The sequence below is a fragment of the Cavia porcellus genome, unplaced genomic scaffold, assembly GCF_034190915.1.
Source record: "Cavia porcellus strain 051 isolate PalLab524CR breed Dunkin Hartley unplaced genomic scaffold, mCavPor4.1 scaffold_41, whole genome shotgun sequence".
Taxonomy (NCBI): Eukaryota; Metazoa; Chordata; class Mammalia; order Rodentia; family Caviidae; genus Cavia; species Cavia porcellus.
The window spans coordinates 5,263,910-5,408,088 of record NW_026947524.1 but is presented as its reverse complement, the minus strand read 5'-3'; positions in this window follow the sequence as shown (position 1 = coordinate 5,408,088).

Below are 144,179 nucleotides of genomic sequence, written 5' to 3'. Positions count from 1 at the left end.
CGCTAACACTAACACTAACACTAACACTAACACTAACACTAACACTAACAAACACTAACACTAACACTAAACTTTAAACCTAACCCTAACCGTAACCCTACCCCTAAAGCTAACCACTAACGCAAAACCTAAACCTTACCCTATCCCTAAAACTAATCCTAACCCTTACACTAACACTTCCCCTAAGCTTTAACCCTAACTCTAACCCTAACCATTACCTCTAAGCCTAAACCTAACCCTAACCCTAGCCCTAACTCTATCCCTAAACCAAATGCTAACCTCTAACCATAACCCGATCCCAAACCATAACCCTTAACCTAACACTAAACCTAACCCTAACACAAAGCCTAATATTAAACCTCAGCTTTAACCCTAACCCTAACCCAAATGAAACGCTAACCTCTAACCATAACCCTAACCCTAACCCTAAAACTAAACATCACCCTGAACTCTAACCGTAACACTAAACCTAACCCTAAAACTATCCCTAACATCTAATCCTAACGCAAAACCTAGCCCTAACCTAATCGTAACCCTAACGATAACCGTAAGCCAAAGCCTAAACATAACCCTAACCCTAACACTAACACTAAAGCATAACCCTAAAACTAACATTATCCCTAACCCTAACCCTAGCTGTAAAACTAACCCTAACCCTAACCCTACCAAGAACACGTAACCCCTAACTGTAACGCTAAACCTAACCCTAAAATTAAAACAAAATCGAACCCTAAGCCTAATCCTAAACTTAATTGTAACCCTAACCCTAACCGTAACGCGAAGCCTAAACTTATCCCTCTCCCTAACTCCTAAACACTAACCCTAACTTGAACACTAACCCTAACCCTAAACATAACCATAAAACTAACCATACTGCTAATCCTGACTTCTAATCCTATCTCTAACCCTAGCCCTAAATATAACCATAACCCTAACCCTAAAGCTAACATTAATCCCTTACCTGAACCATAACCCTACCCCTAAAACTAACCCTCAACCTGAACTTAATATGTATCCCTAACCCTAACACTAGCATACCCTAACCATATCCCTAACCCTAACTCTAACCCTACCTTAACCCATACCTCTAACACTAAGCCTTAACCCTAGACCTAACCCTAACACTAACCCAAACCTCTAACACTAACCCTAACTTTAAATTATCCCTAACCCTAAACCTAAACCTAACAATAAACCTACCTTCTAACCCTAACACTAAACCTCAACCTAACCCTAACCCTAACCATGAAACTAACCCTAACCCTAACTCAAAACCCTATCCTTAACACCCAAACCCCTAAACCTAACCCTAACCTTCACCCTAAACTTAACACTACATGTTACGCAAACCCTAACCCTAACTATAACCCTAAACCTAAATGTAACGCTAACTTAATTGAAGTCAAACTGTAACCCTAACCCAAAACCTAACCCTAAAACTAACCTCTAAATCTAACCCTAACCTTAACCGTAACCCTAACGCTAAAACTAACCACTAACCCTAATCCTAACCTTCACACCTATCCCTAACCCTAACTCTAACACTAACCCTATCGGTGAACCTAAGCTTTCACCCTGTCCCTAACCCTATCACTAACCATAACCTCTAAGCCTAACACTAACCCTAACCCTAAACCTAACCCTAACCCTAACCCTAACCCACTATCCCTAACCCTAACAGTAAACCTATCCAGAAACCTAACCTTAACCCTGTGCTAACTCTAACCCTATCCCTAGCACCTAACACCTTACCCCAAAGCTAACTCTAACCCAAAAACTAGCACTAAACAGAACCCTAACCCTAAACCTAACCCTAAGGCTAGACCTAAACCTATTCGTAACCCTAACCCTAACCATAACCCTAAGCCTAACCGTAATTTTAAACCTAACCCTAACACTAACACTAACCCTAAACCCGAATATTAAACCTAACACACTCTAAGCCTAAGCCTAAGCCTAAGCCTAAGCCTAACCCTAACCCTAACCCTAACATCTAACCCTAACCCTAACCCTAAACCTAAACCTAACCCTAACACTATCCCTGACACTAACATCAAAACCTAAAAGGAACACGAACCCTAACCATACCCTAACCATAACCATAATCTATAACCCTAATCGAAACCCTAAACTTAATCCTACCCATAAACCTAACCATAATGCTAACCCCTAAACCTAACACCTAACCCTAAGCCATAACCCTAAGCCTAACCCCTGACCTTAAGCCCTGAAACTAATCCTAACTCTAACCACAACCCTAAACCTAAACCTAATTCTAACAGTAAACATAACACTAACCATAACCGTCACCCTAACCATAAATGCTAACACTAACCATAACCTTAACCCTAAACCTAAACCTAGCACTAAAGCTAACCCTAAACCTAACCCTAACTATAACCCTATAGCTAACACCTAACCCCTAAACCTAACCCTAACCATAAAACTAACCCTTATTCTAACTCAAATGCTACCCCAACCCTAACACTGACCCTAACACTAACCCTAACCTCATCGTATCCCTAAAGCTAAACAAAATGTGAAACGTAACCCTAAAACTATCCTTAATGCCTAAACCCTAAACCTAACCCTAACACTATCCCTAATCCTAATCGAAATCCTAACACTAACCGTAACCCTAACACTAACCCTAACTCTAACCCTAACTTAATCATAACCCTAAACCTTTCCGTAACCCAAAGACTAGCTGTCACCCTATCCCTAACCCTGAACCTAACCCTAACGCTAAACCTTACCCTAAACCTAAACCTAACTCCAAAACTAACCCTAACCCTAACACTAACCTCTAAACCTAACCCTATACCAAACCGTAAACCAAACCCTAAAACTAACAACTAATGCTAATCCTAACCCTTACCCTATATCTAACCCTAATGCTAAACCTAACCCTAAACCTAAGCTTTAACCCTCACCCTAACCATAAAAATGAACATAACTTCTAAGCCTCACCCTAACCCTAACCCTAACCCTAACCACATACTCTATTACTAAACATAATGCTCACCTGTAACCATAAACTAAACCTATCCCTAACAAAAAAAACTAACCCTAACACTAACCATGACTATTACCCTAACACTAAAACTAAACCTATGCTTTATCCATAACCCTAACTCAAACCTAATGCTAACCGCTAAACCTAACCCTAAACCTAACCCTAACCCTAATGATAACCTAATTGTAACACTAACCCTAATCATAACCCTAAGGCTAACCCTAACCCTAACTTTAACCCTAACCCTAATCCTCACACTAACCCTAACTCTAAACCTAATCTTATAACTAACCTCTAAATATAACCCTAACTTTAAATGTAGTGCTAACCCTAAAACTAACCACTAACCATAATCCTAACTCTTACCCTATCACTCATCCGAACCCTAAACGTAACCCTGAACCTAAGCTTTAAAACTAACCCTAATCCTAACAATAACCATAACCTCTAACCCTAACACTAACGCTAACCCAAACTCTAACCCTAAAACAAACGCTAACTTCTAAACGTAACACTAACCCTAACCCAAACACTAACCTTAAACCTAATACTAAACTCTAACCATAACCCTAAGCTTAACACTAACCATAACCTGGAACGTAAGCTTTAACCCTAACCCTAACCCTAACCATAACATTTAAGCCTAACCCTAACACTAACCATAACCCTAACTCTAACACTAAACCAAACAATAACCTCTAACCCTAACAGTTACATTAACACTAACCCTAACGCTAACCCTAACACCAAACCTAACTTGTAACCCAAACACTAACCGTAACCCTATAATTAAAGCTAACCCTAACCCTAAATTTAACCCTAAACCTAAACCCTAACCCTAACCCTAACAATATCCCTAACCCTAACCGTAATCCTAACTGAACACCAAACCCAACACTAAACCTATCCCTATCACTAACACTTAACCCCTAACCCTAACCCTAAACCCTAACTCTAAAACTAAACTTAAACCTAACCCTACCCCTAACTGTAACCCTAACCCTAAGCCTAATCATAATCGTTAACCTAACCGTAACTGTAACCCAAATCCCTACCCTAACCCTATCCCTAACACCTAACCCCTAACCCTAAACATAATCATAACCCTTACACTAAGCATAACCCTAATCCTAAACCTAACCCTAAAATCTAATCCTAACCTTAAACCTAAACCTAACTGTAACCCTAAACCTAACGCTAAGCCTAACCCTAACCAAACACTAACCCTCACGATAACCATAACTGTATCCATAACCCTAACAATAACCCTAACCCTGAACATAAGCTTTAACCCTAAGCCTAACCCTAACACTAACCATCACCTCTAAGCCTAAACCTAACACTAACTCTAACCCTAAATCTAACACAAAACAATGCTAAATTCTAACCATAACACTAACCCTAACAATAACTCTAACGATAACCTGAACCCTAAGCATAACACTAACCCTAACACTAACACTAACCTAAAAACCTAACCCTAACACTAACCCTAAACATGACCCTAAACCTAAACCTAACATTAATCCCTTACCCTACCCCTAACCGACCCCTTATAGTAACACTAAACCTGACTGTAATACCTAACCCGAACAATAAACTTAGCATAATCCTAACCCTAACACTAACCCGAACACTAAACCTAACATCTGACCATAACACTAACCTTAACCCTAAACCTCAATCTAACCCTAAAAAAAAAAAAAAAAAAAAACGATAACACTAACCCTAACACTAAACATAACCCTAAACGCTAACCCTAACCATAACACTAACCCTAACCCTAATTCTAACCATAACCTAACCCATATCCCTATTCCTAACACCTAAACCCTAAACCTAACCCTAACACTAACACTAAATCTAACGCAAAACCTAAATCAAACCCTAACCCTAACCCTAACCGAATTGTAATCCAAAACCTAACCATAACACTAAGCCTAACGCTAAGCCTAAAACTAACTCTTACCCTAACCCTAACGCTAACTCTAACACTAAACCAAACCCTAACAATAAAACTAACACTAACTTCTAAACCTAACCCTAACCCTAACCGTAACCCTACCCCTAAAGCTAAACACTAACCCTAACCGTAAACCTTGCACTATCCTTAAACCTAATCCTAACCCTAACCCTAAACATTAACCTAAGCTTTAACCCTAACCCTAACCATTACCTCTAAGCCTAAACCCCTAACCCTAACCCTAACCCTAACCCTAGCCCTAACTCTAACCCTAAAACAAATGCTAAATTCTAACCATAACTCTATCTCTAACCATAACCCTTAACATAACACTAACACTAAGCCTAACATTAAACCTCAGCTTTAAGCTTAACCCTAAACCAAACCTAACACTAAACTCTAACCATAACCCTAACCCTAATCCTAAACCTAACCATAACCCTGAACTCTAACCGTATCACTAACCCTAACCCTAAAACTATCCTAACATCTAATCCTAACCCAAAACCTTGCACTAACCTAATCGTAACCCTATCCATAACCGTAACCCAAAGCCTAAACGTAACCCTAACACTAACACTAAACCATAACCCTAAAACTAACACTATCCCTAACCCTAACCCTACCCGTAAAACTAACCCTAACCCTAAAACTATCCTGAACACATAACCCATAACCCTAACACTAAACCAAACCATAAAATTAAAAAAAAAAAAAATCTAACCCTAACCCTAACACTAACACTAAACCTAACCGTAAACCTAATGGTAACCCTTACACTAACCATAACCCGAATCCTAATCTTATCCCTGTCCCTAACTCCTAAACCCTAACCCTAACTCTAACACTAACCCTAACCGTAAACCTGAGATTTCACCCTATCCCTAACCCTATCCGTAACCATAACCTGTAACCTAACACTAACCCTAACCTTTACCTTAACCCACTATCCCTAACCCTAACGATAACCCTAAGCCTAAACCTAACCCTAACCCTAAACCTAAACATACCCCTAACTCTATCCCTAACCCTAAACCTAACCCTAATCGTTAGCTAAACCTAACCATAACCCAAAGCCCAACCCTAACGCTATCCCTAACCTAAACCCTAACCCTAACTTTAATCATAACCCTAACACTAAGCATAACTCTAACCCTAAATCTAACCCTAAATTCTAATCCTAACCCGAAGCCTAATCCTAACGTTAACCCTAAACCTAACCCTAACCCTAACCTAACATTAAACATCACCATAACCATAACCCTATCCATAACCCTAAACCTAACCCTATCCCTGAACCTAAGCTTTAACACTAAGCCTAACCCTAACAGTAACTATCACATCTAAGCCTAAGCCTAACAATAAACCTAACCCTAAATCTAACCCAAAACTGAATGCTAAACTCTAACCATAACACTAACCCTAACAATAACACTAACCGTAACACTAATGCTAACCATGACACCAACCCTAACACTAACCTAAAAACCTAACCCTAACCCTTACCCTAACCAGGACACTAAACCTAAACCTAACATTAATCCCTTACACTAACCCTAAACCAACCCCTGATACTAAAACTAACCCTAACTGTAATACCTAACCCGAACCCTAACCTTAACATAACCCTAACCCTAACCTTAACCGAACATTGAACCTAACATCTAACTATAACTCTAACCCTAACCCTAAACTTCAATCTAACCCTTAACCCAAAGATAACACTAACCCTAACCCTTACCCTAACCCTAAACGCTAACCCTAACCATAACCCTAACACTAACCCTAATTCTAACCCTAAACCTAAACCACATCCCTATTCCTAACACCTAACACTTAAACCATAACACTAACCCTAACAATAACCCTAACAATAACCCTAACCCTAATCATAACACTAACCCTAACCCTAACACTAACACTAAACCTAATGCTAAACCTAAATCTAACCCTAACCCTAACCTAATTGTAATCCAAAACCTAACCATAACACTAAGCCTAACCCTAAGCCTAACCCTAACTCTAACCCTAACACTAACACCAACCCTAACCCTTACACTAACACTAACCTCTAAACCTAACCCTAACCACAACCATAACACTACCCCAAAAGCTAAACACTAACGCTAAGCCTAACCCTTACCCTATCCCTAAACCTAATCCTAACCCTAACCCTAAACTTTAACCTAAGCTTTAACCCTAACCCTAACCATTACCTCTAAGCCTAAACCTAAGGCTAATGCTAGCCCTAACTCTAACGCTAAACCAAATGCTAACCTCTAACCATAACCCTAACCCTAACCATAACACTTAACCTAACACTAACCCTAACCCTAACACTAAGCCTAACATCAAACCTCAGCTTTAACCCTAAACCTAACTCAAACCTAACGCTAAACTCTAACTATAACCCTAATCCTAAACCTAAACGTAACTGTAACACTGAACTCTAACTGTAACACTAACCCTAACCTTAAAACTAACCCTAACATCTCATCCTAACCCAAAACTTAGCCCTAACCTAATCGTAACCCTAACCATAACTGTAATCCGAAGCCTAAATGTAACCCTAACCCTAACACTAACACTAAACCATAACGCTAAACCTAACACTATCCCTAAACCTAACCCTAAACTTAAACCTAACCCTAACCGTAATCCTAACCCTATCCCGAACAAGTAACCCCTAACCCTAAAGCTAAACCTAACTTAAATTCAAACAAAATCTAATACTAACCCTAACCCTAAACTTAACCTTAAACCTCAACCTAACTCTAACAATAACCCTAAACCTAAACGCTAACACTAACCATAAACTTAACCCTAACCCTAAACCTAACCTAAACCTAATCCTAACTATAACCCTATCACTAACACCTAACCTCTAAAACTAAACCGAAGCCTAACCCTAAAAGTAACCCTAAGTCTAACGCAAACACTACCTATTACACTAATCCTAACACTAACCCTAAACTCAATGTAACCCTAAACCTAACTGTAATCCGAAGCCTAACCTTAACACTATCCTTAACACCTAACCCCTAAACCTGACCGTAACCCTAACCCTAATCCTAATCCAAATCCTAACACTACCCGTAAGCCTAAACCTAACCCTAACCCTAACTCTATTCCTAAACTAATCGTAATCATAACCCTTACCTTAACCCGAAGCCTAGACGTAACCCTATCTCTAAACCTAAACCTAACCCTAACGCTCACCCTAACACTAAACCTCATCCTAACTCTAAACCTAACCCTAAACCTAACACTAACCCTAACCCTAATGCTAACACTAACCTCTAAACCTAACCCTAACCCTAATCGTAAACCTAATGCTAAACCTAACGACTAACCCTAATCCTAACCCTTACCTATCTCTAACTCTAATGTTCACCCTAACCCTAAATTAACTTTAACCCTAACCTTAACCCTAACCCTAACCATAACTTCTAAGCCTCACCCTAACCCTAAACTTACCATAACCATAACCTGATGCGTAACACCTAAGCCCAAATCCTATCACTAAACCTAACCCTAAAAGTAACCCTAACACTAACTGTAACACTAACCATAATCCTAAACCTAAACCTAACCCTAAACCTAAGCTTTAACCATAACCCTAACCCAAACCTAACGCTAACCGCTAACTCTAACCTTAATCCTAAACCTAACCCTAAACCTAACCCTAATCCTAACCCTAATGCTAACCTAATTATAACACTAAACCTAAACATAACCTTAGCCTAAACCTAACCCTAACTCTAACGCTAACCCTAGGCCTCACACTAACCCTAAACATAAACCTAACCCTAACACTAACCTCTAAATCAAACCCTAACCCTAAATGTAACCCTAACCCTAAAATTAACCAATAACACTAATCGTAACCCTTACTGTATCCCTAACACTAACACTAACCATAACCCTGAAGCTAAGCTTTAACCCTAACCCTAAACTTAACCATAACCATAAACTCTAAGCCTAACCATAACCCTAATACTCACCCTTATTCTAACCCTAAACCAAAGGCTAACTTCTAACCATAACCCTAACCCTAACCCTAATGCTAACCCTAACTCTAAAACTAACTTCTAAACCTAACCCTAAAACTAAACCTAAACCTAACCCTAAAACTAAACCTAACCCTAAACCTAACACTATCCCTAACCCTAACCCTAAACCGAACACTAAACCAAACCCTAACCCTACCCTATCACTAACACCTAAACGCTAATCCTAATCCTAACCCTAACTCTAAAACTAATGCTAAACCTAACACTACCCATAAGTCTAACCCTAACACTAACCCTAAAATTATTCGTAACCCTAACCCTAACCATAACCCAAAGCCCAACCCTAATCCTCTCCCTAACAGCTAACCCTTAACCCTAACCTAAATCATAACCCTAACACTAAGTGTAACCCTAACCCTAACCCTAAAAGTTACTCTAACACTAACGCTAAACTCTAACAGTAACCCCAACCCTAACAGTAACGTTTAACTGTAACTCTAACACAAACCCTAAAACTAAACCTAACGCTAACATCTAACCATAACCCTAACGCTAACCATGACCCTAACGCTAACAGGTAACCCCTAACCCTAACCCTAAACCTAGTCCTAACCCAAACCCTAACCGTAAACCTAACCCTAACCCTAACACAAAGTTATAATCCTAACACTAAACCTAACCCCAAACCTAACCCTATCCATAAGCCTAACCTAACCCTAAACCTTACCATAACCATAAACCTATTCCTCACAGCTAACACCTAAACCTGACCCTAACCTTAAGCAAAACCCTAAATTCTAATCCTAACCCTAACCATAACCATAACACTATCTCTACCACCTAACCACTAAACATGACCCTAACCCTAACACTAAACTAATTGTAAAACTAAACCAAACCATAACCCTATGCTAAAACCAAGACCTAACCCTAATTCTAACCCTAACACTAACCCTAAAACTAACCCTAACCCTAATCCTAACACTAACACTAACCTCTAAACCTAACCCTAGCACTAACCATAATCCTAACCCTAAACCTAATCCCTAACACTAATCCTAAACCTTAACCATTCCCTACCCCTAACCCTAAACCTAAACCGAACCCTTAACCTATGCTTTAGCCCTAAGCCTAACACTAACCCTAACCATCAGCTCTAAGCCTAACCGTAACCGAAAACCTAACCCTAAATCAAATGCTAACCTCTAACCATAACCCTAAAACTAACCCTAATCCTAACCCTAACCCTAATCCTAAACCTAGCCGTAAACTTTACCCTAAACTCTAACCGTAACACTAACTGAAACCCTAACACTAACACTAAACTCTAAAACTAACCCTAACCCTAACCTTAATCCTAACCATAACCATAACAATAACCCTAACACTAAACCTAGCATTAATCCCTTACCCTAACCATAAGCCTACCCCTAAACTAACCCTAAACCTGACTGTAATACTTAACCCTAACCAAAACCCTAATCCTAGCATATGCTTAACACTAACCCTTACCCTAAACCTAACCCTAATCCTAAACGTAAACCTAACCTTAACACTAAACATAACATCTAACCCTAACACAAATCTTAACACAAAACCTCTACCTAACCATAACCCCAACCATAACACTAACCCTAACTATAACCCTAACCATAACCCTAACTCTAACCATAACACTAAACCTAACCCTAACACTAACCTAAAAACCTAACCCTAACCGTAAAACCTAATCATGACCTTAAACCTAAACCTAACATTAATCCGTTAACTTAACACTAAACCAACACCTTATACTAACACTAACCCTGACTGTAATACCTAACCCGAACCCTAACCTTAGCATAACCCTAACCCTAACCCTAACCTGAACACTAAACCTAACATCTAACCATAACACTAACCTTAACCCTAAAACACAATCTAACCCTAAACCCAACGATAATATTAACCCTAACCCTAAAGGATAACCCTAACCGTAACCCTAACTCTAACCCTAATTCTAACCCTAAACCTAAACGATATCCCTATTCCTAACACCTAACCCCTAAACCATAACACTAACCCTGACAATAACCCTAACCATAACCATCAGCCTAACCCTAAGCCTACCCCTAACTCTAACCCTAACCCTAACCCTAACACTAACACTAACACTAACACTAACACTAACCTTTACACTAACACTAACCTCTAAACCTAACACTAAGCCCAAGCGTAAACCTACCCCTAATGCTAAATACTAAGGCTAACCCTAACCCTTAAACTATCCCTAAACCTAATCCTAACCCTAACCTTAAAACTTAACCTAAGCTTTAATCCTAACCCTAACCATTACCTCTAAGCCTAAACCTAACCCTAACACTAGCCCTAACTCTAACCCTAAACCAAATGCTAACTTCTAACCATAACCCTATCCCTAATCATAACACTTAACCTAACAATAACCCTAACCCTAACATTAGGCCTAAGATTAAACCTCAGCTTTAACCCTAACCCTAACCCAAACCTAAGGCTAATCTCTAACCATAACCTTAACCCTAACCCAAAACCTAACTGTAACACTGAACTCTAACAACAACACTAACCCTAACCCTTAAACTATCACTAACATCTCATCTTAACCCAAAACCTAGCCCTAACCTAATCATAACCCTAACCATAACCGTAACCTGAAGCCTAAACTTAACCCTAACCCTAACACTAACACTAAACAATAACCTTAAAGCTAACACTATCACTAAACCTAACCCTAACCGTAAAACTAACCCTAACCCTAAACCTAAGCCTATCTCGAACACATAACCCCTAACTCTAACCCTAAACCTAACCCTAAAATTAAAACAAAATCTAATACTAACCCTAAACCTAACCCTAACCCTAAACCTCAACCTAACCCTAACACTAACACTAACAATAACACTAACCCTAACCATAACCCTAACCCTAAACGCTAACACTAACCATAACCTTAACCCTAAACCTAAACCTAACCTAAACCTAACCCTAACTATAACCCTATCACTAACACCTAAACCCTAAACTTAACCCAAAGCCTAACCCTAAAAGTGACCTTAAGTCTAACGCAAATGCTACCCCTTACACTAATCCTAACACTAACCTTAACCTCATAGTAACCCTAAACCTAACTGTAACCCGAAGCCCAGCCATAAACCTATCCCTAACACCTAACCACTAAACCTGACCCTAACCCTAACCCTAATCCTAATCCAAATCCTAACACTACACGTAAGCCTAAACCTAACCCTAACCCTAACTCTAATCCTAAACTAATCGTAATCATCACACTTACCATAACCCGAAGCCTAGATGTAACCCTATCTCTAAACCTAAACCTAACCCTAAGGCTCACCCTAACACTAAAACTCATCCTAACTCTAAACCTAACCCTAAACCTAACCCTAACCCTAACCCTAGTCCTAACGCTAACACTAACCTCTAAACCTAACCCTAACCCTAACCATAAATCTAATGGTAAACCTAATGACTAAACCTAATCCTAACCCTTACCTATCTCTAACCATAATGCTCACCCTAACCCAAAATTAACTTTAACCCTAACCCTAACCCTAACGCTAACCATAACTTCTAAGCCTCACCCTAACCATAACCTTACCATAACCATAACCTGATCCATAAAACCTAAGCCCTAACCCTAACGCTAAACTTAATCCTTACAATAACCCTAACACTAACCCTAACACTAATCCTAACCCTAAACCTAAACCTAACACTAATCATAAACCTAACCTAAAACCTAGCCCTAAACCTTAGCCTAAACTCTAACTGAAACCCTAACACTAACACTAAAACTAAACTCTAACCATAACTTTAACCAAAACGCTAACACTAACACTAACTCTAAAACTAACCCTAACCCTAACCCTAAACCTAATCATGACCCTAAACCTAAAACTAACTTTAACCCCTTACCTTAAAACTAAACCAACCCCTTATACTAACACTAACCCTGACTGTAATACCTAACCCGAACCCTAACCTCAGCATATCCCTATCCCTAACCCGAACACTAACCTAACAACTAAACATAACACTAACCCTAACCGTAAACCTCAATCTAACCCTAAACCCAACGATAATACTAACCCTAACCCTAATCCTAAACGCTAACCCAAACCATAACCCTAACCCTAACCCTAATTCTAACCCTAAACCTAAACAATATCAATATTCCTAACACTTAAAACCTAAACCATAACACTAACCCTAACCCTAAACCTAAACGTAACCCTAACCCTAACAATAACCCTAACCCTAACCCTAACCATAACACTAACCCTAACCCTAACACTAACACTAACACTACATCTAATGCTAAACCTAAATCTACACCTAACCCTAACCCTAACCTAATTGTAATCCAAAACCTAACCATAAGCCTAAGCCTAACCCTAAGCCTAACCCTAACTCTAACCCTAACACTAACACTAACACTAATCCTTACACTAACACTAACCTCTAAACCTAACCCTAAACCCAAGCATAAACCTACCCCTAATGCTAAACACTAAGTCTAACCCTAACACTTACTCTATCCCTAAACTTAATCCTAACCTTAACCCTAAACCTTAACCTAAGCTTTAACCCTAACCCTAACCATTACCTCTAAGCCTAAACCTAACCCTAACACTAGCCCTAACTCTAACCCTAAACCAAATGCTAACATCTAACCATAACCCTATTCCAAATCATAACCCTTAACCTAACACTAACCCTAATCCTAAAACTAGGCCTAAGATTAAACCTCAGCTTTAACCCTAACCCCAACCCAAACCTAACGGTAAACTCTAACCATAACCCTAACCCTAAACCTAAACCTAACCGTAACACTGAACTCTAACCGTAACACTAACCCTTACCCTAAAACTATCCCTAACATCTCATCCTAACCCAAAACCTAGCCCTAACCTAATCGTAACCCTAACCATAACCGTAAAACAGAGCCTAAACATAACCCTAAACCTAACCTTAACACTAACACTAAACCATAACCCTAAACCTAACACTATCACTAACCCTAACCCTAACAGTAAAACTAACCATAACCCTAAACCTAAACCCTATCCCGAACATGTAACCCCTAACTCTAATGCTAAACCTAACCCTAAAATTAAAACAAAATCTAATACTAACCCTAACCCTAACCCTAACGCTAACCCAAAACCTAACATTAACCCTAAATGCTAAACCTAACCATAATCCAACCCTAAACCTAAAACTAACCCTAACCCTATCCCATAACCCTATCCCTAACACCTAACCCCTAAACATAACCCTAACCCTAACCCTAACCGAACTGTAACCCTAAACCTAACCATAACCCTAATCCTAAACCTAACCCTAACGATAACCCTAACACTAACCCTAACACTAACATTAACCCTAACACTAATAACTAAACCTAACCCAAAGAATAACCCTAACTTTAAAACTAACCACTAACGCTAATCCTAACCGTGATCCTACCACTAAACATAACCCTAAACCTAACCCTAACCCTTAACCTAAGCGTTAACCCTAACCCTAACCCTGACACTAACCCTAACCCTAACCCTAACCCTAATCCTAAAAATAAACTTAAAACTAAGTATTAAACCTAACCCTAATGCAAACCTAACGCTAACCTCTAACCATAACCCTAACCCTAACCATGACCATAACGCTAACAGCTAACACCTAAACCTAACCCTAAACCTAATCCTAACCCAAAACCTAACCATAACCTAAACCTAACCCTAACCCAAAATTCAATTCCTAAAACTAAACCTAACCTTAAACCTAACACTAACCCTAACCCTAACACTAACCCAACCCTAAACCTAAACTCTAACCATAACACTAACCCTAACCCTAAAACTATCCCTAACATTTAACCCTAACCCCAACAATAGCCCTAACCTAATCATAACCCTAACCATAACCATAACCAAAGCCTAACCGTAACCCAGGCCCTAACCCTAACAATATCCCTAAACCTAACCTTCTAACCCTAATCCTAACCCTAACGCTAACCCTATCCCTAACCATAAACATTAAACCTAACTCTAACCCTAACCCTCTAAACCTAAACTAACCCTAACCCTAACCATAACCATAACACCAAATGCCAAACCCTAATCAATACCCTAAACTAAACATTAACCCTAAACTTAACCCCAATCCTAATGCTAATCATAACCCTAAATCTAACCCTGTGTAACCCTAACCCTAAGGCTAACCATAACCCTTTCCCTAACCCTAACCCTAACATCTAACCCTAACACTAACCCTAACCCTAACCCTAAACCTAACACTAACACTAATCCTAAACCAAACCGTAACAGTAGCCCTACACCTACCCCTAAACTCTAACCCTAACCTTAATCTTAGCCCTAACTTTAATCCTAACACAAACCTAACATCTAACCCTAAACCTAACCCTAACCCTAAACCTCCATTTAACACTAACCTAACCATAACCAGAAAGCTAGCTACTAACACTAAACTGAACACTAAACCTAAGCTTCTAACACTAAACCTAAGCTTCTAACACTAAACCTATCCTTCTAACCCTAAACTTAACCCAAACAATAACCATAACACCCTATCCCTAACCATAAACCCTAAACCTAACTCTAAACCTAACCCTAACCATAACCATAACCCTCTAACCCTAAAATTAACCCTAAACCTAACCATAACACCAAAAGAAAAGCCCTAATCATATGCCTAACCCTAACCTTAACACTAACCCTAAACCTTACCACAAACCTAACCCTAAACATAACCTTATCCCTAACCCTGTCTAACCCTTACCCTATCCCTAACCCTAACCCTAACCCTAACAGCTATCCATAACGTTAATCCTAAACCTAAAAATAACCTTAAGTTTAAACCTAACACTAACCCTAACGCTAACCCTAACCCTAACCCTAAACCTAACCCTAACCCTAAACCTAACCCTAACCATAAACCTAAACCTAATCCTATCCTCTAAACCTAACCCTAACCCGAACATTAATCCTAACACAAACTTAAAATCTAACCCTTACCCTAAACCTAACCCTAAACCTCAAACAAAGCCTAGCACTAACCATAACCCAAAAGCTAACTTATAACCCTAAACTTAACCCTAAACCTAAGCTTCAATGCTAACCCTAACCCTAACCCTAAACTCTAAGACTAACCCTAACCCTAAACCTAACGCTGACCCTAACCCTAATCTCGAACCATAAACCTAACCCTAACCCTCTAACCCTAAACCCAATCCTAACCCTAACACTAACAGTAACCGTAAGCCTTACCCTAACACTCTCCCTAACACCTAACCCCTAATCCTAACCCTAATCCTAACACTAACCGTAATCCTAACCGTAAGCCTACACCTAACCCTAACTCATAATCTTAACCCTAACCCCAACCCTAACCCTAAACTCTAAACATAAACCTACTCATAACCCTAACACTAACTCTAACCTTAACCCAAACCCTAACCCTAAACTATAACAATAATCCTATCCCTAACCCAAACACTAACCTTTAACTCTAACCTTAACCCTAACCCTAACCCTAAGCCTAAAACTAACCTCTACCAGTAACCCTAACACTAATGCTACCCCTAAGCATAACCCTATCCCTAACCCTAACCCTCTAACTCTAACACTAACCCTAATGCTAACCCTAACCCCAACCCTCTAACCCTAAACTTAACCCTAACAATAACCATAAAACCAAATGCCAAACCCTAATCATATTCCTAACCCTAACCATAACAATATCCTTACCCTAACCCTCACCCTAACCCTAACCGTAAACCTAAATCTAAAACTAACACTAACACTAAACTCTAAACCTAACCCTAACGTAAACCTAACCCCAATACCAACCCTAACCCTAACCCTAAAATCAATCCAAAATGTTAATCCTAAAACTAAAGCTAAATTAATCTTAACCTTAAACCTAACCCTAAACATAACCCTAACCCTAACACTAACCTCTAACCCTAACCCTAACCCTAAATCTAACCCTAACCCTAAGCCTAACCCTATACCTAACCCTACCACTCTAACCTTAACCCTAGACCTAATGCTAACCCTATCCCTAACCATAAACACTAAACCTAACTCTAACCCTAACCCTAATCCTAACTCTAACCCTAACCCATACCTCTAACCCTAAGCCTAACCCCAATACTAACACTAACCCTAACCCTAACCCAACCCTAACCCTAAAACTAAAACTAACCCTAATTCCTAACACTAATCCTAGCCCTAAACCTATCCATAACCCGAATCCTCTAACCCTAAATCTAACCCTTACCCTAAAAACAACATCACAAGCCACAGCCTAATCATATCCATAGTCCTAACCCTAAACACAATCCTAACACTAAACCTAACCCTAAACCTAAACCTGTCTAACCCTAACCCTAACACTAACACTAACACTAACCCCAACACTAACATCTAAACATAACCTTAATCCTAAAACTAACCGTAACGCTAATCTTAAAACTTACCCTAACCATAACCCTAACCCTAACACAAACCATAACTCAAACCTAACCCTAAACCTAACATTAACCCTAATCCCTAACCCTAATCCTAGCCCTAACACTAACCCTAAACCTAACACATAACTCTAACTTTAACCTTAACCCTAAACCTAACTCTAAGCCTAAAACTAACCTCTACCTGTAACCCTAACATTAATGCTAACACTAAGCCTAAACCTATCCCTAACCCTAGCCCTAAACTTAACACTAACACTAACCCTAACCTTTACCCTAACACTAACCCTTAACTCTAACCCTAAACCTAACCCTAACCCTAAACAAAAGCCTAACATCTAACCATAAACCTGACCTGAACCCAAATCCGAAACATAGCCCTAAACGTAACCCTAACCCTAACCTCTAAACCTAACCCTAACCATAACACTTCCCCCAATCCTATCCTTAAACCTTACCCTGACCCTAACTCTGTCTAACCCTAACACTAAACTTAACCCTAACATCTAACCATAACCTTAATCCTAAAACTATCCCTAATCTTAACTTTAAACCTAACACTAACCATAACCCTAACACTAACACTAAACTCTAACCTAAACACTAGCCCTAAACCTAAACCTAAACCAAACCCTAAGCCTAACCCTAAACCTATACCTAAACCTCACCCTAACCCTAACCCTAACCTCTAACCCTAACCCTAACCTTAACCCTAACCCTAAAACTATCTTCTAACCATAACCGTAACCCTAATGATCAACCTAACCCTAAGCCTATCCTTAATGTTAACACTAACCCTAATCCTAAAACTAATAATCTAACCCTTATCGTAACCCTAACCTAATCGTACCCCCAATCCTAACTGTAACCTGAAGCCTATCGCTAACCCTATCCCTAACACCTAACCCCTAAACCAAACCCTAACACTAACACTAACCTTAATGGTAAGACTAACACAAAACCTAACCTTAACCCTAACCCTAATTCTAGTCTTAACAATAACACTAACCCTAACCCTAACACTAACACTAACCCTAACAATAAACTCTAAACATAACACTAACACTAACCCTAAAATTAACCATAACCCTAACAACTAAACCTATCCTCTAAACCTAATCCTAAGCTTTAACCTATCCCTAACACTAAACCTAACAGTAACCCTAACCCTAACTTTAACCCTAAACCTAAACATAACCGTAACCCTAACCCTAACCCTATCTCTAACCCTAAACCTAACTCTAACACTAAACTTTAACCCTAAAAATAACCCTAACCCTAAACCTAAACCTATTCTTTAACCCTAATCCTAAGTCTTACCCTATCCCTAAACATAAGCCTAGCCCTAACCCTAATTTTAACAAAAAACATAAATCTAACACTAACCCTAAACATAACCTTAACCCTAAACCCTAACCCTAACCCTAACCCTAACACTATCCCCAACCCTATCCCTAAACCTAATCCTAAAGCTTAACCTAAACCTAACCGTAAACCTACCCGCAACCTAATCTCTAACTCTAACCCTAAACCTAACCCTAACCCAAACCTAACTTCTAACCGTAACCCTAAACCTAATTCTAAACCTCAACCTAAGCCTAACCCTAAACCTAACCCTAACCCTAACCCTTAACCTAAATCTACACCTCAACCTGATCCTAAAACTAACAATAACACCAAACCATAATCCTAAACCTAAACCTAACAATAACCCTCACCCTAACCCTAACCCTAAACTAACCCTCATGCTAGCCCTAACCCTAAATATATCCTTAAAACCTAAACACTTACCCTAACCGTAACCCTAACTCTAAACTTAAACCTAATGCTAACCATAATCCTAAAATTAACCCTAACACTATCCCTTACCCTAACCCTAACCTAATCGCAAACCTAACCCCAACCATAACCCGAAGCCTAACACTAACCCTATCCCTAACATCTAACCCCTAAGTGTAACTCTAAACCTAAACCTAATCCTAAACCTAACCCTAACCCTAAACGTAACACTAACCGTAACCCCAAATGTAACACTAACCCTAACCCTAACTTCTAACCCTATCCCAAACCCTAATCGTACCCCTAATCCTAACCCTAACTGTAACCCTAACACTAACACTAAACTCTAACCCTTACCCTAACCTGAACAATAACCCCAATCCTAACCCAAAACCAATCCTCTAACCCAAATCGTAAACCTTACCTTATCCCTAACCCTAACCCTAAAAATAACACGAACTCTAACCCTAAGGCTAAATCTTAACCGAACCCTAACCCTAACACTATCCCTAACCCTAATCCTACCCTAACGCTAACCCTAACACTAAGTTTAACCCTAATACAAAACTAACTTCTAACACTAACCCTAACCCTAAACCTCAATCTAATCCTAACCCTAATCATAACCCTAAAGCTAACATCTAACCCTAACCCTAACCCTGAACCTAAGTTTCAAGCCCAACCCTAACCCTAACCCTAACCCCTAACCCTAACCCAATGCTAACACTAAATCTAAAGCTAACATCTAAACATAACCCTAAATATAAACCTAACCTTATGCTAACCCTATCACTAAACTTGAACTGTAAGACTAACCCTAACAATAACCATAAACCTAACTAACCTCTAACCCTAAATTTAAACCTAACAGTAACCCTAAGCCTAAACTACTCTAACGCTAGCTGAACCCTAACCATATCCCTAAAACCTAAAAACTAACCCTATCCCTAACCCTAACTCTAAACTTAAACCTAATGCTAACCATTATCCTAAAAATAACCCTAACACTATCCTTTACCCTAACCCTAACCTAATCATAACTCTGACACCAACCATAACCTGAAGCCTAACACTAACACTATCCTTAACATCTAACGACTAAAAGTAACACTAACCCTAAACCTAATCCTAAGCCTAACCCTAACCCTAAACATAACACTAACCCTAACCCTAAATGTAACACTAACCCTAACCCTAAACTTAAATTAACAGTAACCCTAACCCTAACGCTAGCCCTAACCCTAACCATATCCCTAAAACCTAAACACTAACCCTAACCCTAACTCTAAACTTAAACCTAATGCTAATCCTAATCCTAAAAGTAACCCTAACACTATCCCTTACCCTAACCCTAACCTAACACTAACCCTAACCCTAACTATAACCCTAACCATAATTCTAAACCTAAACTTAACCCTAACCCAAACCTTAAACCAAACCCTAACATTAACACAAAACCTAATCCTAAACTCTAACGCCTATCCCTAACCCTAACTCTAACACTAACACTAACCCTAAGGCTTACACTAACAATTACACTAACCCTAAACTCTAATCTTAACCCTAACCATAACCCTAAAACTAAACATAAGGCTAAACTCTAACCCTAACTGTAATCCGAATACAACACTAAACATAACAGTAACCCTAACCATAACACAAGCTTTAACCCTAACCATAACCCTAACCCTAACCCTAATGCCAAATCCTAATTCTAACCCAAACATTAACCCTAACCATAGCCCTAAAACTAACGCTGACCATAACCCTAATTCTAATAGTAACACTAACACTAACTCTTACGGTAACCCTAAGCTAATCGTAACACTAACCCTATCCATAAGCTGAAGATTAAACCTAACCATATCCCTAATGCCTAACGACTAAACCTAACCCAAACCCTAACCCTAAACCTAAATGTAAAACTAACCCTAACCCTAAACCTAAGCCTAACACTAACACTAAAACTAACCCTAACCATAACCATAACCCTAACCCTAACCCTAACCCTAACAATAAAAATAACCTAAGACTAACGCTGAACCTATCTTCTAAACCTAATCATAAGCCTTAATCTATCCCTAACTCTAACCATAGCCCTAACCCTAAATATAAACCTAGCACTAATCGTAAACCTATACATAACCCTAAACCCAAACACTAACCCTAACACTATCCAAAACCCTAAGCCTAAACCTAACACTAAACCTAAGACTAACAGAAACCCTAACCGTAACCCTAACCTCTAACCCTATCTCTAACACTAACACTAACACAAACCTAACTTCTAACACTAACCCTAACCTTAACCCAAACTTCTAAACCAAACGCGAACCCTAAACCTAAATGCTAATCCTAACACTAACCCTAACCCTAACTCTAAACCTCAACCTAACCCTAACCCTAACCCTAAGCCTAACCCTAATGCTAAGCTCAACGTAAACCTAACCCTAACATTAACCCTAACGCCAAACCCTAATCATAATGCTAACACTAACCCTAACCATAACCTAAACCTAACCCTAACCCTAACCCTATCACTAACCTAAACCTAATCCTAAACCTAAACCTAACCCTAACCCTAACCCTAACCCTAACCCTAAACCTAATGCTATCCCTAATCCTAAAACTAACCCTAACACTAACCCTTACCCTAAACCTAACCTAATTGTAACCATAACCCTAACCATAACCTGCAGCCTAACCTTAACCCTATCCCTAACACCTAAACCCTAAACATAAGCCTAACCCTAACACTAACTCTGAAAGTAACCGGAACCCTAACAATATCCCTAACCCTAACCATAAACCTATCCTCTAAACCTGATCCTAACAATTACCCTATCACTAAACATAACCCTAACTCTAAACCTGAACCTCAACCTAAACCAAACCCTAACGCTAACCCTATCTGAAAACCTAAATCCTATATCTAATTCTAATCATAACCGTAACCCTACCATAACCCTAACCCTAACATTAAACTTAACATTTAACCCTAACCCTACTCCTAACCCTAAACCTCACCTAACCCTAACTGTAACCCTAACGACAAACCCTTATCCTAATACTAACCCTAACCCTAACCCGAACCCGAACCCAAACCCTAACCCTAAACCTAACCGTAATCTCTAACACTAACCCTCTAACACTAAACCTAACTCTAACCCTAACACTAACGCTAACCCTAATCCTAAACCCTAATGCCAAACCGTAATCCTAACCCTAACACTAACCCTAACCCTAACCCATTCCTAACCCTAAGCATAACCCTAAGCCTAACCCTAGCCCTAACACTGTCTAAACCTAAACATAAACCTAACCCTAAAATTAATACTAATCCTAACGCTTACCCTAACACTAACACTATCCCTAAACTCTAACCGTAATCCTAACCATAACACTAACCCTAACAATAACACTAAACTCTAACCCTAACCCTAATCCAAACCTGAACACAAACAATAACCCTAACCCTAAGCCTAACACTAACCTCTAAACCTAACCATAACACTAACCCTAATTCCATATCTTAATCCTAACCCTAACCCTAAACTTAACACTATCCCTAAACTTAATTTATAACGCTAATCCTAATGATAACCCTAAACTAACCCTTACCCTAACCCTAACCCTAAACCTAACCCTAACACTAACCCTAACCCCAACCTGTAACACTAACCATAACCCTAACCATAAACATAACGATAACCCTAACACTAAACATAAGACTAAACTATAACTCTAAACTTAATCCGAAACCGAACACTAAACATAACCCTAAACCTACGCCTAACACTAACCTCTAAGCCTAACCCTAAACGTAACCCTAACCGAAACTCTAAACCTAACCCTAACCCAAACCAAACCCCTAAACCTAACCCTAACCATCACACTAACACAAACATTTATTCTAACCCTAACCTTAACTTCACACTAACCTCTAAAACTAACACTAACCCTAACCCTAACGCTATCCCTAACACCTAACGACTAAACGTAACCCTGTCCCAACCCCTAACACTAATCCTAACCCTAACCCTAACCCTAACCATAACCATAACCCTAAATCTAACTTCTAACTCTAACCCTAACCCTAAACCTAAGGTTCAACCCTAACCTTAACCCTAACCCTAACCCTAATGTTAACCCTAACCCTAAACCTAAATCTAACCCTAAGCCTAAGCCTAACCCTAAACCCTAAGCCAAACTGTAACCAAATCCAAATGCTGACACTAAATCTAAAGCTAATGTCTAACCATAACCCTAACAATAAACCTATCCCTCACACTAACACTAACACTAAACTTGAACTGTAAGACTAACTCTAACCTGAACCATAAACCTAACACTAACCTATAACCCTAACCTTAAACTTAACCATAACCTTAAACCTAACATCTAACCTTAACCCTAAACGTAGCCCTAAACCTAAACCTAAGCCTTAACCTAACCCTAACCCTAACAATAACCGTAACTCTAAACCTATCCCTAAACCTAACCCTAACACTAAATCTAAACCTAACCCTAACAGCAACACTAATCCTAACCCTAACCCTAACCTAATCCTAACCCTAACACTCACCGTAACACTCACCCTAAAACTAACCCTTACCCTAACACTAAACTCTAAACCTAAGCCTAACGCTAGCACTAACACTAGCACTAAACCTACCCTCTAACCCTAATCCTAACCCTTAACCTATCAGTAACCCTAATCCTAACCTGAAACCTAAACCTAACTCTAACGATAACCATAACCCTAACCCTTAGCCTAACCCTAACAATAAACTCTAACCCTAACCCTAACCCTAACTCTAACAAAAACCCTAACAATCTAACCCTAAAACTAACCCTAACCACTAACAAATACCCTAATCCAAACCCTAAAACTAACCCTAACACTAAGCCTAACCCTAACCCTAAACCCTAAATCTATCCATAAAACCTAAACCCTAAATCTAACCCTAACCCTAAACCTAACGCTAAACCTAAGCCTTATCTTAAAAGTAACCCTAAACCTCACCCTTAACCTAACCCTAAAGTAATCGTAACCTTAACATTAACCTTAACCTGAAGACTAACCCTAACCTATCCCTAACACCTAACCTCTAAACCTAACCCTAACACTAACCATAACTTTAACCCTAACCCTAACACTAAACTTAACTGTAACCCTAACCCTTACTTTTACCCTAGCCATAAACCTAACACTAACCCTAACCCTAAGCCTAACAATTAATGTAACCCTTACTCTAAACCTACCCTCTAAACCTAATCCTAAACCTTACCCTAGCCCTAACCCTAAACCTAACCCTAAACCTAAACCTAAACCTAAACTTAACCCTAACCTTAATCCTAAACCCTAACCCTAAGCCTAACACTATCCCTACCTGTAAACCTAACCGTAAACCTAACCCTAACCCTAACCCTAGCCCCAACTGTAAAACTAACACTATCACCAAACTCTAACCGTGACACTAACCCTAACCATAAAGGTAAACCTAACCCTAACCCAAACTTCTAACCCTAACCCTGACACTAAATGTAATCTTTAACATTAACCCTAACCCTAATCCTAACCCTAACCCTAACCTCTAAGCCTAAGCCTAACCTCAACCCAAACCCTAACCATAATCCTAACCCTAACAGTAAACCTAATGCTAACATGTATCAATAACTCTAACCCTAACAATAACCCTAACCCTAATACTAAACCTACACTCTAACCATAATCCTAACCCTTACCCTATCCCTAACCATAAACATAACCCTAATACTAACCCTAACCTTAAACCTAATACTAATCCTAAAGCTAAGCTTTAAACCTAACCATAACGCTAACCTCTAAGACTAACCCTAACCCTAACCCACAACCTAAACCTAAACCTAACCCAAACCCTAACACTAAATACTAACACTAAAACTAACCCTAACAATAACGCTAACCCTAACACTAAACCTACCCTCTAACCCTAATCCTCGAACTTACCCTATCCCTAACCCTAAGCATAACCTCAACCTAAACCTAAACCTAAAACTAACCCTAAAACTAACTCTAACCATAAACCCAAACCCTAAACCTAACGCTAACACTATCACCAACCCTAACTGTAACACTAACCCTAGCCCTAAACATAACCATAACTCTAACCCTAACCCAAAGCTAACTTCTAACACTAAACCTAACCCTAAACCTAACACTAAACCTCAACCTAACCATAACCCTAACCATAACCCTAAACCTAACCTGTAAGCCTACCCTATCCCTAATCCTAACTCTAATCTAACACTAACCTCTTACGATAACCCTAGCCCTCACCTAACGCTAACCCTAACGCTAACCCTAACCTTAAAATCGAACCGTAACACAAACCCTAATTCTAACCATAACCCTAACCTCTAAGCATAACCCTAACGTTAACACTAACCCTAAAACTAACTTCTAACACTAACCCAAAACCTAACCCTAACCCTAACCCTAACGGTAACCTAACCCTAAACCCTAACAATAAAACCAACCCTAACACTATCCCTAAACATAATCGTAACCCTAACCCTAACTGTACCCTAAGCCTAACCATAACCTTCTCCCTAACACCTAACCACTAACCCTAACTCTTACCCTAACTGTAACCCTAACCCTAAGCCTACACCTAACTCTAAATTCTAATCCTAACCATAACCATAACCCTAACCCTAAGCCTAACACTAAACTCACCCTAAAGCTAAACCTACACCTAACACTAAACTCTAACTCTAACCCTAACGCTAACCCTAAACCTAAGACTAAACCTAAACTCTAAGCCGAACCCCAACCCTAACGCTGACAATAAGCCCAATTCTATCCCTTACCCTAGCCCTCTAACCCTAATGCTAACACTAACGGTAATGCTATCCCTAACAATAAACCCTAAACTTAACTGTAACCCTAACCCTAAACCAAAACCTAACTCTAACCCTAACCATGACCCTAATCTTAACCAAAAGCCTAACTTTTAACCCTAATCATAACCCGAGCCCAAACCCTAACCATATCCCTAACAACCCGTAACCCTAACCCTTACCCTAAGCCATAATGCCAAACCCTAATCATATCCATAAACCTAACCCTAACACTATCCCTAAACCTAACCCCTATCCTAACCCTAAACCAAACACTAAACCAAAACATGTCTAACCCAAAATATAACCCTAAGCCTAAGCCTAACCCACATTGTAACATTAACCCCAAACATTAACCATAATACTAAACCTAACCCTAACCCTAAACCTAACACTAACCCTAACCATAACTCTAATCTTAACACTAACCTCTAACCTTAACCCTAAACTTAACCCTAACCATAACCATAACCATAACCATAACACTAAACCTAAATTCTAACCCAAATCCTAACCTTACCCCTAATCCTAAAGCTAACCCTAACACTAAACCTAACCCTAAACGTAAACATAAACCTAACGCCAAATCCTAATCCTAACCCTAAACCTAATCATGCCCTTAACCCAACTCCTAAACCTAATGCTAACCCTAACCGTAATCCTAAAACTAACACTAACCCTATTACCGTAACACTAACCTAATCGTAACCCTAACCCTAACCGTAACCCAGCCTAACCCTAAGCCTCTCCCTGACAACTAACCCATAAACGTAACCCTAACCCTAAAGCTAACCCTAACCCTAACCCTAACCCTAACCCTAACTCTAAACCGAAACCTAAACCTAACACTAACCCTTAACACTAACACTAACCCTAACCCTAACCCTAAACCTAACCATAACGCTAACACTAAACTCTAAGCCCAACCCTATACCTAACAATAAACCTAACCCTAACCTTAAACCTATCCTCTAACCCTAATCCTAAGCCTTACCCTATCCCGAAACCTAACTCTAAACCAAAACCTAACTCTAAACCAAAACCTAACCCTCAATCTAACCCTAACCAAAATGTTAGACCCTAACCCAACCCTAACACTATCCCTATCTCAAACCCTAAACCTAAACCTAACCCTAACACTAACACTAGCGCTAACCTCTAACCCTAACACAAACACTAACCGTAAAATTAACCCTACCACAAACTTTACTAACCCTAATGCTCACGGCAACCCTAACACTAAGCCTACACTTAACCCTAACTTATAACCCTAACCCTAACCCTAACCCTAACCCTAGCCCTAAACCTAAACCTAACCCTAACCCTAAACTCTAACTCTAAACCTAACCCTAATCCAACACTAACACTAACCCTAAACTCTAACCCTAATCCTAACCTTAACACTAACACTAAACTCTAACTCCAACACTAACCATAACCCTAAACCCAATCCTAACCCTAAAACTAACCCTAACCCTAACCCTGTCTAAACCAAACCCTTAGGTGAAAGCTAACCCTAACCCTAACACTAACATGTAACCATAATTTTAAACCTAAATCTAACCCAAACCCTAACCTTAAAACTAACCATAACCATAACCCTAACCCTAACACTAAACTCTAACCTTAACCCTAAAGCTAACACTAATCCTAATCTAACCCTAAATCTAAGCCTAAGCCTTATCCTAAACCTAACCCTACTCCTAACCCTAACGCTAACCCTAACCTCTAACCCTAACCCTAACCATAACAATAACCATAATCATAACACAAACCAAACTTCTAACCCTAACCCTAACCCTAAACCTCAACCTAACCCTAACCCTAACCATAACACTAAAGCTAACTTCTAAACCCTAAACTAAACCTAAACCTAAGCTTCAACGCTCACCCTAACCCTAAGCCTAACCTCTAAGCTTAAACCTAACCCTAACCCTAAACCTAACACGAACCTCTAACCAGAACCCTAACCCTAACCCTAACCCTAACCCTAACCCTAACTCTAACCTAACACTAATCCTAACCCTAAACTCGAACCATAACCCTAACCCTAAACCTAAACCTAACACTCTAACCCTAAATCAATTCCTAACCCAAACCTTAACCATAAACCTAAGCCTTACCCTAACACTCTCCCTAACACTTATCCCCTAACACTCACACTAACCCTAACTGTAATCCTAACCCTAAGTCTACAAATAACCCTAACTTCTAATCCTAAACGTAACCCTAACCCTAAACCTAACCCTAAAACTAAACCTAATCCTAACCCTAAACTCTAACGCTAAACCTAACCCTTACCCTAACCCTAACACTAAAGGCTAACCCTAATCCTAACCCTAACCCTAACCCTAACCTCTAACCCTAACCCTTCCCTAACACTAACACTAAATCTAACCCTAAACTTAATGATAACCCTGAGCCTAAACCTATCCATAACCCTAACCCTCTAACCTTAAACCTATGCCCTAAAGCTAACCCCATTACTATCCATAAACCCTAAACCTAACTCTAACACTAACCCTCACCCTAACTCTAATACTAACCTATACTTCTAACCCTAACCCTAACTCTTACACTAACCCTAACCCTATCCCTAACACAACTCTAACCCTAAACCTAACACTAATCCCTAAACGTAATCCTACCGCTAACCCTAAACCTAACTCTAACCCATACCTCTAACCCTAACCCTAACCCTACCCCTAACGCTAACACTAAACATAATGCCAAATCATAATCCTAACCATAACGCTAAATCTAACCCTAGCCATAAACCTAATGCTAACACTAACACTAACCCTAAAACTAACACTAACCCTAACCCTTTCTGTAACCCTACCTAATCGTAACGCTAACTGTGACCGTAACCCGAAGCCTAACCCTAACCCTATCCCTAACACCTAAACACTAAACCAAACCCTAAACCTAACACTAACAGTAACCCTAACCGTAACCGTAACTCTAACACAAACCCTAACCCTAACACAAACCCTAAACCTAACACAAACCCTAACAATAAACTCTTACCCTAACCCTAACAATAACCATAACCCTAACACTAAACCTATCCTCTAACCATAATCCTAACCCTTAACCTATCGCTAACACTAAACCTAACACTAACACTAACCCTAACTTCTAACACAAACACTAACTGTAACTGTAACCATAACACTAACTCTAACACTAAACTCAAACCCTAACCGTAGCCCAAAAATAACTCTAAACCTAACACAAAACCTATCCTCTAACCCTAATCCTAAGCCTTACCCTATCCATAAACATAACCTAAACCCTAAACCTAACCCTAACACTAAACATAAACCTAACACTAACCCTAACCATAACCGTAACACTAAACCCTAACCCCAACCCTAACACTATCCCCAACCCTAACCATAACCCTGACCCTAAAGCTTACCTAATCCTAACCCAAACACTAACCCTAACCTCTAACCCTGACCCTAACCCTAACCCTAACCCTACATCTCAACCTAATTCTAACACTAATGCCAAGCCCTAATCCTAACACTAACCCTAACCCTAAACCTAACCAAACCCTAAAACTAACCCTAACTCCTAACCTAACCGTATCCCTAATACCTAACAACTAACCCTAGCCCTAACACTAATCCTAATCATAACCCTAAACCTAATGCTAACCCTAAGCCTAAAAACAACTCTAACACTATCTGTTACCCTAACCCTAAGCAAATCGTAACCCTAAGCCTAACCGTAACCTGAAGCCTAACACTAACACTATCCCTAACACCTAACCCCTAAACATAACCCTAACCCTAACTTCTAAGCATAACCCTAACCATAACCCTAACCCTAACTTCTAAGCATAACCCTAACCATAACCCTAAACCTAAACCTAAACCTAAGCCTAACCATAAACTCTACCCCTAACCATGACCCTAACCCTAACCCTAACCCTAAACTCTAACACTAATCCTAACACTAACCCTAACACTAACCTCTAACTCAAACCTTAACCATAACCATAACCCTAACCCTAAGCCTAAAACTAACCTCTAACCATAACCCTAACCCTAATCCAACACTAAGCCTAACCCGATCCCTAACACTAACCCTCTAACCTTAACCTTATCCCTAATGCTAACGCTATCCCTAACCATAAAACCTAAACCTAACTCTATCCCCAACCCTAACTATAACCCTAACACTAACATCTAACCCTAAGGTAAATCTTAAACCTAAACCTAACCTTAACCTTAACCCTAAATCTAATCCTAAACCTAAACCTAAACCTAACCATAACACTAACCCTAACCTTATCCCTAACCTCTAACCCTAACCCTACAACTAACAATAACCTTAATCCTAACACAAACCTAACATCTAACCCTAACCCTAAACCTAACCCTAAACTTCAAACTAACCCTAACCGTAACCATAAACCGAAAGCTAACTTCTAAAACTAAACTTAACCCTAAACCTAAGCTGCAACCCTAACCCTAACACTAACACTAACTTCTAAGCCTAACCTTAACACTAACCCTAACCCTAATACTAAATCTAACGCGAAACTATAACCATAACCCTAACCCCAACCATAACCTAATCCTAATGCTAACACTAACCCAAAACTGGAACCATAAACCTAACACTAACCCTAACACTAACACTAACATCTAACCATAACCCTAACCCTAACGCTAACACTAAACCTAACTTCTAACCCTAAACCAAACCGTAAACTTAAACCTAACCCTAACCCTAACCCTAACCCTAAACCTAAGCGTAACCCTAACCCTAACTCTAAACCCCAACCCAAACCTAACACTATCCCTCAAACTAACCCTAAGCCTAAATCCAACACTAACCCTAACCCGAACGCTAAACCTAACTCTATCCCTAACACCTAATCCCTAATCCTAACCCTAAAACTAACATTAACCGTAAAACTAATCTTAACACAAATTCTAACACTAACACTAAAACTAACCCTAAACCTAAACCTAACCGTAAACCTAAGCCTAACCGTTTCCCTAACCCTAACCCTCTAACCAAACCATAGCTCTAGTGGTAACCCTATCCCTAACCATAAACCCTAAACCTAACTCTAACCCTAACCCTCACCCTAACTCTAACCCTAACCCATAACTCTAACCCTAACCCTAAACCTTACACTAACTCTAATGCTAAACATAATCCAACTCTAACCCTAAACCTAACACTAAACATAGTCCCTAACCCTAATCCTAGCCCTAACCCTAAAGCTAACCCTAACACATTCCTCTAACCCTAAAACTAACCCTAACCCTAATGCTAACCCTAAGCCTCACACTAACACTAATCCTAACCCTTACCCTAACCCTAACACTAACAGTAAACTCTAACCCTAACCTTAAACAGAAGCATAACTTCTGACCCTAACCCTGACCTGAACCAAACCCAAACCATAACCCGAAACATGACCCTAATGCTAACCTCTAACCCTAATCCTAACCCTCACCCTAACCTTCTAACCCTAAACCTATCCCAAACCCTAACCATACCACCAAACGCCAAACTTTAATAATATTCCAAACCCTAGTCCTAATCCTAAAAATAACCCTAACCCATACCTCTAAACCTAACCCTAACCCTAAAACTAACAATAACCCTAACCCTTACCCTAACCCTAACACTAACACTAAACTCTAACCATAACCCTAAACCTAACTCTAACCAGAAGCCTAAACTCTAACCCTAACACTAACCCGAACCCAAACCCATACCATGACCATAAACATAACCCTAAACGTAACCTCTAACCCTAACCCTAACCCTCACCATAACCCTCTAACCCTAAACCTAACTAAACCCTAACCATAACACCAAACGCCAAAACCTAATAATATCACTAACCCTAGACTTAACCCTGAACCTAACCCTAACCCATACCTCCAACCCTTAACCCAACCCTACCTCTAACCCTAACACTAACAATAAACCTTACCCTAAAGCTAACAATAACAGTAAACTATAAACATAACCCTAAACCTAACCCTAACCAGAAGCCTAACCTCTAACCCTAACCTTAACCCAAACCCAAACCCGAACCATAACCCTAAACATAACTGTAACCTTAAACTCTAACCCTAACCCTAACCCTCAAACTAAGATTCAGTTAGAAACCTAACCCTAACACTAACTTTTAAGCCAAACCCTAACCCTAACACAAATGCTAACACTAAATGTAAAGCTAACCTCTAACCATAACCCTAACACTAACCCTAATGCTAAACCTAATCCTAAATGTGAACCGTAACGCTAACCCTAACACTAAACTAAACCTAATACTAACCTCTAACCCTAACCCTAACCCTAACCCTAAACCTAATATTTAACCCTAACCCTAAACCTAACCTTACCCTAACCCTAATGCTAACACTAACTGTAACTCTAACCCTAAACAAAAACCTAACAGTAAACCTAAATCTAACCATAACCCTAACCCCAACACTAACCCTAACCCTAACCCTAACCCTAAACCTAAACCTAACTCTAACCCCAAACCTAACCATAACTCTAAATCCTAACCCTAACCCTAACACTATCACTAACCCTAAACGTAACACTAAACCTAAACATACCCCGAACACTAATCCTAACCTTAAATGTAACCCTAACCCTAACCGTAACCATTAAAAATAACCCTAACCATAACCCTAACACTTAAGCCCTAACCCTAAATATAATGCTAACCCTCACCCTAACCTCTAACACTAACACTCTCACTAATCCTAAGCCTAATCTGAATCCTAACGCTAAACTTCTAAATCTAACCCATAGCCTAACACTAAACCTAAACCTAACCCTAACCATAATGCTAACTCTAACCCTAACCTCTAAACCTAATCCTATCCCTTACCCTAATCCTAACCCTAAACCTAACCCTAACCATAACCCTAAACCTAACACCCTAAAACTAAACTGTAACCCTAACTCTTACTGTAACCCTAAACCTAACCCTAACCCTAAACCCTAACACCTAACTCTACCCTAACCCTAACTTTATTCCTAACGCCTAACCCCTAACCCTAACCCTAAATCTAACCCTAACCCTAATCCCTAACCCTAACCATAACCCTTACATTCACACAAATCCTATCCCCAATCCCTAACCCTAACCCAAACCCTAACCACGAAACCCTAACGCTAAACCTAATGCAAACCATAACCCTAACCTTAATACTAAGGTTAACTCTAAAAGTGACCTTCTAACACTAAACCTAACCCTAATAATAACCCTAAAACTAAACCTAAACCCAAACCCGAACCCTAACACCTATCCCTAACCCTAACACTACCCTAAACCCTAACCCTAACCCTAACCCTAACCCTAACCCTAACCCTATTCCTAACCCTAAACCTAATGCTAAACCTATCTCTAAACCTAACACTAACAATGAACTTAACCCTAACCCTAAAACTATCCCTAACCGTAATCCTAATACTGACCCTAACCCTAATGCAAACAATAATTCCTAACTCTAATCCCAAACTCTAACCCTAAGTCTAACCCTAACCCAAACACTAACCCTAATCTGTAACCCTAACATTACCATTATAATAACCATAACCCTAAACATAACACTAACGTCTAACCCTAACCGTAACCCTATCGTTAATCCCTAACCCTAAAACTGACCATAAAATAACCCTAACCGTAACACTAAACATAAGCCTAACCCTAACCATAACACTAACCATAACGCTAACCATATCCTTAACACCTAAAACCTAACCCTAAACCAGAGGCTAACCCTAAACATAACCCTAAACCTTACCCTAAACCTAATAGTAACCTTAACCCTAACGTAATCTGAAGCCTAACCCTGATTCTATTGCTAACACCTAACCCTAACCTACCCCTACCCTAACCATAACCCTAACCTTAACACTAACGCTAACTCTAACTTCTAACCCAATACCTAACCCTAAAAATAATCCTAACGCTAACACTTCCCCAAAACTCTGACCCTAACCCTAACCCTAACCCTAGCCTTAACCCTAACCCTAATCCTAAAAGTAACCCTCAACCACACCCTAAATGAAACCCTAACCCTAATCCTATTCCTAACCCTAAAACTAAGCCTAACTCTAACCCTAAAACTAACCCTAAACCTAACACTAACCCTAACACTAATCGCTAACCCTAAACCTAACACTTACCCTAACACTAACCGTAACACTAACACTAAACCCTAACACTAACGATAACCCTAACCCTAACCCTAAACCTCACCCCTAATCCTAAAACTCACACTAAACCTAAATCTAAACCTAACCCCAATCACTACCCTAACCCTAAGCCTAACACTAACCCGAACACTATTTGTAACCCTAACTGTAACGTTAACCGTAACCTTAACCCTAAACGTAATCCTAACAATAACCATAACCCTAACCCGAACACTTAAACACTAATGCTAACGGTAACGCTAACCCTAACCCTAACCACTTACACTAACACTATCGCTAATCCTAAGCCTAATCAGAACCATAAACCTAAATATCTAAATCTAAACCATAGCAAGACACTAACACTAACCTCAACCCCAATCATAACCCTAACACTAACCATAACCTCTAACCATAATCCTAACCCTTACCCTAGCCCTAACCCTAAACAAAACCCTAACTGTAACCCTAAACCTAACACTAACCATAAAGCTAAACTCTAACCCTAACGCTTACCCAAACCCTAACACCAAACCTTACCCTAATGCCTAAAACCTAACCCAACCCTAACCTTAACCCTAAATTCATCCCTAATGCCAAACCCGTAACCCTAACCCTAAACCTAAACCTAACCCTAACCCTAACACTCACAGTAACCCTATCCCTACTCCCTAACCCTAACCCTAACCCTAACCATGAAACCCTAACCCTAAACCTAACACAAACACTAACCCTAAACTTAATCCTAACCCTAACTCTAACACTAACATTCTAACCCTAACCCTAACCCTAAAACTTACCCTAAACTCTAAACCTAAACATGACCTGAACCCTAAACCCTACCCCTTATCCTAGCCCTAACCTAACCCCTAACTCTAACCCTAAACCTATCACTAACCCTAAACCTAATGCTAACCCTATTCCGGAACCTAACAATAACAATGAACTTAAACCTAACCCTAAAACTATCCCTAACAATAATCCAAATACTGAGCCTAACACTATCCCTAACCCTAACCCTAATCCCTAACTCTAGCCCCAAGTCTAACCCTAACCCGAACAGTAACACTAATCCGTTACCCTAACCTTAACCCTTACAATAACCCTAACCCTAAACTCTAACCATAACTCTAAGCATATCCTTAACAGCTAACACCTAACCCTAACCCAAACTTTAAACCTAAACCTAACCCTAAAACTTACCGTAAACCTAATAGTAAACCTAAACCCTATCTGTAATCCAAAGCCTAACCCTGACCCTATCCCTAACACCTAACCCCTAAACCGAACCCTAACCTACCCCTAAACCTAACCAAAACCCTAACATTAACACTAATTCTAACACTAACTTCTAACCCTAATCCCTAACCCTAATCCTAACCCTAACCCTAAAACTAACCCTAATCCTAAGCCTAATCCCTAACCCTAACACTAACCCTAAACTTAACCCTAACCTTAATTCCTAACCATAACAATAAGCCTAACCCTAACCATATCCCTAACACCTAACCCTAACCCTACCCTAAAACTAACCCGATTCCTAATCCATAACCCTAACCCTAAAACTAACACTAACCCTAACCATAACCCTAAATGCAACCCTAACCCTAACCATAAGCCTAAACATAATCCTAACCATATCCTTACACCTAAACCCTAACCCTAACCCAAAACGCAACCCTAAACCTAACAGTAACCCTAACCCTAACCCTAACCCTAACCCTAACCCTAACCCTAAACTTATTGTAACCCAAACACAAACTGTAATCGGAAGCCTAAACTATCCCTAACACCTAACTCCTAAACATAACCTTAACCTAACCCAAACCTTAACAGTACACCTAACCTAACACTAACACTACCCCTGACCTCTAACCCTAACCCTAACCTCTAACTCTAAACCCAAAACCTAACACTAAACCTAACCCTAACCCCAACGCTAACCCAAAACCTAACACCTAACCCTAACCGGAACGCTAACCCTAACCCTAACCCTAAACCTTACCCTAAACCTAACAGTAACATTAACCCTATACATAATCTGAAGCCTAAACCTGAAACTATTCCTAACACCTAACCTCTAAACCTAACCCTAACCTACCCCTAATCCTAACCATAATTCTGACACTAACACTAACTTCTAACCCTAACACTAACAGTAAACATAACCCTAACACAAAACCCTAACACTAAAATCTAAACCTAAACCTAACCCTAGCACTAACCCTAACCCTAACTCTAAGTCTAACCCTAACCCTAACCCTAACCCTAACCCTTACATTAAGCCAAACCATAATCCTAACCCTAACCCTATAACTAAGCCTAAACCTAACCCTAAACCTAACCCTAACCCTAAAGCGAAAATTAACCTTAACGCCAAGCACAATCACAAACCCTAACACTAATCCTAACCCTGACCCTAACTCTAATGCCTAACCCTAATTATAAGCCTAACCATAACCCTATCCCTATCCCTAATCCATAACCCTAATCCTAACCCTAACACTAACCCTAACTGTAACCCTAAACGTAACTGTAAAAGTAACAATTACCCTAAACATAACCATAACCATATCCTTAACACCTAAACCCTAACCCTAACACAAACCCTAACCCTAAACCTACCCGGAACCCTAATCATAACCCTAACCTAACTCTAAACCTTATTGTAACCCGAAACCTAAACTTAATCCGAAACCTAACCCTAACGTTAACTGTAACACTTACCCTAACCCTAATCCTAAGCCTAACTTTTAACCCTAAACTTAACCCAAACACTAACACTAATGCTAGCCTTATCCCTAAACCTAAAACTAAACCTAACCCTAACACTAACACTAACCCTAAGGCTAACACTAACACTAACCCTAATCACTAACCCTAACCCTAACAATAACCCTAACGCTAACAATAACACGAACCCAAATGCTAATTCCTAAACCTAACGATAAGCCTAACCATAACCCTAACCCTAACCCCTATCCCTAACACTCACCCTAACCCTAACTCTAAACCTAACCCTAATCACTAGCCTAACCATAACCCTAACCCAAACACTAACCCAAAAACTAATCATAACCCTAATCGTAACCTTAACTGTAACCCTAACCCTAAATGTAACAGTTAAAATAACCCTAACCATAACCGTAACACTTAAACACTAACCCTAACCAAAACACTAACACTAAATCTAACCTCTAAAATTAACCCTATCCCTAATCCTAAGCCTAATCTGAACCCTAATCCTAAACATCTAAATCTAACCCATAGCCTAACACTAAACCTAAACCTAACCCTAACCATAAACCTAAACATAACTCTAACCATATGTTTAACACCTAACACCTAACACTAAACAAAACCCTAACCCTCAACCCAAACGTAACCCTAACCATAACCATAACACTAACCTTAAACCTTATTGTAAGCCGAACCCTGACCATAATCTGAACACTAACACTATTCCTATCCCTAACACCTAACACCTAAACCTACCCCTAACCTAAACCTAAACTTAATTGTAACCCTAACCCTATCCCTAACTGTAAAAGTAACCCTAACTTCTAACCCTAACCCTAACCCTAACAGTAACCCTAACCTCTAACCATAATCCTAACATTTACCCTAACACTAAAACTAAACCGAACCCTTACCAAAACCCTGACCCTAACCATAACCCTAAAGCTATATTCTAACCCTAACCCATAACCTAACCCTAACCCTAAACCTAACACTAACCCTAACACTAACCATAACACCTAACACCTAAACCTAACCCTACACTTACCCTAACCCTAAACATAACCCTAACTTATCCCTAACACTTAACCCCAAACCTTAACCCAAAACCTAACCCTAACACTAACCCTAATCCCTAATCCAAACACTCACTCTAACCCTATCCGTAATCACTAACCCTAACCCTAACCCAAACCCTAACCCCGAAACACTTAACCTAAACTTAAACCAAACTCTAACCCTAAGCCTAAGCCTAAATGTAACACTAAACTTCTAACCCTAAACCTAAACCTAAACTTAATCCTAACCCTAACCCAAACCCTAAACCTAACATTAACCCAAACCCATAACCCTACCCCTCAGGCTAAACCTAACCCTAACCTCTAACACTAACCCTATCCCTAATCCTAAGCCTAGTCCTAACTCTAAGCTAAAGCTCTATATCGAACCCATACTCTAACACTAACCCTAATCTTAACCCTAACCCTAACAATAACCCTAAAACTAACCCTTACCTCTAACCCTAATCTTACCTTTACCCTAACACTGATCCTAAACCTAAAACTAACCATAACCCTAACCCTAAACCTCACACTAATGCTAAACTGTAACCCTAACCATAAACCTAATCCTAACCATAACCCTAAGCCAAACCCTAACCATAACCCTAAGCCTAAACCTAAATCTAAACCTAACCCTAACCCTAACCCAAAAAACTTAACGCTAACTGTAAAACTATCGCTAACACTAATCCTAATACTGAGCCTAACACTAACATTAAACCTAAACCTAACGCTAACCTTAACCCTAATCCTAACCCTAACCCTGACCCCAAGCCTAACCTTGTGTAAACCTAACCCTAAACTTAACCCGATCCCGAACCCTAAACCTAACACTAACCCTAATCCCTAAAACTATCCCTAACCCCTAAACCTATCCCTAACCTAAATCTAACCTTAACTGTAACCCTAACCCTATCCCTAACTGTAACAGTAACCCTAACTTCTGACCCTAACCCTAACCCTAACAGTAACCCTAACCTCTAACCATAATCCTAACATTTACCCTAACGCTAAAACTAAACCGAACCCTTACCGAAACCTGACCCTAACTGTAACCCTGAAGCTATATTCTAACCCTAACCCATAACCTAACACTAACCCTAAACCTAACACTTACCCTAACACTAACCATAACACCTAACACCTAAACCTAACCCTACACTTACCCTAACCCTAAACATAACCCTAACCTTATCCCTAACACTTAACCCCAAACCTTAACCCTAAACCTAACCCTAACACTAACCCTAATCCATAATCCTAACACTCACTCTAACCCTATCCATAATCCCTAACCCTAACACTAACCCAAACCCTAACCCAGAAACCCTTAACCTAAAGTTAACCCAACCCTAACCCTAAGCCTAAGCCTAACTGTAACACTAAACTTCTAACCCTAAACCTAAACCTAAACTTAATCCTAACCCTAACCCAAACCCTAAACCTAACACTAACCCAAACCCATAACCCTACCCCTGATGCTAAACCTAACCCTAACCTCTAACACTAACCCTATCCCTAATCCTAAGCCTAGTCCTAACTCTAACCTAAAGCTCTAAATCGAACCCATACTCTAACACTAACCCTAATCTTAACCCTAACCCTAACAATAACCCTAAAACTAACCCTTACCGCTAACCCTAATCCTAATCTTTACCCTAACACTAATCCTAAACCTAAAACTAACCATAACCCTAACCCTAAACCTCACACTAATCCTAAACTGTAACCCTAACCATAAACCTATTCCTAACCGTAACCCTAAGCCTAACCCTAACCATAACTCTAAGCCTAAACCTAAATCTAAACCTAACCGTAACCCTAACCCAAAAAACTTAACACTAACTGTAAAACTATCGCTAATCCTAATCCTAATACTGAGCCTAACACTAACACTAAACTTAAACCTAAACCTAACGCTAACCCTAACCCTAACCCTAACCCTGACCCCAAGCCTAACCTTGTGTAAACCTAACCCTAAACTTAACCCGATCCCGAACCCTAACCCTAACACTAACCCTAATCCCTAAAACTATCCCTTACCCTAAACCTAACCCTAACCCTAACTCTAACCCTAACACTAAACCTAACCCTAAACCTAACATTAACCCTAACCTAAACCTTTCCCTAATACCTAAACCCTAAAATTTACCATAACCTACCCCTAACCTTAACGATAACCCTAACTTCTAAACCTAACCCTAACATTAACCTTAAGTCTAAACCTAAAACTAAGCCTAACCCTAACCCTAACACTAAGTCTAAACCTAACACTAACCCTAGCCCTGATCCCAAACCCTAACACTAAAACTAACTGTAACGCTAACCCTAACACTAAGTCTAAACCTAACACTAACCCTAGCCCTGATCCCAAACCCTAACACTAAAACTAACTGTAACGCTAACCCTAACTCTAACCCTAAACCTAACGCCTAACCCTAACACTCACCCTAAACCTAGCCCTAAACCTAACCCTAAACGCTATCCTAACCGTAACCCTAACCCTAAACCAAACACTAACCCTAATGCTAACCCTAACACCTAACCCCTAAACCTAACCCTACACTTACCCCAACCCTAAAGCTACCCCTAACCTTATCCCTAACACCTAACCCCTAATCTTAACCCTAAATCTAACCCTAACACTAACCCTAATCCCTAACACTAACCTTAAACCTAACACTCACTCAAACCCTATCTCTAATCCCTAAACCTAACCCTAACCCTAACCGAAAACCTAACCCCGAAACACTAAACCTAAATTTAACAGACACCCAAACCCTATCCCTAACCCTAACCCTAACTATAACACTAACCTTCTAACCCTAACCCTAAACCTAATCAAAAACCTAACCCTAAACCTAAACTTAACCCTAACCCAAACCGGTAACCGTAACCCTAACACTAAACCTAACACTAACCTCTAACACTAACCCTATTCCTAATCCTAAAATTAATCCTGACCCTAACCCTAAGGCTCTAAATCTAACCCATACCCTAACACTAACCATAACCTTAACCCTAAACCTAACAATAATCCTAAAACTAACCCTAAACTCTAACACTAATCCTAACACTTAACCTAACCCTAATCCTAAACCTAAAACTAACTGTAACCCTAACCCTAACCGTAAAGCTAAACTCTAACCCTAACCCTAAGCCTAACCCTAAACATAACCCTAAGCCTAACCTGAAATCTAACCCTAATCTTAACACTAACCTTAACTCCTAACACCTAACCCTAACCCTAACCTAACCTTAACCCTAAACCTAACCCTAACCTTATCCCTAACATCTAACCACTAACCCTAGTCCCTATACCTAACCCTATTCCTAATCCCTAACCCCAACCCTGACCCTAACAATAACCCTAACCTTAATCCTAAACATAACCCTAGCCCTAATTGTAACTCTAACCATAACACTAATGATATCTTTAACATCTAACCCCTAACCCTAACCAAAACGCTAACCCTAACACTAACCCTAAATCTAATAGTAACGCTAACCCTATCCACAATCTGAAGCCTAACCCTGACCATATCCCTAAACCCTAACCCCTAAACCTAACTCTAACCTATCTCTAACCAAAACCATAAACCAAAACCTAACACTAATCCTAACACTAAATTCTAACCCTAACCCTAACCCTAAACATAACACTACACTAACACTAACCCTAAACTCTAACCCTAACCCTAACACTAAAACTTACCCTAAACCTAACCCTAATCCTAACCCTTACATTAAGTGAAACCCTGACCCTATCCCTAACACTAAAAATTAGCCTAACACTAACCCTAACCCTAAGTCTAACCATAAACCTAACAATAACCCTAAGCCTAATCGCTAACCCTAACACTAAACAAAAATCTAACCCTAACCCTAATCCCTAACCCTAACGATAAGCCTAACCCTAACCCTATCCCTAACACCTAAAACTAACCCTAACACTAACCCTAACCCTAACACCTAACACTAACCCTAACACTAACCCTAACACTATCCTTAAACGATATACCTAACCCTAAAACTAACCCTAACCTTAACCCTAAACTTAAACCTAACTCTAAGCATAACCATAAACATAATCCTAACCATATCCTTAACACCTAAAACCTAACCCTAACCCAAACACTAACCCCGAAACCTAACCATAACCCTAATCATAACCCTACACCTAACACTAAACCTTATTGTAAACCGAAACCTAAACATAATCCGAAGCCAAACCCTATCAGTATCCCTAACACCTAGCCCCTAAACCTAACCCTAACTTAACTCTAACCTTAAATGTTTCCCTAACCCTAACCCTAACCCTATCCCTACCGCTAAAACTAAGCCTAACCCTAACCCTAACACTAACACTAAACCTAACCCCAATTACTATAACCCGACAACTAACCCTAAGGATAAGCCTAACCCTAATCACTAAACCTAGAGATAAGCCTAACCATAACCCTAAACCTAACCAATAACACTAACCCTCACCCCCAACCCTAAACCTAAACCTAACCTTAATCGTTAGCCTATCCCTAAAATTAACCCTAACCCGAACAGTAATTGTAACCCTAACCGTTACCTTAACTGTAAGTCTAAACCTAACCGTAACCCTAACAATAACCCTAACCCTACCCCTAACACTTAACCCCTAAACCTAACCCCAATGCTAATCCTAAACCAAATCCTAACCTTAACCCTAACTCTAACACCAAACTTGTAACCTTAACCTTAATCCTAATCCTAACCCTAACCCTAACCCTAACCCTAAACCTAATCCTAATGCTAACCCTAACCCCTAACCCTAACCCCAACCCTATCCCGAACCCTAAACCTAATGCTAATCCTATCCGTAAACCTAACACTAACAATTAAATTAACCCTAACCCTAAAACTATCCCTAACCCTAATCCTAATACTGAGCCTAACACTAACACTATCTCTAACCCTAACCCTAATCCCTAACTCTAACCCTAAGTCTAACCTTAACCCAAACACTAACCCTAACCCGTAACCCTAACCTTAACCCTTACAATAATCCTAACCCTAACCATAACACTAATCCCTAACCCTAACCATAACCATAACCCTATCCCTAATCCCTTACCCTAACCCTGAACATAACACTAGCGGCTAACCGTAACCGTAAACATAACACTTACACTAACCTTAACTCTAAACATAACCCTAACCATATCCTTAACACCTAAACCCTGACACTAACACAAACCCTAACCCTAACACTAACACTAAACCTTAACCTAAAACTAATAGTAACTCTAAACCTATATGTAATCTGAAGCCTAACCCTAACCCTATCCCTAACACCTAACCCTAAATCTAAACCTAAACTACCCCTAAACATAACCATAACCCAAACCCTAACCCTAACCGTAACCCTAACTCTTATATAAAGCCAAACACTAACCCAATCCCTAACCCTAAAACTAAGCCTAACCCTAACTCTAAACCTAACACTAACCCTAACCTTAACCTCTAGGCCTAACTCTATCCCTAGCCCTAAACCTAAACCTAACCCTAAACCTATCCCTAATCCCTAACACTAACACTAAACCTAACCCAAACCCCAAAACTGAAACCCTAACCCTAAACCTAACCCAAACCTGAAGCTTAAACTTAACCCTAACCCAAACCCTTAACCTAATTCTAACCCTAACGATAACCCTAACGGTAAGCATAACCCTAACCCTAACCCTTAACCATAACCTTAACCGTAAATATAACCCTAAATGTAACCCTAAAAATAACCCTAACCCTAACCCTAACACTTAACCCCTAACCCTAACCCAATTGCTAACCCTAAACCTATCCTCTAACACTAACCTTATCCCTAATGCTAAGCCTAATCCTATCCATAACCCTTAACCTCTAAATCTAACTCATACCCTAACACTAACCCTAGACCTAACCCTAACACTAACAATAACCCTAACACTAACCCTAACCTCTAACCCTAATCCTAAACCTTACCCTAACCCTAACCCTAAACCAAACCCTAAACATAACAATAACCCTAACCCTAAAGCTAAACTCTAACCCTAACCTAACCCTAACCCTAAACCTAAACCTAAGCCTAACACTAACCCTAATCCTAAACCTAATGCTAATCCTAACCCCTAACCCTATCGCTAACGCTAAAACTAACCCTAAACCTAATCCCTTATGATAAGCCTAACGCTAACCCTAAACCTAAGGCCTAACACTAACCCTTCCCCTAACACTAACCCTAAACCTAACCCTAAACGCTACCCTAAACCTAACCCTAACCCTAAAACGAACACTAATCGTTACCCTAACCATAACCTTAACCGTAACTCTAACCATAACCCTAACAATAACACTTACATTAACCAAAACCTAACCTTAAAACTAAGCCTAACCCTAACCCTAACCTTAACTCTAACACTAACCCTAAACCTAAACCTAACCCTAAGCCTAATCCCTAATCATGACACTAACCCTAATCATAACCCTAACCCTAACCCTAACCCTAATACCTAACACTAATGATAAGCCTAAGCCTCACCCAATCCCTAACACCTAACCCTAACAATAACCCTATACCTAATCCATAATACTAACACTAATGCTAACACTTAAAAGAAACTGTAACACAAAACATAACCCTATACCTAACCAGAAACCTAAACATAACTCTAACCATATGCTTAACACCTAACTTCTAATCTTAACCCAAAACCTAACCTTCAACCTAAAGGTAACCCTAACCATAACCCTAACACTAACATTAAACCTTATTGTAACCCAAACTCTGACCGTAATCTGAACCCTAACCCTATCCCTATCCCTAACACCTAACCCCTAAAACTACCCCTAACCTAACACTAAACTTAACTGTAACCCTAACTCTAACCCTAAACCTAACACTAACCCTAACGCTAACCCTAATCCCTAACCCCTAAACCTAACCCTACACTTACCCTAACCCTAACCTTATCCCTAACACCTAACCCCTATCCTTAACCCTAACCCTAAGACTAACACTAATCCCTAACCCTAAGCCAAACCCTAAACTAACCCTATCCCTAACGCTAAAACTAAGCCTAAATCTAACCCTAACACTAACCTTAAACCTAACACTAACCCCAATCCCTAACTCTAACCCGACAACTAACCCTAATGCTAACACTAACGCTAACCCTAACCCTAATCCCTAAACCTCATGATAAGCCTAACCATAACCCTTAACCTAACCCCTGACACTAACCTTCACCCCAACCCTAAACCTAAACCTAACCTTAAACGCTTTCCTAAATCTAACACTAACCCTAACCCAAACACTAATCATAACCCTAACCATAACCTTAGCCATAAGCCCAACTCTAACCGTAACCCTAAAAATAACCCTTGCCCTACCCTTAACACTTACCACATAAACCTAACTCTAATGCTAACCCTAACACAAACCCTAACCCTAACACTAGCACCAAACGTGTAACCTTAAACCTAACCCTAATCATAACCCTAAACCTAAACCTAAAGCTAACCCTAACCCTAAAGCTAACCCTAAACCTAACCCTAACCCTAACACTAAACATAACCCTAACCCCTAACCCTAACCCAACCCTATCCTTAATTCATAACCCCAAACCTAACCCTAACACTAACCCTGACCAGAACCCTAAATGTGACCTTAATCCTAACCATAACCCTAAACATAACACTAACCATTTCCTAAACACCTAACTCCTAACCCTAAGCCAAATACTAACCGTAAACCTAACCGTAACACTAACCATAACCCTAACCCTAACCTTAAACCTTATTGTAACCCGAACCCTAACCATAATCTGAAGACTAACCTTATGCCTATCCCTAACATCTGAACCCTAAAATTAACCCTAACCTAACCCTAACCTTAACTGTAACCCTTACACTAAACCTAACTTCTAACCCTAACCCCAACCCTAACCCTATCCCTAACCCTAAAACTAAGCCTCACCTAACCCTAACCCTAACTCTAAACCTAACACTAACACTAAACCTAATCCCTAATCCTAACCCTAAAACTAACCCTAAAGCTAAACCTAACACTAACTCTAAACCTAATCCCTAACCCTAATGATAAGCCTAACCCTAACTGTAACGCCTTAAGCTAACCCTCACCCTAAACCTAACCCTAATCTCTACCCTAACCCTAACCCAAACACGAATTGTAACCCTAATAGTAACCTTAACCATAAACCTAACCCTAACCATAAAGCTAACAATAACCCTAACCCTAACCATAAGTCTAACGCTATGCCAAACACTAACCCTAATCCATAACCCTAAACTTAACCCTTACAATAACCCTAACCCTAACCATAACACTAACCCCTAAACCTAACATTAACACTATCACTAATCCCTAACCTAACCCTGACCTTATCACTAACACTAACCATAACTGTAACATGACACTAACCCTAACCTTAACTCTAACACTAACCCTAAACCTAACCCTAATATTAAGCCTAAACCTAACTCTAACTCTAACCCGGACACTAACCATAACCCTAAACCTAGCCCTAACCCTAAGCCTAATCCTTAACCCTAACACTAACCCTAAGCCAAACCCTAACCCTAATCCCAGCCCTATTGATAAGCCTAACACTAATACTATCACTAACACCAAACCCAAACCCTATCCTTAATTCATAACCCCAAACCTAACCCTAACACTAACCCTGTCCAGAACCCTAAACGTGACCTTAACCCTAACCATAACCCTAAACATAACACTAACCATTTCCTAAACACCTAACCCCTAACCCTAAGCCAAATACTAACCGTAAACCTAACCGTAACACTAACCATAATCCTAACGCTAACCTTAAACCTTATTGTAACCGGAACCCTAACCATAATCTGAAGACTAACCTTATGCCTATCCCTAACACCTAAACCTTAAAATTAAGCCTAAACTAACCCTAACCTTAACTGTAACCCTAACACTAACCCTAACTTCTAACCCTAACACTAACCCTAACACTATCCCTAACCCTAAAACTAAGCCTAACCTTAACCCTAACACTAACTCTAAACCTAACACTAACGCTAAACTTAACCCCTAACCCTAACCCTAAACCTAACCCTAACACTAACTCTAAACCTAATCCCTAACGCTAACGATAAGCCTAACCCTAACCCTAACTGTAACGGCTTAAGCTAACCCTCACCCTAAACCTAACCCTAATCTCTACCCTAACCCTAACCCAAACACGAATTGTAACCCTAACAGTAACCTTAACTGTAATCCTAACCCTAACCATAAAGCTAACAATAACCCTAACCCTAACCATAAGTCTAACGCTATGCCAAACACTAACGCTAATCCGTAACCCTAAACTTAACCCTTACAATAACCCTAACCCTAACCATAACACTAACCCCTAAACCTAACATTAACACTATCACTAATCCCTAACCTAACCCTGACCCTATCACTAACCCTAACCATAACCGTAACATAACACTAACCCTAACCGTATCACTATCCATAACCCTAACAATATCTTTAACACCTAACACCTAACCCTAACCCAAATCCTAAACCTAACCCTAACCCAAAACCTTACCCTAAACCTAAAAGTAACTCTAACCCTATCCATAATCTGAAGCCTAACACTGACCTTATCATTTAACACTAACACCTATCACTTAAGCCTAACCCCATCCTACCGCTAATCCTAAACATAACCCTATCCCTAAACCTAATCCTAATATTAAACTAAACATTAACCCTATCCCTAACACTAAAACTAAACCTAACTATAAACCTAAAGCTAACCCTAACTCTAAACCTAAACCTAACCTCTAGCCCTAAAGCTAAACCTAAACCTAACCCTAACCCTAACCCTAATACTAATTCTAAACACTAGCCCTAACCCTAACCCTAACCCTAACCCTAACCCTAAACCTATCCTTAAGCCTAAACCCAACCCTAACCCTATGTGTTACCCTAACCCTAACAATAAATGTAACCTTAACACTAATCCTAACCACAACCATAAACCCTAACCCTAACACAAAACCTAACCCTAACACTAAACCTAATGCTAAACCTAACCCTAACCCTAAACCTAACGCTAACAATAACACTATCCCTAATCCCTAACCCCTAACCCTAACACTAAACCTAAACCTAACACCAACCCTAACCCTAACCCTAAACCTAACCCTAACCCTAAAATTAACCCTATCCCTAACCCTAAAACTAAGCCTAACCCTAACACTAAACCTAAACCTAACACCAACCCTAACCCTAACCAAAACCCTAACCCTAACCCTCACACTCACCATAACCCTAACTCTAACCATAACCTTTTAAACCTGACTCTAACCCTAACCCCAAACCCTATTCCTAACCCTAAGCCTAAACCCTAACCCTAACCCTAACATTAACAGTATTCCTAACCCTAAACCTAACCATAACCCTATCCGTAACGCTAACCCTAACAATAAATCTAAACCTAACCGTAAACCTATCCCTAACCCTAATACTAATAATGAGCCTAACACTAATCCTAACCCTATCCATAACGCTAACCCTAACAATAAACCTAAACCTAACCATAAACCTATCCCTTACCCTAATACTAATACTGAGCCTAACACTAATCCTAACCCTAAACTTAACCCTAATACCTAACCTAACATTAAACCTAACCCTAACACAAACCCTAAGCCTAATTCCTAATCCTAACACTTACCCTAACACTAACCCTAACCATAAACCTAAATGTAACCCTAACCCTAACCGTAACCCTAACCATAACCCTAACCATATCCTTAACACCTAACACCTAACCCTAACATAAAACATAACCCTAAACCTAACCGTAACCCTAAACCTAATCGTAACTGGAATCCCGAACCCTAACCTTAAACCTAACCCTAACCCTAACCCTAATGTTATCCCTAACACTAACACTATCCCTAACCCTAACGCAAATCCTAAACCTAAACCTACACCTAACCCTAACCCTAACACTAAACCTAACTTTAAGCCTAAAACTAACCCTATCCCTAATCCTAAAACTAAGGCTAACGCTAAGCCTAAACCTAAACCTAAACCAACCGTGACCCTAACACTAACCCTAACCCTAAACCTAAAATTTAACTCTAACCCCTAACATACCACTAACCCTAACCCTAATCTGTAACCCTAAGGATAAGCCTAACCTGAACGCTAACCCTAACCACTATCTCCTAACCCTCAACATAAACCTAACCCTAAACCTAACTCTAATCCTTACCATAAACCTAACCCTAACCCTAAACCTAACACAAAACGTAACCCTAACATTAACCTTATACGTAACCCTAACCCGAACCGTTAACCTAACGTTAAGCCTAAAACTAATCCTATGCCTAATCCTAAAACTAGGCCTAACACTAAGCCTAAACCTAAACCTAAACTAACCCTAACCTTAACTCTAAACCTAACTCTAACCGTAATCCTAACTCTAAACCAAACATCTAATTAAACCGCTAACCCTAACCCTAAACCTAAACCTAACCTAACCCTACCACTAACCCTAACCCTAATCCGTAACCCTAACCATAAGCCTAACCCGAACGCTAAACCTAACCCCTAATCCTAAATCTCACAATAAACCTAACCCTAAAAATAACTCTAATGCCTACCCTAGACCTAACCCTAACACTAAACCTAACACTAACCATTAACCTAAATATAACCATAAACCTAAATGTAAACCTAATCTCTAACCCTAATACTAAACCTTCCCCTATCCCAAAACCTAACCCTAAACGTAACCCTAACCGCCACCCTAACCCTAAAGTTCACCTCTAACCCTAACCCTAACCCTAACCCTAATCCTAACCCTAATCTTAACACTAACCCTAACCCTAACCCTAATACTAACACTAATCCTAAACCTAACCCTAACACTAAACCTAATGCTAGCCCAAGCCATAACCCTAACCCTAACCGAAATCCTAAACCTAACCTAAATCAACCGAAACCCTAAACATAACCCTAACCCTAACCTTAAGCCTAACACAAACACTATCCCTATAGCTAAAACTAAGCCTAACCCTAACCCTAACACTGACCTAACAATGACCCTAACCATGATGGTAACCCTAACCATAACACTAACCCAAACCCTAACCCTAACCTATAAATCTAACCCCTAACCCTAACCCAAAAACTAACCCGAACCCTAACCCTAAACTTAAGCCTCATCATAACCCTATCCCTATCCCTAAAACTAAGACTAAACCCAACTCTCAACCCAACCCTAAACATAACCCTAACACTAATTCCTAACCCTAGCAATAACCCTAAACCTAACCCTCAACCTAAACCTAATCCTAACCCTAATCACTAACCATAAAGATAAGCCTAAGACTAAACCTATCACTAACCGCTAGCCTAACCCTAACCCTAACCCTAACCCTAATCCCTAACCTAACCATAACCCTAAACCTATCCCTAACCCTAACACTAACCCTAAACCTAATCCTAACCCTAACCCTCACGATAAGCCTAACCATAAACCTGTCCCTAACCCCTAAACCTAACCCTCACCCTAACCCTAAACCTTATCCCTAACATAAACATAACCCAAAACCTTACCCTAACACTAACCATAACCCGACCCTTAACAGTAACCATAACAATATCCCTAACCCAAACGCTAACCCTAACACACTAAACCTAACCCATAACCTAACACTAACCCTAACAGTAACCCTAACGCTAACCTAACCCTAAACATAACCCTTGTCCTATCCATAACCCTAACCCTAAACGTAACCCTAACCCTAACCCTAACTGCAACCCTAACCCTAACAATAAACCTAAAGATAACCTCTAACACTAATCCTAAATCTAAGCCTAACACTCACCCTAAACCTAAGCCTTACCCTAACCTTAACCCTAACCATAACCCCTAATTCTTAACCCTATTCTAACCCTAAAACTAACCATAAAATTATCTCTAACACCTAACTCCTAAACTTGACCATAACCCTAACACTAACCCTAACCCTAATCCCTAACCCACCCTAATGCTAACACTAGCACTATCCCTAAACCTATTCCTAGCCCTAACCCTAACCCTAACACTGAACCTAACCCTAAGCCTAACACGAGCCCTAAACATAATCCCTAATCCTAATCCTAACACTAACCCTAAACTAACCCCTAACTCTAAAACTAAGCCTATACCAAACCCTAACCCTAACCCTAACATTAACCCTAATCCTAACCATATACCTAACCCTTAACCTAACACTATCCCCATCCATAAAACTAAGGCTAACCCTAACCCTAACACTTACCCTAACCCTAAACCTTACCCTAACCCTAACCCTAATCCGTAACCCTAACCCTAACCCTAACCCAAACCCTTACCCCTAACCCTAAACCTAAACCTGACCCAAACCCTAACCCTAACCTTTTAACCCTAACCCTAAACATAATCCTAACCCTAACCCTAACCCTAACCCCTAACTGTACCCCTAAGCCTATCCCTAACCTAAACCTAACCCTAACCATAACCCTATCCGTAATGTTAACCATAACAATAAACCTAACACTAACCCTAAATGTATCCCTAAGCCTAATCTTAACAAGGAGCCTAACACTAAAGCTATCTGTAAACCTAAGCCAAATCCCTAACACTAAACCATAACACTAAACCTAAGCCTAACCCTAACCCGAACACTAACCCTAATCTGTACCCCTAAACTTAAGCCTTACCATAACCGTAACCCTAACCATAAACTAGCCCCTAAACCTAACACTAACCCTAACACTAAAACTATCCCTAATCCCTAATCCTAACAGTAACACTAACCCTAACTTTAAACCTTAATGTAACCCTAACTCTAACAGTAACGCTAACCAGAACCCTAAATATATCCTCAAACCTAACCCCTAACCCTAACCCAAATACTAACCCGAACCCTAACCCTAAACTTAAGCCTCATCATAACCCTATCCCTATCCCTAAAACTAAGACTAAACCCAACTCTCAACCCAACCCTAAACATAACCCTAACACTAATTCCTAACCCTAGCAATAACCCTAAACCTAACCCTCAACCTAAACCTAATCCTAACCCTAATCACTAACCATAAAGATAAGCCTAAGACTAAACCTATCACTAACCGCTAGCCTAACCCTAACCCTAACCCTAACCCTAATCCCTAACCTAACCATAACCCTAAACCTATCCCTAACCCTAACACTAACCCTAAACCTAATCCTAACCCTAACCCTCACGATAAGCCTAACCATAAACCTGTCCCTAACCCCTAAACCTAACCCTCACCCTAACCCTAAACCTTATCCCTAACATAAACATAACCCAAAACCTTACCCTAACACTAACCATAACCCGACCCTTAACAGTAACCATAACAATATCCCTAACCCAAACGCTAACCCTAACACACTAAACCTAACCCATAACCTAACACTAACCCTAACAGTAACCCTAACGCTAACCTAACCCTAAACATAACCCTTGTCCTATCCATAACCCTAACCCTAAACGTAACCCTAACCCTAACCCTAACTGCAACCCTAACCCTAACAATAAACCTAAAGATAACCTCTAACACTAATCCTAAATCTAAGCCTAACACTCACCCTAAACCTAAGCCTTACCCTAACCTTAACCCTAACCATAACCCCTAATTCTTAACCCTATTCTAACCCTAAAACTAACCATAAAATTATCTCTAACACCTAACTCCTAAACTTGACCATAACCCTAACACTAACCCTAACCCTAATCCCTAACCCACCCTAATGCTAACACTAGCACTATCCCTAAACCTATTCCTAGCCCTAACCCTAACCCTAACACTGAACCTAACCCTAAGCCTAACACGAGCCCTAAACATAATCCCTAATCCTAATCCTAACACTAACCCTAAACTAACCCCTAACTCTAAAACTAAGCCTATACCAAACCCTAACCCTAACCCTAACATTAACCCTAATCCTAACCATATACCTAACCCTTAACCTAACACTATCCCCATCCATAAAACTAAGGCTAACCCTAACCCTAACACTTACCCTAACCCTAAACCTTACCCTAACCCTAACCCTAATCCGTAACCCTAACCCTAACCCTAACCCAAACCCTTACCCCTAACCCTAAACCTAAACCTGACCCAAACCCTAACCCTAACCTTTTAACCCTAACCCTAAACATAATCCTAACCCTAACCCTAACCCTAACCCCTAACTGTACCCCTAAGCCTATCCCTAACCTAAACCTAACCCTAACCATAACCCTATCCGTAATGTTAACCATAACAATAAACCTAACACTAACCCTAAATGTATCCCTAAGCCTAATCTTAACAAGGAGCCTAACACTAAAGCTATCTGTAAACCTAAGCCAAATCCCTAACACTAAACCATAACACTAAACCTAAGCCTAACCCTAACCCGAACACTAACCCTAATCTGTACCCCTAAACTTAAGCCTTACCATAACCGTAACCCTAACCATAAACTAGCCCCTAAACCTAACACTAACCCTAACACTAAAACTATCCCTAATCCCTAATCCTAACAGTAACACTAACCCTAACTTTAAACCTTAATGTAACCCTAACTCTAACAGTAACGCTAACCAGAACCCTAAATATATCCTCAAACCTAACCCCTAACCCTAACCCAAATGCTAACACTAACCCTAACCATAATCCTAACCCTAAACCTAACCCTAACCCTAAACGTAAACCTAATCGTAACCCAAAGCCTAAGCGTAAAGCAAAGCCTAACCCAGACCCTATCCCTAACACCTAACCCCCGAATCAAAACCTAACCTAACCCTAACCATAACTGTAATGCTAAAACTAATGCTAACCCTAATCCTAAACTCTAAAAGACTAACCAGAAAACTTAAACCTAACCCTAACCCTAACCATAACTATAAACCCTAACCCTAACCCAACCCCTAACCCTAAATCTATCTCTAACTCTAAACCTAAACCTGTCCCTAACCCTAACACTAACTCTAACAGTAAACCTATACCTAATCCCTAACCCTAACACAAACCCTAATCCACACCCTAACCCCTAACCTTAAACCCAAACCTAACCTAAACCCTAACACTAACACTCAGCCTAACTCTATCCCTAACCCTAACCTTCTAACCCTAAACATAACCCTAATCCTAACTCTAACACTAACCCTAGCCTGTAAACCTAACCCTAAGCCTAACCCCTAACTGTAACCGTAAACCTATCTCTAATCCTAAACCTAACCCTAACCCTATCCATAACACTAACCCTAACAATAAACCTAACCAAAACCCTAAGCCTATCCCCAACACTAATCCTAATACTAAGACTAACACTAACCTAACTCTAAACCTAACCCTAACCCAAGCCCTAAACCTAATTCCTAACCCTAAACCTAAGACTGATACTAACCTAAACAATAACCCTAAATGTAACCCTAACCCTAATCGTAACCCTAACCATATCTTTAGCAGCTAACACCTAACACTAACCCAAACCCTAAACTTAAGCCTAACCCCTAACCCTAACCCTAACCCTAAGCCTAACCCCTAATGCTAACCCTAACATTATCCCTAACCCTAAACCTAACCTTAACCCTATCTGTAATGCTAGCCCTAACAATAAACCTAAACCTCACCCTAAATCTATTCCTAACCCTAATCCTAATACTGAGCTTAACACTAATCCTAACACTAAACTTAACCCTCATCCCTAACCCTAACACTAAACCTAACCTTAACCCAAACCCTAACCCTAATTCTTAACCCTAACCCTAACACTAACACTAACCCTAACCGTAACCCTAAATGTAACCCAAACCCTAACCATAACCCTAACCATAACCCTAACCATATACTTAACACGTAACACCTAACGCTAACCCAAACACTAACCCTAACCATTACCCTAAACCTAATCATAACTGGAACCCTAAACATAATCCAAAGCCTAACCCTGAGCCAATCCCTAACACCTAAAACCTAAACCTAACCCTAAAATAACCATAACCCTAACCATAAGCCAAACATTAACACTAATCCTAACCCTAACTTTTACCCTAATCCTAACAATAAACCTAACAATATTTTAACCCTAAAACTATCCCTAACCCTAATCCTAATACTGAGCCTAAAACACTATCCCTAACCCTAACCCAAATCCCTAACAAGAAGCGTAACCCTAATCCTAATGTGAACACTAACCCTAATCCGTACCCCTAACATTAAACCTTACCATAACCCTAACCCTAACAGTAAAATTAGCCCTTAAGCCTAAAACTAGCCCTATCCATAATCCCTAACGCTATGCCGAAGACTAAGACTAATCCTAACTGTAACCCTTAATGTAACCCTAACCCAAAACGTAACCCTAACCATAACCCTAAACATATCATTAACACCTAACCCCTAATACTAACACAAATGCTAACACTAAGAGTAACCAGAATCCTAACTTTACTCCTAACCTTATCTTAATTCAAATCCTCACAGTAATCTGAAGAATAACCCTGACTCTATCCCTAACACCTAACACCTAAATCTAACCCTAACCTGACCCCAATCCAAACCCTAACCATAACCCTAACGCTAACATTAACGCTAACCTCTAAATCTAACCCCTAACCCTAACCCTAACCCTTACCCTAACCCTAACCCTAACACTAACCCTAACCTAACCCTAATCCGAACCCTAACCATAACCCTAACGCTAACATTAATGCTAACCTCTAAATCTAACCCCTAACCCTAACCCTAACCCTTACCCTAACCCTAACACTAACACTAACCCAAAACCTAACCCTAAACCTACCCTAATGCTAGCCCTAACCCTAACCCTAAATCTAACCCTAAACCATATCCTAAACCTAACCAAAAACCTAAGCTTAAACCTAACCATTACCCTTAACACTAAAGACAAGCCGAACCCTAAACCTATGCCTAACCCTTAACCCTAAACCTCAACATAACGCTAAACCTAATCCCAAACTTAACTATAACCCTAAACCTAACCTTAACACTAAAACTAACCATAACCCTAATCGTAACTGTAACTGGAACAATATCCCTAATCCTAACCCTAACGCTCTAAAACTAACCCATATCCTAACATTAACCCTAAGTGTAACCCTAACGCTAAACCTAACCCTAACCCTAAACCCTTGCCTAAAACTAAGCCTAACCCTAATCATAACCCTAAACCTAACCATTACACCTAACCCCTAACCCTAATCCTAACCCTCATCTAACCCTAATACTAACCATAACATTATGTCTAACACCTAACCCCTAACCTTAACCATAACTGAAATCCTATCCCTAACCCTTACCCTAATCCTAACCCTAACACTAACCCTAACCCTAATCGTAACACTAACCCTAACCCTAACACTAATACTAACCATAACTGTAACACATAATATATCCCTAACCCTAACCATAATGCTAACATAACCCTAAACATATCCTTAACACCTAACCCCTAACCCTCACCCAAATGCTAACACTAACCCTAACCGTAATCCTAAATTTAACCCTAAACATACCCCTAACCCTAATGCTAACCCTAAACGTAATCATAAACTGAACGCTAACCTTAATCCGAAGCCTAACCCTGACACTATCCCTAACGCCTAACCCATAAATCTAACACTAACCTAACCCTAACAGTAACCCTAACATTAAAACTAACCCTAACACAAACCATAACCCTAACCACTAAATCTAACCCATAAACCTAACAAGAACCCTAACCCTAACGCTAACACTAATCCTGAACCTAACCCTAAAACTAAACCTAATGCTAGCCCAAATCCTAACCCTAAATCTAACCCTAACCGAAATCCTAAACCTAACCTAAACCAACCATAACCCGAACCATAACCCTAAACCTAACCTTAAGCCTAACCCTAACACTATCCCCATAGCTAAAACTAAGACTAACCATAACCCTAACACTGACCCTAACCATAACGGTAACCCTAATGTTAACACTAACCCTAACCCTAACCCTAACCTAAAACTCTAACCACTAACCCTAACTCAAACCCTAACACTAACCCTAACCTTAAGCCTCACCATAACCCTATCCCTATCCATAAAACTAAGACTAAACCCATCTCTAAACCCAACCCTAAATGTAACCCTAACACTAATTCCTAACCCTACCACTAACACTAAACCTAAACCTAAACCTAAGCCTAATCATAACCCTAATCACTAACCATACAGATAAGCCTAACACTAAACCTATCAATAACTGCTACCCTAACACTCACCCTAACTCTAACCCTAACTCTAATCCTAACCTTAATCCTGGCGCTAACCTAACTATAACCCTAAACCTAATTCTAACTATAATTGTAACCCTAAGCCTAACCCTCACCCTAAACCTAAACCTCATCCCTAACCTAAACATAACCCAAAACCTAACCCTAACAGTAACCATAACCCGACCCATAACCATAACCGTAACAATATCCCTAACCCTAATGCTAAACCTAACACTCTAAACATAACCCATAACCTAACACTAACTCTAACAGTAACCATAACACTGACACTAATGCTAACACTAAACTTTGCCCTATCCCTAACCCTAACCATAACCCTAACCCTAACAATAAACAAAAATAACCTCTAACACTAATCCTAAAACTAAGCCTAACACTAATCGTAAACCTAAGCCATACCCTAACCCTAACCCTAGCCATAACCCCGAATTCTTAACCCTAATCCTAACCCTAACCTAACCCAAAAAATAACCATTAAATTATCCCTAACACCTAACTCCTAAACTTAACCATAACCCCTACACTAAACCTAACCCTAATCCCGAACACAGCCCTAACCCTAAAACTAACACTATCCCTAAACCTATTCCTAACCCTAACCCTAACCCTAACCCTAACCCTAACCCTGAACCTAACCCTAAGGCTAACCCTAACCCTAAGCATAATCCCTAATCCTAATCCTAACACTAACCCTAACCCCTAACCCTAACACTAAACTTATAACAAACCCGTACCCTAACCCTAACATTAACCCTAATCCTAACTATAACCCTAGCACTAAACTTAACCATATCCCCATTCCTAAAACTAAGCCTAAGCCTAACCCTAAACCTAACCCTAACTCTAACCCTTAACCTAACCTTAAGCCTAATCCATAACCCTAACCCAAACCCTAACCCTAACCCTAACCAAAAGCCTAAACCCTAAACCTAAAACTAAACCTAAACCAAACCCTAACCCTAACCTAACCCTAACCCTAACCTTTTAACCCTAACCCTAAGCCTAATCCTAACCCTAACACTAACCCTAACCCTAACACCTAACCCTAACCCTAACGCTAACGCTAACCCTAACACCTAACCCTGAACCTAAACCAACCCTATCCCTAACCCTAAACCTAACCCTATCCCTAACCCTAAACCTAACCCTAAATCTATCCCTAAGCCTAATCTTAACAATGAGCCTAACATTAAGGTATCTGTAAACCTAAGCCAAATCCCTAACACTAAACCATAACACTAAACCTAAGCCTATCCCTAACCCGAACACTAACCCTAATCCATACACTTAACCTTAAGCCTTAACATAACCGTAACCCTAACCATAAAACTAGCCCCTAAACCTAACACTAAACCTAAAATTAAAACTATCCCTAATCCCTAACCCTAACCATAACAATAACACTAACCCTAACTGTAAACCTTAATGTAACCCTAACCCTAACCGTAACCCTAACCAGAACCCTAAACATATCCTTAAAACCTAACCCCTAACCCTAACCCAAATGCTAACACTAACCCTAACCATAATCCTAACCGTAAACCTAACCCTAACCCTAAACGTAAACCTAACCATAACCCGAAGCCTAACCATAATCCAAAGCCTAACCCAGACCCTATCCCTAACACCTAGCCCCTAAATAGAAACCTAACATAACCCTAACACAAACCCCAAACCTAACCCTAAATGTATCCCTAACTCTAAACCTAAACCTATCCCTAACCCTAAACCTAACACTAACTCTAAGAGTAAAACCTATCCCTAATCCATAACCCTAACACGAACCCTAATCCAAACCCTAACCCCTAACATTAAACCCAAACCTTACCCAAACCCTAACAATAACCCTCACCCTAACCTTCTAACCCTAAATATAACCCTAATCCTAACTCTAAAACTAACCCTAACCCTAGCCCATAAACCTAACCCTAAGCCTAACCCCTAACTCTATCCGTAAACCTATCCTTAACCCTAAATCTAACCCTAACCCTATCCATAACACTAACCCTAACAATAAACCTAACCAAAACCCTAAACCTATCCCTAATCTTAATGCTATTACTGAGCCTAAGACTAACACTAACTCTAAACCTAACCCTAACCCTAACCCTAAACCTCAATCCTAACCCTAAACCTAACACTGACACTAACCATAACCGTAACCCTAAATGTAACACTAACCCGAACCGTAACCCTAACCATATCTTTAACAGCTAACACCTAACACTAAACCAAACCGTAACCCTAACCATAACGTAACCCTAACCCTAACCCTAAGACTAACCGCTAACCTTAACCCTAACACTAAACCTAACCCTAACCTTAACCCTATCCGTAATGCTAACCCTAACAATAAACCTAAACCTCACCCTAAAACTATTCCTAAACCCTAATCCTAATACTGAGCCTAACACTAATCCAAACCCTAAACTTAACCCTTATACCTAACCCTAACACTAATCCAAACCTTAACCTAAACCCTAACCCTAATTCCTAACCCTGACCCTAACACTAACAGTAACCATAACCGTAAACCTAAATGTAACCCAAACCCTAACCATAACCCTAATCATAACCCTAACCATATACTTAACACCTAACACCTAACCCTAACCCAAACACTAACCCTAACCCTAACCATAAGCCTAACCGTCACCCTAAACCTAATCGTAACTGGAACCCTACCCATAATCGAAAGCCTAACCTTGAACCTATCCCTAACACCTAACACCTAAACCTAAAGCTAAAATAACCATAACACTAACCGTAAGCCAAATCCTAACACTAATCCTAACCCTAACTTCTAACCTTAACCCTCACAATAAACCTAACAATAACATTAACCCTAAACTCTAACCCTAATGCTAACCCTACCCTAACATCTCATGCTAACACCTAACGCTAACACTAACCCTAACCTGAACCCGAAACCTAACCCTTAACTTAACCATAACCCTAACCCTAATGCTATCCCTAACACTAACACTATCCCTAATCCTAACCCAAATCCTGAACCTAACCCTACACCTAAACCTAACACTAACCCTAAACCTATCCTTAAGCCTAAAACTAACCCTATCCCTAATCCTAAAACTAAGCCTAACACTAAGCCTAAACCTAAACCTAAACCAACCCTAACCCTAACCCTAACCTTAATACTAACCGTAACCCTAAACCTAAACCTAACATCTAATTCTAACCCCTAACCCTACCACTAACCCTAACCCTAACCCTAATCCATAACCCTAAGGATAAACCTAACCCGAACACTGACCCTAAGCCCTAGCCCAAACCCTCACCATAAACCTAACCTTAAACCTAACTCTAATCCCTACCCTAAACCTAACTCTAACCTTAAACCTACAACTAACTGTAACTCTAACATTCACCTTATCGGTAACACTAACAGTATCCATAACCCTAACCTCTAACCCTAACCCTAAACCTACCCTATCACTAACCCTAACCCTAATCCTAAAGCTCACCTCTAACCCTAACAATAACCCTAACCCTAAAACTATCCCTAATCGTACTCCTAGCCCTAACCCTAACACTAAACGTAACCATAACCCTTACCCTAACCATAATCCTAACACTTAACCTAACCATAACCATAAGCCTAACCCTAACCGCTAACCCGAAATCTAACCCTAACCCTAACCCTAACCCTAAAGCTAAGCCAAAACCTAAACCTATCCTTAAGCCTAAACCAAACCCTAACCCTATCTTTACCCTGACCCTAAAAATAAATGTAATCCTAACCCTAACCCTAAACCCTAACCCAGACACAAACCCTAGTCCTAACCCTAAACCTAACGCTAAACCTAACCCTGACCCTAAACCTAACACAAACCGTAACCCTAACATTAACCCCTATCTCCTAACACTCACCCTAACCCTATCCTTAACCTAACCTTAAGCCTAAAACTAATCCTATGCCTAATCCTAAAACTAAGCCTAATACTAAGCCGAAACCTAAACCTAAACCAACCCTAACCCTAAACCTAACCCTAACTCTAATCGTAACCCTAACCCTAAACCTAACATCTAACTCTAACTGCTAACCCTAAACCTAAACCTAAACATAACCCTAACACTAATCCGTAACCCTAACCATAAGCCTAACCTGAATGCTAACCCTAACCCCTAAGCCTAAACCTCACAATAAAACTATCCCAAATCCTAACTCTAATCCCTAGCCTAAACCTAACCCTAACACTAAACCTAACACTAACCGTTACCCTAACATTAACCTTATCTGTAACACTAAACCTAAACATAACCATAACCCTAAACGTAAACCTAATTTCTAACCCTAATGCTAAACATTCCCATGTCCCTAACCCAAACCCTAAATGTAAACCTAACTGCAGCCCTAACCCTAAAGTTCACCTCTAAACCTAACCCTAAACCTAAGCCAAACCGTAACCCTAACCCTAACTCTAATCCTAATCCTAACCCTAACACTATCCCTAACTGTATTCCTAGACATAACCCTAATGCAAACCCTAAACGTAAACATAACCCTAACCCTAACCCTAACCCTAATCCTAATCCTTAACCTAACCCTAACCCCTAACCCTAACCCTATCCTTAACCTTAAGCATAACCCTAACCCTATTTATAACCCTAACCCTTACAATAAATCTAACTCTAACACTAAAACTATCCCTAACCCTAATCCTAATACTGAGCCTAAAACGCTATCCCTAACCCTAACCCAACTCCCTAACACGAAACGTAACCTGAACACAAATCTGAACACTAACCCTAATCTGTATCCCTAACATTAAACCTTACCATAACCCTAACCCTAACAGTAAAATTAGCCCTTAACCCTAACACTAGCCCTATCCCTTATCCCTAACGCTAACCCGAACACTAACACTAACCCTAACTGTAACCCTTAATGTAACCCTAACCCTAACCATAACCCTTAATGTAACCCTAACCCTAACCATAACCCTAAACATATCATTAACATCTAACACCTAAACCTAACCCAAATGCTAACACTAACAGTAACCAGAATACTAACCTTAAGCCTAACCTAATCTTAATCCAAATCCTCACAGTAATCTGAGGACTAACCCTGACTCTGTCCCTAACACCTAACACCTAAATCTAACCCTAACCTAACCCTAATCTGAACCCTAACCATAACCCTAATGCTAACAATAATGCTAACACTAACACTAACACGCTAACCTCTAAATCTAACCCCTAAACCTAACCCTAACCCTTACCCTAACCCTAACATTAACACTAACCCTAAACCTAACCCCAAACCTAACCTAACGCTAACCCCAACCCTAACTCTAAATCTAACTCTAAACCAAATCCTGAACCTAACCGAAAACCTAAGCTTAAACATAACCCTTACCTAACACTAAAGATAAGCATCACACTAAACCTATGCCTAACCCCTAACCCTAACCCAATCCCTAATCCCAAACCTAACTATAACCCTAAACTAACCCTAACACTAACCATAACCCTAATTGTGACCGTAAAAATAACAATATCCCTAACCCTAACCCTAATGCTCTAAAACTAACCCATAACCTAACATTAACACTAACTGTAACCCTAACGCTAACCCTAACCCTAACCCTTGACCTATCCATAACCTTAACCCTAACCATAACCCAAACCCTAACAGTAAACATAAAGCTAACCTTTAACCTTAATCCTAACTCTAAGCCTAACACTAAACATAAAACTAAGCCTAACCCTCACCCTAACCCTAAACCTAACCATAACCCCTAAAACCTAACCCTAATACTAACTGAAATCTAACACTACAACTAACCATAACATTTTTTCTAACACCTAACACCTACCCTTAACCATAACCCAAACCCCATCCCTAAATCTTGCCCTAACCCTAACCCTAACACTAACCGTAACACTAACCCTAACCCTAACACTAATACTAACCCTAACTGTAACACTTAAGGTATCCCTAACACTAACTGTAATGCTAAGCATAACCTTAAACATATCCATAAAACCTAAGCCCTAACCCTAACCCCAATGGCAACATTAATATTAACCATAATCCTAAACCTAACCCTAACCCTAACACTAACCCTAAACCTAATCGTAAACTGAACCCTAACAGTAATCTGAAGCCTAACCCTGACGCTATCCCTAACACCTATCCCCTAAATCTAACCCTAAACCTACCCTAACCCTAACCGTAACCCTAACCCTGACACTAATCCTAACCATAATCCTAAACTCTAACTCAAAACCCTAACCCTAACCCTCACCCTAAAGCTAACTCTAATGCTAACCTTCTGAACCAAACCGTAACCCTAATCCTAACCCTAAAACTAATCCTAAACTTAACCCCTTAGGCTAATCCTAACCCTAACCCTAAGCTTAACACTAACCTTAACTCCTAACCGTAACGCTAACCCTAACCAAAAAACTAACCCTAACTCTCACCCTCACACTAACTCTAACCCTAACCTTATAACCCTAACCCTAATCCTAATCCTATTCCCAAAACTAACACTAACCCAAAACCCTAAACCTAACTCTAACCCTAAGACTAACCCCTAACCCTCACCCTAACCCTATCCCTAACCCTAAACCTAATGCTAAGCCTATGCGTAAAGCTAAACATAAAAGTAAACCTAACACTAACTCTAAACCTATGCTATCCCTAACACTAATACTGAGCCTAACACTAACCCTATCCCTAAACTAATCAGAAACCCTAACCCTAACCACAATCCTAACCCTAACCCTAAACCAAATTCCTAACCCTAACCCTAACTCTAAGCCTAACTGTAATCCTAAACGTAACCCTAACCCTAACCGTAACACTAACCATAACCGTAACCATATCCATAAAACCTAACACCTAATCCTAACCCAAACCCTAACTCTAACCCTAACCCTAACTGTAAACGTAACCCTAAACCTAATCTTAACACTAACCCTAACTCTAACACCAACCTTAAATCTAACTGTAACTGGAACCCTAACCATTATGTGAAGCCTTACACTGAGCATATACCCAAAACGTAACTACTAAACCTAACCCTTACCTAACCATAACCCTAACCATAACCCAAACCCTAACACTAACACTAACCCTAAATTCGAACACTAACCCTAACCATAAGGCTAAAAATAACCTTAACCGTAAACTCTAACCCTAACCCTAACCATAACCGTAACATCTAACTCTAACCCCTAACCCTAACCCGAACCCGAAACCTAACCCTAACCATAAACCTAACCCTAACCCTAACACTAAACCTAACACTAATGCTAACCTTACACTAACACGAATCCTAAACCTAACCCAAATCCTAAACATAACCCTAAACCTTACCTTAACCCTAATCCTAAACCTAACATTAAGCCTAAACATAACCCTATCGCTAATCCTAAAATTAAGCCTAAACCTAACCCTAACCCTAACCATAACCCTAACCCTAAACCAACCCTAACCCTAACTCTAACGCTAACATTAACCCTAAACCTAACATCTAACTCTAACCCCTAACCCTAACCCTAACCCTAAACCTAACCCTAACACTAACACTAATCCCTAACCCTTAGGATAAGCCTAACACAAACCCTAACCCTAAACCCTAACCCTAACCCTCATCCAAACCCTAACCCTACACCTAACCCTAATCGCTACCCTAACCCTAACCCTAACTAACCCTAAAACTAACACTAACCTTAACCCTAACTGTAAACTTAACCATAACCCTAAATCTAACCATAACCTAACCTCTAACCCTAATCCAACCCTTCCCCTATCCCTAACCCTAAACCTGAACTTAACCCTAACCCCAACCCTAACCCTAAAGTTAACTCTAACCCTAAAACTAACCCTAAGCCTAACACTATACATAACCATATCTGTGGCCCTAACCCTATCCCTAACCCTAAACTTAAACCTAACACTAACCCTAACCCTAAACCTAATCCTAACTCTAAACTTAACACTAACCATGAACCTAACCCTAACCCCAAACCCTAAACCTAACCCTAACCCTAACCCTAAACTTAACCCCTAACACTAATCCTAACCCTATCCTTAACTTTAAACCTAACCCTAACTCTATCCACAACCCTAACCCTAACAATAAACCTAACCATAAACTTAAACCTATTCCTAACACTAATGCTAATACTGAGCCTAACACTAAAGCTTTCCGTAACCCTAAACCAAATCCCTAACACTAAACCTAACCCTAACCCTAACCCTAACCAGAATACTAACACTAATTGTACCCCTAAACTTAAGGCTTACCATAACCCTAAATCTAACCATAAAACTAGCCCCAAACCCTAAACCTAACACAAAAACTAACCCTAACTGTATCCCATAATATAACCGTAACATTAACCGTAACACTAACCATAACGCTAAACACATCCTTAACATCTAAGACCTAACCCTAACCCAAATGCTAACACTAACCCTAACCGTAGTCCTAACCCTAATACTAACCCTAACCCTAAACCTAACCCTAACCCTAAACCCTTACACTGATACTAACCCTAACCCTAACTTTAACAATAACCCTAAACCCTAAACTTAACACAAACCCTAACCCCTAAACCTAACCCTAACCCTAAACCTAACTCTAACCATAACCCTAACACTAACACAACCCCTCACTGTAACTCTAACCCTAACATTATAACACTAAGCCTAACCCTAACACTAATTCTAAGACTAAACCATAAACCTAACCCTAACGCTAAGACTAACCCCTTACCCTAACCATAACCATAACCCTATTCCTAACCCTAAACCTAAACCTAACACTATGCATAAAGTTAAACTTAACAATAAACCTAACCCTAACCCTAAATTTATCCCTAACCCTAATCCTAATACTGAGCCTAACACTAACCCAAACCCTAAACTAAACCTAATCCCTAAACCTAACCCTAATCCTAACCCTAACACTAACCCTAACACTAAACCTAATTCCTAACCCTAACCCTAACCCTAACACTAACACTAAACATAACCCTAATCCTTACCATAACCCTAACCATAACCCTAACCATATCTGTAACACCTAACACCCAAACCTAACCCTAACCCAAACCCTAACCCTAACCCTAATCCTAACCATAACCATAAACTCTAACTCAAACCCCTAAACCTAACCCTCACCCTCATCCTAACTCTAATGCTAACCTTCTAAACCTAAGCATAACCCTAATCCTAACCCTAAAACTAATCCTAAAGTTAACCCCTTAGGCTAATTCTAACACTAACCCTAAGCCTAACACTTACCTTAACTCCTAACCCTAAACCTAAACCTAACCAAAAACCTAACCATAACTCTCACCCTCACACTAACTCTAACCCTAACCTTCTAACCCTAACACTATTCCTAATCCTATTCCTAACACTAACACTAACCCTAAACCCTAAACCTAACCCTAACACTAAACCTTACCCCTAAACCTAACCCTAACCCTAACACTAACCCTATCCCGAACCCTAAACCTAACGCTAAACCTATGCATAACGATAAATAGAAAAATAAACCTAACACTAACTCTAAACCAATGCCTATCCCTAACACTAATGCTGAGCCTAACACTAACCCTAACCCTAAACTAATCCGAATCCCTAACCCTAACCGTAATCCTAACCCTAACCCTAACCCAAATTCCTAGCCCTAACCCTAACTGTAATCCTAAACGTAACCCTAACCCTAACCGTAACACTAACCATAAACCTAACCATATCCTTAAAACCTAACACCTAATCCTAACCCAAACCCTAACCCTAACCCTAACCCTAACTGTAAACGTAACCCTAAACCTAATCTTAACCCTAACCCTAACCTTAAATCTAATCGTAACTGGAACCCTAACCGTTATATGAAGCCTAAAACTGAGCATATACCCAAAACATAATTACTAAACCTAACACTTACCTAACCATAACCCTAACTGTAACCCAAACCCTAACACTAACACTAACCCTAAATTCCAGAACTAACCCTAACCATAAGGCTAAAAATAACCTTAACCATAAACTCTAATTCTAACCCTAACCCTAACTCTAACATCTAACTCTAACCTCTAACCCTAACCCAAACTCGATACCTAACCCTAACCGTAACCCTAACCCTAACCCTAACACTAACCTTAACACTAATGCTATCCTAACCCTAACACGAAACTAAACCTAACTGAAATCCTAAACATAACCCTACACCTTATCTTAATCCTAAACCTAAACCTAAACTTAAGCCTAAACCTAAACCTATCGCTAATTCTAAAATTAAGCCCTAACCTAACCCTAACCCTAACTGTAACCTTAAACCAACCCTAACACTAACTCTAACGCTAACGCAAATCCTAAACCTAACATCTAACTCTCACCCCTAACCCTAACCCTAACCCTAACCCTACCACTAACACTAACACTAATCCCTAACCCTTAGGATAAGCCTAACACAAACCCTAACCCTAAACCCTAACCCTAACCCTCACCCTAACCCTAACCCTATACCTAACCCTAATCGCTACCCTAACCCTAACCCTAACCCTAAAACTAACACTAACCTTAACCCTATCGGTAAACTTAACTGTAACCCTAATCCTAACCATAACCCTAACCTCTAACCCTAATCCAACCCTTCCCCTATTCCTAACCCTAACCCTGAACCTAACCCTAACCCCAACCCTAACCCTAAAGTTAACTCAAACCCTAAAACTAACCCTAACCTAACACTATACCTAACTTTTTGTGGCCCTAACCCTATCCCTAACCCTAAACTTAAACCTAAAACTAACCCTAACACTAAACCTAATCCTAACTCTAAACCTAACACTAACCATGAACCTAACCCTAACCCCAAACCCTAAACCTAACCCTAAACCTAACCCCTAACACTAATCCTAACCCTATCCTTAACCCTAAACCTAACACTAACTCTATCAACAACCCTAACCCTAACAATAAACCTAACCATAAACTTAAACCTATCCCTAACACTAATGCTAATACTGAGCCGAACACTAAAGCTTTCCGTAACCCTAAACCAAATCCCTAACACTAAACCTAACCCTAACCCTAACCAGAACAATAACACTAATTGTACCCCTAAACTTAAGGCTTACCATAACCCTAAATCTAACCATAAAACTAACCCCAAACCCTAACCCTAACACAAACAATAACTCGAACTTGAACCCAAACCCTAACCCTATACCTAACCCTAATTGCTCCCCTAAGCCTAACCCTAACCCTAAAACTAACACTAACAGTAACCCTAATCGTGAACTTAACCATAACCCTAACCCTAACTGTAATCCTAACCTCTAACCATAATCATAACCCTTCCCCTATTCCTAAACCTAACCCTAAACGTAACCCTAACCCCAACACTAACCCTAAAGCTAACCTCTAACCCTAACCCTCACCCTAAGCCTAACACTAACCCTAACCCTATCCTTAACCCTAAACCTAACCCTAACTCTGTCCATAATACTAACAATAACAATAAACCTAACCCTAAACCTAAACCTATACCTAACACTAATGCTAATACTGAGCCTAACACTAAAGCTTTCTGTAACCCTAAACCAAATCCCTAAAACTAAGCCTAACCCTAACCCTAACCCTAACCAAACACTAACACTAATTGTACCCCTAAATCAAAGGCTTACCATAACCCTAAACCTAACCATAAAATTAGCCCCAAACCCTAACCCTAACTGTAACCCATAATATAAACCTAACATTAACCATAACACTAACCATAACTCTATACATATGCTTAACCCCTAACCCCTAAACCTAACCCAAATGCTAACACTAACCGTAACCGTAATCCTAACGCTAAGACTAACCATAACCCTAACCCTAAACATAATCGTAACCCGAACCCTAATAGTAATCTGAAGCCTAAACCTGACCCTATCCCTAAAACCTAACCCCTAGATGTAACCATAAACTAACCCTAAACCTAACCATAAACCTAAACCTAACACTAATCCTAACTCTAACAATAACCTGTAACTCTAACACCTAACTGTAACCCTAAACATAAACCTAAACCTAAAACTCACCGTAACCCTAACTCTAACCTTAATGTTTTAACCCTAACCCTAATCCTAACCCTAAGACTAACCCTAAACTTAACCCCTTACCCTGATCCTAACCCTAACCCTAACATTAACCATAACCCTAAACCCTAAACCTAATCCTAACCCCTAACCCTAACCCTAAACCTAACCCTAACCATAACCCTAACCCTAACCATCGCCCTCACCGTAACTCTAACCCTAACCTATTAACCCTAACCTTAACCTAATCGTAACCCAAACACTAACCCTAACCTAAACCCTAACCCTAACCCTAACCCTAAGACTAACCCCTAAACCTAACCCTAACCCTAACCCTATTCCTATCCCTAACCCAAACCTAAACCTAACACTATGCATAATGCTAATCTTAAAAATAAATCTAACCCTAACGTTAAACCTATCCCTAACCTTAATCCTAATACTAAGCCTAACACTAACCCTAACCCTAAACTAACCATAATCCCTAACCCTAACCCTAATCCAAATCCTAACCCTAACACTAACTCTAACCCTAACACTAACCCTAATTCCTAACACTAATCCTAACACTAACCCTAAACATAACCCTAACCCTAACCATAACCCTAACCATAAGCCTAACCACATCCTTAACACCTAACACCTAACCAGAACCCAAACCCTAACCCTAATGGTAACCCTAAACCTAACAATAAACCTGACCGTAACTGGAAACCTAACCATAATTCGAAGCCTATCCCTAAGCCTATCACTAACAACCCCTAAACCTAACACTAACCTAACCATAAACCTAACCATAAGCCAAAACTTAACAGTAACTCTAACCCTAAATTCCAACACTAACCCTAACCATAACCCTAACAATAAACTTAACTCTAAACTCTAACCCTAACCCTAACACTAACCAACACTTCTAACTCTAACCCCTAACCCTAACCCTAACACTAACCCTAACCTGAACCCGAACCCTAACCCTAAACCTAACCCTAACCTAACCCAAACCCTAACGCTATCCTAACACTAAAACAAACCGTAACCCTAACCTAAATCCTAAATGTAACCCTACACGTTACCCTAACCCTAACCCTAATCCTAACATTAATCCTAACACTAACCCTATCACTAAACCTAAAACTAAGCCTAAGCCTAAACCTAACACTAACCCTAACCCTAACACTAAAAATATTCCTAACCTCGAACCCTAACCCTAACCATAAACCTAACCCTAACACTAACCCTAACCCAAACCCTAAACCCTAACCATAACCCTAACCCTAAAACTAAACCTAACAATAACCATGTCACTAACACCTAAACCCTAATCCTAACCCTAAAGCAAACACTAACTCTAAACATAAACCTGAAGATAACACTAACCCTAACACTAATCCTAAACTTAATAATAACCCTAAACCTAACCATAACGTGAAGCCTAACCTGAACGATAACCCTAACACCTAAGCCCTAATCATAATTTAAACCTAACTCTAAACCTAGGCCTTATCCTAACCCTAACTCTAAACACTAACCCTAACCCTAAACCTAAACCTAAACCTAACCCTAACACTAACCCTAAGCCTAACACTAACCCTAAACCTAACCCTAATCAGTACCCTACCCCTAAGCCTAAGCCTAAACCTAACACTAACCATAACCCTAACCATAACTTTAACCATAAACCTAACCTTAACCGTAAACCTAACACTAACCATAACCCTAACTTCTAATCCTAATCCTAACCCTTCCCCTATCCATAATCCTAAACATAAACTTTACCCTAACCCCAAACCTAATCCTAAGCTAACCTCTAAACCTAACCCTAACCCTAATACTAACCCTAACACTATCCCTAACCGTATTGCTAGCCCTAACACTAACTCTAACCCTAAATGTAAACATAACCCTAATCCTAAACATAATCCTAACCCTACACCTAACCATAACCATAACCCTAACCCTAACTCTAACCCTAACCCTAACCCTAAGCCTATCCTTAACACTAAACGTAACCCTAACCCTATCCGTAACACTAAACCTAACATTAAACCTAACCCTAAATCTAAACCTATCCCTAACCCTAATCCTAATACTGAGCTATCCGTAATCCTAACTCAAATCCCTAACACTAAACCTAACTCTAAACCTAAGCAGAAACATTAACCCTAATCTACACCCCTAACCTTAAGGCTTACCATAACCCTAACCCTAACTGTAAAACAAGCCCCTAACCATAACCCTAACACTAAAATTAACCCTATCCCTAAGGCCTAACACTAACCCTAACACTAACACTAACCCTAACTGTAACCCTTAATGTAACACTAACCCTAACCGTAACCCAAACGATAACCCTAAACATATACTTAACACCTAACCCCTAACCCTAATCCAAATGCTAACACTAACTCAAACCATAATCCTAACATTACATCGAATGCTAACGCTAACACTAAACCTAATCCTAAACCGAACACTAACAGTAATCCAAAACCTAACCCTGACGCTATCCCTAACACCTAATCCTTAATTCTAACCCTAAGCTAACCCTTACCCTAATGATAACACTAACCCTAACACTAACACTAACCCTGACCCTAACCTCTAACTCTAACTCCTAACCCTAACTCTAAACATAACCCTAAACCTAACCCTCACCCTAACCCTAACTCTAACCATAAGCCTAACTCTAACCCTAGCCATAACCCTAACGCTAACACTAACTGTAAAACTAACCCTAACCCTAAACCTAATGCTAGCCCTAACCCCAAACGTAAATCTAACCCTAATCCAAATCCTAAATGTAACCCTAAACCTAACCCTAACCTTAACCTTAAGCCTAACCCTAACACTCCCTATCCCTAAAACTAAGCCTAACCCTAACCGTAACCCTAACTCCAACCGTAACCCCAACACTAACACTAACCATAACCCTAACATAAAACTCTAACTCTAACCCCTAACCCTAACCCTAAACCTAACCTTAAGCTGAACTATAACCCTATTCCTATCCCTAAAACTAAGCCTAACCCTAACCCTAAACCTAACACTAAACCTAAGCCTAATCCTTAACCCTCATGCTAATTCTAACCCTAAACCTAAACCTAATGCCTAACCTAACTCTAACCCTAAACCTAACCCTCACCCTAACCCTAACTCTAACCCTAACCCTAAGCCTAACTCTAACCCTAACCCTAACCCTAATGCCAACACTAACTCTAAACCTAACCCTAACCCTAAACCTAATGCTAGCCCTAACGCCAAAACTAAATCTAACCCTAATCCAAATCCTAAATGTAACCCTAAACCTAACCATAACCCTAAACCTAACATTAACTCTAACCTTAAGCCTAAACCTAACACTCCCTATTCATAAAACTAAGCCTAACCCTTACCGTAACCCTAACCCTAACCGTAACCCCAACACAAACACTAACCCTAACCCTAACATAAAACTCTAACTCTAACCCCTAACCCTAACTCTAAACCTAAACCTAAACCTAACCTTAAGCCGAACCATAACCCTATTCCTATCTCTAAAACTAAGCCTAACCCTAACCCTAAACCTAACACTAAACCTAAGCCTAATCCTTAACCCTCACCCTAATCCTAAGCCTAAACCTAAACCTAATGCCTAACCTAACCATAACCCTATACCTAACCCTAACTCTAAAACGAACCATAAACCTAACTGTAGCTGTAAGCGTAACACTAACCCGAACCTAACATTAACCCTGAACTTAACCCTCTAAAACTAACCCATAACCTAACATTCACCATAACCTGAACCCTAAACCTTGCCATATCCCTAACCCTTACCATAACTGCAACCCTAACCCTAAAACTAAACCGAAAGCTAACCTCTAAACCTAATACTAACTCTAAGGCTAATCCTAACCCTAAACCTAAGCCTAACCATAAATCTAAGACTAACCCTAACCATAAACGTAAGCCTAACCCTAACCCTAACCATAATCATAACCCCTAACCTCTAACCCTAAAACTAACGCTAACCTAACCCTAACACTAACCATAAACTTATCACTAACACCTAACCCCTAACCCTAAACATAATCCTAACACTCACCTTAGGCCTAATCCCTAACCCAGAGCTAACCCTAACACTAACACTATCCCTAACCATATTCCTAGCCCTAACCCTAACCCTAAACATAATCCTAACACTAAATCTAACCCTAAATGTAACCCTAACCCTAAACCCTAACCCTAAACATAAACCTAACCCTAACCCCTAACCCTAACCCTAACTGCATACTTAAACCTAAACCTAACCCTAACCCTATCTGTAACCCTAACCATAACAATAAAACTAACCCTAACACTAAACCTATCCCTAACCCTAAACCTAATACTGAGCCTAACAATAACATTATCCGTAAGCCTAACCCAAATCCCTAACACTAAACCTAACCCTTTCCCTAGCCTGAAAACAATCCCTAATCTGTACCCCGAGCATTAAGCCTTAGCATAACCCTAACCCTAACCATAAAACTAGCCCCTAACCCCATCCCTAACCCTAACACTAACTCTATCACTAATCTCTAACCCTAACCCTATCAATAACACTAAACATAACTGCAACACTTAATGTAACACTAACCTTAAATGTAACCAAAACCATAACCCTAAACATATCCTTAACACCAAACACCTAACCCTAACCCAAATACTAACACTAGTCCTAACCGTAATCCTAGCCCTAACCATAACACTCTAACCCTAACCATAACCACAACACTAACTTTATCCCTAATTCCTAACCCTAAACTTAACCCTTACACTAACCCTAAACGTAACCCTAAACGTAACCCTGACCCTAACCGTAACCCTAACCATAACCATAACCATATCCTTAACACCTAACAGCTAACCGTAACCCAAAAGCTAAACCAAACCCTAAACATAACCCTTAGTCTAATCCTAACCCTAACCCTAAACTGAATCATATATGGAACTTTAACAATAATCGAAAGCCTAGCCCTGAGCCTATGCCTAACAGCGAACCACTAAACCTAACCATAACCTAACCATAACACTAACCGTAACCCAAACCCTAACACTAACTCTAACCCTAACTACTAACACTAACCCTAAGCATAATCCTAACAATAACCTTAACCCTAAACTATACTCCTAACCCCAAAATCTAACTCTAACCCCTAAACCTAACCCTAACCCTAACCCTAACAGGAACCCTAACCCCAAAATTAGCCCTAAACTCAACCGTAACACTAACCATAACCCTAATACTAACCTTAACCATAACCCAAATAATAAACCTAACCCTAAACTGAACCCTAAACCTAACTCTAACCCTAAACTTAAGCCTAAACCTAACCCTATATCTAATTCTAAAACTAAGCCTAACCCTAACCCTAACCCTAAAACAACCCTAATCATAACCCTAACCGTAACACTAACCCTAACCCTAGTCCCTAACCCTAACGATAAGCATAACCCAAACCCTAACCTTAATCCCTACACCTAACCCTAATTCTAAACCTAACACTAATCAGTACCCTAACAATAACCCTAATCCTAAACCTAACACTAACCCTAACCAAACTGTAACCTTAACCGTTACATTAACCCTAACCATAATCCTAACACTAACCGTAAACCTAATCTCTAGCCCTTATCCTAAACCTTCCCCTATTTCTAAATCTAACGCTAAAAGTAACCCTAACCCCAACCCTAACCCTAAAGCTAACTTCTAACACTAAACCTAACACCAACACTAACACTAAACCTAACACTATCACTGACAGTATTCCTCGCCCTAACCCTAACCCAAACCCTAAACCTAACAATAACCCTAACCCTAACCCTAACCCTAATCCTAACACTAAACCTAACACTGACCATAACCTTAACTCTAACCCTACCCCAAAACCTAACACCAACACTTAACCCTAACCCTAACCCTAAAACTATCCTTAACCCTAAACCTAACTCTAACCCTATCCGTAACTCTAACCCTTAAAATAAACCTAACCCTAACACTAAACCTAATCCTAATAATGAGCCTAACACTAACGCTATCTGTAACTCTAACCCTAATCCCTAACTCTAACAATAACCCTAGACCTAACTCAAACACTAACACTAATCCATACCCCCTAACCTTAAGCCTTACCATAACCCTAGCCCTAACCAAAGAACTAGACCCTAACACTAACACTAACCCTATTCCTAATCTCTAACTTTTACCCTAACACTAACACTAACATTAACTGTAACACTTATTGTAACCCTAACCTTAAACGTAACCCTAACCATAATCCTAAACATATCCTTAACACCTGATACCTAACCCTAACCCAAATGCTAACACTAACCCTAACATTAATCCTAACCATAACCCAAATCCTAACCCTCTAACCCTAACCAAAACCATAACGCTAACCTAACCCCATTCCTAACCCTTAACCTAACCCTAAACCTAGCCCTAAGCCTAACCCTAACAGTAAAACTATGTCTAAACCTAATCCTAAAACTGAGCCTAACACTAACACTAACCCTAACCCTAATGTTAACCTTAATTCCTAACACTAACCCTAACCCTAACACCAACCCTAACTCAAACACTAACCCTAAACCATCATCCGAACCATAACATTTATCATAACACTAACCCTAACCATAACACTAACCCCTCAAGTGAACACCAACCTAACCCTAACTTTAAATGGAACACTAAACCTAACACAAGCGCTAACCCTAAATTCTAACCCTAACCCTAACCATAACCGTAACCCTAAACCTAACCTTAAACTCTAACCCTAATCTTAACTCTAACCCTAACCCTAACCCTAACACTAACTCTAACCCAAATCCTTACACTAACCATCACCCTAATCCTAACCCTAACACTAGCCCCTAACACTAACCCTAAACTTTAGCCCTAACTGTGACCGTAACACTAACCCTAACCCTAAGCCCTAACACTAAGCCTAACAATAACACTAACGCTAACTTATAATCCTAACCCTAACCCTAACCCTAACCCTAACCTTAATCCTAACACTAACCCTAACGCTAACTTCTAACCATAACCCTAACCCTAACACTAACACTAAATGTAACAATAAACTGTAACTGTAAAACTAACCCTATCTCTAAACCTAAACCTAACATCTAACACTAATCCTAATCCTAATCCAAAACCTAAAATTAACCCTAATCTTAACCCTAATGCTAAAGGCTAACCCTAACCATAACCCTAAACCTAATCATAACCCTAACCCTAATCGTAATCCAAAGCCTAACCTTAACACTATCCCTAACATCTAAGGCCTAACAATAAGCCAAAACCTAACTCTAACACTAAGCCTAATCTTAACAGTAAGTCTCAACACTAGCCCTAACTATAACCATAATATCGCAACCCTAACCCTAACCCTAAATCCTAATAGTGACCCTAAACCTAAGAGTAATACGAAGCCTAACCATGACCCTGTCCCTAACACATAACCCCTAAACCTAACCATAACTTAGGCTTCACACTAACCATAAACCTAACTCTAACCCTAACCCTAAACCTAACTCTAACCCTAACACTAACCTCTAACCATAACCCTAACACTAACTATAACCCTCAACTGTAACCGTAAAACTAACCCTATCCCAAAACCTAACCCTAAAACCAAACCCTAAATCTAACCCTAACCACAACCCTAATCCTAACCCGATCTTGAAACCTAAGCCTAACCCAACCCTAATCCATAACCCTAACCATAACACTAACCCTAACTCTAACCCTAACCCTAACCTTAATCCCCAAATTTAACCCTAACCATAACCCTAACACTATCCTGAAACCTATACCTAGCATTAACCCTAACACTAACCCTAAACTTAACAATAACCCTAACCTTAACAATAATCCATAACCCTAACATTAACCCAAACCCTAAAACTAACAGTAACCCTATCCCTAATCCTTAACACTAACCCTAACTCTAACCCCTAACCCTAACACTTAATCTACCCCAAACATTAACATTAACCCTAACCTTCTAAACTCATGCTATCCCTAATCCTAACCCTAACCCTAACTAAACCTAACCATAACCCTAACCTGAACACTAACCATAGTGTAATCCTAACCGTAACCCAAACCATAACCCTAAACATATACTTAACAGCTAACTCTTAACCCTAATCCAAATGCTAACACTAACTCTAAACGTAATCCTAATCCTAAACCGAACCCTAATGCAAACCCTTAACCTAATCTTAATGCGAACCCTAACTGTAATCCAAAGACTAACCCTAACTCTATCCCTAAAACCTAACACTTAAATCTAACCCTATGCTAACCCTAACCCTAACACTAACACTAACCTCTAACTCTAACCCTAACCCTAAAACTAATCTTAAACCTAATCGTAACTGGAACCGTAACCATAATCCGAAGCCTAACCCTGAGCCTATACCAATCACATAACTCCTAAACCTAACCCTAACATAACCATAACACTAACTGTAACCCAAACTCTAATACTAACCCAAACCCTAACTTTAACCCTAACACTAACCATAACCCTAAAAATAAAGTTAACCCTAAACTCTACCCCTAACCCTAACCATAACCATCACATCTAACTCTAAACCCTATACATAAACCTAACCGTTACCCTAACCCGAACCCTAACCCTAAACCTAATGCTAACACTAACCGTAACACTAAATCTAACTCTAATACTAATCCTAACCATAACACAAATCCTAAACCTAACCCTAAATCCAACAATAACCCTAACCCTAAGCCTAACCTTAAGCTAAAACCTAACCGTATTGCTAATCCTAAAAGTAAGCCTAACCCTAACACTATATCAACTGTAACCCTAACCCTAACCCTAACGCTAGTCCTAAACCTAACCCTAAAACTAACCCTAACACTAACCTTAAATCTAACCCTAACCCTAACCCCATTCCTAATTCCTAACCTCTAACCTAAACCTAAACCTAACACTAACCCTAAACCTAACCCTAAATCTAACACTAACCCCAACCCTAACCCTATCTCTAAAGCTAACCCTAACACTAACCCTAATCATAACCCTAAACCTAATCATAAACCGAACCCTAACCATAATCTGAAGCCTAACGCTGACCCTATCCGTAACACATAAACCCTAAATCTAACCCTAACGATAACACTAACCAAAACCCTAGGCCTATCCCTAACCTTAACCCTAACGCTAACACTAAACCTAAACTTATACCTAACACTAAACCTAACCCTAACCCTATTCTTAACCCTAACTCTAAGCTTAAGCCTAACCCTAGCACTATCACTATCCCTAAAACTAAGCCTAAACCTAGCCCTAACCAAAACCGTAACACTAACCCTAACACTATCACAAACCCTAAACATAACCCTAACCCTAAATGTAACCCTAATCGTAAAACTAACCCTGATACTAACCGTATCCCTAACACCCAACCCCTAACCTTAACCCTAAACCTAACAGTAACCCTAACCATAAACCTGAACCTAACACTAAACCTAACCCTAACCCTAAACTTAATCATAACCCTAACCCTAAACATAACCTGTAGCCTAACCTTAACCTTATCCCTAACATCGACGTCCTAACCAAAACCCTAAACCTAACTCTAACCCTAAGCCTATCCTAACTGTAACTCAAAATTCTAATCCTAACCCTAACAATAAATGTAACCCTAACTGTCAATTTACGCCTAAACCTAATCCTAATACTGAGCCTAACACTAACACTAACCCTAACCCTAACACTAACCCTAACCCCTAAGACTCACCCTAAACCTAACCCTAACCCTAACTCGAACACTAAACCTAACCCATCACCCGAACTGTAACCTTTATCATAATGCTAACCCTAACCTTAATACTAACCCCTAAAGCGAACATTAACTGAAGCCTAACCTTAAATAGAACCCTATCCTAACACTAACGCTAACCCTAAATTCTAACCCTAACCATAACCATAACCCAAACCCTAACTCCAACTCTAAACTCAAAGTCTAATCCTAACTCTAACCCTAACCCTAACCCTAACATTAACCCTAACCCAAATCCTAAACCTCACCCTAATCCTAACCATAGCACTACCCCCTAACACTAACCCTAACCTTTAGCCTAACTGTGACCCTAACCTTAACCCTAATCCTAAGCTCTAATAGTAACCCTAACTCTAACGCTAATCTCTAACCCTAACCCTAACCCTAACCTTAATCCTAACGCTAACCTCTGAACATAGCCCTAACCTTAACACTAAAACTAAACGTAACAATACACTGTAACCCTAAAACAAACCCTATTGCTAAAACTAAACCTAACATCTAACACTAATCCTAATCCTAAACCCAAACCTAAACCTAACCCTAATCCTAACCCTAATACCTAACCCTAACCAAATCCCTAAACCTAATAATAACCCTATCCCTAACCGTAACCCGAAGCCTAACTTTAACCCTATCCCTAACATCTAAGCCCTAACAATAAGCCAAAATCTAACTCTAACACTAAACCTAATCCTAACCCTAAGTCTAAACACTAGCCCTAACCGTAACCATAAAACCCGTAACCCTAACCCTAACCCTAAACCTAAACCTAATAGTAATCCTAAACCTAAGCGTAATCCGAAGCCTAACCCTGACCCTGTCCCTAACACCTAACCCCTTAACCTAACCATAACCTAGGCTTAACACTAACTGTAACCCTAACCCTAACCCTAACCATAACACTAACCCTAACTCTAACCCTAACAATAACCTCTAAACATAACCCTAACCCTAAACATAACCCTAAACTGTAACCATAAATCTAACCCTATCCGCAAACCTAACCCTAACCCTAACATAAATCGTAAACCTAAAACTAACCCTAACCATAACCCTAAGCTTAAACCTAAAACTAACACTAACCCTATCCCTAACCCTAAATCTAAACCTAGCCTAACCCTAAACCTAACACTAACCCTAACCCTATTCCTAACCTCGAAACCTAACATTAACCCTAACAATCAACCTGAAGCTAACACTAAGCCTAAAACTAACCCTAAACTTAATCATAACCCTAAACCTAACCATAACCCGAAACCTAACATGAACCCTATCCCTAACATCTAAGCCCTAACCATAACCCTAAACCATAATCTAACACTAAGCCTTATCCTAACCCTAAATTTAAACTTGAACCTTAACCCTAAGCCTAACCTTAACCCTAAAACTAAACCTAATCTGTACCCTACCCTAAACCTAACCCTAAATTTAACACTAACTGTAACCCTAACTGTAACCTTAGCTATAACCCTAACCCTAACCATTACTCTAACCATAATCCTAACGCCTAAACCTAATCTTAACCCTTCCCCTATCCCTAAACCTAAACCTAATCATAACTCTAACCCCAAAACTAACCCTAAAGCTAACCTATAACCCTTACCATAACCCTAAACTTAACCCTAACCCTAACCCTAACCCTAACCCTAACACTATCCCTAACCATATTCCTAGTCCTAAACCTAATCCTAAACCTAAAACTAACCATAACCCTAACCCTAACCCTAATATAATCTTAACCCTAAACCTAATCTTAACCCTAAACCTAACCCTATCCCATAACCCTAACCCTAACCCTAAACCCTAACCCTAACCCTAAGCCTATTCTTAACCTTAAACCTAACCCCAACCCTATCTGTAACAATAACCCTAACAATAAACCTAACCTTAAACCTAACCTATCCCTAACCCTAATCCTAATACTGAGCCTAACACTAATGCTAGCCGTAACTGTAACCCAAATCCCTAAAACTAAACCTAACCCTAACCCGAACACTAACCCTAATCTGTACCCCTAACCTTAAGCCTTAGCATAACCCCAACCATAACCATAAAACTAGCCCCTGACCCTAACCTAACCCTACCACTAACCCTTATCCCTAAGGCCTAACCCTAACCCTAACACTAACACTAAGCCTAACTGTAACCCTTAATGTAACCCTAACCCTAACTGTAACCCAAACCATAACCCTCAACATACTTAACACCTAACTCCTAACCGTAAACCAAATGGTAAAACTAACTCTAACCGTAATCCTAACCCTAAGCCGAACCCTAACTCAAACCCTAAACCTAATCCTAACCCGAACTCTAACCGTAAGTCAAAAGCCTAACCCTGACTCTATCCCTAACACCTAAAACTTAAATCTAACCCTAAGCTAACCCTAACACTAACCCTAAAACTAACCCTAACCCTAACACTGACCTCTAACTCTATCCCCAAGCCTAACCCTAAATCTAACCGTAACTGGAACCCTAACCATAATCCGAAGCCTAACCCTGAGCCTATCCCTAATACATAACCTATAAACCTAACACGAACCTAACCAAAACACTAACCGTAACCCAAAACCTAACACTAACACAAACCCTAACTTTTAACCCTAACTCTAACCATAACCCTAACAATAAACTTAACCCTAAACTCTAACCCTTACCCTAAACATAACACTCACATCTAACTCTAACCCCTCACCCTAAACCTAACCGTAACCCTAAACATAAGTGTATCCCTAACACAACCCTATCCCTAAACCTAATGCTAACACTAACCGTAATGCTAACCCTAACCCTAATACTAACCCTAACCATAACACAAATCCTAAACCTAAACCTAAATCCAGCAATAACCCTAACCCTAATCCTAACTTTAAGCCAAAACCTAACCATTTCCCTAATCCTAAAAATAAGCCTAACCCTAACCCTAACCTTAAACCAACCCTAACCTAACCCTAACACTAACCCTAAACCCTAAAGCTAACCCTAACCCTAATCCTAAAACTAACCATAATACTAAACTTAACCCAAATCCTAACCCTAAACCATTCCCTAATTCCTAACCCCCAACCTAAACCTAAACCAAACACTAAACCTAGCCCTAAACCTGAACTTAATGCTAACCCCAAAACTAACCCTAACTCTAACCCCAAACCTAACCCTAATCCTAACCCTAACCCTAACCCTAACCATAACACTAACCCTAAAGCTAACCCTAACACTAACACTAACACTAAACCTAACTTCTAACCTTAAACCTAACCCTAATGCTAAACTTCAACATAACCCTAACACTTAACATAACCCTAACCCTAACCTTAACCCTGACCATAAACCTCACCCATACCGCTAACCCTAACACCAACCCTAATGGTAACCCTAACCCTACCCCTAACACTAACCCTAAGCCTAATCCCTAATCCAAACCCTGACACCCAGCCCTAATCCTGACAGTGAACCTAACACTAATGCTAAGACCTAACCCTAACCCTAAACCTAACACAAATACAAACCTCTAACCCTAAAACTAACCCTAACCTTAACCCAAACACTAACCCTAACTAGAACCCTAAACCTAATGCTAAACCTAACCCTAACCCTAAGCCTATACATAACCCTAACCCAAACCGTAAATCAAAGCCTAACACTGACACTATCCCTAAAACTTAACCCGTAACCCTAACACTAACTCGAAAACTAAACCTAAACCTAACGCTAAACCTAAACCTAAACCTAAACATAACCCTAACCCAAAGTTAAACTTAATGCTAAACTAAACCCTAAACCTAACCATAAGCATAACTCTAAGTCTAATGCTAAACTTAACCTTAAATTCTAAACCTAACACTAACCCTAAAAACAAATCTAACATTAAATCTTACCCTAAACCTAACCCTACCCCTAACTGTCACCATAACCCTCACCCTAACACTAACCCTAAACCTTACCCTAACCTCTAACTATTACCTCTAACCAAACCCAAACATTAACCCTAAACCTAACCATAACCCTAACCACTAACACTAACCATAACACTGACACTAACCCTGACACCTAAAGCTAACCCTAAACCTCACACTAACACTAACCGTAACCCTAACCCTTAACCCTAACCCTAACCATAACCATAACCATAACCCAAACCCTGCAACCCTAACCATAACCCAAAACCTAACCCTGACTCTAACCCTAACCCTAACCCTAACAGTAACACTAACCCTAAGCGTAACACTAACACTAACACTAAAACTAACTTCTAACCCTAACCCTAACCCTAAACCTAACCTCCACCTAAGCGTAACACTTACCATAACCCTAACCCTAACCCTAACCCTAACCCTAACCCTAACCCAAACCTAACCCTTAACTTGAACCCTAACTCTAAACATAACCCATAACACAAACCCTAACCCTAACTCAAACCCTAACCCTAGCACTAACCCTAACACTAACCCCTAACCCTAACCCTGACCCCTAACTCTAACCCTAAAAGTAACCCAACCCTAAACCTAAGCCCTAACCCTAAACCTAACATTAAGACTAACCCTATCATCTAACCCTAAAACTAAGCCTAACCCAAACACTAATCCTAAACCCTAACTGTAACACTAAACATAAACCTAAACCTCACCCTAAAACTAACCCTAACACTAATCTTAACCCTAACCTTAAACCAAACGCTAAACATAACAGTAATCCTATCCATAACACCTAACCCTTAACCCTAACCCTAACCGTAACAGCAACCCTAACCCTAACACTAACACTAAACCTAACCCTAATACTAACCCTAAAAGTACCTTCTAACCCTAACTCTAAACCTAACTCTAACGCTAACACTAACCCTAAACCTAAAGCTAAGCCCAAACCCTAAACATAACATTAACACTAACCCTAACCCTAAAACCTAACCCTAACACTAACCCTAAACGAAATCCTAAACCTAACGCTAAACCTAACACTAATCCTAACCTGAATCCTTAATCTAACCTCTAAACCTAACCTAAAGCCTAACACTTACACTTACCCTAACCCTAACACAAAACCAAGATCTAAACGTAACCCTATCCCTAACCCTAACACTATCCCTAAAGTTAACTCTAACCCTAACCCTAACCCCTAACCGTAAAACTAACCCTAAACCTAACTCTAACTCTAATCTTAAGCCTAACACTAAAACTAACCTGTAACCCTAACCCTTACCCTCAACCTAAGCCTAACACTAACCATACAACCCTAACACTAACCCAAAGCATAACCCTACCCCTAACCCTAACCCCTAATTCCAAACCCTAACCCTAACCCTAACCCTTAGCCTAACACTAACTCTAACCCTAACCCTAAACCCTAACTTGAACCCTAATCTTTACCCTAAACCTAAAACTAACCCTAACACTAAAGGTTACACTAACCCTAACCTGAACCCTTTCCCTAACTCCTAACCCCTAACCATAAACCTAAACCTAACACTAACCCTAAACCTAACCCTGACCCTAAAACTAACTTAACCCTATCCTTAACCCTAACCCTAACACAAACCCTAAACCTAACACTAACCCTACACTTAACCCTAAAGCTAATGCTAAACTTAAACCTAACCCTAAACCTAATCGTAAACATAGCCCCAACCCTAAACCTAACCCAAACCCTAACCCTAACCCCTACCCACAAACCCTAACCCTGCCCAAACCTTAACCCTAATTCCAAATGTAACACTAAACCTAACAGTAACCCGAAGCGAAGCTCTAATACTATCCCTAATATCTAACACTTAAACCTAACGCTAACCTAACCCTAACACTAACCTAACCATAACCCTAACCCTAACCCTAACCCGAAGCCTAACCCTAAACCTATTCCTAACACCTCACCCATAAACCTAATCCTAACCTAAACTATATCTTAACCCTAACCCTAAACGTAACCCTGACCCTAACTCGAACTCTAAACCTAAACCCTAACTGTAATCCTAATCCTAACCCTAACCATAAAACTAACCCTAACTCTAACCTTACCCCTATCCCAAACCCTAATCCTATACCTAACTCCTGACCCCTAAACCTAACACTAAACCTAAACCTAACCCTAAACCTAATGCTAACCCCAACCATAAACCTAACCGAAACCCTAACAATAAACCTAACCCTAAACCTAACCCTAACCATAATGCTTACCAATCCCAAACTCTAAAAATAAATCACCTCTAATGCTAACCCTAAAATGAACCTCTAACACTAAACCTAAACCTAAACCTAATCCTACCTCTAACCCTAACACTAACACTAAACGTAACTTCTAACACTAACCCTAACCGTAAAACTCAACCTAACCCTAGAGTATACCATAACTGTAACCCTACCTTAACCCTAACCCTAAAGTTAACCCATACCACTAACCCTAAACCTAACACTAACCCGAACACTAGCCCTAACATTAACACCTCACACTAACCTTGACCCCTAACTCTAAAACTAACCTAACACTAACTCTAAACCTAACACTAACACTAACCCTAACCTCTAACCCTAACCCTAACCCTAACTCTGACCCAAACCCCTAAATCTAACACTAACCATAAACCTAACTCGCACCCTAAAACTAACCCTAACCCTATCCTTAACCCTAACCCTAAACCAAACCCTAACCCTAACTTTAACCCTACACCTAACCCTAAACATAATGCTAAACCTAAGCCTAACCCTACAACTAATAATAATCTTAACAGTAAAATTAACCCGAAGCCTAACAGTAACCCTATCCCTAACACCTAACTGCTAACCCTAACCCTAATTATAACCCTAACCCTAACACTAAGCCTAAACCAAACACTAACCCTAAACCCTAACGCTAACCATAAAACCCTAACCTTAACACAAACCCTAAACCTAACCCTAAACCTAACTCCTAACCCGAAACTTTAACCCTTACCTAACCCTAAAGATAAATCTAAACCTAATCCTAAACCTAATCTTAACCCTAAACCTATCGCTAAACCTAAACCAAACCCTAACCCAAACCCTAAGCCCTAAACCCAAACCCTAACTCTAACCCTAACCCTAAACCCAATTGTAACCCTAACCCTAACAGTAACATGAAGCCTAACCCTAAAGCTATCCCTAACACCTAACACCTAAACCTAACGCTAACCTAACCCTAACCATAACCCTAACCATAACCTAACCGTAACCCTAACACTAACTGTAACCCCAACCCTAACCCTAAAACTAACCCAACACTAACTTTAACGATAACCCTATCACTAATTCCTAACACCTAACCCTAAACCTAAACCTAACACTAACCCTAACCCTGACCCTCAACCTAAAGCTAACCCCAACCATAACCCTAACACTAACCCTAAACCTTACCCTAACATTAACCCTAACCCTTACCCTATCCCTAACCCTAACACAAACCCTAACCCTAACCCTAACCATAAACCTAAATTACCTACTAACCCTAACCCTAAACCTAACTCTAACGCTAAAACTAACCCTAAACCTAAACCTAAGCCCAAACCCTAAACCTAACACTAACACTAACCCTAAACCTAACCCTAAAACCAAACCCTAACACTAACCCTCACCCAAATACTCAACCTAACGCTAAACCTAAAACTAACCCTAACCCTTACCCAAACCCAAACCCTAACAAATAGCCACCCCTAACGCTAACACTGAAACTAACTTCGAACCCTAACCCTAACACTACCCCTAGCAATAACCTCATCACTAACACTAAACCTAACTTCTAACACTAAACCTAACCCTACCCCTAATGCTAACCTAATACCTAATGCTAACACTTACACTAACCCAACAGTAAAACAAGCCTTAAACCTCACCCTAAACCTAACCCTAACCCTAACCCTTACACTATACCTAAACCTAACCCTAATCCTAACCCTAACACCTAACCATAAATCTAAACCTAACCCTAACCCTAAATCTAACCCTAACTGTAAGCCTAACACTAACCTAACACTTAACCCTAACCCTAACTCTAACCATAACCCTAACCATAAAAACCTAACACTAACCCAAAACATAACCCAACCCCTAACCCTAGCCCCTAATCCCTAACCCTAACCATAACCCTAACCCTAACACTTACCCTAACACTAATCCTATCCCTAAACCCTAATTTGAACCCTAACCCTAAAACTAACTGAAACACTAACCCTAATCTGAACCCTATCCCAAATCCTAACCCCTAAACATAAACCTAAACCTAACACTAACCCTAAACCTAACCCTCACACTAAAACTAACCTAACACTATCCTTAACCCTAACCCTTACACAAACCCTACACGTAACACTAACCCTACACATAACTCTAAATGTAACGCTGAACCTAACCCTAAACCTAATTGTAACCATAACCCTAACCCTAAACCTAACCCAAACCATAATCCTAACCCTAACCCCTAACCTCAAACCCTAACCATAACCCAAACCCTAACCCTAAATCCAAACGTAACAATAAACCTAGCAGTAACCCAAAGCCAAACCCTAATACTATCCCTAATATCTAACACTTAAATCTAACGTTAACCTAACCCTAACCCTAACCATGAACATAATCCTAACCCTAACCCTACCCCGAAGCCTAACGCTAAACCTATCCCTAACACCAAAACCCTAAACCTAACCCTAACCTAACCCTAATCCTAACCCTACCCAAAACGTATTCCTAACCCTAAATCTAACCCTAACCCTAAAAATTAACTGTAACCATAATCCTAATCTTAACCATAAAACTAACACTAACTCAAACCTTAACCGTATCCCTAACCCTAATCCTATCCCTAACTCCTAACCCATATACCTAAACCTAACCCTAACCCTAACCATAACCCTAAACCTAATGCTAACCCCAAACCTAAACTTAACTGTAACCTTAACTCTAAACCTAACACTAGACCTAACCCTAAACCTAACCCTTACCCAATCCCAAACTCTAACAAATACTGACGCCTAACGCTAACCCTAAAACTAACCTCTAACCCTAACCCTAACCCTAAGACTAACCATAACACTAACCTTAACCCTAACACTAAACCTAACTTGTAATCCTAAACTTAGCCTAACCGTAAACCTCAACCTAACCCTAGTGCTTACCATAACCGTAACCCTAACCTTAACCTTAACCCTAAATCTAACCCATACCTCTAACCCTAACCCTAACCCTAACCCTAACCTTAACCCTAACCCTAACCCTAATCCTAACCCTAACTCTAACCTTGACCCCTAACTCTAACACTAACCTAACACTAACACTAAACCTAACACTAACACTAACTCTAACTTCTAACCCTAACCTTAATCCTAACCCTAAACCCTAACACTAACCATAAACCTAACCCTCACCCTAAAACTAACCCTAACCCTATCCATAATCCAAACCGTAAACCAAACCCTAAACCTAACTCTAACCCTACAAATAAACATAAACATAACGCTAAACCTAATCCCAACCCTAAACCTAATCATAACCCTAACACTAAAATTAACCCGAACCCTAACACTAACCCTATCCCTAACACCTAAGCCCTAATCCAAACCCTAACTCTAACCCTAACCCTAACCCTAAACCAAACATTAACCTTAAACCCTAACACTAACCATAAAACGCTAACCTTAACACAAACCCTAACCCTAAACCTAAACCTAAAACCTAATGCCAAACTCTAACCCTAACCCTAAACTTAAGATAAATCTAAACCTAACCATCAACCTAATTGTAAACCTAAGCCTAACCCTAAATGTAACACAAACCCTAACACTAACCCTAACCCCTAATACCAAACCCTAACCCTAAAATCAATCATAACCCGAAACCTAACAGTAAGCCGTAACCATAACCCTATCCCTAAAAACTAACCCCTAAACCTAATGCTAACATAACCCTAACCATAAGCCTAACCGCAACCCAAACCCAAACCTCAACCCTAAATCTAAACATTAACCCTAACCACAATCCTAACCCTAAACCTAAAACTAACCCTAACACTAACCTAAACCCTAACCCTAACCATAGCCTTATCCCTAATTCTTAACCCCTAACCCTAAACCTTAACCTAACACTAAACCTAACCCCAACCCTAAACCTAAAACTAACCACAACCCTAACACTAACACTAATCATAACCCTAACCGTAACCCTAACACTAACTCTAACCCTAACCCTTAGCCTATCCCTAACCCTAACCCAACCTCTAAACCTAACCTTAACACTAACCTTAAAAGTACATTCTAACCCTAACCCTAAACGTAACTCTAACGCTAACACTAACCCTAACCCTAAACCTAAGCCCAAACCCTAAATCTAACACTAACACTAACCCTAAACCTAACCCTAACCCTAAAACCCAACCGTTACACTAACCCTAACCCAAATCCTAAACCTAATGCTAAACCTAACACTAAACCTAACCCTAACTCTTAATCTAACCTCTAACCCTAACCAAAAGCCTAAGCCTATCCCTGACACTAAACCTAATACTAAGCCAGGCCCTAAATCTAACCGTAACCCTAACACTAACCCTAACACTATCCATAAAACTAACCCTAACCCTAACCCTAACTCATAACCATAAACCAAACTCTAACCCTAACCATAAGCCTAACACTAATCCTAACCTTTAACCGTAACCCTAACCCTAACCCAAACCCTAACACTAACCCTAACCTTAACCCTAACAATAAAACCCTAAAACTAAACCAAAACCTAACCCTACCCCTAAACATAACCCCTAATCCCAAACCCTAACCCTAACCCAACCCTAAACCCTAACTCGACCCCTATTCCTAACCCTAACCCTTAAACTAACCATAACACTAACCGTAACCCTAACCCTAACCCTAACCCTATCCCTAACTCCTAACACCTAACCAAAACCTAAACCTAACACTAACCCTAAACCTAACCCTCACCCTAAATCTAACCTAACCCTATCCTTAAGCCTAAACCTATCCTTAAGCCTAACCCTAACCCAAACCCTAAACCTAACACTTACCCTAAGCCTAACACTAAACCTAATGCTAAATCTAACCCTAAGGCTAAACCTAATCATAACCCTAACACTAACCGTAACCCTAAGACTAACACTAACCTTATGCCTAACACTAACCCCTAAACCTAATCCTAACTGTAACCCTAACCCTAACACAAAGCCTAAACCAAACACTAAACCTAAACCCTAACAGTAACCATAAAACCTTAACACAAACCCTAACAATAACCCTATAACCTAACCTCTAACCACAAACACTAAACCTAACCCTAAACCTAAAGATAAATCTAACCCTAACACTAAATCTACTCGTAACCCTCAGATTAACCCTAAACATAACCCAAACCCTAACCCTTACCCCTAACCCCAAACCATAACATTAACCCTAAACCTAAACACAATTATAATCCTAATTCTAACAGTAACCAGAAGCCTAACCCTAATCCTATCCTTGACACCTAACTCCTAAACCTAACATTAACCTAAACCTAACCCTAACCCTAACCATAAACGTAATGCTAACCGCAACCCTAACCCTAACATTAACCTTATCCCTACCACCTAACCCTTAAACCTAACCCTAAACTAACCTTAAACGTAACCCTAACGATAACCCTAAACCTAACACTAAACCCTAACTATAACCCTATTCCTAAACCTAACACTAAAACTAACCCTAAAACTAAATGTAACCTTAACCCTATTCCTAACTCCTAACCCCTATTCCTAAACCTAAACCTAACACTAACCCTAAACCTAACCCTAAACCTAACGCTAACCCCAACCCTAAACCTAATTCCAAATCTAACCCTAACCCTAAAACTAACCCTAACCCTTAACCTATCCCTAACTCTAATCGGAACCCTAACCCTAACCCTAACCCTAACCCTAAAAGTAGCTTCAAAACCTAACCCTAACCCTAACTCTAATACTAGAATTAACCCTAAACCTAAGCGCAAACCCTAAACCTAATACTAACACTAACACTAACCCTAAACTCTAACCCTAACCTCTAACCCTAACCCTAACCCTAAACCTACACCCAAACCCTAATACTAACCCTAAACCTAACCCTCACCCTAAAAGTAACCCTAACCCTAACCCTAAACCTAACACTAACCTTAACCCTAAACCTAATGATAACACTAACACTAACTTAACCCGAAGCCTAACACTAACCCTATCCCTAACACTTAACCCCAAACCCTAACCCTAACTCTAACACTAACCCTAACCCTAACCCTTAGCCTAAACCAAACACTAACCCTAAACTGTAACACTAACCACAAAACCCTAACACTAACACAAAACCTAAACTTAACCCTAAACCTAAACTCTAACCCAAAACTCTAACCTTAGTCATAACACTATATATAAATCTAACCCTGGCCCTAACCCCAACCCAAACCTTGTCTTACCCTAACCCTAAAACTAACCCAAACCTGAACCCTAACCCTAACCCTAACCCTAAGCCTAATGATAACACACTAGCCCTAAACTTAACCCTAACGCTATAACTAAACCTAACCTTAATGTTAACTCAAAACGTAACCCTACCTGTAACACTAACCCTCTAACCTATCCATAAACCTAATCCTAAACCTAACCCTAAACCTAACCCTAACCCTGTCCCAAATCCCTAACCCTATCCCTAACACTAACCCTAAACCTATTCTCAACCCTAACACTAACTTCTAACCCTAACCCTAACCTTAAAAATAACCCTAACATTAACCCTAACCCTATTCACTAACCCTAACCTTAACCCTTACCAAAAGCCTAATCCTAACCTCTGACTCTAACCCCTAACCCTAACCCAAACACTAACCATAACCCTAACCGTAACAGTAACTCCTAATACTAACCATAACACTAACCCTAACACTAACCATAAACCGTAAATCTAACCCAAACCCAAAATTTAACTCTAAACCTATAACTATTGCTAACCTTAAACCTAAACAGAACCCTAGCCCTAACACTAAACTCTAACCCTAACCCTAAACCTAATCATAATCCTAACACTAACCTAAACCCGAAGCATAACACTAACCCTCTCCCTAACACCAAACCCCTAAACCTAACCCTAACTCTAACACTAACCCTAACCCTAACCCTTAGCCTAAACCAAACACTAAACCTAAACCCTAACACTAACCATAAAACCCTAACACTAACACAAACCCTAAACCTAAACCTAAACCTATGTTCTAATCCCAAACTCAAAACCTAATCCTAACACCAAATATAAATCTAACCCTACCTTTAGCCAACCCAAAACTTGTCTTACCCTAAACCTAACCAGAACCAGAACAAGAACCTGAACCCTAACCCTAAACCTAACCCTAACCCCTAACAAACTAACCCTAAACTTAACCCTAACCCTATAACGAATCCTAATTTTAATGCTAACCCTAACCCTAACTCTAACAGTAACCCTCTAGCTCTAACCCTAACCCTAATGCTAACCCTAACCCTAACACTATCCCAAATCCCTAACCCTATCCCTAACATTAACCCTAAATGTAATAGCAACCCTAAGCCTAAATTCTAACACTAACCCTAGCCTTAAACACAAACCTACCACTAACCTTAACCCTACCCACTAACCCTAACACTAACCCTTATCCAAAGCCTAAAGATAACCTCTGACTCTAACCCATAACCCTAACCCAAACACTAAACCTAACCCTAACCATAACAGTAACCCCTAATACTAACCATAAACCTAACTTTAACCCGAACACTAAACCTAAACCATACCGCTAACCCTAACCCTAAACCTTACCCTAACCATAACGCTAACCCTAATTCTAACCCTTACCCTAAAACTAAGCCTAACACTAACCTTAAACCTAATCCTAAACCTAACCATATCTCTAATTCCTCATCCCATACCCTAAACCTAAACCTAACACTAACGCTAAACCTAAACCTAATGCTAAACCCAACCCTAACCCTAACCCCAAAACTAACCCTATCACTAACCCTAACACTAACCCTAACCCTTACACTATCACAAATCCTAACCAAAAACCTAACCCTAACACCAACAATAACCCTTAAACTAACTTCAAACACTAACCTAATCTAACCCTAAACCTCAAACTAACCCTAACCCTAACCTAACCTAAGCCTAACTATAAACCTAACTCTAAACCAAACCCATACCGCTAAGCATAACCCTAAACCTAACACTAAACCTAAACCTCACACCTAACCCAAACACTGAACCCTAGCCCTAAACCTAAGACTAACCCTAAACCTAACACCTAACCCTAAACTTAACAGCAACCCTAAACCCAAACCCTAAAACTATCCCTAAACTTAACATTCACCCTAAAAATAACCCTAACCCTAACCTTAACCCTAACCCTTACCCAAAACCTAAAACTAACCCTAACCTAACCCTAACCTTATCCTTAACCCATACTATAAACCTAACATTAACCCTAAACTTAACGCTAACACTAACACTAACCCTAAACCTAATCATAACCTTAACACTAACCGTAACCCGAAGCCTAACACTAACCCTATCCCTAACACCTAAGCACTAACCCTAACCCTAACCCTAAGCCTAAACAAAACACAATCCCTAAACCCTAACGATAACCATAAAACACAAACCCTAACACAAACGCTAACCCTAAACCTAAAACTAACCTCTAACCCCAAACTCTAACCCTAACCTTAACCCTAACCCTAAAGATAAATCTAACCCTAAACCTAAACTTAACCCCAACCCAACCTTGTCTTACCCTAAACTAACCCTAAACCAATCCCGAATCCTAACCCTAAACCTAACCCTAAAGCTAACCCTAATCCTAACACTAACAATAACATTAAGCCTAACACTAACCTTATCCATAACCCTACACGTAACGCTAATCTTAACCCTAAGCCTAACGCTAACCTTAAACTAACCCTAACACTAACCCGTACCCTATCCCTAAGGCTGAGACAAACCCTAACCATAACCTAAAAACTAAGACTAAGAGTAGCATCTATCCATAACCTTAACACTAACTCTAACGCTAACACTCACGCTAACCCTAATCCTAAGACCAAACCCTAAACCTAACACTAACTCTAACCCTAACCCTAATTCTAACCCAAAACCTAACACTAACCCTAACACTAACCCTAAAACTAACCCTCACCCTAAACTTAACCCTAACCCTAAACCCAAATCCTAAGCCTAAAACTAATCCTAAACCTAACCCTAAGTTTAACAATAACCCTAACCCTAAACCTAAGCCTAAACAAAACACCAACCATAAACCCTACCACTAACAATAAAACTCTAACCATAACATAAACACTAACTCTAACACTAAACCTAAGCCCTAATCCCAAACTCTAACCGTAACCTTAACTCTAAAGATAAATCTAACCCTAGCCCTAACCCAAACCCTAAACTTGTCTTACCCTAACCCTAACCCTAACACGATCCTGAACCCTAACCCTAACATTAACCCTAACACTAAACCTAAACCTAATCTTAAACCTAACAGTAATCTAACACTAACACTAAACTTAACCATAACCCTAACCCTAACAAAAACACTAACCCTAACCCAAACTCTATCCGTTAAACCAAACCCTAACCTTAACCTTAAACCTAACCCTAAACCCCAATCGTTACCCTAAACCTAACAGCAAACCGAAGCCTAACCCTAAACGTATCCTTAACACTTAACCTCTATACCAAACGCTAACCTAACCCTAACCATAACCCTAACTGTAACTCTACCCCTAACCCTAATCCTAACTCTGAACCCTAAACCTAACACTAATCCTAAACCTAACTCTAAAATTAACCCTAACACTAACCTTAACCCTAACGCTAACACTAACCCTATCCCTAACTCCCAAACACTTACACTAAACCTAAACCTAAAACTAACCATAACCCTACCATAATCCTAACGCTAACTCCAACTCTAACGCTAAACCTAACCCTAACAATAACCCTAACCCTAAACCTTACCCTAACTCTAACCCTGACCCTAACCTTAACCTTAACCCTAACCCTAAAACTAAACTCTAATCCTAACCCTAACACTAACACTAACCCTAACACTAACACTAACCCTAGGCTTAACCCTAACCCTAAAACTCAACCTAACGCTAACACTTACAATAACCCTAACCCTAACCTTGATACTAACCGTAAACCTAACGCATACGGCTAACCCTAACCCTAATGCTAAACCTAAACCTAAAAATAACCCTAACTCTGGACCTTAGCCCTAACTCTAAAACCAACCCAAACCATAAACCTAAGCATTAACACTAATCGTAACCCTAAATTTAAGCTTAACACTAACCCTAATCCTAACCCTAAACCTAAACCCTGACCCTAACACTAACCCTAAACCTAACCCTCACCCTAAAGCTAACCCTAAACCTAACATTAACCCTAAGACTAACCCAAACACTAACCCTAAACCTAACCCTAAAACTACGCAACCCCTAACCGAAACCCTAAACCTAATCATAACCCTAACGCTAAACATAACCCCTAGGCTAACACTAACATAATCACTAACATCTAACCCGTAAACCTTACCCTAACCCTAAGCCTAAACTAAACACTAACTTTAACCCTAACACTAACCATAAAAACCTAACCCTAACACAAAGCCTAAACCTAACCCTAAACCTAACACATTACCCCAAACACAAACCCTAACCCTAACCCTAAAGACAAATCTAAACCTAACCCTAAACCTAATCTTAAACCTAACCACAACACTAACGTTAACCCAAACCTTAAACCTAATCCCTAACCCTAACCCTAACCCTAAACCTAACCCTAACCTAACCCTAACCGTAACCCTAACATAAACCCCATCGTAACCCTAAGCCTAACAGTAACATGAAGCCTAACCCTAACCTTATCCCTAACATCTAACCCCTAAACCTAAATCTAACCTAACCCTACACGTAACGCTAACCTTAACCCTAAACCTAACACTAAACCTAAACAAACCCTAACCCTAACCCTAAGCCTAACCTAACCCTAAGCCTAACCGTAACCCAAATTCAAACCCTAACCCTAACCCTAAGACTAACCTAACCCTAAGCCTAACCGTAACCCAAATCCAAACCCAAACCCTAACCCTAACCCCTAATCCCAAACCATAACCCTAACCCTAACACTATTCCTAAATGGAATTATACACCTAACTCTAAGAGTAACCTGAAGCCTAACCCTACCACTATAACTAACCCATAAACCCTAAAATTAATGCTAACCTAAACCTAAACCCAACCTTAACTGTAACCCTAAACCCTAACCCTAACCCAAAGCCTAACCTAACCCTATGCCTAACACTTATCCCGTAAACCTAATCTTAACATAACTCTAACCCTAACCCTAAAACTAAACTTAACACTAACCTTAACTTTAACCATGGCCCTATTACTAACTCCTTACGCCTAACCTTGAAACTAAACCTAACACTAAACCTAACCCTAACCGTAACCCTAAACCTTACCCTATCCCTAACCCTAACCCTAACACTAAAACTAACCTGGAATCCTAACCCTAACCCTAACACTAACGCTAACCTTCACCCTAAAACTAAACCCTAAACCTAACCCTAACCCTAATCCTAAACCTTATCCTATCCCTAACCCTAACACTAACCCTAACCCTAAATTAATCGTAACCCTACCCCTAACCCTAAACCTAACCCAAACCCCAACCCTAACACTAACACTAACACCTAACCCAAAACCTAACCCAAACCCTAATAGTAAACCCAAATAAACCAAACCATAACAGTAACCCGAAGCCTAACACTAACCCTATCCTAACCCCTAACCTCTAAAACTAACGCCAATCTAACCCTATCCCTAAACCTAACCATAACCCTAACCCTAAGCCTAAACTGAAGCCTAACACTAACCCTATGCCGAATACCTAACTGCTAAAGCTAACCTTAACCTAACACTAACCCTAACCATAACTGTAAGCCTAACCCTAACCCTATCCTAACACCTAACCTCTAAAACTAACGCCAATCTAACCCTATCCCTAAACCTAACCATAACCCTAACCCTAAGCCTAAACTGAAGCCTAACACTAACCCTATGCCTAATACCTAACTGCTAAAGCTAACCTTAACCTAACACTAACCCTAACCATAACTGTAAGCCTAACCCTAAGCCTAACCCTAAACCTAACACTAACCCTCACCCTAAAACTAAACCTAATGTAAACCCCAACCCTAACCCTAAACCTAACACTAATCCAAAACTAACCTCGAACCCTAACCTAAATACTAACCCCAAACCTAACCTTGTCTTACCCTAAACCTAACACTAACCCGAATCCAAACTCTAACCCTAACCCTAAACTAAACCTAACCATAACCCTAACCCTGCCATAACACTAACCTTAACCCTAACCCGTAAAACCAAACACTAACCCTAACCCTAACCCTAACCATAAACCCAATTGTAACCCTAAGCCAAACAGTAACCCGAAGCCTAACCCTAACCCTATACATAACTACTAAACACTAAATCTAACGCAGACCTAATCCTAACCCCTAACCCTAACCATAGTCCTAACCCTAACCTGAGGCCTAACCCTAAACCTATGCCTAACACCGAACACATAAACCTAACCCAAACCTAACCCTAACCCTAAACCTAACGGTAACCCTAACCCTAACCCTAATACTAAACTTAACCCTAAAACTAACCCTAACACTAACCTTAGCCCTAACCCTAACCCTACCCTTAAATTCTAACCCCCAACCCTAAACGTAAACCTTAAACTAACCATAACCCTAAAACGAAACATAACGCTAACCACAACACTAACACTAACCCTAACCCTAACACTAACCCTAACCCTAAACATTACCCTTACCCTTACACTATCCCTAACTGTAACCCTAAACATAACCATAAAACTAACCTCTAAACCTAACCCTAACCCTAACCCTAACACTAAACCCAATGCTAACCCTAACACTAACACTAAAGCTAACTGCTAACCCTAACCCTAACCTGAAACCTAACCCTAACCGTAAACCTCAACCTAACCCTAACCCTAACCCTATACCTAACCCTAACCTTAACCTAAACACTAAACCTAACCCATACCACTAACCCTAACCCTAACCCTTACCGTAACCATAAGCCTAACCCTAATCCTAACCATAACCCTACAACTAACCCTAACACTAACCTTAACCCTAACCCTAACCCTAAACATATCACTAATTCCTAATCCCTTAGCCTAAACCTAAACCTAAAACTAATGCTAAACCTAAACCTAACGCTAAAGCCAACCCTAACCCTAACACTAACCGTATCACTGATCTTAACCCTAACCCTAACACTTACACTATCCCAAATCCTAACGCAAACCCTAACCCTAACAATAACAATAACCCTAAAACTAACTTCTAACACTAACCTAACCCTAAACCTCAACCTAAAAATAAGCCTAACCCTAACAATAAACATAACCTGAAACCAAACCCAAACCACTAACCCTAACCATAAACTTAACACTAACCTTAACCCTCACCCCTAACCCTAACCCTGACACAAAGCCCTAACCCTAACCCTAAACCTAAAACCAAACCCTAAACTTAACACTCACCCTAAACCCTATCCATAAAACTATCGCAAAATTAACACTCAACCTAAAAATAAACCTAACCCTAACCTTAACCCTAACCCTTACCCAAACACTAAAACTAACACTAACACTAAACATAACACTAAACCTAATGCTAACACTAACACTAACCCTAAACCTAATCATAACATTAACACTAACCATAACCCGAAGCCTAACACTAACCCTACTGCTAACACCTAAGCCCTAACCCTAACCATAACCCTAAGCCTAAACCAAACACTATCCCTAAACACTAATAATATCCATAAAACACAAAGCCTAACACAAACGATAAACCTAAACCTAAAACTAACCTCTAACCCCAAACTCTAACCCTAACCCTAACCCTAAAGATAAATCTAACCCTAACCCTAAACCTAACCCCAACACTAACCTTGTCTTACCCTAACCCTAACTCTAAACCGATCCCGAATCCTAAGCCTAAACCTAAACCTAATCCTAACACTAACACTAACACTAATCTTAACACTAACCTTATCCGTAACCCTACACGTAACGCTAAAATTAACCCTAAACCTAACCCTAAACTAACACTAACCCTAACACTTACCTTATTCCTAACCCTAACCTAAACCCTAATCTAACCCAAACACTAACCCTAAAAGTAGCATCTAACCATAACCGTAACCCTAAATCTAATGCTAACACAAACTCTAACCCTAATCCTAAGCCCAAACCCTAAGCCTAACACTAACACTAACCGTAAATTCTAAACCTAATCCTAATCCTAACCCTAAACCTAACCCCTAACCCTAACACAAACCCTATACCTAATCCTCACCCTAAAACTAACCCTTGCCCTAAACTTAACCCTAAACCTAACCCAAAACCTAAACCTAAAAGTAATCCTAAACCTAAACCTAAGTTTAACACTAACCCTAACCCTAAACCTAAACCTAATCATAATCCTAACACTAACCATAACCCGAAGCCTAACACTAACCGTCTCCCTAACACCAAACCCCTAACCCTAACCCTAACTCTAACACTAACCCTTACCCTAACCCTTAGCCTAAACAAACACTAAACCTAAACCCTAACACTATCCATAAAACCCTAACCCTAACACAAACCCTAAACCTAAACCTAAACCTATGTTCTAATCCCAAATTCTAACCCTAATCCTAACACTAAATGTAAATCTAACCCTACCCTTACCCCAACACAAAACTTGTCACACCCTAACCATAACCAGAACCAGAACCAGAACCTGAACCCTAACCCTAAACCTAACCCTAACCCCTAACAAACTAACCCTAAACTTAACCCTAACCCTATAACTAACCTTAACCTTAATGCTAACCCTAACCCTAACCCCAATTCTAACAGTAATCCTCTAACCCTAAAACTAACCCTAATGCTAACCCTAACCCTAATCCTATCTCAATTCCTAACACTATCCCTAACACTAACCCTAAACGTAATAGCAAACCTGAGCCTAAATTCTAACCCTAATCCTAACCTTAAACATAAACCTACCACTAACCTTAACCCTCCACACTCACCTTAACCTTAACCCTTATTCAAAGCCTAAATCTAACATCTGACTCTAATCCCTAATGCTAACCCAAACACTAAACATAATCCCAACTGTAACAGTAACCCCTAATACTAACCATAACCCTAACCTTAACCCTAACCCTAAAGCCTAACACTAACCCAAACCCTAACGCAAAACTTAACAATAACCCTATAACTAACCCTAACACTAAACATAACCTTAACCATAACCCTAACAGTAACCCTAACACTAAACCCTAACCGTAACCCTAACCCTAACCGTAAAGCTAATCATAACCCTAAACCTAACCGTAACTCGAAGCCTAACACTAACCCTATCACTAACACCTAACCACTAACCCTAACCCTAACTCTAATCCTAACCCTAACCCTAAACCTAAGCCTAAACCAAACACCAACCATAAACCCTAACACTAACCATAAAACCCTAACCCTAACACAAACACTAACCCTAACACTAAACCTAAGCCCTAAACCCAAACTCTAACCTTAACCTTAACCCTAAAGATGAATCTAACCCTAGCCATAACCCCAACCCTATACTTGTCTTACCCTAACCCTAACCCTAACACGAACCTGAACCCTAACCCTAAACTTAACCCTAACCCTAAACCTAAACTTAAACATAACGGTAATCTAACCCTAACAATAAACTTAACCATAACCCTAACTCTAACACTAACACAAACTCTAACTTCAAACAATAACACTTACCCTAAACATAAATCTAAAGCTAACCCTAACACTAAACTCTAACCCTAACAAAAACCCTAAACTCTAACTCTTACATCTAGCCCTAACCCAAACATTAACCCTAACACTAACCATAACCATAACCCCTAACTCTAACCCTTACACTAACACTATCCCTGGCCCTTAAGCCTAAACCTAACCCTCACTCTAACACTAACACTAACACCTATCCTTAACCCCAAAGATGAATCTAACCCTAGCCCTAACCCCAACCCTATACTTGTCTTACCCTAACCCTAACCCTAACACGAACCTGAACCCTAACCCTAAACTTAACCCTAACCCTAACCCTAAACTTAAACATAACGGTAATCTAGCCCTAACAATAAACTTAACCATAACCCTAACTCTAACACTAACACAAACTCTAACTTCAAACCATAACACTTACCCTAAACATAAATCTAAAGCTAACCCTAACACTAAACTCTAACCCTAACAGAAACCCTAAACTCTAACTCCTAAATCTACCCCTAACCCAAACATTAACCCTAACCCTAACCATAACCATAACCCCTAACTCTAACCCTAACACTAACCCTGGCCCTTAAGCCTAAACCTAACCCTCACTCTAACACTAACACTAACACCTATCCCTAACCCTAAACCTAACACTAACACTCAGCATAATTGTAACCCTAAACCTAACCCTAACCCGAATCACAAACCTAACGCTAAACATAACCCTAACCCTATCACTTAATCTAACCTCTAACTCTAACCCGAAGCCTAACCCTGAAACTTACCCTAACCCTAACACTAAACCTAGCCCTAAACCTAACACTAACCGTGAGACTATACCTAAAGTTAACCCTCACCATAACCATAACCCCTAACCATAAACATAATGCTAACCCTAACACTAAGGCTAACACTGATACGAACCCTAAATGCTAATCCTAACCCTAACGCTAAACCTAACCCTAACTCAAACCATAAAACCTTAACCCTATCCCAAAGCCTAAACCTACCCCTAACCCTAAACCCTAATCCCAAACCTAACCCTAACTCTAACCATAACCATAACACTAACCCTAATCCTAACCCCAACTCTAACCTTGTCTAACCATAACCCTAACCCTAAACCAAACCCTAAACCTAACCCTAATCCCTAACTTTAACCCTAAGCTTAAATCTAACACTAAACCTAAACCTAACCTTAACCCTAAGCCTAAACCTAACCCAAAACCTATACCTAATCCTAACCGTAACACTAACCCTTACACTAACACTACCCTAAACCCTAACCCAAACACTAATCCTAACGCTAAACCTAAAACTAACCCTAACACTAACCTTAACCCTAACCCAACTCTAACCCTATCCCTAACTCCTAACCCCTAACTAAAAACCTAAACCTAACACTAACCCTAAACCTAAGCATAAACCTAATGCTAACCCAAACCTAAACATAACCTACTCATAACCCTAACGCTAACTATTAACTGCAGCTTAATCGTAACCCTATCACTAGCACCTAAACCCTAACACGCCCTAAACCTAACCTTAATCCTAACCCTAATCCTAACCCTAACGCTAACACTAATCCTAAACCTGACGCTAACCCTACCACTAACCATAAATCTAACCCTAAACCTAAACCTAAACCTAATCGTAACCCTAACCCTAACCCAAACACTAACCCTAATCCAAAACCTATCCCCTAACCACAAACCCTAACCTTAACCTTAACCCTAACACTAAACCCCAATCGTATCCCTAACCCTAAGAGTAATCCGAAGCCTAACCCTACAGGTATCCTTAACACTTAACCTCTATACCAAACGCTAACCTAACCCTAATGGGAACCCTAAATGTAACTTTACCCTAACCCTAATCCTAACCCTGAAAACTAAACCTAACACTATTCCTAAACCTAACCCTAAAGCTAAACTTAACACTAACCTTTACCCTAACGCCAACCCTAACCCTTTACCTAACTCCCAACCCCTTACCCTAAACCGAAACCTAAAACTAACCTAACCCTAACATAAACCTAACACTAACTCCAACTGTAATGCTAACCCTAACCCTAACACTAACACTAACCCTAACACTAACCCTAACCCTAATCCTTACCCTATCTCTAACCCTAACCCTAACCCTAACCTTAACCCTAACCCTAAAACTAACCTCTAATCCTAACCCTAACACTAACACTAACCCTAAAACTAACACTAACCCAAGACCTAAACCTAAACCTAAACTTCAACCTAACATTAACACTTACCATAACCCTAACCCTAACCTTGATCCTAACCCTAAACCTAACCCATACCACTAACCCTAACCCTAACACTAAAACTAACCCTAATAATAACCCTAAACCTGGACCTTAGCCCTAACATAAAACCAACCCTAACATTAAACCTAAGCCCTAACACTAAACTTAACACTAATCGTAACCCTAATTTTAACCCTAACACTAGCCCTAACCCTAAACCTAACGCTAACAATAAACCTAACCCTAAAATTACGCTACCGCTAACCATAACCCTAAACCTAATCATAACCCTAACGCTAAACGTAACCTGAAGCCTAACACTAACATAATCACTAACACCTAACCCCTAACCCTAACCCTAACCCTAAGCCTAAAGCAAACACTAACTCTAAACCCTAACACTAACCATAAAACCCAAACCCTAGCACAAAGCCTAAATAGAACCCTAAACCTAACACCTTACCCCAATCTCTAACCCAAACCCTAATCCTAAAGATAAATCTAAACCTAACCCTAAACCTAATTGTAACGCTAAGCATAACCCTAACATTAACCTAGCCTCAAAACTAACCCCTAACCGGGAACCTAACCCTACAACTAATGCTAACCCTAACCCTAACCCTAACATAAACCCCATCGTAACCCTAAGCCTAACAGTAACCTGAATCCTAACACTAAACCTATCCCTAACACCAAACCCCTAACCCTAAATCTAACCTAACCTTACACGTAACGCTAACCTTAAACCTAAACCTAACACTAAACCTAAACTAAACCTAACCCTAAGCCTAACCTAACCCTAAGCCTAACCCTAACCCAAACCCAAACCCTAACCCTAACCCTAACCCCTAACCACAAACCATAACCCTAAACCTAACCCTATCCCTAAATGGAATTATAAACCTAACACTAACAGTAACCTGAAGCCTAACCCTAACCCTATCCCTAACACCTAACCCCTAATCCTAATGCTAACCTAACCCTAACCCCAACTCTAACCGTAACCCTAAACTCTAACCATAACCCAAAGCCTAACCTAACCCTATGCCTAACACTGAACCCGTAAACCTAATATTAACATAACTCTAATGCTAACCCTAAAATTAAACTTAACACTAACCTTAACATTAACCATAACCCTAACCATAACCCTATTCCTAACTCCTTACTGCTAACCATGAACCTAAACCTAACACTAAACCTAACCCTAACCATAACCCTAAACCTTACCCTATCCCAAACCCTAATTCTAAAACTAACACTAACATTAAAACTAACTTGTAACCCTAAATGTAAGGCTAACACTAATGCTAACCCTAATCCTAAAACTTCCCCTAACACTAACCCTAACCCTAACCCTAAACCTTATCGTATCCCTAACCCTAACACTAACTCTAACACTAAACCTAATCGTAAACCTACCCCTAACCCTAAACCTAACCAAAACCACAACCCTAACACTAACACTAACAGCTAACCCAAACCCTAACCCTAACCCTAACGGTAAACTCAATCGTAAACCAAAGGCTAACAGTAACCCAAAGCGTAACCCTAAACCTATCCTAACACCTAACCTCTAAACCTAATGCAAACCTAACCATAACCCTAAGCCTAACCGTAACCATAAACCTAACCCTGACCCGAAGCCTAACACTAACCCTATGCCTAATACCTAACTGCTAAAGCTAACCCTAACATAAAACTAACCCTAATCATAACTGTAAGACTAACCCTAAACCTGACCCTAAACCTAACACTAACCCTAACCCTAAACCTAAACCTAATGCCAACCCCAAGCCTAACCCTAACTCTTACCCTAACCCTAACCCAAAACTAACCTCTAACACTAAGCAAAACCCTAACATGATCCCTAACCTTGTCTTAACCTAAACCTAACACTAACCCGATCCTGAACTCTAACCCTAACCGTAACCTAAACTTAACCGTAACCCTAACCATACCCTAACCCTAACCCTAACCACTAAAACCAAACACTAACCCTTACCCTAACCATAAACCAATCGTAACCCTAAGCCTAACAGTAATCTGAAGCCTAACCCTAACCCTATCTATAACTACTAAACACTAAATCTAATGCTGACCTAACCCTAACCCTAACCGTAACTCTATCCTTAAATCCTAACCCCTAACCCTAAACCTAAACCTAAATCTAACCCTAATGCTAACCCTAAACCTAAACCTAATGCTAACCCCAACATTAACCCTAACCCTAACCCTAACCATTACTCTTACCCTTACCCTATCCCTAACACTAAGGCTAAACCTAAATGTAAAACTAACCTCTAACCCTAACCCTAACCCTAACCATAATGCTAACACTAAACCTAACGCTAAACCTTACACTAACACTAACGCTAACTTCTAACCTTAACCCTAACCCTAAACCTAACCCTAACCAAACCTCAACCTAACCCTAACCCTAACCCTAAACTTAACCCTAACCTTAACCCCAACACTAAACCTAACCCAAACCACAAACCCTAACCCTAACCCTTACCCTACCCATAACACTAACCCTAATCCTAAACCTAACCCTAAAACTAGAAGTAACACTAACCTTAACCCTAACCCTAACCCTAACCGTATCCCTAATTCCTAATCCCTTACACTAAACCTAAACCTAACACTAATGCTAAACCTAAACCTAATGCTAAACCCAACCCTAACCCTAAACCTAACACTAACCATATCACTGACACTAACACTAACCCTAAACCTTACACTATCCCAAATCCTAACCCGAACCCTAACCCTAACAAAAACCTTAAAACTAAATTCGAACACTAACCTGACCCTAACTGTAAATCTCAACCTAACCCTAACCCTAACGCTAATTATAAACCTAACCCTAAACCAAACCCATATCGCTAACACTAACCCTAAAACTAACACTAACCCTAACCCTCACCCATAACCAAAACCTGTCCCCTAGCCCTAACTTAAACACTAACCCTTACCCTAAACCTAAAACCTAACCCCAAACTTAACACTGACTCTAAACCCTAACCCTAAAACTATCCCTAAACCTAACTAACCCTAACCCTAACCTTAACGCTAACCATTACCCATACCCTAAAACTAACACTAACATTAAACATAACTCTAAACCTAATGCTAACACTAACACTAACCCTAAACCTGATAATAACCTTAACATTAACTGTAACCCAAAGACTAACACTAACCCTATCCCTAACACCTGAGCCCTATCCCTAACCCTAACTCTAACCCTAACCCTAACCCTAAGCCTAAACAAAACACTATCACTAAACCCTAAAAATAACCATAAAACACAAACCCTAACACAAATGCTAACCCTAAAGATGAAACTAACCTCTAACCCCAAATTCAAACCCTAACCCTAACCCTAAAGATAAATCTAACCCTAACCCTAAACCTAACCCCAACCTTAACCTTGTCTTACCCTAACCCTTAACCTAAACCGATCCCGAATCCTACCCTAAACCTAACCATACATCTAACGCTAATCCTAACACTAACACTAACCCTACCACTAACATTATCCATAACCCTACACGTAATGCTAACCTTAACCCTAAAACTAACCCTAACCCTAAACTAACCCTTACCTAACCCTTACCCTATCCATAACCCTAACCCAAACCCTAACCTTAACCCAAACACTAACCCTAAAAGTAGCGTCTAACCATAACTTTAACGATAAATCTAATGCTAACACTAACCCTAACCCTAATCCTAAGCCCAAACCCTAAACCTAACACAAACACTAACCCTAAACTCTAACCCTAACCCTAACCCTAACCCTAACACTAACCCAAACCCTAACCCCTAAGCCTAACCCTAAACCTAATCCTAAACTTAACCCTTACCCTAAAACTAACACTAACCCTAAACTTAACCCTAACCCTAACCGACACTGTAAACCTAAAACTAATCCTCAACATAAACCCAAGTTTAACACTAACCTTAACCCTAACCCTAAACCTAATCATAATCCTAACACTAACCATAACCCGAAGCCTAACACTAACTGTCTCCCTAACACCAAACCCCTAACCCTAAACCAAACTCTAACACTAACCCTGACCCTAACCCTTAGCCTAAACCAAACACTAAACCTAAACCCTAACACTAACCATAAAACCCTAACCCTAACACAAACCCTAAACCTAAACCTATGTTCTAATCCCAAACTCTAACCCTAATCCTAACACTAAATATAAATCTAATCCTACCCTTAACCCAACACACACCTTGTCTTACCCTAACCATAATCAAAACCAGAACCCGAACGTGAACCCTAAAGCTAAACCTAACCCTAACCCCTAACAAACTAAGCCTAAACTTAACCCTAACCCTATAACTAACCCTAACCTTAATGCTAACCCTAACCCTAACTCTAACAGTAACCCTCTAACCCTAAACCTAACCCTAATGCTAACCCTAACCCTAACCCTAACACTATCCCAAATCCCTAACTCTATCCCTAACACTAACCCTAAACGTAATAGCAACCCTAAGCCTAAATTATAACCGTAACCCTAACCTTAAACATAAACCTACCAGTAACCTAAACCCAACACACGAACCCTAACCCTAACCCTTATTCAAAGCCTAAACCTAACCTCTGACTCTAACCCCTAACCCTAACCCAAAGAGTAGACCTAACCCTAACCGTAACAGTAACCCCTAATACTAACCATAACCCTAACCTTAACCCTAACCCTAAAGCCTAACACTAACCCATCCCAAAACTTAACAATAACCCTATAACTAACCCTAACCCCAAACATAACATTAACCCTAACCCTAACAGTAACCCTAACACTAAACTCTAACCATAACCCTAACCCTAAACGTAAAGCTAACAATAACCCTAAACCTAACCGTAACCCGAAGCCTAACACTAACCCTATCACTAACCACTAACCCTAACCCTAACTCTAATCCTAACCCTAACCCTAAACCTAAGCCTAAACCAAACACCAACCCTAAACCTTAACATTAACCATAAAACATTCACCCTAACACTAATCTTAACTGCTAACCCCAAACTCTAACTGTATCCTTAACCCTAAAGATTAATCTAACCCTAACCCTAACCCCAACCCTAAACATGTCTTACCCTAACCCTAACCCTATGCCTAATACCTAACTGCTAAAGCTAACCCTTACCTAACACTAACCTTAACCATAATCATAAGCCTAACCCTAAACCTAACACTAAACCTAACACTAAACCTAACCCTAAACCTACACCTAATCCCAACCCCAAACATAACCCTAAACAAAAACCCTAACCCTAACCCAAAACTAACCTTTAACCCTAACCCAAACCTTAAGCCCAACCCTAACCTTGTCTTACGCTAAACCTAACACTAACCCGATTCCGAAATCTAACCCTAAACCTAAACTAACCCTAACCGTAACCCTAACCCTACAATAACCCTAACTCTAAACCTAACCCTAACCCTAACCCCTAAAACCAAACACTAACACTAAACCTAACCTTAACCATAAACCCAATCATAACCCTAAGCCTAACAGTAACCCAAAGCCTAACCCTAACTACTAAACACTAAATCTAATGCTGACCTTACACAAACCCTAACCCTAACCGCAAACCTAAGCCTAACCTGAAGCCTAACACTAAACCTATGCCTAACACCTAAGACATAAACGAAACCCTAACCTAACCCTAACCCTAAACATAACATTAACCCTAACCCTAACCCTAATCCTAAACTTAACCCAAAAATTAACCCTAACACTAACCTTAGCACTAACCCTAACACTATCCTTAAATCCTAACCCCAAACCCTAAACCTAAACCTAAAACTAACCCTAACCCTAACCCTAAACCTAAACCTAACGCTAACCCCATCACTAACACTAACCCTAACCCTAACCCTAACCCTAAACATTACCCTTACACTTACCCTATCGGTAACCCTAATCGTAAACCTAACCATAAAACTAACCTCTAAATCTAACCCTAACACTAAGCCTAATGTTAACACTAAACCTAACGCTAACCCTAACACTAACACTAAAGCTAACTTCTAACCCTAACCCTAACCATAAACCTAACCCTAATCCTAAACCTCAACCTAACGCAAACCCTAACACTAAACCTAAACCTAACCTTAACCCGAACACAAAACCTAACCCATACCACTAACCCTAACCCTAACCCTTACCCTAACCATAACCCTAACCCTAATTCTAACCCTAACCCTAAAACTAACACTAACAATAACCTTAACCCTAATCCTATCCCTAACCATATCCCAAATTCCTAATCCCATACCCTATACCTAAACCTAAAATTAATGCTAATCCTAAACCTAATGATAAACCCAACCCTAACCCTAACCCTAACACTAACCCTATCACTAACCCTAAACCTAACCCTAACCCTTACACTATCCCAAATCCTAACCCGAAACCTAACCCTAACCTTAATAATAACCCTAAAACTAACTTCAAACACTAACCTAACCCTAACCCTAACCCTAAACATCAACCTAACCCTAACCCTAACCCTAACTATAAACATAACCCTAAACCAAACCTATACCACTAAGCCTAACCCTAAATTTAAAACTAACCCTAACCCTCAAACCTAACCCTAACCATGACCCCTAGCCATAACCCATAGACTAACCCTAACCCTAAAGTTAAAACATAAGACTAAACTTAACACTAACCCTAAAACCCAACCCTAAAACTATCCCTAAACCTAACACTCACCCTAAAACTAACCCTAACCCTAACCTTAACCCTAACCCTTACCCAAACCCTAAAACTAAAACTAACACTAAACATAACCCTAAACCTATCGCTAACACTAACACTAACCATAAACCTAATCATAACCTTAACACTAACCGTAACCTGAAGTCTAACACTAACCCTATCCCTAACACCTAAGCCCTAACCCTAACCTAAACTCTAACCCTAACCTTAACCCTAACACTAGCCCTAACCCTAAGCCTAAATCAAACACTATCCCTAGACTCTAACAATAACCATAAAACACAAACCCTAACACAAACGCTAAGCATAAACCTAAAACTAACCTCTAACCCCAAAATCTATACTTAACCCTAACCATAAAGATAAATCTAACCCTAACCCTAAAGCTAACCTCAACCCTAACCTTGTCTTACCCTAACCCTAACCCTAATCCAATCCCAAATCCTAACCCTAAACCTAACCCTAAACTTACCCCTAATCCTAACACTAACCCTAACACTAACCTTATCCGTAAACCTACATGTAATGCTAACCTTAACCCTAACCCTAACCCTAACCCTAACCTTAAACTAACCCTATGCCTAACCCTTACCCTATCCCTAAGCCTAACACAAACCCTAAACCTAACCCAAACACTAACCCTAAAAGTAGCGTCCAAACATAAACTTAACCATAACTCTAACGCTAACACTAACACTAACCCTAATCTTGAGCCCAAACCCTAAACCTAACATTAACACTAACCCTAAACTCTAACCCTAACCCTAACCCCTAACCCTAACACTAACCCTAAACCTAACCCTCACCCCAAGACTAACCCTAACCCTAAACTTAATCCTAACCATAACCCAAGCCCTAAACCTAAAACTAATCCTAAGATTTTTGCAAACTTCCGGGAGAACATGGAGGACAGATAGCAGATACTCCAGAGGCTCTCTGAAAGGCTTGGTTCAGAAGTCAGGAATGGTGCGGACTAAGGAGACATAAGCCGGTAGAGATATGCTCTGCTGACTCAGGAACGAACTCGGCTGAGAGAAACCAACTTGGAATGCAGTCCTGGTGCTAAAACAGGAACAGAAAAGTCTTGGTGTGGAGACTGGACCCTGCGCCATTGGAAGCCGTGATTTGGGTTTCCCGCCGCACGGCAGCTGGCTGCCTCTACATCGGGCTCGGCAAGGAGAGAGACGCGCAGAAGCTCTGAGAATGGGAGTCTGCGAATGGAGTCGAAAACAAGATGGACAGGGAGGCGTACACTGACTTGTGATAAGGTGAGTGAGACAAACTGACACTCTACCACAGTTTGACTCCAGTGCAGGACTTTCTGGGCTCGGGCAGTCCTGCAGGAGCAGGGCACGGTGGCGACTCCAGCCACACATTCCCCTCTCGGACAGGATTGGTGAAAAGTGCCTGGCCTGCGTGATGCTGCTGGCGTACTCAGGAGGCTGGCCCAACCCAGATCCCAGAGACTGACGGTGGCCCGGAGGGGTGACTCCCACGTAGGCTGCCTAGTCCACAACTCCCTGGTGTGCTGCCGGTGGGCGGGAACACCTAGCCAGTGCAATTCGATCAGGCTCTGACTGACAGGGAGGGAACCTGGGCCTCCTTTGTAAGCTTGCATATATAAGGAACAGAGAATATGGGAAAAGGCAGCAACAAGAAAGGCTCCTTGGCCCCCAAGTCTGAGAAACAGGCAATAGTGGACACCACACAAATAGACATAAGGCACCATATAGAGAGCCTCATAGACCAATTCAGGAATGAATTTATCAACGACCTGAAGCTAGAAGTATGCAGAATAGTTAGAGAAATGCTAAGCACCACCCAGGAAAAAACAGATGTTGGAATGGAAGAACAGAAAAAGAGGGGAGAATTGTTTGATGGAGAAAACAGAGAAAGCATAGAGTACGTGAAGCAGGTTCAAAGGGACTACCAAGATACTAAGAAGTCTATCCAAGACTGGCATAACAGCTTGAAAGAAACTAAGGACAGACTATCTGAACTGGAGGGCAGACTTGTAATATGGGAGAATGAAATGAAAAACTTCTTAAAAATAACAAAGAAACAAACAGCAATAATACAAAGACAAGAAGATGATAAGAGGAGCCATAACTTAAGGATTAAGAACATAAAAGAAAAAGTAGGGACACAAACAAGTGAACTACAAAAGCTACTCACAGAAATAATCCAGGAGAATTTTCCTAATTTAGCAAAAGGTAAAGATACTCAGATGTATGAGGCATACAGGACCCCAGATACCTACAACCCAAACAGAGCGACACCCAGGCATATAATAATAAAAATTCCAGAAATTCAATACAAGAGCAGAATATTAAAAGCTGTCAGAGACAAGAAACAGACCACCTACAAGGGAACACCCATCAGAATTACAGCAGATTTCTCTGCACAAACCATCAAATCCCAAAGAGTGTGGGGGGAAATAATTCAAGCTTTGAAAGATAATAATCTCCAGCCAAGATTGAGATATCCTGCACAACTGTCCCTGGAAATTGATGGAAAAACAAGGTACTTCCAGGATAAAGAGGAACTGGGGGAATTTGCAACCACCAATTCAACTCTACAGAAAGTATTGCAGGATATTCTAAAAAAAAGAAAAAATACAAAGAACCCAGAAATAGTGGCGGGGAGGCCACAACGAATGGAGCACAGAACAAAATGAAGAAGACAAACTGACAGCTACTGACAGAAAAAGAGCTCAACAGAAATGAGACACAGAAGATTGGATGATAGGAACAGCTATTTTGGAGAAAATGACATCTTAATAGGTAATACTGATTTAGTATCATTTTGTTTTGAAGTCTCATCTAGCTTTTGTTCTTCTGTCTCCAATGGTCTAAATAGGTTGTATCTTACTGGATTTTATTATGTACGATAGTATAAGCAAAAACATTTTAAAGACAAAGAGATTGTACAGAAACCATTGTTCATTTTCTGTTAGTCGATTCTAAATACTCTGTAATGCTGTCATTCTCTTAAAAGGTTTTACATTGTTTTGATATACTTAATGCTACAGTATACGAAGTTGTACTCAAGGACTTCAAAGAAAGAGTCAATATGGTAACTACTTTTGGGTTGGGATTATCTGGTGGTGAAACACTATTCTGTTTAAATGGTTATGTTTTGATCTGCGCTGTTTCACTGCTATGCCCTCTTTTATCTCAGTCTCCACTCCATTATTTACTTTTTTTATTTTTATCCTTTTAATTAAAGGGAAAAAATAGCAGGATATATTATAGTAATCCACTTTGACTTTCTATTATCTCGATTTGAAGCCATGTATTACTCTCACCATCTTGCTTTTGACTGATGTTCCCCTATTCTGTTTTGCTGGATAGTATCAGGTTCGAAAGTTTAGGCATCAGCTGTGAAGATAATGAGATTCATTATAACGCCCATTCTCGTTGACTTTTATCTACATTTGAACACCTACAATGTCTCCAATGGTTTGGTTTTGTCAGTTTTGTTCTTTACCGTTTTGTTCAATTGTATTATAACTAATGATATAGGCAATTCTATTAGAGATAGCGGCAGGCATTATGGTAATCATTGTTGATTACCTTGTATTATATTTTTACATTATCTATTATGTCCACCCTTTTGACTTGACCAATTCTGGTCTGTCATGTCACACTTGGTTTTACTCTCTTCCAAAAAAGCAATAAGAACCGTGGGAGCAATGAAACCCAAAATGTGTAATAGTCATTATACAAAAAAGAGGAAAAGAAAGTGCTCTAAACTATATAACTGCATGTATATTTAAGTGTATAAGATAGAAAATGATTTCACAGAGTTTTATTGGATCATTGAACAGAACTCTTTGCAGTATCATTGTTTGAATGTCCACTCTACAAGCTTTAATTTTGTGACTTGAACAATTATTTATAAGATGGCAATATGTAATCCATTAACTAGTGATTTCCTACTGTTCAAATTTTTCTTCTGTAAATCTGTATAACTTGTACCCTATCAATGTTTTTTTTCTTTTCTCCTTAAATAAAATTAAAAAAAAATAAAACTAATCCTAAACCTAAACCTAAGTGTAACACTAACCATAACCCTAATCCAAACCTAATCATAATCCTAACACTAACCATAAACCAAAGGCTAACACTAACCCTCTCCCTAACACCAAACCCCTAAACCTAACGCTAACTCTAACACTTACCCTAACCCTTAGCCTAAACCAAACACTAAACCTAAACACTAACACTAACCATAAAACCCTAATCCTAACACAAACCCTAAACCTAAACCTAGACCTATGTTCTAATCCGAAACTAAAACCCTAATCCTAACACTAAATATTAATGTAACCCTTCCCTTACCCCAACCCAAACCTTGTCTTACCCTAAGCCTAACCATAACCAGAACCCGACCATGAACCCTAACCCTAAACCTAAACGTAACCCCTAACATACTAACCCTAAACTTAACCCTAACCCTATAACTAACCCTAACTTTAATGCTAACCCTAACCCTAACCATAACAATAACAGTAACCCTCTAACCCTAACCCTAACACTAATGGTAACCCTAACCCTAACACTATCCCAAATCCCTAACCCTATCCTTAACACTAACCCTAAACGTAGTATCAACCCTAAGCCTAAATTCTAACTGTAACCCTAACCTTAAACATGAACCTACCATGAACCTTAACCCTACACTCTTACGCTAACCCTTATCCAAAGCCTAAACCTAACCTCTGACTCTAACCCCTAACCCTAACCCAAATACAAAAACTAACACTAACTGTAACAGTAACCCCTAACACCAACCATAACCCTAACCTTAACCCTAACCCAAAAGCCTAACACTAACCCTAACCCAAAACTTAACAATAACCCTATAACTAACTCTAACCCTAAACATAACCTTAACCCTAACCCTAACAGTAACCCTAACACTAAACTCTAACCGTAAACCTAACCCTAACGGTAAAGCTAATCATAACCCTAAACATAACCATAACCCGAAGCCTAACACTAACCCTATCACTACCACCAAACCACTAACCCTATCCTTAACTCTAATCCTAACCGTAACTCTTTAACCTAAGCCTAAACCAAACACCAACCATAAACCCTAACACTAACCATAAAAACCTAACCCTAACACAAACACTAACCCTAACACGAAACCTAACCCCTAAACCCAAACTCTAACTGTAACCTTAACCCTAAAGATAAATCTAACCCTAACCCTAACCTCAACCCTAAACTTGTCTTGCCCTAACCCTAACACGATCCTGAACCCTAAGCCTAACCTTAACCCTAACCCTAAACCTAAACCTATCCTTAAACCTAACAGTAATCTAACCCTAACACTAAAGTTAACCATAACCCTAACCCTAACACTAATACTAACCCTAACTTCTAACCCTAACACTCACCGTAAACATAAATCTAAAGCTAACATTAACCCTAAACTCTAACCCTAATCAAAAGCCTAACCTCTAACTCTTAACCCTAACCCTAACCCAAACATTAACCCTAACCATAACCATAACCCCTAACTCTAACCCTAACACTAACACTAACCCTGACTTTTAAACCTAAACCTAACCCTCACTCTAACACAAACACTAACCCCTAACCCTAAGCCTAAACCTAACGCTAACCCTCACCATAAACGTAACCCTAAACCTAAGCCTAACCCAAATCATAAACCTAACGCTAAACATAACCCTAACCCTAACCCTAACACTAACCCTTAATCTAACCTCTACCTCTAACCCAAAGCCTAACCCTGACAATTACCCCAACCCTAACACTAAACACAGCACTAAACCTAACAATAACACTGACACTATGCCTGAAGCTAACCCTCACCCTAACTCTAACCCTAACCTCTAACCATAAACATAACCTAACCCTAACGCTAAGGCTAACACTGATCCGAACCTTAAATGCTAATCCTAACCCTAACGCTAAACCTAACCCTAACTCAAACTATAAAACCCTAACCCTATCCCAAAGCCTAACCCTACCCCTAACCCTAACCCCTAATTCCAAACCCTAACCCTAACTCCAAACATAACCATAACACTAACCCTAACCCTAACCCCAACCCAAACCTTGTCTAACCATAACCCTAACACTAAACCAAACCCTAAACCTAACCCTAATTTTAACCATAACCTTAAAGCTAACACTAAACCTAAACCTAAAACTAACCCTAAACCTAAACCTAACCTGAAACCTATACATAACCCTAACCCTAAAACTAACACTTACACTAACACTAACCCTAAATCCTAACCCAAACCCCAATCATAACCCTAAACCTAAAACTAACCCTAATACTAACCTTAACCCTCACCCAAACCTAATCCTATCCCTAACTCCTAACACCTAACCAAAAACCTAAACCTAACACTAACCCTAAACCTAAGTATAAACCTAACACTTACCCCAACCCTAGCCCTAAACCTATTCATAAACCTAAGGTTAACCATAAGCCGAAGCTTAACCCTAACCATATCACTAGCACCTAACCCCTAACCCTAACCCTAATCCTAAACTTAAACCAAACCCTAATCCTAACCCTAACACTAACACTAATCTTAAACCTAATGCTAACCCTAACACTAACCATAAATCTAAACCTAACCCTAAACCTAAACCTAATCGTAACCCTAACCCTAACCCTAACCCAAACACAAAACCTAACCCAAACCCTATCACCTAACCCCAAACACTAACCTTAACCTTAAACCTAACCCTAAACCCCAATCGTAACCCTAACCCTAACAGTAACCCGAAGCCTAACCCTAAACGTATCCTTAACACTAAACCTCTATAACAAACGCTAACCTAACCCTAAAAGGAACCCTAACTGTAACTCTACCGCTAACCCTAATCCTAACCCTGAACCCTAACCCTAACACTAATCCTAAACCTAACCCTAAAAATAACCGTAACACTAAACTTAACCCTAACGCTAACCCTAACCCTATCCCTAACTTAAATGCCTTGCCCTAAACCTAAACCTAAAACTAAATCTAACCCTAACATAAACCTAACGCTAACTCCAACTGTAATGCTAACCCTAACCCTAACACTAACACTAACCCTAACACTAACCCTAACCCTAAACCTTACCCTATCTCTAACCCTAACCCTAACCTTAAACCTAACCCTAAAACTAAACTCTAATCCTAACCCTAACACTAATACTAACCATAAAAGTAACACTAACCCTAAACCTAAACCTAACCCTAAACCTAAACCTAACCCTAAACCTCAACCTAACATTAACACTTACCATAACCCTAACCCTAACCTTGATCCTAACCCTAAACCTAACCCATACCACTAACCCTAACCCTAACGTTAAACCTAACCCTAACAATAACCCTAACCCTGGACCTTAGCCCAAACATAAAACCAACCCTAACCCTAAACCTAAGCCCTAACACTAAACCTAACACTAATCGTAACCCTAATTTTAACCCTAACACTAACACTAACATTAAACCCTGAGCCTAACACTAACCCTAAACCTAACCCTCACCCTAAAACTAACCCTAAACCTGACATTAACCCTAACCCTAACCCAAACCCTAAACCTAACGCTAACACTAACCCCAACCCTAAAACAACACTACCTTGAACCATAACCCTAAACCTAATCATAACCCTAACACTAAACATAACCCCAAGCCTAACACTAACATAATCACTAACACCTAACCCCTAACCCTAACCCTAACCCTAAGCCTAAAACAAACACTAACTCTAAACCCTAACACTAGAAATAAAAACCAAACTCTAGCACATAGCCTAAACTTAACCCTAACCCTAACAACCTACCCAAACTCTAACCCTAACCCTAACCCTAAAGACAAATCTAAACCTAATCCTAAACCTAATCGTAACCCTAACCATAACCCTAACGTTAACCCTAGACTTAAACCTCACCCCTAACACTAACCCTAACCCTAACCCTAACCCTAACCCTAACCCTAACCCTAACCCTAACATAAACCCAATCGTAACACTAAGCCTAACAGTAACTCGAATCCTAACCCTAACCCTTTCCCTAACACCTAAACCTAAATCTCACCTAATCCTACACGTAACGTTAACCTTAACCCTATACTTAACCCTAACCCTAAACTAACCCTAACCCTAAGCCTAACCTAACATTAAGACTAACACTAACCCAAAGTCAAACCCTATCCCTAACACCTAAACCCAAACCATAACACTTAACGCTAACCCTATCCCTAAACGGAATTATAAATCTAACCCTAACAGTAATCTGAAGCCGAACCCTAGCCCTATCCTTAACACCTAACCTCTAAACCTAACGCTATGCTAACCCTAACACTAACCTAACAGTAACCCTAAACCCTAACCCTAACCCGAAGCCTAACCTAACCCTATGCCTAACACTTAACCTGTAAACCCAATCTAAACATAACTCTAACCCTAACAATAAAACTAAACTTAAAACTAACCTTAACCTAAACTTTAACCCTAACCCTAACCCTATTCCTACCTTACCCCTAACCCTGAACCTAAACCTAACACTAAACCTAACCCTAACCGTAAACCCAAACCTTACCCTATGCCTAACCCTAAACCTAAACCTAACCCTAACACTAAAACTAACCTGTAACCCTAACCCTAACCCTAACACTAATGCTAACCCTAACCCTAACACTAATCCTAAACCATATCCGATCCCTAACCCTAACCATAACCCTAACCCTAAACCTAATCATAACCCTACCCCTAACTCTAAACCTAACCCAAACCCCAAACCTAAAACAAACACTAACAACTAATCCAAAACCTAACCCTAAACCTAACGGTAAACCCAATCGTAAACTAAACCCTAACAGTAATCCGAAGCCTAACCCTAAAGCTATCCTAACACCTAAGCTCTAAACCTAACGCCAACCTAACCCTAACCCTAACCCTAACCATAACCCTAACCCTAACTCTAACCCGAAGCCTAACCCTAACCCTATGCCTAATACCTAACCTAACCTAACACTAAACCTAATCATAACCATACGCCTAAACCTAAACCTAACCCTAAACCTAACACTAACCCTAACCCTAAACCTAAACCTAATGCCAAACCCAACCCTAACCCTAACCGTACCCTAACACTATCCCTAACCCTAACCCAAAAGTAACCTCTAACCTTAACCCAAACCGTAACCCCAAACCTAAACTTGTCTTACCCTAAACCTAACACTAACCAGATCCCGAACTATAACCCTAACACTAAAGCTAACCCTAACCATAACCCTAACACCTAACTATAAAGCTAACCCTAATCCTAACCCTAAGCCTAACACTGATCCGAACGCTAAATGCTAACCTTACCCTAACGCTAAACCTAACCCTAACTCAAACCATAAAACCATAACCCTATCCCAAAGCCTAACCCTACCCCTAACCCTAAATCCTAATGCCAAAACCTAACCCTAACTCTAACCATAACCATAACACTAACTCTAATCTTAACTGCAACCCTAACCTTCTCTAACCATAACCCTAACCCTAACCCTAACCCGAAACCTATACCTAAACTTAAGCCAACCCTAACACTAACACTTACACTAACACTAACACTAAAACATAACCCAAACCCTAATCCTAACCTTAAATCTAAAACTAACCCTAACACTAACCTTAACCCTAACCCAACCCTAAACCTATCCCTAACTCCTAACTGTAACCAAAAACCTAAACCTAACACTAACCATAAAGCTAAGCATAAACCTAACGCTAAACCCAAACCCTAGCCCTAAACCTATTCATAACCCTAACGCTAACCATAAACCAAAGCTTAGCAATAACCCTATCACTAGCACCTAGCACCTAATACTAACCCTAAACCTAACCTTAACCCTAACCCTAATCCTAATCCTAACACTAACACTAATCCTAAAACTAACGCTAACCCTAACACTAACCATAAATCTTACCCTAAACCTAAACCTAAACCTAATCGTAACCCTAACCCTAACACAAACACGAACCCTATCCCAAACACTATCCCCTAAACCCAAACCCTAACCCTAACCTTAAACCTAACCCTAAACCTCAATCGTAACCCTAACCCTAACAGTAACACGAAGCCTAACCCTAAATGTATCCTTAACACTTAACCTCTATACCAAACACTAACCTAAACCTAACCCTAACCCTAACCCTAAATTTAACTCTACCCTTAACACTAATCCTAACCCTGAACCCTAACCCTAAAACTAATCCTAAACCTAACCCTAAAACTAACCCTAACACTAACCTTAAAACCTAACGCTAACCCTAAACCTATCACTAACTCCCACCCCTTACCCTAAACCTAAACCTAAAACTAACCTTAACCCTACCATAAACCTAATGCTAACTCCAACTCTAACGCTAACCCTAACCCAACCCTAACCCTAACACTAACACTAACACTAAACCTAAACCTAAACCTTACCCTATCTCTAACCCTAACCCTAACCATAACCTTAACATTAACCCTAAAAACAATCTCGAATCCTAACCCTAACACTAACACTAACCCTAACATGAACACTAACCCTAGCCCTAACCCTAACCCTAAACCTCAACCTAACGCTAACACTTACCATAACACTAACCCTAACCTTGATTCTAACCCTAAACCTAACCCATACCGCTAACACTAACCCTAACGCTAAACCTAAACCTAATGATAACCCTAACCCTGGACCTTAGCCCTAACTCTAAAACGAACCCTAACCCTAAACCTAAGCCCTAACAGTAAACCTAACACTAATCATAACCCTAATTTTTACCCTAACAATATCCCTAAACCCTAACCCTAACCCTAACCCTAAACGTAACCCTCACCCTAAAACTAACTTTAAACCTAACATTAACCCTAACCCTAACCCAAACACTAAACCTAACGCTAACCCTAAACCTAACCATAAAACTATGCTACCCCTAACCATAACCCTAAACCTAATCCTAACCCTAAGGCTAAACGTAAGCCCAAGCCTAACACTAACATAATCACTAACACCTAACCCCTCATTCTAACCCTAAACCTAAGCCTAAATCAAACACTAACTCTAAACCCTAACACTAACCATAAAAAACCTAACCCCAACACAAAGCCTAAACCTAACCCTAAAATTAACACCTCACCCCAAACTCTAATCCTAAAACTAACCCTAAAGACAAATCTAAACCTAACCCTAAACCCAATCGTAACCCTAACCATAACCCTAACATTAACCCAAACCTTAAACCTAACCCCTAAACCCAACCCTAACCCTAAAACTAACCCTAACAATAACCCTAACCCTATCCCTAACCCTAACATAAACCCAATCATAACCCTAAGCCTAACAGTAACCCGAAGCCTAACCCTAACCCTATCCCTAATACCTAAGCCCTAATCCTAACTCTAACCTAACACTACACGTAACGCTAATCTTAACCCTAAACATAACCCTAACCCTAAACTAACCCTAACCCTAAACTAACCCTAACCCTAAGCCTAACCTATCCCTAAACCTAACCCAAACTCAAACCCTAACACTAACACCTAACCCCAAACCATAAACCTAAACATAACCCTATCCCTACACGGAATTATAAACCTAACCATAAGAGGAACCTGAAGCCTAACCCTAACCATATCCCTAACACCTAACCCTTAAACCTAACAATAACCTAACCCTAATCCTAAGCCTAACAGTAACCCTAAACCCTAAGCCTAACCCGAAGCCTAAAATAACCCTATGCCTAACACTTAACCCGTAAACCTAATCTTAAAATAACTCTAACCCTAACCCTAAAACTAAACTTAACACTAACCTTAAACCTAACCCTAACAATAACCCTATTCCTAACTCCTTCCCCCTAAGCCTGAACCTAAACCTAACACTAAATCTAAACCTAACCATAACCCTAAACATTAACCTATCCTAAACCTAACCCTAAACCTAACCCTAACCCTAAAACTAACCTGTAACCTTAACCCTAACCCTTAAACTAATGCTAATCCTGATCTTAAAACTTCCCCTAATACTAACCTTAACCCAAAACCTAACCCTAAACCTAAACCTTATCCTAACCCTAACCCTAACACTAACCCTAACCCTAAACCTAATCGTAACCCTACCCCTAACCCTAAACCTAACCCAACCCCATTCCCAACACTAACACTAACACCTAACCCAAAACCTAACGCTAACCCTAACAGTAACCCAATGGTAATCCAAACCCTAACAGTAACCCGAAGCCTAACCCTAACCATACCCTAACACCTAACCTCTAAAACTAACGTCAACCTAACCCTATCCCTAAACCTAACCGTAACCCTAACCCTAAGCCTAACCCGAAGCCTAACACTAACCCTATGCCTAATACCTAACTGTTAAAGCTAACCTTAACCTAACACTAACCCTAACCATAACCGTAAGCCTAAGCCTAAACCAAACCCTAAACATAACACTAAACCTAAACCTAATGCCAACCCCAACCCTAACCCTAACCCTGCCCAAAACTAACCTCTAACCCTAACCTAAACCCTAATCCCAAACCTAACCTTGTCTTACCCTAAACCTAACACTAACCCGATCCCGAACTCTAACCCCAACCTTATACTAACCCTAACCATAACCCTAACCCTACCATAACCCTAACCCTAACCCTAACAATAACCCCTAAAACCAAACCCTAACCCTAACCCTAACCCTAACCCTAACCATTAACCCAATCGTAACCCTAAGCCATACAGTAACCCGAAGCCTAACACTAACCTTATACATAACTATTAAACACTAACTCTAACGCAGACCTAACCCTAACCCTAAAACTAACCGTAATCCTAACCCTAACCTGAGGCCTAACCCTAAACCTATGCCTAACACCGAACACATAAACCAAACCCAAAGCTAAACATAACCCTAAAACTAAAGGTAACCCTAACCCTAAACATAATCCTAAACTTAACCCTAAAACTAACCCTAACACTAAACTTAGCCCTAACCCTAACCCTAACCCTATCCTTAAATTCTAACCCCTAACCCGAAACCTAAACCTTAAACTAACCATAACCCTAAAACGAAACCTAACGCTAACCACAAAACTAACACTAACACTAACCCTAAAACTAACCCTAACCCTAAACATTACCCTTACCCTTACACTATCCCTAACCGTAACCCTAAATCTAACCATAAAACTAACCTCTAAACCTAACCCTAACCCTAAACCTAACACTAAACCCAATGCTAACCCTAACCCTAACACTAAAGCTAACTTCTAACACTAACCCTAACCCTGAACCTAACCCTAATCCTAAACCTTATCCTAACACTAACACTAACCCTAACACTAAACCTAATCGTAACCCTACCCATAACCCTAAACCTAACCAAAACCACAACCCTAACACTAACACTAACAGCTAACCCAAAACCTAACCCTAACCCTAATGGTAAACCCAATCGTAAACCAAAGCCTACCAGTAACCCGAAGCATAACCCTAACCCTATCCTAACACCTAACCTCTAAACCTAACACCAACCTAGCCATAAACCTAACACTAACCGTAACCATGAACCTAACCCTAACCCAAAGCCTAACCCTTACCCTATGCCTAATACTTAACCGCTAAAGCTAACCCTAACATAAAACTAACCATAACCTAAACCTAACCCTAAACCTAACACTAATCCTAACCCTAAACCTAAACCTAAACCTAATGCCAACCCCAACCCTAACCCTAACCCTTACCCTAACCCTAACCCTAACCCAAAACTAAACTCTAACCCTAACCAAAATCATAACACCATCCCTAACCTTGTCTTAACCTAAACCTAACACTAACCCGATCCTGAACTCTAACCCTAACCGTAACCTAAACCGAACCGTAACCCTAACCCTACCCTAACACTAACCCTAACCCTAACCCTAACCACTAAAACCAAACACTAACCCTAACCCGAACCATAAACCAATCGTAACCCTAAGCCTAACAGTAATCCGAAGCCTAACCCTAGCCCTATCTATAACTACTAAACACTAAATCTAATGGTGACCTAACCCTAACCCTAACCATAACCCTATCTTTAAATTCTAGCCCCTAACCCTAAATCTAAACCTAAATCTAACCCTAATGCTAACCCTAAACCTAAACCTAACGCTGACCCCAACACTAACACTAACCCTAACCCTAACCCTAACCCTAACCCTAAACATTACCCTTACCCTATCCCTAACACTAAGCCTAAAGCAAAATGTAAAACTAACCTCTAAACCTAACCCTAACCCTAACCCTAACCCTAACACTAACACTAAAACTAACGCTAACCCTTACACTAACACTAAAGTTAACTTAGAACCCTAACCCTAACCCTAAACCTAACCCTAACCCTAAACCTCAACCTAACACTAACCCTAACCCTAACATTAACCCAAACACTAAACCTAACCCATACCACTAACCCTAACCCTAACCCTTACCCTACCCATATTCCTAACCCTAATCCTAAACCTAACGCTAAAAGTAGCTCTAACACTAACCTTAACCCTAACCCTAACCCTAACCGTATCAGTAATTCCTAATCCCTTACCCTAAACCTAAACCTAACACTAATGCGAAACCTAAACCTAATGCTAAACCCAACCATAACACCAACCGTATCACTGACACTAACACTGACCCTAACCCTAACACTATCCCAAATTCTAACCCGAACCCTAACCCTAACCCTAAAAAACCTTAAAAATAATTCAAACACTAACCTGACCCTAACCCTAAAACGCAAACTAACCTTAACCCTAACTCTAATTATAAACCTAACCCTAAACCAAACCCATACCACTAACATTAACCCTAAAACTAACACTAACCCTAACCCTCACCTCTAACCCTAACCCTGACCCCTAGTCCTAACCCAAACACTAACCCTAACACTAAACCTAAAACCTAACCCCAAACTTAACACTGACCCTAAACCCTAACCCTAACACTATCCCTAAACCTAACACTCACCCTAAAACTAACCCTAACCCTAACATTAACCCTAACCATTACCCAAACCCGAAAACTAACACTAACATTAAACATAACCCTAAACCTAATGCTAACACTAACACTAACCCTAAACCTGATAATAACCTTAACATTAACTGTAACCCAAAGCCTATCCCTAACACCTAAGCCCTATCCCTAACCCTAACTCTAACCCTAACCCTAACCCTAAGCCTAAACAAAACACTATCCCTAAACCCTAACAATAACCATAAAACACAAACCCTAACACAAACGCTAACCCTAAACCTAAAACTAACCTCTAACCCCAAACTCTAACCCTAACCCTAACCCTAAAGATAAATTTAACCCGAACCCTAAACCTAGCCCCAACCCTAAGCTTGTCTTACCCTAATCCTAAACCTAAACCGATCCCGAATCCGAACCCTAAACCTAACCTTACATCTAACCCTATTCCTATCACTAACACTAACACTAACCCTAACACTAACCTTATCCATAACCCTACACATAATGCTAACCTTAACCCTAAACCTAACCCTAACCATAAACTAACCCTTACCTTATTCATAACCCTAACACAAATCCTAACCTTAACCCAAACACTAACCCTAAAATTAGTGTCTAACCATAACCTTAACCATAAATCTAATGCTAACACTAACCCTAACCCTAATCCTAAGCCCAAACCCTAAACCTAACACTAACACTAATCCTAAACTCTAAACCTAATCCTAACCCTAACACTAACCCGAACCCTAACCCCTAACCCTAACCCTAATCCTAAATGTAACCCTCACCCTAAAACTAACCCTAACCCTAAACTTAACCCTAACCCTAACCGAAACTCTAAACCTAAAACTAATACTCAACATAAACCTAAGTTTAACAATAACACTAACCCTAACCCTAACCATAACCATAACCCTTAAAAACAAACACTAACCCTAACCCTAACAGTAAGCAAAAACTCAATTGTAACCCTAAGCCAAACAGTAACGTGAAGCCTAACCCTAACCCTATACATAACTATTAAACACTAAATCTAATGCAGAACTAACCCTAAGCCTAACCGTAAACCTAACCATAACCCAAGGCCTAACCCTAAACCTATGCCTAACACCTAACACATAAACCTAACCCTAACCTAACCCTAACCCTAAACCTAACGGTAACCCTAACACTAACCTTAACCCTAACCCTTACCCTACCCATAATCCTAAACTTAACCCTAAAACTAACCCTAACACTAAACTTAGCCCTAACCATAACCCTAACCCTATTCTTAAATCCTAACCCCTAACCCTAAACCTAAACCAAAAACTAACCCTAATGCTAACCCTAAAACTAAACCTAAAGCTAACCCCAACACTAACACTAACACCAACCCTAACCCTAACCCTAACCCTAACCCTAAACATTATCCTGACCCTTATCCTATGCCTAACCCTAAAACTAAACCTAATGGTAAAACTAACCTCTTAACCTAACCTTAAGGCTAACCCTAACACTAAACCTAATGACAACCCTAACACTAACACTAAAGCTATCTTCTAACACTAACCCTAACCATGAACCTAACCCTAACCCTAAACCTCAACCTAACCCTCACCCTAACCGTATACCTAACCCTAAACATAATGCAAACACTAAAACTAACCCATACCGCTAACCCTAACCCTAACACTTACCCTAACAATAACCCTAACACTCATCCTAACCCTAACCCTAAAATTAACCCTAACACTAACTTTAACCCTAACCCTAACCCAAAACATATCCCTTATTCCTAATCCCTTACCCTAAACCTAAACATAAAACTAACGCTAAACCCAAACCTAATGCTAAACCCAACCCTAACCCTATCAATAACCCATCACTAAACTTAACACTGACCCTAAGCCATATAATATCCCAAATCCTAACCCAAACCCTAAACCTAACCCTAACAAAAACCCTAAAACTAACTTCTAACACTAACCGAACACTAAACCTAAACCTCAACCTAACCCTAACCCTAAACCTAACTATAAACCTAACCCTAAACCAAACCCATACCGCTAACACTAACCCTAAACCTAACACTAAAACTAACCCTCAACCCTAACCCTAACCCTGACCCCTAGCCATAACCCTAACACTAACCCTAACCCTAAACCTAAAACTTAACCCTAAACTTAACACTAACCCTAAACCCTATCCCTAAACTATCCCTAAAACTAACACTCAACCTAAACATAAACATAACCCTAACCTTAACCCAAACACTTACCCAAAAATACTAAAACTAACACTAACACTAAACATAGCCAAAAACTAACCCTAACAGTAACACTAACCCTAAACCTAATCTTAACCTTAACACTAACCGTAATCCGATGCCTAACACTAAGCCTATTGCTAACACCTAAGCCCTAACCACAACCCTAACTCTAAACCTAACCCTAACCCTAAATCTAACCCTAAGCCTAAACCAAACACTATCCCTAAACACTAATAATATCCACAAAACACAAACCCTAACACAAAGGCTAACCCTAAACTTAAAACTAACCTCTAACACAAACCTCTAAACCTTACCCTAATCTTAAACCCAACCCCAACCCTAACCTTGTCTTACACTAACCCTAACCCTAAACCGATCCTGAATCCTAACAATAATCCTAACACTAACACTAAACCTAACACTAAGCTTATCCATAACCCTACACGTAACGCTAACCTTAACCCTAAACCTAACCCTAACCCTAAACTAAGCCTAACCCTAACCCTTACCCTATCCCTAACCCTAACCCAAACCCTAACCTAACCCAAACACTAACTCTTAAAGTAGCATCTAACCATAACCTTAAACCTAACTCTAACACTAACACTAACCCTAACACTAATCCTAAGCCCAAACACTAAACCTAACATTAACACTAACCCTAAACTCTAAACCTAACCCTAATCTAACCCTAACCCTAACCCTAACCCCTAAACCCTAACATAAACCCTAAACCTAACGCTCAACCAAAAAATAACCCTAACCCTATACTTATCACTAACCCTAGCAGAAAACCCTAAAAATAAAACTAATCCTAAACCTAACCCTAAGTTTAACACTAACCCTAACTCTAACCCTAAACCTAATCATTATCCTCACACTAACCATAACCCGAAGCCTAACACTAACACTCTCCCTAACACCAAACCCCTAAATCTAACCCTAACTCTAACACTAACCCTGACCCTAACCCTTAGCCTAAACCAAACACTAAACCTAAACCCTAACACTAACCATAAAACCCTAACCCTAACACAAACCCTAAACCTAAACCTAAACCTAAACCTATGATCTAATCCCAAACTCTAACCCTAATCCTAACACTAAATATAAATCTAATCCTACCCTTACCCCAACCCACACCTTGTCTTAACCTAACCCTAATCAAAACCAGAACCAGAACCTGAACCCTAACCCTAAACCTAACCCTAACCCCTAACAAACTAACCCTAAACTTAACCCTAACCCTATAACTAACCCTAAACTTAATGCTAACCCTAACCCTAACTCTAACAGTAACCCTCTAACCCTAACCCTAACCCTAATGCTAACCATAACCCTAACCCTATCCCAAATCCCTAACCCTATCCCTAACACTGAGCCTAAACGTAATAGCAACCCTAAGCCTAAATTCTAACCGTAACCCTAACCTTAAACATAAACCTACCACTAACCTAAACCCTACACACTAACCCTAATCCTAACCCTTATCCAAAGCCTAAACCTAACCTCTGACTCTAACCCCTAACCCTAACCCAAATACTAAACCTAACCCTAACCCTAACAGTAACCCCTAATACTAACCATAAACCTAACCTTAACCCTAACCCTAAAGCCTAACACTAAACCAACCCAAAACTTAAAAATAACCCTATAACTAACCCTAACCTTAAAGATAATCTTAACCCAAACCCTAACAGTAACCCTAAAACTAAACTTTAACCGTAACCCTAACCCTAACCGTAAAGCTAATCATAACCATAAAACTAACTGTAACCCGAAGCCTAACACTATCCCTATCACTAACACCTAACCACTAACCCTAACCCTAACTCTAATCCTAAACCTAACCCTAAACTTAAGCCTAAACCAAACACCAACCCTAAACCCTAACACTAACCATAAAACACTAACCCTAACACTAATCCTAACCCCTAACCTCGAACTCTAACTGTAAAGATTAATCTTAACCCTAAAGATTAATCTAACCCTAACCCTAACCCAAACCCTAAACTTGTCTTACGCTAACCCTAACCCTGTGCCTAATACCTAACCGCTAAAGCTAACCCTAACCTAACACTAACCCTAACCATAACTGTAAGCCTAACCCTAAACCTAACACTAAACCTAACCCTAAACCTAAACCTAATGCCAACCCCAACCATAACCCTAACCAAAACCCTAACCCAAACCCTAACCCTAACCCAAAACTAACTTCTAACACTAACCCAAACACTAACCCCAACCCTAACCTTGTCTTACACTAAACCTAACACTAACCCGATCCCGAAATCTAACCCTAACCCTAAACTAAACCTAACTATAACCCTAACCCTACCATAACCCTAATCCTAACCCTAACCCCCAAAACCAAACACTAACCTAACCATAACCATAACCATAAACCCAATCGTAACCCTAAGCCTAACAGTAACCCGAAGCCTAAAACTAACTACTAAACACTAAATCTAACGCTGACCTTACACAAACTCTAACCCTAACCGTAAACCTAACCCTAACCTGAAGCCTAACCCTAAACTATGCTAACACCTAACACATAAACGTAACCCATATCTAACCCTAACACTAAACCTAGCAGTAACCCTAACCCTAACCCTAATCCTAAACTTAACCCGAAAATTAACCCTAATACTAACCTTAGCCCTAACCCTAATCCTAACCCTATCCTTAAATCCTAACCACTAACCCTAAACCTAAACCTGAAACTAACCCTAACCCTAACCCGAAAGCTGAACCTAACGCTAACCCCAACACTAACACTAACCCTAACCCTAACCCTAACCCTAAACATTACCTTTACCCTTACCCTATCCGTAACCCTAACCATAAACCTAACCATAAAACAAACCTCTAATCTAACCCTAACTCTAACCCTAATGCTAACACTAAACCTAATGCTAACCTTAACACTAAAGCAACTTCTAACCCTAACCCTAACCCTAAACCTAACCCTAATCCTAAACATCAACATAACACTAACCCTAACCCTAAACCTAACCCTGACCCTAACCATAACCCTAACCCTAATTCTAATCCTAACCCAAAAACTAACCCTAACCGTAACCTTAACCCTAAACCTAACACTAACCGTATCCCTAATTCCTAATCCCATACGCTAAACCTAAACCTAACACTAATGCTAAACCTAAACCTAAAGCTAAATCCAAACTTAACCATAACCCTAACACTAACCCTATCACTAACCCTAAAACTAAACCTAACCCTTACACTATCCCAAATCCTAACCTGAAACCAAACCCTAACCCTAACAATAACCCTAAAACTAACTTCAAACACTAACCTAACCCTAACACTAAACCTCAACCTAACCCTAACCCTAACTATAAACATAACATAACCAAACCTATACAACTAAGCCTAACCCTAAACTTAACACTAACCCTAACCCTCACCTCTAACCCTAACCCTGACCCCTAGCCCTAACCCTAAGACTAAACTTAACCCTAAACATAAAACCTAAGCCTAAACTTAACACTAATCCTAAACCCCAACCCTAAAACTATCCCTAAATCTAAAACTCACCCTAAAACTAACCCTAACCCTAACCTTAACCCTAACCCTTACTCAAACCCTAAAACTAACACTAACACTAAACATAACCCTAAACCTAACGCTAACACTAACACTAACCATAAATCTAATCATAACCTTAACACTAACTGTAACCCGAAGCCAAACAATAACCCTATCCCTAACACCTAAGCCCTAACCCTACCTAAACTCTAACCCTAACCCTAACACTAACCCTAACCCTAAGCCTAAACCAAACACTATCCCTAAGCTCTAACAATAACCATAAAACACAAACCATAACACAAACACTAACCCTAAAACTAAAACTAACCTCTAACCCCAAACTCTAAACTTAACAATAACCATAAGGATAAATCTAAACCTAACCCTAAACCTAACCCCAACCCTAACCGTGTCTTACCCTAACCCTAACCCTAAACCGATCCCGAATCCTAACCCTAAACCTATCCCTAAACTTTACCCTAATCCTAACACTAACCCTAAAACAAACCTTATCTGCAACCCTACACGTAACCCTAACCTTAACCCTAAACCTAACCCTAACCCTAAACTAATCCTATGCCTTACCCTTACCCTATCCCTAACCCTAACCCAAACCCTAAACCTAACCCAAACACTAACCCTAAAAGTAGCATCCAACTATAAACTTAACCCTAACTATAACGCTAACACGAACCCTAACCCTAATCCTAAACCCAAACACTAAACCTAAGATTAATACTAACCCTAAACTCTAACACTAACCCTAACCCTAACCCTTAACCCTAACAATAACCCTAAACCTAACCCTCACCCCAAAACTAACCCTAACCCTAAACTTAACCCTAACTGTAACCCAAGCCCTAAACCTAAAACTAATCCTAAACCTAACCCTAAGTTTAACACTAACCCTAACCCTAAACCTAATAATAATCCTAACACTAACCATAACACAAAGCCTAGCACTAACTCTCTCCCTAACACCAAACCCCTAAACCTAACCCTAACTCTAACACTAACCCTAACCCTAACGCTTAGCCTAAACCAAACACTAAACCTAAACACTAACACTAAACATAAAAACCTAACCCTAACACAAACCCTAAACCTAAACCTAAACCTATATTCTAATCCAAAAATCTAACCCTAATCCTAACACTAAATATAAATGTAACCCTTCCCTTACCCCAACCAAAACCTTGTCTTACCATAAGCCTAACCATCACCAGAACACGACCCTGAACCCTAATCCTAAACATAACCCTAACCCCTAACAAACTAACCCTAAACTTAACCCTAAACCTATAACTAACCCTAACATTAATGGTAACCCTAACCTTAACTCTAACAGTAACCCTCTAACCCTACCCTAACACTAATGGTAACCTTAACCCTAACCATAACTCTAACCCAATGCCAAATCCCTAACCCTATCCCTAACACTAACCCTAAACATAATAGCAACCCTAAGCCTAAATTCTAACCGTAACCCTAACCTTATATATAAACCTACCACTACCATTAACCCTACACTGTAACCCTAACCCTTATCCAAAGCCTAAACCTAACTTCTGATTCTAACCCCAAACACTAACCCAAACACTAAACCTAACACTAACCGAAAAAGTAACCCCTTATACTAACCATAACCCTAAACTTAACCCTAACACTAAAGCCTAACACTAACCGTTACCCAAAAGGTAACAATAACCCTATAACTAACCCTAACCCTAAACATAAACTTAACAGTAACCCTAACACTAAACTCTAACCGTAACCCTAAACCTAATTGTAAAGCTAATCATAATCCTAAACATAACCGTAACACAAAGCCTAACACTAACCCTATCACTACCACCAAACCACTAACCCTATCCCTAACTCTAATCCTAATCCTCACCCTAAACCTAAGCCTAAACCAAACACCAGCCATAAACCCTAACACTAACCATAAAACCCTAATCCTAACACAAACACTAACCCTAACACTAAACCTAACCCCTAACCCCAAACTCTAACCATAACCTTAACCCTAAAGATAAATCTAACCCTAACCCTAATATCAACCCAAAACTTGTCTTGCCCTAACTTAACCCTAACACGATCCTGAACCCTAAACCTAAACTTAACCCTAACCCTAAACCTAAACCTAACCTTAAACCTAATGGTAATCTAACCCTAACACTAAACTTAACCATAACACTAACCTTAACACTAATCCTAACCCTAACTTCTAACCATAACACTCACCCTAAACATAAATCTAAAGCTAACCCTAACCCTAAACTCTAACCCTAATCAAAACCCTAACCTCTAACTCTTAACCCTAAACCTAACCCAAATATTAACCCTAACCATATCCATAACCCCTAACTCTAATCCTAACACTAACACTAACCCTGACTTTTATGCCTAAACCTAACCCTCACTATAACACAAACACTAAACCCTAACCCTAACCCTAAACCTAACGCTAACCCTCTCCATAAACGTAACCCTTAACCTAACCCTAAATGAAATCATAAACCTAATGCTAAACATACCCCTAACCCTAACCCTAAACCATAATCTAACCTCTAACTCTAACCCAAAGCCTAACCCTGACACTTACCCCACCCTAAAACTAAACACAGCACTAAACCTAACAAAAACCCTGACACTATGCCTAAAGCTAACCCTAATCCTAACCCTAACCCCCAACCATAAACCTAACCCTAACCCTAACACTAAGGCTAACACTGATCCGAACCCTAAATGCTAACCCTAACCCTAACGCTAAACCTAACCCTAACTCAAACCATAAAACCCTAACCCTATCCCAAAGCCTAACCCTACCCCTAACCCTAACCCCTAATTCGAAAACCCAATCCTCACTCTAACCATAAACATAACACTAACCCTAACTCTAACCCTAACCCCAACCCTAAACTTGTCTAACCATAACCTTAACCCTAAACCTAACCCTAATCCCTAATTTTAACCATAACCTTAAGCTAACACTAAACTTAAACCTAACCCTAACCCTAACCCTAAACCTAATCAGAAACCTATACCTAACCCTAATCCTATCACTAACACTTACACTAACACTAACCCTAAAGCCTAAACCAAACCACAATCCTAACCCTATACCTAGAGCTAACCCTAACATTAACCTTAACCCTAACCCAAACCTAACCCTATCCCTAACTCCTAACACCTAACCAAAAACCTAAACCTAACACTAACGCTAAACCTATGCATAAACTTAACGCTAACCCCAACCCTAGCCCTAAACCTATTCATAACCCTAACGTTAACCATAAACCGAAGCTTAACCCTATCCCTATCACTAGCACCTAACCACTAAGCCTAACCCTAAACCTAACCTTAACCCTAACCCTAATCCTAACCCTAATACTAACCCAATCCTAAAACTAATGCTAACCCTAACACTAACCATAAATCTAACCCTAACCCTAAACCTAAAATTAATCGTAACACTAACCCTAACCCAAACACTAACCCTAGCCCAAACCCTATCCTCTAACCCCAAACTCTAACCCTAAAATTACACCTAACCCTAAACCCCAATTGTAACCCTAACCCTAAAAGTAACCCGAAGCCTAACCCTAAAGGTATCCTTAACACTTAATCTCTATACCAAAGGCTAACCTAACCCTAATGGGAACCCTAACTGTAACTCTACCCCTAACCCTAACCCTAACCCTAACCCTAACCCTAACACTAATCTTAAACTTAACCCTAAAACTAACACTAACACTAACATTAACCCTAACGCTAAGTCTAACCCTATCCCTAATTGCCAACGCCTTACCCTAAACCTAAACCTAAAACTAACCTTAACCCTACCATAAACCTAACGCTAACTCCAACTCTAACGCTAGGCCTAACCCTAACCGTAACCCTAACACTAACTCTAACCCTAAACCTTACCCTATCTCTAACCCTAACCCTAAACCTAACCTTAACCCTAACCCTAAAACTAACCTCTAATCCTAAACATAACACTAACACTAAACCTAACCATAAACCTCAACCTAACGCTAACACTTAGCATAACCCTAACCCTAACCTTGATTCTAACCCTAAACCTAACTCAAACCGCTAACCCTAACCCTAGCGCTAAACCTAACCCTAACAATAACCCTAACCCTGGACCTTAGCCCTAACTCTAAAACCCACGCTAACCCTAAACCTATGCCCTAACAATAAACCTAACACTAATCTTAACCCTAATTTTAACCCTAACACTAACCCTAACCCTAACCCTAAAACGTGACCCTAACCCTAACCACAAAAACCAAACCCTCACCCTAGAACTAACACTAAACCTAACATAAACCCTAACCCTAACCCTAACCCAAACCCAAAACCTAACCCTAACCTAAACCTAACCCTAAAACTACACTACCCCTAACCATAAACCTAAAACTAATCATAACCCTAACGCTAAACATAACCCCAAGCATAACACTAATATAATCACTAACTCCTAACCCCTAATTCTTACCCTCACCTATAGCCTAAACCAAAAACTAACTCTAAACCCTAACACTAACCATAAAAACCTAACCGTAACACAAAGCCTAAACCTAACCCTAAAATTAACACCTTACCCAACTCTAACCCTAAACCTAACTCTAAAGACAAATCTAAACCTAATTGTAACCGTAACCATAACCCTAACATTAAACCAGATGTTAAACCAAACCCCTAACCCTAACTCTAAACCTAACCCTAACCCTAAACCTAACATAAACCCAATCGTAAACCTAAGCCTAACAGTAACCAGACACCTAACTCTAACCCTATTCCTAACACCAAATCCCTAAACCTAACTCTAACTTAACCCTAAACTTAAAGCTAACCTTAACCCTAAACCTAACCCTAAACCTAAACTAACCTTAACCCTAAGCCTAACGTAACCCTAACCCTAACCCTAACCCAAACTCAAACCCTAACCCTAACACCTAAACCCAAACCATAACCGTAACCCTAACCCTACGCCTAAAAGGAATTATAAACCTAACACTAACAGTAACCTGAAGCCTAACCCTAACCGTATCTCTAACCCTAAACCTAACCCTAACCTCTAAACCTAATGCTAACTCTAACATTAACATTAACCATAACCCAAAGCCTAACCTAACTCTATGCCTAACACTTAAACCATAAACCTAATCTTAACATAACTCTAACGCTAACCCTAAAACTAAACTTAACATTAACATTCACCCTAACCCTAACCCTAACCTATTCCTAACTCCTTACCCCTAACCCTGAAACTAAACCTAACCCTAAAACTAACTGGTAAACCTAACCCTAACCCTAACCCTAACACTAACACTAACCCTAATCCTAAAACTTCCCCTAACACTAAGCCTTACCCTAACAATAACCCTAATCCTAAACCTTATCCTATCCCTAACCCTAACACTAACACTAACCCTAAATCTAATTGTAACCCTACCCCTAACCCTAAACCTAACCCAAACCCCAACCCGAACGCTAACACTAACACCTAACCCAAAACCTAACCCTAACAGTAAACCCAATCAAAACCAAACCATGGCAGAAACCAGAAGCCTAACCCTAACCCTGTCCATAACTACTAAACACTAAATCTAATGCTGACCTAACCCTAACCCTAACATTAAACCTAAACCTTACATGAGGCCTGACCCTAAACGTATGCCTAACACCTAACACACAAAACTAACCGTAACCTAACCCTAACCCTAAACCTATAAGTAACACTAACCCTAACCCTAATCCTAACCCTAATCCTAAACTTAACCCTAAAGCTAACCCTAACACTAACCTTAGCCCTAACCCTAACCCTAACCCTATCCTTAAATCTTAACCCCTAACCCTAAACCTAAACCTAAAACTAACCCTAAACCTAAACCTAAACATAAACTTAACGCTAACCCCAACACTAACACTAACCCTAACCCTAACCCTAACCATTACCCTTACCCTTACCATATCCCTGAAATTAACCCTAAACCTAACCGTAAAACTAACCTCTAAACCTAACCCAAAACCTAACCCTAACACTAACACTAAACCTAACTCTAACCCTAAAACTAATACTAAAGCTAACTTCTAACCCTAACACTAACACTAAACCTAAACCTAAACGTAACCCTAAACCTAAACCTTACCCTAACCCTTACCATAACCATAACCCTAGCCCTATTCCTAACCCTAACCCTAAAACTAACCGTAACATTAAACTTAACCCTAACACTAACTGTATCCCTAATTCCTAATCCCTTACCCTAAACCTAAACCTAACACTAACGCTAAACCTAAACCTAACGCTAAACCCAACCCTAACCCTAACCCTAACCCTAACACTAACCCTATCACTAACCCTAACACTAACCATAAACTTTACCCTATCCCAAATCCTAAACCGAACACTAACCTGAACCCTAACAATGACGCTAAAACTAACTTCTAACACTAACCTAACCCTAACCCTAAACCTCAACCTAACTCAAACCCTAACTATAAACCTAAACCTAAACCAAACCCATACCGCTAACCTTAACCCTAAACCTAACACTAACCCTAACCCTCACCCCTAACCCTAAATCTGACCCCTAGCCCTAACCCTAAGACTAACCCTAACCCTAAGCCTAAAACCTAAAATTAACTCTAAACCTAAACACCAACACTAAAACTATCCCTAAACCTAACACTCACCCTAAAACTAACCCTAACCCTAACCTTAACCCTAACCCTTACCCAAACCCTAAAACTAGCACTAACACTAAACACAACCCTAAACCTAACGCTAACACTAACACTAACCCTAAACCTAATCATAACCTTAACACTAACCTGAATCCTAACCCTAACCCTATCCCTAACACACCTAAGCCCTAACACTAACCCTAACTCTAACCTTAACCCTAACCCTAACCCTAAGCCTAAACCAAACACTATCCCTAAACCCTAACAATAACCATAAAACACAAACCCTAACACAAATGCTAACCCTAAACCTAAAACTAACCTCTAACCCGAAACTCTAAACCTAACCCTAACCCTAAAGATAAATATAACCCTAACCCTAACCCCAACTCTCACCTTGTCTTACCTATCCATAACCCTAAACCGATCCCGAATCCTAACCCTAAACGTAACCCTAAACCTAAACCTAATGCGAACAGTAACACTAAAACTAAACTTTTCCGTAACCCTATACATGACGCTAAACTTAATCCTAAACCTAATCCTAACCCTAAACTAACCCTAAACCTAATCCTTACACTATCACTAACCCTAACCCAAACCCTAACTCTAACCCAAACACTAACATTAAAAGCAGTGTCTAACCATAACCTTAACCCTAACTCTAACGCTAACACTAACCCTAACACTAAGCCTAAGCCCAAACTCTAAACCTAACACTAACACTAACCCTAAACTCTAACCGTAACCCTAACCCTAACCCTTAACTCTAACACTAACCTTGAACCTAACCCTCACCCCAAAACTAACCCTAACCCTAAACTTAACCCTAACCCAAGCCCTAAACCTAAAACTAATCGTAAACCTAACCCTAAGTTTAACACTTGCCCTAACCCTAACTCTAAACCTAATAATAATCCCCACACTAACCATAACCCGAAGCCTAACACTAACCCTCTCCCTAACACCAAACCCCTAAACTTAACCCTAACTATAACAAAAACCCTAACCCCAAACCTTAGCCTAAACCAAACACTAGACATAAACCCTAACACTAACCATAAAACCCTAACTCTAATACAAACCCTAAACCTAAACCTAAACCTATGTTCTAATCCCAAATTCTAACCCTAATTCTAACACTAAATATAAATCTAATCCTACCCTTACCCCAACCCACAACTTGTCTTACCCTAACCCTAATCAAAACCAGAACTCGAACCTGAACCCTAACCCTAAACCTAACCCTAACCCCTAACAAACTAACCCTAAACTTAACCCTAACCCTATAACTAACCCTAAACTTAATGCTAACCCTAACCCTAAGCCTAACTCTAACAGTAACCCTCTAACCCTAACCCTAACCTTAATGCTAACCCTAAACCTAACCCTAACACTATCCCAAATCCTTAACCCTATACTTAAAACTAACTCTAAACGTAATAGCAACCCTAAGCCTAAATTCTAATCCTACCCCTAACCTTAAACATAAACATACCACTAAGCTTAACCCTACACACTAACCCTAACCTTAACCCTTATCCAAAGAATAAAACCATCCTCTGACTATATCGCCTAACCCTAAACCAAACACTAAACCTAACCCTAACCGTGACAGTAACCCCTAATAATAACCATAACACTAACCTTAACCCTAACCGTAAAGCCTAACACTAACCCTAACCCAAAACTTAACAATAACCCTATAACTAGCCCTAAGCATAAACATAAACTTAAGCCTAACCCTAACAGTAACCCTAACACTAAACTCTAACCGTAACACTAACCCTAACAGTAAAGCTAATCATAATCCCAAACCTAACTGTAACCCGAAGCTTAACACTAACCCTATCACTAACACCTAACCACTAACCCTAAACCTAACTCTAATCCTAACCCTAACCCTAAATCTAAGCCTAAACCAAACACCAACCCTAAACCCTAACACTAACCATAAAACCCTAACCCTAAAACAAACACTAACCCTAACACTAAACTTAACCCCTACCCCAAACTATAACTGTAACCTTAATCCTAAAGACAAATCTAACCCTAAACCTAACCCCAACCCTAAACTTGTCTTACCCTAACCTTAACCCTAACCCGATCCTGAACCCTAACCCTAACCTTAACTCTAAACATAAACATAAACATAAACATAAACATAACCTTAAACCTAAAGGTAATCTAACCCTAACACTAAACTTAACAGTAACCCTAAACCTAACACTAACCCGAACCCTAACTTCTAACCATAACACTAACCCTAAACATAAATCTAAAGCTAATCCTAACCCTAAACTCTAACCCTAACCAAAACCCTAACCTCTAACTCTTAACCCTAAACCTAACCCAAACATTAACCCTAACCATAACCATAACCCCTAAATCTAACCCTAACACTAACACTAACCCTAACTCTTAAGCGTAAACCAAACCCTCACTCTAACACAAACACTAACTCCAATAATAACCATAAACCTAAATCTAACCCTCACCATAACCATAACCATAAACCTAACCCTAACCCAAATCATAAACCCAATGCTAAACCTAACCCTAACCCGAACCCTAACCCTAATCCTTAATCTAACTACTAACGCTAACCCAAAGCCTAATCCTGACACTTACCCAACCCTAACACTAAACCCAGCCCTAAACCTAACACTAACCATGACACTATCACTAAAGCTAACCCTAACCCTAACTCTAACCCCTAAACATAAACCTAACCCTAACCCTAACCATAAGCATAATACTTTTCCGAACCCTAAACACTAACCCAAACCCTAACGCTAAACCTAACCCTAACTCGAACCATAAAACCCTAACCCTATCCCAAAGCCTAACCCTACCCCTAACGCTAACCCCTAATCCCAAACCCTAACCCTAACTCTAACCATAACAATAACACTAAGCCTAATCCTAATACCAACCCTAACCTTGTCTAACCATAACCCTAACCCTAAACCTAACCCAAAACCTATACCTAAACCTAATCCTAACCCTAACTCTAACACTAACACACTAACACTAACCCTAACGCTAACCCTAACCCTAAACCTAAACAAAACCCTAAACTTAACCCTAATCCCTAACTTTAAACCTAACTTTAAACCTAACACTAAACCTAAACCTAACCCTAACACTAACCCTAACACAAAACCTATACTTAACCGCAACGCTAAAACTAACACTTACATTAACACTAACCCTAAACCCTAACCCAAACCCTAACCCTAACCCTAAAACTAAAACTAACCCTAACTTTAACCCTAACCCTAACCCTACCCTAACCCTAACCCTAACCCTAACCCTAACCCCAAACCCTAACCCTAACCTTAAACTAACCCTAAACTCCAATCATAACCCTAACCCTAAAAGTAACCCGAAGCCTAACCCTACAGGTATCCTTAATGATTAACCTCTATACCAAACACTAACCTAACCCTAACCGTAACCCTAACTGTAACTCTACCCCTAACCCTAATCCTAACCCTGAACCCTAACCCTAACACCAATCCTAAACCTAACCCTAAAACTAACCCTAACACTAACATTAACCCTAACGTTAACCCTAACCCTATCCCTAACTCCCAACCCCTTACCCTAAACCTAAACCTAAAACTAAACCTAACCTTACAATAAACCTAACGCTAACTCCAACTCTAATGTAACCCTAACCCTATCCCTAACTCGCAACCCCTTACCCTAAACCTAAACCTAAAACTAAACCTAACCCTACCATAACCATAACCTTAACCCTAACCCTAAAACTGATCTCTAATCCTAACCCTAACAGTAACACTAACCCTAACACTAACACTAACCCTTGCCCTAACCCTATCCCTAAACCTCAACCTAAAGCTAACACTTACCATAACCCTAACCCAAACCTTCATTCTAACCCTAAACCTAACCCATACCGCTAACCATAACCCTAACACTAAACCTAACCCTAACAATAACCCAAACACTGGACCTTAGCGCTAACATAAAACCAACCCTAACCCTAAACCTAAGCCCTAACACTAAACCTAACACTAATCATAACCCTATTTTTAAACCTAACCGTAACCCTAAACCCAGACCCTAACAATAACCCTAAAATTAACCCTCACCCTAAAACTAACCCTAAACCTAACATAAACCCTAACCCTAACCCAAAACCTAAACCTAACCCTAACCCTAAACCTAACCATAAAACTACACTACCCCTAACCGTAACCCTAAACCTAATTATAACCCTAATGCTAAACGTAACCCCAGGCCTAACACTAACATAATCACTAACACATAACCTCTAACCCTAACCCTAACCCTAAGCCTAAACCAAACACTAACTCTAAACCCAAACATTAACCATAAAAACCTAACCCTAGGGGCTGGGGATTTAGCTCAGTGGCACAAGCACCTACCTTGCAAGCAGGCAGTCATGAGTTTAATCCCTGGTACCCATAAAAATGAAAAACACACACACACACACACACAAAAAAAACAAAGAAACAAACAAACAAACAAAAAAACCCTAACCCTAACACAAAGCCTAATCCTAACCCTAAACGTAACGCATTACCCCAAACTCTAACCCTAAACCTAAAGACAAATCTAAACCTAACCCTAATCCTAACCCTAATCCTAACCCTAACCCTAACCCTAACACTAATGGTAACCCTAACCATAACCCTAACGTTAACCCAAACCTTAAACCTAAACCCTAACCCCACCCCTAACCCTAAACCTAACCCTAACCCTAACTATAACCCTAACCCTAACCCTAAATCTAACCCAATCCCCAACCCTAACACTAACACTTAACCCAAAAGCTAACCCAAACACTAACAGTACACCCAATCGTAAACTAAACCCTAACAGTAACCCGAAGCCTAACTCTAACTCTATCCTAACAACTAACCCCTAAACCTAACGCCAACCTAACCCTAACCCTAACCCCAATCATAACCCTAACCCTCATCCTAACCCGAAGCCTAACCTTAACCCTATGCCTAATACCTAACTGCTAAAGATAAACCTAACTTAACACTAACCCTAACCATAACCGTAAGCCTAACTCTAAACCTAACCGTAAACCTAACACTAACCCTAACACAAACCCTAACCCAAAACCACACTCTAACCCTAACCAAAACCCTAATCCCAAACCTAACCTTGTCTTTCCCTAAACCTAACACTAACCCAATCTCGAACTCTAACCCTAACCCTAAACTAACCCTAACCATAACCCTAAACCTACCATAACCCTAATCCTAACCCTAACCCCTAAAACCAAACACTAACCCTAACCCTAACCATAACAATAAACTCAATCATAACCCTAAGCCTAACAGTAACCTGAAGCCTAACCCTAAAACTATCCATAACTACTAAACAATAAATCTAACGCTGACCTAACCCTAACACTAACCATAACCATATACCTAACCCTAACACGAAGCCTAACCCTAAACCTATGCCTTACACCTAACACATAAACCTAATCTTAACCGAATCCTAATCATAAACCTAACGGTAACCCAAATCCTAGCCCTAACCCTAATACTAAAGTTAACCCTAAAACTAATGCTAACACTAAACTTAGCCCTAAACTTAACCCGAAACTTATCCTTAAATCCTAACCCCTAAAAATAAACCTAAAACTAACCCTAACCCTAACCCTAAACTTAAACCTAAAGCTAACCCCAACATTAACCCTAACCCTAACCCTAACCATTACCTTTACCCTTACCCTATCCCTAACCCTAACATTAACCCTAAACCTAACTGTAAAACTAACCTCTAAACCTAACCCTAAAGCTAACCCTAACCCTAACCATAAACCTAACGCTAACCCTAACACTAACACTAAAGCTAACTTCTAAATGTAACCCTAAAACTAACCCTAACCCTAAACCTCAAACTAACCCTAAACCTAACCCTAACCTTAGCCCAAAAGCTAAACCTAACCCATACCTCTAACCCTAACTCTTACCCTAACCATAACCTTAACCCTAATCTTAAACCTAACCCTAAACCTAACCCATACCGCTAATCCTAACCCTAAAGCTAACACTAACCCTAACCCTAAACCTAACACTAACCCTAACCCTCACCCCTAACCCTAACCCTGACCCCTAGTCCTAACCCTAACACTAACACTAACCTTAAACCTAAAACCTAACCCTAAACTTAACACTAACCCTAAAAACTAACCCTAAATCTATCCCTAAAC